Below are 144,179 nucleotides of genomic sequence, written 5' to 3' on the forward strand. Positions count from 1 at the left end.
TGGAAGCCTATCTACTGGTATGAAAAAATAAATAAGGGGGAAAAATCTAGGCAAAAAGAAAGTCATTGAGGCTTTATCTAGTCTTTCTCGGCATCTTAGATTAGAGATCAGGAATTCTCTACTTGTACCCAACTGGCTGAATTGGGAACTGCATGCCTGTTATTTTGGAGGCACAGTATGATCAAAGAGCCTAAGTGGACCCCTATGGGTAAGTCATACAGATCCTAGCATCTGCAAGAGCTTGAGGGAGAAGGTCAGCTGATGGTAGGGCAGGGGGCATGGGCCCTGAATGTATCAAGAGTGTAGACTACACATTTTTCTAATTAGATTCAGCAGCTGCTACCAGAGTGTTTCATGGCAGAATGGCCATCTGGACATAAACAAGGCAGACCCTGGGGCTAAACAAATTTTGCATATAAACACTGTCCTTTGTGAAAAAAGACATGTAGAGTTTCTCTTACACCCAATGTATGAAAATGTACCCTAAACCTTCTAAGGCACTGAGCTGGCATGCAAGGTTCGTGAAAGCCAGGAAGCACGTATTTCCAAACTCTACTCTCAGAGTCATCCCATTGGTGGCCTAAAATCAGTGATCATGGGGATAATTACACTCTAGATCTTGGAAAATTCTAAAAGTTGGAATCTTTTTCCTTGAAGAGAGCAAGGTTGTCAAGCTTCTGCCAGCATATCATCACGTTGTTCTTGAACTTTTCTTCCTCACTATCTCAAAGTACAAATATGAGGAGGCATGTCCTTCTTTATAACTGGCATAAGGATAAATACATTGAGAAAAAGCCACTCAGAATATACTTCTAAAGAAGAAGAAACAAGCTCATTCTAAACAGGATGCAGAATATTACCCTGGAAGATAAAGAAGAGCTATATTTCAGAGAACTTTAAACATTAAGTCAAGGAACTAGCCTTTATCTCTTTTTTCAGGTAGATATTGCTGAATTTATTTTATTTTTTATTTTTATTGTTAAGGCAATGTACAAAGGTGTTGCAGTTATATAAGTCAGGTAATGAGTCCATTTCTTTTTGAAGAGTCTCACCTCTTCCCTCATTTTCTCGAAATATTTTTTTCTCTTCTACCTCCTTCCCCACAAGTTGTATAGTTCATTTTCAACATAGTGCCTAGTGAGCATCACTGATGAATTTGTTCACCCTTTGTCTTATAGAGACAAATGGTATGGTAAAATGGATAAGGTAATGTTATTTTTGTTGGCTGTATCAGACTGGGTAAGGAAGTAAGTGAAAAGGAATGATTTAGGGATCTCCAATAATATATCCCATTCAATGGCCTAACAATGAATTGATAAAGGAGTGAGTGATGGTACAAGATTTATTAATCTGTTTTTCATTACTGTAGTAAAATAGCTAGAATAGGCTACTTTATAATGAAGAAAGAAGTTTCTTTTTTCTCATGATTTTGGAGGTACAAATTCTAGAGAGACCTCTTATAATCATGGCAGAGTCCCAAGGTTGCAGGTGGCATATGGCAAGAAACACCACTTGAATGTCAATGTCTGTGTATCTTATCTCTACCTCTCTTCTCATAAAGCCACCAAACTTCAACAATGGTTCCAATCTAATGACCAAATCATTTTAGAAAATCAATCATTTTCTAAAAGTCTTTCCCCTAAATACTATAGACTATGTTTTTGCCCTCTTGATATCTTTAATTTATGACTTCAGGAATTAAACTCCTGTGTAAATTTGAAGGGTCAAGCACATCAGATATTAAGCATGTCAGGAATTTGGGCTATGGCTGGGAACTACAGTTAAAATAATCAAGGCTTAATAACAAGCTCCATCCACCTATCAGTCACCTACCCCTATTTTCCTACTGCTCCTGGGTCAGAGTTCAGGTGAGATATGTACCTAGTAGATGAACTTCCTTTTGTCCTCTGTTATGGTTGTTATAATGCAGACAACCTGGATTCCACTCCAGACTGATTAAATCAGATCCTAGAGTTGGCCTCAGGAATCTGTAGTTAAACCATCATTATCAAGTGGCTTTCATGAACAATAAATTTGAAATAGCTCTATTAATTTAGTTATTATGTAGTCTGATACTTTAAATAGATTTTCATGTTCAAGTGAGATTTTCCTGGATTAAGAGGGAGCTGTGAAGTGTAACTGCATGGTACATATGGTTAATGTAAGTTTAAAATATGAAGTTTCACTTTATTAACTTTATTGGCCACAGATTGCAAGCTTAATGCTGTCTCCTTCAAGAAGTTCCTCTATTTTTTCCACTTTCTAGTTCATAGACCCTCTTCCTTCGGGTCTTAGGTCTACAAATGACCGCCTTTCTTAATTATCTGAATTATTGCTCTTCCACATTTGCACTGACTGCTTTTGGTTGATCTCATCTCCCATGAGGTAGAAAGTAAGCTTCCCTGGGCCTTTGCAGGATGATTTTGGTACAGCTGGCTTAAGATTCAGAGTGCAGTGAGTTTTGATGAAGGCTCCATTACTTTCTAGTTTTATGACACCATGCTAATAAAATTATCTTCATGTATGAAATGGAGGAGAAAAATAACCTTCATAAAAGGATAAAAATGATATTATAGTGGTAAAGTGTTTTATACAGTATTTGTTTAATTCTAGAGCCTGATTCTCATTTTCTTTAAATCTAGATATACCCAGATTTCCTGTTATAGCAGTCACCCTTATTATCAGGATAGAGTCTAGAAACATTTTCCAGGAGACATAGATGGGGTCTCTATTACATCATCATGCCCTGGATTCCCTTCTCTTTCTGACTGTGTAACCTGAGAGAAGGGTATTTTTTGTGCTCTACTTCTCATTAGCTTACTCTCCTATTTGTCAGATCCCATGTACCCTCCATGGATCTGACCTGATCAAGGTTCCCCTTTGCACCAGAAGGGTTTGCATGTTCTGACATTCTAAAGCTGACATCTGTCACAAGTACAAATACATCTTTCCTCTGTACTTGAAGGATCCTGAGATGGTCTGCTTTAGCTATAACAAAGATCATCAAACTGGAGCCACAACATTTGGGGGGGAAAGTAACTGTTCATCTTGTAAACCAGTAGGAAAGGAGGAAAATCAGTAAGTACCTTGCCCTCTCTAGTCATTTGCACTTTATCTTCCCATTGCCACATTGATCAAATCCAACTACAAAGCAGACATCAAGTGAGACTTATTAATGTTATCCACAGCAACTAGCCATGGGGGGTCTACAGCAAAGACATAAAGAGTAGCAAATGAATCTGCAGGAGAAAAGAAATAATATTTAACCCTGTGTAGGAAGCAAAATCATATAAATCCTTTAAATGTAAGGAATAAGACAGAAAACTTAGTTAGAGCTTAAGAAATTGTTGGTTCATCACTATGTTCAGAAAGAGACTGTAGGTTTTTCTGCTTATCGCATGCTACCAAAGGCTGAAGAACAAGGCATAAATAAAACTGAAGGTCTTAGAAAATTTAAGTAAATGAATAAGTTAGAAGAGAGTCTCATACAGAGTGTTGCCTGTGTCTTAAGTTACAGCTGAAATGTCCACCGCTCAGACCAACACATTTCCTGAGCACATCACTATGCATAGAATTATGACAAAGGGAGTCAGCTCTATTCTCTACTGAAGAATCCATTCCAGAATCCCTCCAAACTAGACTCAATATCAGATTCATTTGGAAAACCTTAACCAATATATTACTGGTTTCTAAGAAGTCTAAAGGATCTTGGAACCATCCTTTTGGTAAAAAAACTGGATCCATATTGCCTAAAGTTGACTAGCTTAGTGTCTTTGACCTGCATGTTGAATTTCTTGAGGTTTCTAAACATATGAAATTAAGACATTTACTATCTTCATTGAACCATGAGAAAATTAATAAGTGAGAGAAAATTCAAGTGAATATTGGTATAATATAAACTCAACTATGGCAGCCAGCAGTAATGGCAGTAACATTAAAATTTTCATTATCAAGATCATCATCACCCATTTAACATAAGATTCCCTTGAGTTTCCTAAACAAACTTGTGCAAATTCTCCTCAGTCTCTAGCACAATCAAATGAAATCCATATACTGTATTGAGACATCAGAAAATTCAGACCTGAGTTATCTCTTCCAAAGAAGTCAGCAACTGTCAAGAGTAAAGGCTATCCAACCTTTATAACCTAGACATCTTGTTAAACTGCACACTGTGGCGATCAGTCTAAGGTACAGCTGAAACCTCTGCATTTTCAACAAATTCCAAGATGGTGCTGATGCTATTGCTTCTGGGTTTTGTTGCCTAGTTGCCCTGTGTTAAATGACAAGCTATCATATAGTAAGTTTGATTCACTTGAGATTAGACAAATTGATTCAAAAACAAAAACAACTAAACTCCATTCTCCTACATAACAGAAACACTGACTCTGAGGACTTGAGTTGCAAGGTAGTTTTTTATGTATGGATTAAACCAAAGGGAATATCCATTCTGAGCAGTTGCATGAAGTAATGAGATTCTAGGAGGTAGGAGGTAGACAGGAGAGATAGGTGGGGGTAAGAAGTATAGATACTCAAAGACAAAAGTTACCTAGTGTAAAACTTTGGTAATAATGTCTTTTCCTAGACCAGCCTTCATTTTTAAAAAGCTGTGTGACTCCTAGCATCCAATACATAGAATTTATGCAGCAGCCTTTCCCATATGCAGTTTGGTCACATATATTTTCTCAGGATCCATCTCATAATCACTTAAAAATCAGTAGAAGCCCTGCTTTCTCTGCATTATCTTGAAAATCACACTAATAAGTAACAGATGGCTTCACAGAAACAGATCATCCCTTCAATGTGCAGGAGATAATGTGTCTCCTCCTGTCCTTCCCTCGCATCATGATAGAGTTTCCCAATGGAAATCATGGGTCTCCATGTGTGCATGTGCAGCAATACTAACCCAGATTGCTGTTGTGGTATTAGATATTTGAGTATAAGTCAGAAAAAAGAAATTGATGGAAGTTTTTTGCTGTTAACCTTACAAAGCAAAATTTTACTTCAAAATTGAGTACCTATGCTGATATATATATATTTCCCCTTTTAGACTAGATGTTAGTGACCTCCCTCAAAATGCCATCAGTAACTACCAGTGGTAACCTATTTAAATGTCTAACCTATTTAACCTACTTAAATGTCTAACACACTATAAGTAAGGTGTTCTCATTGCAATTTCGGCATGCCTTCAGACATGTTCTCTGCCACACAACCTGCTCTCTTCACTTGCTTCAACCCCTGGAGAAGTTGTAAAATATGGTGACAAGGAATTAAATCTCAAGGACCAGACAAGAGAGTCCAAGAGCTCCCTCCTTAGTTTTGACATGTTAGTTTATCTGAGTGAGCCTTCAATTCCAAGCCTATACAGGGAAAATAATAATAATCCCCATCTTAGTGTCTCTCTCTGAGTATGCCAAGTTTGCTAGTGAAATAGTATCTTACTGCCTGAGGACAAAACCGGTCATGGATCAAATAAAAAAAGATATCCCTTGAAATGTCACTATAATGAGATGACAGAAGGGAAAAGAAATTCGCTTGGTGTAGGTTTTCTAGTGATGTTTATAAGGATTTTATTACCTTTTATGCACAGTTCCTGACCATTGCTCCACAATCTAATTTTTGTTAAACATAATTTTTTTCCTTATCTGAACTGTTGTTATCCTTAAGGCCAGTAACTATTCCCTATGGCTTTTATATTCTCTACCTATTATATAGATTATGTTTGGGTTTTTTTGGGGGGTGGTCCGGTCATGGGGCCTGAACTCTGGGCCTGGGCACTGTCCCTCAGCTCTTCAGCTCAAGGATAGCACTCTACCACTTGAGCCACAGCGCCACTTCCAGCTTTTTTTCATTTGCTTATGTGGTGCTGAGGAATCGAACCCAGGGTCTCATGCATGCAAGCCAAGCGCTCTACCACTGAGCCACCTTCCCAGCTCAGATGTTTTAACAAATGCTTTCAAACTCCAGAATCTAATTTTAAAGACAGAGCATGAAAAAAAGAAGCACAATGCTTACTATATGCCTAATCTAATTGCCACCCAAATTACCTCATTTTGATTTATTTTCATAACTATTTAGTGAAAAAGGTATTAATCTTCCTTTTTCCTTCTTTTCTTTCTCCCTCATGACCTCCAACTCTTTACTTAATTCTTTTTTATTTTTGCCCAAGAGGATTGTTTTAAAAAAAGAGAAGAAAATAATAATAGAAGGCATAATACAATAAAACTTAGAGACAAATGGCACTAGTGCATAGTGGGTTGTGCAAGTTTTTAAAGAATTCATAGCCCAGTCTGTTTACTGGAACATACTGCATATGGAATAAAGACTCAAGAATGCTTATCATGCAAAGGGGCCAATTTTTTTTAACTGATATACAAAAATGTACATAATATCAGGGTATCATGTGATATTTCAATACACATGTCTATTGTATAATGCTTGTATCAGGTTAAACATATCTATCCCCTAAAACATCTATCATTTCTTCATGATGAAGCATTCAATATTCTTTCCTCTAGTTTTTTTGAGATACACAGCACATAATTATTATCTATATTGGCCACTGCTATTAATGCATCTAACTGTCAGTATTCTCAGGAGGTAGCTGTGATCCAAAAGCAATTTTCTGAATAATGTTTGAGTCTTTAAAAAGTGAAGATGCAGCTAAGCACTAGTGCCTCACATCTATAATCTTAACTACTCAGAAGGCTAAGGTCTGAGGATCACTGTTCACAGCCAGACTGAGGAGGAAAACCGGTGACAAATTATCTCCAAATATCCACTAAATAGCAGGAAATGGAGCTGTGACTCAAGAAGTAGAACACTGACATTGAGTTAAAAAGCTGAAAGACAATGCCCTGGGTTCAAGTACCAGGACTAGCACACAAATACACACACACACACACACACACACACACACACACACACACACACACACACACGAGAAGATGCAGTTAACAAATGTAAGAAAAAAAAAAAAACAAGCTTTCTGTATAAAAATGAAGGAATCTAACACAATAATTTCAATGGCAGGGTGTGTTTTGTCCCAGAGAAAGTGTTAATTGGGCCTAGAGTTTGACTAACCTGCAACTATACTGGATATGGAAAGACCTGAGGGCTCTACCCTTCTACACATAAGAGCTTTAACATTCATCTTCTAGACAGAATGACACAGTCAATTAACTTACTCTGTTCTGTGGAATGTGATTAAACACATTCAAAAAAGGAGATAATTTAGCCTTTAATCTACTGCATGTTAGGTAATATATGCTATGTGTGTTATCCTAGTTAATTCTTACAACCCACTATTAAAATAAGTCTAGTTAGAGAGAAAAAATGAGTCATAATATTCAATGTACATATGTGAAAATGGAAATTAAGTAACTTGAGTAAGTTGGATAGATGGGGGAGAATAATGGAAGTAGTGATATTGATCAAGATGCATTCTACTCATAAACGGACATGTTGTATAATGACTTAAAAGATAGTAAAAATAAATGTCCAGCTATTTTATTTCACAAATAAGACTAAACTAAGAGATACTCTCATTTTCTTGAAGATTTTCAGGTTATAGGCCAATGTTGAAATTTATTTGTGCCACCAGTTTTTGGTGGTTAATTGGAGAGAATCTTCTGCCCTAGCTGGCTTGGAACAGTGATCCTCGATCTTAGCCTCCTGAGTAGACAGGATTACAGGCATGAGCTATGAGAGAAAATACTGGCTTGAGAAAATATTTTTTTTCTTTTTGCTAGTCCTGGGGCTTGAACTCAAGGCCTGGGTGTCATCTCTGAACTTCTTTTGCTCAGGGCTAGCACTCAATCACTTGAGCCACAGCTCCACTTCTGGATTTTTTTTGTGTGGCTAATTAGAGATAAGAGTCTCCAGGACTTTTCTGCCCATGCTGTCCTTCAAACAACAATTCTCAGATTTTGGCCTCCTCAGTAGTTAGGATTACAGATGTGAGCCACCAGCACCCAACTGGAAAACATTTTTAACTAGAGTTTTTATCAATAGACTACAGTATCTTAGTCTGACAAGTAATAGATTTTCCAAAAAAGAATACTGAAATAACAATACTGTTTGTGGGGCTTTTCTTTAAAAGAAAACCTTAAAATTTTAAAATTGAAGATTTTAAAGTTAAGCAAAAGCCAGTTCCTGTGAATTTGTTCTCTCATCATGAGCTACTTATTTAATTGAAAAAACTGATGTACATACATTTATAAATTTTTGCATGCCAAAGCATCTAGAATATACTCTTCTGAATTAAAGTATTAAAATAGAGACTACAAAGATGTTTCAAAGTATACCTTGACTCATTTTGGATGACTAAAATTCTGATATATTAACCTCCACTGGGTGAGAGGGGACCTCCATGTTGGAACAACCCAGCTGGTCCAGTCAACCTACAGAACCATGAGGGAGAATAAGAAGTTGTTTTAAGTTAGGGATAGAGCAGTATAGCTACAGACAATGCCTGAGTTATGCTCATTTCTTCTGTGAATTGTGAATACTCAAGAAACTGAGCACCTAACATGACTCTGGAGATGTTTTCGAAAGTGTATCCTTTGTGTTTATCACAGTTAAGCTATCACTTTAAAATTTTTCTATGCTAGAGTGCTCATTTCCTCCAAGCCTACAATGTGGTTCTCTGTGGAATAATTCCACTGTGGCTCTAGATACCCCAGAGAACATAATTCAATGTTTCCATTTTCCCCCAAAGCCATTTATGTTACAGGGAAGTCCTGCATATATATATACATATATATATATACATATATATATGTATATGTATATATATATGTATATGTATATATATATACATATATATATTGCATAAAGAGAATACATTGATTCTCCTTAAAGTATTATTCTGTTTGTTCAAGAAGCTAGAATTTCATAGAGAAAAATAAATATATTATCTTATCCTTTTGAGAAGCTCCATAAGCACCTGTGAATTGCATGAGAATATGCTCTTGATTTTGAGGAAATCATCTGTTTGGAGCATACTTTTCCTGAAGATTGAATGTGGATGTTATTTCACCATAGGACATAGTCATTTCTCAGCAAGGAGGCAATATGTGGTAATGATGGCTTATATTTTAAAACTGCTTTTAACTTGTCAAAATGCTTTCCCATATGTTTATAAAATTACAGAGTATTAAATTGAGGAACAATGCTAGATAATGAAAATTCCAATTCGTTCATTTTCCAAATAAAGGTAATAGATGCTAGCAGGTAATTATTTGTGCAGGGGTATTTAGCTAGTTGGAAACTAGACTTTTAAGTCTCTATTGACTTATCATTATATCACTTATGCCTTGGCAGACACTTCTGTAAAAACTATGACAGGACTTTGTTATCCAATTGTACAATGAATGACTGAGAAAACAATATTGACGTATGATGGGACTATATCTTCTTAAACCCACCACAAGTATAGAATATCAGTTGTTTATCCTCTTGAACTTCCAGCTGACTGGGGGCTGCAGTCTGCTGCCTCTGTGTCAGCATTTCAATAGAGTACTCTACTTCATATTGCTAGCACATGAAAATGTCAAAATTCAATACATGGTTGCTATGGAATTCATATTACTTTCCCAACATTGTAAAATGGAAAAATCTTAAATCAAGCTATCATAATTTAGAGACTATCTGTAGATTCTTTCTCTCTTCCTTCTTTCCTCCCTCCCTCCCTTCCTCTCTTTCTTCTTCTTTCTCTCCTTCTTCCCATCTTCCTCCTCCTCCTCCTCCTCCTCCTCCTCCTCCTTTGCCTTCTTTTCTTGGTACTGTGTTGAACTAAGAATCTCATGCTTGCAAGGCAAAGTACTCTACTACAGGAGTTGCCTCTAACCCATTTTGCAGCTTGCTTTATGCCTGTGCCTGTGCCAGTCTGGGCTACATTTTTTTCTGCTTGTATTTCTTTTTTTCCCTAGAGATATCAGGTGCACCATTGTGCTCAGCCATTGTATTTCTCCCACAGCTGAGATAACAGCTATGAATTACAAAGCCCAGCTATCATATGAGATGAGTCTTACAAACTTTAATGCCTAGGCTGGCCTCCAGACACAACCCCCTCCCCCCATATACATCTCTTAAGTAGACAGGATTGCTTGCTTGATCTACTGTGCTTAAGAAAACCACTTAAAAATCTTGTGTTTTTAAGTGACTAAATTTAAGACAAAAAAGGAAATTTATAACCCAAAATCCAATTATTGTTAAAAACTCTTTTTCATCTAGGGAATTTCGGTCCTCCTAAAATTCCAATTTTAGGCATATACCTAAGAGAATTAAAAATACACATGCACAAACAATTTGTACACTGATACTCATTATTTCAAAAGTGGAAATAACTCAAATACAATTAGCTGATAAATCGACAAAACATGATACAGTCCAAATATACAGGACTATTACTTGGCAATTGAAAAGGAATGATGCTAGCCGGGCATCAGTGGTTCACACCTGTAATCCTAGCTACTCAGGAGGCTGAGATCTGAGGCCTGCAGTTCAAAGCTAGCCCAGGCAGAAAAGTCCATGAGACTCTTATCTCCAATTAACCACCATAAAACTGGAAGCAGGGCTGTGGTTCAAGTGGTAGAGAAGTAGCCTTGAACTGAAGAGCTCAGGGTCAACGCCCAGGCCCAGAGTTCAAGCCCCACGACCAACCAAAAATTGAAAAGAAAAGGAGTAATGCATGGATAGATTTATAGTGTGGAATGAAGTGCAAGAAGCCAGACACAAAAGGTCATACATTACATGGGCCCATTTACATTAAATATTAAGAATAGAAAAATATGTAGTCTTAAGAAGGAGTACTTCCCTAGGGCTGTGGAGGTTAGAGAAACGAATGACCACTAAAAAGTGTTTTTTTGCAGTTAGAAAAATGTTCAAAAATCTATTGTAGAAATGATTGCACAACTATGAATATCCCAATGGTGAATATGCTTTTAATGGATTCCTTTTTTAGAACATGAATTATACCTTTAAAAGGCCATCGTTTATGATGGCCTTAGAGACAGCATAGGGTTTAACAATGTCACAGATACTAAATGGGACTAGTCTTTGGAACAGTGAAGTGTGCCAGCCAAATAATTCCATGCAAATGAGATACAAATGACTTAACAGTTGCAATGTATTCTTAATGAGAATTTTTTTTTAATGTGGCGAACTTTCTCCTAAAGGCACAGATGATGATTTTAAGATCTTTATTAATGTGAAGCTAATTGATATTACCACTTGGTGGTGATAGAAAGTGCACTGAAATACATTAATTGGTAAAGAAGCAAAAACATAAATAATAGTATAGTTGACATGAGGCTATTTAAGGATCCCTTGAGGACTGAGGAACTGAGTTCAAGTCCAAGGACTGTCTCTCTCTCTCTCTCTCTTTGGTCAGTCATGGGGCTTGAACTCTGGACCTGGGCACTGTCCCTCAGCTCTTCAGCTCAAGGCTAGCTCTCTACCACTTGAGCCACAGTGCCACTTCCAGCTTTTTCTGTTTATGTGGTGCTGAAGAATCAAACCCAGGGCCTCATGCATATGATGCAAGCACTCTATCACTAAGCCACCTTCCCAGCCCAGACTGTCTTTTTATAATGCTTTCGTTTCTGTACTAAAACTGCCTCCAAGAAATACAACAGTGATTAATCTTTATATATCTGCCAATAATCTGGAGTAAGTGCAATCTATCTTCCACCTAGGAGATATTCAAATGTTTGAACATTCCAGTCTTTTAAGATATTACCTCTTTTTAGTTGTCCATCATCTTTGTGGATTCTTTTCTCTCCCCTTTGACCTATACAGGTTGATCATCATTGTTATACTTACATTTATTAATTCATTTTTGTCTATTAAATTGTGAAGGTTTTTCAAACGAGTTATAGGTATTATTACTTTATAGAAATAGCTGCTTTATTTCTCCACCCCCTATTCTCTTTTCAGGGTGACACAATGGAAGACAGATGTTACCTTTTATGAATAAGTGATTTTTTTCAAATGTCAGAAGGAGAGAAATTATGAAATTATGAATACGGGAGCTTATATAGCAACTGGTACATAGGTGCTACTCTTGTTTCCATAGAGATGAATAAACCTTATCTTCCTAATGTTTTGTAATCTAATTATAGACAGATGGTACTAGGGATTTGTCCCCATTTGAAATACAAAAAACGGCCACAGTGAAGATAAATATCTTGATATCACTGACACTTTCAATCTATCCAATCATCCTGCAAGATCTTGTTTATTCTTTTATTTGGTTTACTTTCCTCAGGCTATAATTAGATTAAAACATGATTTTTTCTCTCAGACACACATTACTGTGTCTAAGGATTAAGTCATTCACTGGTCATCTCCTGTTATAAAATCTGCCACCTGTTTTTTTACCCACTAAAAAATACACTGACACTACTGAGTCAATTCCTTCTTCACCACATATTGCCCCTTCAGCTTCAAATTTCCGATCAAACTTTCTAGTTGACCTCTTCATAAATATGGTTATTGGGCAATGACAACTCAACTTTTCCAACATAAGCCATCCACTAACCTTTTTCTTTTCATGCTCAGTTTTAAATACTTATTTATTAGAACATTACAGTCAGGAGGTGACAATCTTGATAATATCCTTAGTCTCTACCAGTCTACCTTACAAGGCCCTTCCTTCTTTTTAATAAATATTTTACTGAGTCCCTACTGTGTGCTGGGCACTAAGAATCCAGCAGTAAATAAAGCAATTACATTCCCTGTTCACTCGAGCTTATATTCCTGTAGAGATGCACTAGGCAAATTTACAAATGATTATACAAACTAACTTTTATAAGTGCTATGATGAAAGATAAAGAGATCCAGGTTGTTTTATTTAATTTACACTACCAGAATATCATAGTAGAAAAATCTAGCTTTGAGTTCTCATACAAGTGTTGAATTGTAAAAAGCTAGGGATGTAGTTCAGTGTACAACACTGCTCTAGCATGTGCAAGGCCCTGGATTCAATCTCTAGAGCTTAGAAGGAAAATTAAAATGCTGATTTCCAGCTGAGTCAAATAGGATAATCAATAGTCATGCACTAGCACTGAGTAGCTCATTCACAAAAACATAATTCTTACCCAAATACAAACTAACACATAGCTGCTCATGTTTTGTGAGTACTGGGGCCTGACTTCATTATCTCTCCAAAATCAATTCCACAGTATTTTCAAGAGCATAAGTAGCCCATTACTTAAGACACAGTAGTTTGGCACTTGTAAATTTTCATGAAATTTCTCTGAAAAACCAAAAGAACCCATGCCCTGAACATAGAAAGAACACACCTACACAAAGAATTACATAAAGAATACATACAAAGAATACACACACACACACACACACACACACACACAAAGAATTACATACAAAGAATACACACAAAAAAAATACCTTACCTCATTTCAACTAGTTTAACCATGTATTTCCACTCTATAAGGAATCTGAATAGTTATCATTATCTCCACCCCCCACACCTCATCTGATCATATGAATGACAAATTATGGCAACCCAGGAAAACAGTGGCCCAGTAATAAGCATGGTAAAGATGAAGTGCCAGTACAATATGGAAGTTTGAGCAAATGGCACTAAAGCAATAATCAAAAGTGAAAGAAAGAAGGTAAAATATAAGCTGAATTCATAGCTGAGAGGTTTGGGGTTACCGGACAAGGCGCATCAAAGGACAGCAGTATCTTAGCATCTACTCTGGTTAAAACAGTTTACTTTCCAGTATACAGAAAAAAATAATTCTTTTTTCTATCTTATTCACCAACTCTAAATATTAACATTCTTCATCTATATTCTGGATCTCTATATATAATTTTCATGTACAAGTGTACAAAGAGACATTTGATCTGAAAGTGTTCCAGGCCAGATTGTATGTGTACTATTCTTTGGTAGTGGGTCAACAGTTCAAGACAGGAGAGTTAATAGTTAAATATAAATACCAATAGGCAGAGAAAATATGTCCCTAGGAGTTCCGGGTAGATGGCAGAGGAGAAGCTGGAATCTGAACAAGCTCTCGCATAGAAAGCAGTTTTAGAGTTCCAGTGAACAGTCCTAAGCCAGAGAATCACACCAAGTGTGCCATCACAAGACAGAGAGTTAGGCAAGAGAGGGGAAGCCAAGGCAAGGAGACACATTTGAGCTCTTGCCAGCAGCCGCGGCGGCGACCACAGGGCACCATACCTGAGCCACAGAGAGCCTAGGACGAAAGAGCCAGACGCAGCGGGCTAGTGGATTCTACTCAACACCAGCAAGAACTGACAAGGAGTGGACATCTTCATCCTGCAGTTCCCAGACCAGAGACGACCCAGAAACCAAGACTCGGTGTGAGTAGAAGCCCGATGTCCTCACTCCTTCTCAGGGAGCAGAGGGGGGAAGGCCACCCCTCCCCCACCCAGTACCGGAGATCTCCATCTTGGATACCAACAAAGCTCCACAGACCTACTAGCTCCAACTCAGGCCTTGGAATAAAACGAGTCATTTAGCAGGTCACAAGAACTTAACGGCGGCATGACCTGCCAGACTCAGCTCCATCCAGGGAAAAGTCACCCAGCTCGGGCGCCAGCCATAGGAGTGGCTTTCCACACTGGGTAACATAAGCCAGAGGCTGCCCCTCCCTCTAGCAGCCTCCACAATCAATTGAAAATCAGTAAACATAAACCCTAAGAATGGCTCCAGGCTGGACTCTGTGAGGTTTTCACAAAATAGCCCCAGGGAAAAGCTACTGTTTGTTGAAAGGCCTCAACTCTACCCAGAACCTAGCCTCATCACTGCATCCCCCTCTTTTGTGATTCTCAAAGCAGATCACCCTCCCATCAAACTAATCTGGGAGGGGGATCTCAAAATCTTGGATAAAGCAGAGCATTTTTCTGCCTGTTTGAACAAACTGACTTAAGAAACCAATCAAGCCACAGGACCTCAAGCTGACCAGAGACTCCAACAAGAGGCTGGTTACAGACACAACGGCAATACAGGATTTTTCCCACCCGTCCCAAAAAAAATATCAAAAAAAAAAAAAATCAAAGAACTTTTTTTTTCTTCTTCTTCTTTTCCTTTTTTTTTTTTTTTTTTGGTACCTTATATATAAAAAAAATTTTTTTCCTTTTCTAAAACTTTTATTAATCTTTAATTTTTGCCTTTTTTGAAAAAAAATTGTTTTCCAGTAACTTTTTTTTTCCTCGTATAATTTTTATTTTAGGGATACGTGAATGTGTGTTTTTCTTTCTTTTCTTGTCTTCTTTCTCTTTTTTTTCTCTTTTAATTATCTTTTTGTTTTTTGTTTAGCTCTACTGAACTTCTGGTCTTTTTTCTCCCTTTCTTATCCTTTTCACGATTTCCTCTCTTTTGTTCTTCTTTATGTGACTTAACTCTTGTCCTGTACATCCTCAGATAAACCCATAGTTAACTAGTAGACCCTATCCCCCATTGTGTACATACTTAATCCACAAATTTATTACTCAATTCAAAACTTCTGAGACTTAAATTCCTTAATAGCAGTACTACCTCTTTATACCTATATAATATTTTAAGCATTTTTTTAAAGTTTTTAACATCTCCTCTATGTCTCTCCCCTTCTCTCAATATATTCACGTTCCTCTCTAAATAGATTGTTTTTGATCTCCATAATATTATTAATTTTTACTTTTCTATTTTTTTCTGGTCTCTTTTCATTTCCCTTCCCCTTTCTTCTTCTTCTCTCTCTCTCTACTTGCATCCTACCCAACCTATTTCCTGCATTGAGTTTAGGACATAGTTAACTCTCCCTGTGCCTCCCCACACCAATCTATTCCTATTTTTTACCCACATCTCTCCCTAACCCTAATAATTTCTGGTTTTCCAAATTCTTCTCTGCAGTTCGAAGCCCATTAACATATAGTTGTTTGATGTTGAATAGATGTATCTGTTGAACTAGATTATATCTGTAGACTATTGACTGTACAAATTCAGACTTTGGTTGATGGTTGCCTTAAGATAGTGTTCTAGCACAAAACTGGTGCTCTTTTCATCTCAAATGGGCAGAGTAAGCCGGAAAAACACAAGAAAAATGGCAAATCCGGGTATCTCAATTCCCAATCTTGATAATCAGGGGACAGAACAGATAATGAAAAATCCACAGGAGAGTTCTCAAATAGCTCTACAAACACTGCTGGCAAACATGATAAATGAAAAGTTTGAAAACATACAATGGACTCTGTATGAGCGTGATAGGGAGAGAGAGGAGGCAATCCAAAACTTTATACAGGAATATCATAAGCTTGAGGAAGCTACTCAAAAACTGATACAGGATTTGCCTGAGCAGCTCGAGAATACTCAAAGAGAAAGGCAGGAATGGCATGAGCAGACTGAGAACACTCAAAGAGAACTGCAGCAATCCCATGAACCGGAGGAAGCTAATCAAAGAGTAATACAGGAATTGAGAGACCAGGTAGAGAATACACAAATATCACTAAAGGCATTCATGGAATCCATTAACAAAGAGCTGAAGGAAGTCAGGGAGACCACAAAGGGAATGCTGAATGGAACCCAACAGAAGGAATGGGAGTCCAAAGAAACCATAACCAATCAACTAAGTGATTTGAGAATAAACACTGAACACCAAATTAAGGAAGTAAAGAAATTCATACAAGACCTAAAACAGAGCTTCAACAAAGAATGTGAAGCCATCAAAGCTGACCAATTAGAAGGAAAAGAGATAAAAAACAAAGTAGAGAGTCTTGACAGCAGGTTAGACCATGCAGAAGATCGAATCTCAGGGATTGAAGACAGCCTAGATATTATAGAGAAAGAACATACAACCATCCAAGAAAAGTCCAAGAAATATGATAGATCTATCCAACACTTGGAAGACACCATCAGAAGGCCTAATCTAAGGATAATGGGTGTAGAGGAGCACCTAGAAACAGAAGGTAATGGTCTAGGGAATTTGTTTAACAGATCCTAGCAGAGAACTTCCCAAACATGCAAAAAGATAGGCCTATTCAGATACAAGAAGCTTTTACAACCCAAATAGACCAGACCAGAATAGGGCAACCCACTGTAACATTATAATCCACACAGGATCAACTCAGACCAAGGAAAAGATTCTTAAAGCTGTCAAGGAGAAAAGGGTAATCACCTATAAAGGGAAAACAATTAGAATCACCTCAGATTTCTCAGCAGAGACAATCAAAGCAAGAAGAGCCTGGAATGATGTATGCCATGCCCTAAAAACAAACAACTATCAACCAAGAATACTGTACCCAGCTAAACTCTCCTTCATAACTGAAGGCCAAATAAAAACCTTCCATAGCAAAGAAAAATTGAAACAATACATCTCCACCAAACCAGCCCTACAAAAGATTCTTAAAGATGTCCTACACATAGAAAACCAACAGACCACAATAAAGGCCAAGAAACTGCACCCAAACAGAGAATCCAAGAACCATAGGAAGAACCCAGTTTTCACAGCCCCCAAGAAGGTGGATAACATGGCAGGAACTCCCAAATACCTCTCAGTCCTATCTCTTAATGTTAACGGACTGAACTCTCCAATTAAGCGACATAGACTGTCTAGTTAGATTAAAAAACAAGACTCTTCTATCTGCTGCCTTCAGGATTCACTTCTTGCCCGTAAAAACAAACACGTTTTCAATGTTAAAGGCTGGAACAAAATCTACCAAGCTAATGGCCCTCATAAACAGGCGGGAGTTGCAATCCTAATATCAGATAAAATAGACTTCAAATTAAAATTTGTGAGAAGAGATAAAGAAGGTCACTACATACTAATTAAGGGATCTCTCTTTCAGGAGGATATTACAATTCTAAATATCTATTCACCAAACAAGGGAGCACCCAAATTTATCCAAGAAACACTACTTTCCCTCAAATCCTATATAGATCCAAAGACATTAATTGTTGGGGATTTTAACACACCACTCTCCACACTAGATAGATCAAATTGGCAAAAACTCAACAGAGAAACCGCAGATCTAAACAGCTGCATAGATCAACTAGACTTAACAGACATCTACCGAACATTTCACCCAGCAGCAGCAGAATACACATTTTTCTCAGCAGCACATGGAACATTTTCTAAAATAGACCACATTTTAGGCCACAAAGAAAACTTGTCTAAATTCAGAAACATTGAAGTTATACCTTGCATTCTCTCTGACCACAAGGGAATAAAATTAGAACTCAACACCAAAAGCCACCAAAGAAAGTCCAGTATCACATGGAGGCTGAACAACACACTGCTGAATCATGAATGGGTCATGGAAGAGATTAGAAAGGAGATTCAAATGTTCATGCTATTCAACAAAAATGAACACACAAATTACCAGCTCCTCTGGGACACAGCAAAGGCAGTACTCAGAGGCAAGTTTATAGCTCTGAGCTCCTACATCAACAAATTGGAGAGATCTGAAACTAACAATTTAATGACACATCTAAACCTCCTTGAAAAAAGCAGCAAGATAAACCCCAATCCAGTAGATGGAAAGAAATAATTAAAATTAAATCAGAATTAAATGAATTAGAATCCAAAAAAACTATAGAAAGAATCAACAAAACAAAGAGTTGGTTCTTCGAAAAACTTAACAAAATTGACAGATCCTTAGCAAATCTTATCAGAAAAAGAAGAGAACACACCCAAATTAATATACTCAGAGATGAGAATGGAAACATCACCACGGAAACAACCAAGATTCAGAACATTATAAGGGAATACTTCTTAAAACTTTATGCTAATAAGTTTGAGAACTTGACAGAAATGGACTTTTTCCTAGCAAATATTGACATGCCAAAACTAAACCAAGATGAGTTAAACTATCTTAACAGGCCCATATCAAGCATTGAAATAGAAAAAGCAATAAAAGACCTCCCATCTAAGAAAAGTCCAGGACCAGATGGTTTTATAGTGGAATTTTACAAGGCCTTCAAAGCAGAGCTCACACCAATACTTTTCCACCTCTTCAATGAAATTGAAAGAGAAAGCTCACTACGGAGCACATTCTATGAAGCCATCATAACCCTCATCCTAAAACCAGGCAGGGACTCATCAAAGAAAGAGAACTATAGACCCATTTCTTTGATGAACATTGATGCAAAACTTCTGAACAAAATTTTGGCCAACCAACTTCAACAATTCATCCAAAAAATTATACACCAAGATCAAACAGGATTCATTTCAGGGATGCAAAGCTGGTTCAATATATGCAAATCAATTAATATTATTCATCACATCAACAGGAGCAAAAATAAGAACCACATGGCTATCTCAATAGATGCAGAAAAAGCATTCGACAAGATCCATCACCCCTTTATGATGAAGGTTTTGGAAAAATTAGGAATCCATGGAACATTCCTCAATACAATAAAGGCTGTATATGACAAACCTACAGCCAGCATTATACTCAATGGTGAAAAACTAAAGCCATTTCTTCTTAACTCAGGAACAAGACAAGGATGCCCACTCTCTCCACTTCTCTTCAATCTAGTATTAGAATGCCTAGCTACAGCAATAAGACAAGATGCAGACATAAAGGGGATCCAAATAGGGAAAGAAGAAATAAAACTCTCCCTTTTTGCAGATGACATGATCTTGTATTTAAAGAATCCCATAGACTCCACTCCCAAATTACTCAAGCTGATTCAAAACTTTGGTAAAGTAGCAGGTTATAAAATTAACCCCCCAAAATCAATGGCTTTTCTGTATGCCAACAATGAGAAAAGTGTGGCTGAAATTAGGAAAGCAACTCCATTTGTAATAGCCCCACAAAAAATAAAATACCTAGGAATTAACTTAACCAAAGAAGTGAATGACCTCTATGATGAAAACTTTAAAATCTTGAAAAAGGAAATCAACACAGAACTTAAAAAATGTCAAAACCTCCCATGCTCCTGGATTGGAAAGATTAACATGGTGAAAATGGCAATACTTCCCAAGGCTATCTACAAATTCAACGCGATACCTATCAAAATTCCAACCTCATTCTTCAAGGAAATAGAAGAGGCAATCCAAAAATTCATATGGAACAATAAAAGACCCTGAATAGCAAAAATGCTCCTCAACGGAAAGAACACTGCTGGAGGAATATCAATACCAAATTTCAAACTCTACTATAAAGCCATAGTAATCAAAACAGCTTGGTATTGGCATAAGAACAGACCTCAGAACCAATGGAATAGAATTGAAAACCCAGAAATGAACCTACAGACCTATAGCCATCTAATCTTCGATAAGGGAGCTAAAACAATAGAATGGAAGAAAGACAGCCTCTTCAGTAAATGGTGCTGGCAAAATTGGTTAACTACATGTAGAAAACTAAAGCTAGATCCTTATATATCACCCTGCACCAGAATCAACTCCAAATGGATCAAAGACCTTGAAGTCAAAGCAGACACTCTGAAAACATTACAGGATGTAATAGGAGAAACCCTAGGTCTCCTTGGCTCAGGCCGAAATTTTCTGAATAGAGACCCGGAAACACAACAAATCAAAGAAAGGTTGGACAAATGGGATTGCATAAAGTTGCAGAGCTTCTGCATGGCTAAGGACATAGCTAGCAAGATCAATAGATAGCCCACGGATTGGGAGAAGGTCTTTACTAGCCATACAATGGACAAGGATCTCATATCTAAAATATACTTGGAACTCAAAAAATTAAATCCCCCTACAACAAATCCTCAAAGAAACAACTGCCCAATAAATAAGTGGGCTAATGACTTAAAGAGAAGCTTCTCTGAAGAAGAAAGAAGGATGGCCAATAGATATATGAAGAAATGCTCAACATCCCTAGCCATAAAAGAAATGCAAATCAAAACAACATTGAGATACCACCTCACTCCAGTCAGAATGGCAAAAATCAAGAACTCCAACAACAACAGATGCTGGAGGGGATGTGGACAGAAGGGAACCTTACTTCATTGTTGGTGGGAATATAAACTTGTTCAACCACTTTGGAAAGCAGTATAGAGGTTCCTGAAAAGACTTCACATAGAGCTCCCCTATAACCCAGCAATCCCTCTTTTGGGTATTTACCCAAATGTTTATGAATAAGACTACACTAAAGCTACCAGTACAACTATGTTTATTGCAGCAATATTTACCATAGCTAAGATATGGAACCAACCCAGATGCCCCTCAGTAGATGAATGGATCAAGAAAATGTGGTATATATACACAATGGAATTCTATGCCTCCATCAGAAAGAATGACATTGCCCCATTTGTTAGGAAATTGAAAAAATTATGTTAAGTGAAGTAAGCCAGGCCCAAAGAAACACAGGTCCCATGGTTTCCCTTATTTGCAATATCTAGTATATGTATGAGTCAAGCGGAAAAGGTCAGATAATGTGATGTTAGGAAAATGAACCCTTAGATATGTATTTCAATGATTTTTCTCTTTCATGCATGTGTTTCTATTGCATTTATAAGATTATTTCTTTGTAGCTTTGTATGTCCCTCACCCACAGTATAACCCCCACTTTCATTATATTTGATGTCATTATAACTTGTGGAGGAGATGGGGAAAAACAAGTCATTTAAGGATTCAGGTGGACCTGTTGTAACAATGAGAAGTACAAATTGTCATGTCAAAAACGAGCTTTACAATGTTGGTGTGGGGGGCAGGGGAGGAAGGATTGGGTGGGTGGGAGGGGGGAGGCTGGGAAGGGAGGTGAAGGGTAAACAAAGGAGGAGGCTGCAATGCTTGGTAAGAAATGTATGCATTATCCTGCCCATGTAATTGTAACCCCTCTGTACAGTATGTTTACAAATAAAATAAAATATTAAAAAAAAACGAAAATATGTCCCTGAGGAAGAAGACATTGAAAGAAGGAAGCCATGAACCAAAATGTGGGAGGCTTAGGAAATTTTCAGATATGAGTTTTTTTATCCTCTTCTATACACAACCAAGAGTTTATCTGAAATGGAATGAAATTTAACACAGAATTAGAGAGAGAGAAATGAATAGATGAGGGAAGGACAAAGAGATAGACAGAAACAGCAGGCAGAGAGAAAGAGACAGAGAGAGTAGAAAACTTGTACCTAATAACAACCAACAGTTCATTTGAAATGAAATAAAATTAACATAGAGGGATGGGTAGCAAGTGAGGGAGAGAGAGAGATGATAAATAAATAGATACATAGATACATAGATAATAGGCATGAAATAAAAAAGAAAAATAGCTATGATATACTTGCTAAAAATAAAGTTGAATTTTTTTTGGTCAGAGTAGGACCTGAACTCTGGGTCTAGGCGCTGTTCCTCAGCTCTTCAGTTCAAGGCTAATTCTCTACCACTTGAGCCACAGTGCCACTTCCGGCTTTTTCTGCTTATGTGGTGCTGAGGAATCAAACCTAGGGCCTCATGCATGCAAAGCAAGTACTCTACCACTGAGGCACCATACCAGCCCCATAAAGTTGAATTTTTAACAGTATAAAAGAACAACAGATATAACCTTTGCAAGTCTTTATAATCTACAGACTATTTTCTATTTTCCTAGCATTGCCTTTTGAAAATCAATTTAGATTTGAAACTAGAGAAACTATCTCTAGATAAGGTGGTAGAATGGAATATCTTCAGTAGAATTAACAATGTTAAAGACAGGATATTTATGAACAAGTTTCATCAAGATTACGAAAGAAAATTAATGCTTCAACTACAGGGTCTCAGAGTTTGTCATATTGCTTCATCAAAATAAACTATTTCTTACACATAATTGCTCTTTGGTCTTTAAAACATACTGAGGTACTATATGAGCTGAGATATTTTCCCCTAAAATGTAAACATCAACAAGCTTCTACATTTCCCTTAAAACTCTGGTGCATCTTAAATCCTAACATCTTTTGCTGCCTCCTGAATTTGATTCTACCCTGTGTGAACTGTGTATGAGATAAAGGAAGTTCTTGTCAGAAATAACTAATTTTCGTAAATCCTACCAGTCTATTTACTTAATTGACATCAAAAAGAAAAAAAACAAAGGCAAATTATGTTGTTCACTTGAATTTTTTTACTTGCCACATTGGCAAAAGAGGTAATTAAGACCTAACTTCCCTATCAAAGTGATTGTTTTTTCGGAACATTATGCCAGGTTTCTGTAACAGGAATTTCTTTCCTGAAGAAATTGGTATGAAATGAGTCTCACAGAGAAGAACTCATCTACACAAAGTTGTCCTTTAAAGAATAGGAATTATGGGAACAAACAGCGTGAGTCACAGCACTGTGAAAATATTTTAGTTCTCAGGAATCAAAATGATTCTGTGAAGCTGCTACCACTTCCCTTCTAAGAATGTAATTTGTGAGTCTTAAATGTCCCACTAAAAGGGAAAAGGCAGAATCACACAATGGGGGAAAAAAGAGGAAAATCCAAAAGCAAAGAAGAACATATGCAGTAAGGATTAACAAGAAATGAACACCTGAACAAAAACTGAATAATTGCTAGATGCTCAGAATGGGTAAGTCTAAGAGTTAAAAACTTCCTAACAATATAGTCAGATCAGAGGTTCTATCATTATATGCATTTTATCCTCATTAGTTCTGCTAGGTCCTAATAACTATTATCTGAGCAATCCCCTCAAGATCTGGCATGGAAAAGAGAAAAAGAATTTTGTATGTGTGTGTGTGTGTGTGTGTGTGTGTGTGAGTGTGTGTGTGCGTGTGTGTGCCAGTACTGACTGAAATGAGCCAGACTTAAAATGACAATAGTACATGTTTTCAATTATATATGGAAACTAGACCTAAAGCACATGCTCATAAGCATAGATATACATGTATATAATAACTCAGAGGGTTAAACATACATGTATATAATACAAAGAAAGATGAATAATTGTGTAATATATTGAAAATATATATGGGAGCTACACAGAGAAAATCAACAAAACTTAATGATCAATCAGAGGATGAGAGAGAAGAGAAATAGGTTTTATGGGTGACTGGGGACTACTGGGAAAGAGGTGTCTCTAGGAGGAGATTAAAGAAGACTGAATACTGTCAAAATAGACTACTCACAACTAAGGAAACAGAACACAGAAATCTGTTGGGGACATTACTTCTTTGAAGGGTACAGGGAATGTGATGGAGTCTAATTGATTATAATAGAGCATTAACATGTATGGATATATAACAGTGATCCCTCTTCCCCACCACGTAACTGGCATAAGTCAGTAAAAAATTAAAATCCTCAAAGTCAGAGGGGAAAAGTAAAAACACCACTAAAGGAACAAAGCAACAAGGCATATTTGACTTCTCCTTAGGGACCATGGAAGCAAAAATAAGGTCCAGTGAAAGATTTAAAATTTTTGAAAGATTAATAAGTCAACTTGAATCTTGTACTTTGCAAAATTATCCTTCAAAATTACAGAGGAAGATTTTTTTTCTCATCTAAATAGCAAGATTGGAGAAAATTGTTTCCTGCGCCAAATGCCTTGCTAAAAAATATTGGAAGCTATTTTTTTAAGAGAGGAGAAAAATCATGAAGGTCAGTAAGTAGGATCTATATAAAGATATAAAGAGCATTAAAGAAAAAAATAAGTGGAGGCTAAAAGATGGGGAAATGGTGCATGAAAGACATAGAGCACTTTTCCCAGACTTCCATATGTCTGAAACAAAACATCAGTCATGTGGCTGCTCAGAAGGTGGGTGGTGTGGAAAGCCATGGGAATGCAACAGGAAATAGAAAGCAGTTAGAGACGACCTGGAGAAAATCAGAAACATTGAGCTTTAGATTTGTAAAAGAACCACAGACCCTAACATGAGCAAACAGACAAAACAGTAGAGAGGAAGGAGGGGTTCAATCATGGGAGTTTTATGAAGAAGAGCAAAGGGAAAACCTGGGGGAGTTCCAAAGATACACAGTCTGGCAATGTGCAAAAATATAGTTCAAGATGGAAGATCTACAGTCCATGCCAGCAAGGAGATGGTACAGAAGTGGCCCCTGAACTTTTTGTCTTGCTCACAGATAGGGTGAAGAACCATGATACAGTCAAATATCTTGGCAAAGAGAGTACTATCCCAGGTATCTTTTATATCTCCAAGCCCCAACACACACACACACACACACACACATTGGCAAAGTGATCACTCTAAGAGTCTCTGAAGACCCCGGAAACTGATTGTGAGTTTGAGGCGGATTAACGGACTCTGATATAAATACTAATAAGTTCAGGCTGTGCTGCAGAGAGAAGGGGAGGATGCTTACATCTGAGAATTGTGGCTGAACCTGTCGTAAGAGAAGCAAGACCATCTCTGTGTGGTAAGTGGGGACCAGGGCAGAGACTGGAATGGCTAGAGCATAGAGGGTCACTCTGTGTTTATGCCTTGCTCTGCCAGCACAAATTGCTTTGGTGTGATTGCTTTCTATACTCTCAAAACCTCGGAGATGCTTGCTGGAAAAAGCAGCTGACTCTGGGGCATCTCCCACACCTGTGCTCACATTGGCAGACAGCCTCTAGTAAAAGGAGACATCCAAATGGGTGGTTCCAGGGCTCAGCTGGTGGAAGCAGCTTGAGGGTGGTTCCTGCCCTCACTGAGCTGCCAGGTGTGCAGCTGGTAAACACTAGTAGTAATTCAGCCAAGCAACAGACCCAGTGGCACTGAAGACCTGACAGGAAATGCAGAGCAAGCTCAGTATGAAAACAATTCTTTCTGATCTAACCCATTTGGTCTTCAGAGATAAAATGATTCAATATCCCTCTGCCAGCCATACCAGGTGAACTGAGAAATAACAAACAGAGGGGAAAAGTGAAGTATATCTATCCTCTGTCTCCTTAACAAGAAAAAAATATGGACTGATCTGTTGTGTTAGGAGATTTCGGTTTGCCATTTATTGGTTGCTTTGTCTTGCTCTGTACTTGTTTCACTGTTTTCCTTCACCTTACCTTTCCTCTCTTCTCCATTTGGTTTCTTTTATTTCTTTTCCAACCCTGTTTATTATTTAATTATTAACACATTTACTGCTATTATATTTTAAATTCTTAGCTTGTCTGTTAAGAGGCCAAGTCTGTGATAAATATCGTTGTGCTTGTACCCTTAGTATGGTCTTGTTTGTGATCATTTGGGTAAATGCCCAAAACTGAGATTGCTGGGTCATAAGGGAGCTCTATATGGAGTCTTTTGAGGAACCTCCATACTGCTTTCCAAAGTGGGTGAATAAATTTACACTCCCATCAACAATGAAGTAGGGTTCCCTTTTGGCCACATCTTCTCCAGCATCTGCTATTAGATTTGTTGATTATAGCCATTCTAACTGGGGTGACATGGAATCTCACTGCAGTTTTCATTTGCATTACTTTTATGGCCAGAGAAGTTGAACATTTCTTCATGTGTCTATTGGCCATTCTTATATCCTCTTCAGAGAAGGTTCTCTTTATGCCTTTCATCAGGCAGTTGTTTCTTTGAGGATTTGTTGTTGGGGGATTTAATTTTTTGAGTTCCAAGTATATTTTAGATATGAGACGCTTGTCAGTTGTATGGATAGTGAAGATCTCCCAATCTGTGGGATTTCTATTGATCTTTCTATGTCCTTTGTCATGCAGAAGCTCTGCAGCTTCATACAATCCCATTTGTCCAAACTTTCTTTGATTTGTTGTGTTTCTTGGTCTCTATTAAGAAAATTTTAGCCTGTGCCAAGGAGCCCTAGAGTTTCTCTTATTCCTTCCTGAAATGTTTTCAGAGTATCTGCTTTGACTCCGAGGTCTTTGATCCATTTGGAGTTGATTCTGGCGCAGGGTGATATATAAGGATCTAGCTTTAGTTTTCTACAAGTGATTAACCAATTTTTCCAGCACCATTTACTGAAGAGCCTGTCTTTCTTCCATTCTATTTTTTTAGCTCCCTTATCGAAGATTGGGTGGCTATAGGTCTGTGGGTTCATTTCTGGGTTTTCAGTTTTATTCCATTGGTCCTCAGGTCTGTTCATGTGCCAGTACCAAGCTGTTTTGATTACTATTGCCTTGTAGTCAAGTTTGAAATTTGGTATTGATATTCCTCCAGCACTGTTTTCTCTGATAAGGAACATTTTTGCCATTCAGGATCTTTTATTGTTCAATAGCATTATTTACCATAGCTAAGATATGAAACCAAACCAGATGTCCCTCAGTAGATGAATGGATAAAGAAAATGTGATATATATAATATATATTATATATATTATAATATATATTTATATATATAAATATATATAATAGAATTCTATGCCTCCATCAGAAAGAATGACATTGTACCATTTGTTAGGAAATGGAAAGACTTGGAAATAATTATATTAACTGTTTGTAAGCCAGGCCCAAAGAAACATAGGTCCCATGGTTTCCCTTACTTGCAATAACTAGTACATGTGTAGGACAAGCAGAAAGGCCAAAGCTGTGTACATATGACCATATAAGATGATGTTAAGTGAAATGAACCCTAAGATATGGACACAAATATCTTTTCTATTTCTTGGTATTATTTCTAACATATTTATAATGTACCATGTGATTTTTTTGTTGCTTTGTATGTTCTTTTCCCATGGTATAACCCCTATTTTCACTGTATTTGATGTCAGTGCCCTGCATCTTATATATACACTTCTCTAATTCGGGGAGGGGAAGGAAAAAAAGAAAATGCTTAAATAAGAATACAGGTTGAGCCATTGTAACAATGAGATTTACAAGACACTATGTTGAAAATGAACTTTACAACCTTGGTGGGGTAGTTGTGTAGATGGGAGGGAAGGGATAGGATGGGAAAAACAAAGGAGGAGGCAAGAATGCTCAATAGGAAATGTACTCATTACCTTGCTCATGTAACTGTAACCCCTCTGTACAACATTTTTACAATAAAAAATACAAAAAAGAGTCTGAGTCTGACAAAGGATTAATAAGCATACTATATAGAAGCTAAAGAACTAATCTGCCAATAAATAATAAAGCACTTAATAAATGGGCAAATGCACTAGAAACAATTTTTGAAAAGAGTACAAATGGCAAATATCTTGATAAAGAAATGTTCAACATTCTTGACCGTAAAGAAATGTATGTTAAAATACTGAGATTTCATCTTACTCACTTAAGTCAGAATGGTCATTTGCAAAAATATAAGCACAAATTGTTGTGAGGATTAGGGGGAAACAGAACCCTAATACACCTGATGAAAATGTAAATCAATGCATCCAGTATGGATGCATTAGGAAAGATGCCACTGTCAAACATCTTGACAGAGTAGAATCTCGGGTATTTTTCATATCTCCAAGTCTCAACACATCCACCCTGCCCCCCCAACACGCACACAGAGGCAAAGCAAGTGACCACCCCGAGAATCTCTGCAGACCCTGGAAACTGTGAACTGATTGTAAGTTTGAGGCATCTTCACAGACTCAGGCCTACACAATGAAAAGTGCAGGCTACACTGCAAAGAAAAACTTAAAATACAGAATAGTAGAGGACTTTGATACTGCATTCTCAGTAACAGATTGATCATTCAGACAAGAAGCAAATGACAAAATTTCAGAGTTAAACTGCATCATAGACCAAGGCATATAACAGACATCTAAAGAATGTTCCATTCAAGACACATTGATCAAGATGCATTGAATGTTAAATGGCAACTCCTTTGTACAATTATTTAAAGGCAATAAAAATATTTTTAGAAGGCATATTTGATCCAGAAACCCATAGAATTTTCTTCCAACTATATGATATTTTAGGTCAAGAGCTCACTGATAGCAAGTCCAAAATATTACCATTTATTATACCTCGTTAAAACCAAGTTAATAAAATTAGAAATTGACAGCAAAAGAAACTATTTAAAATAAATGAAATTTATTGTAAAAATACCATACAGAGGGGTTACAATTACATGGGCAAGGTAATCAGTACATTTCTTATCAAGCATTGTTTCCTCCTCCTTTGTTTCCCCTTCCCATCCCTTCCCATCTTCCACCATCCCAACATCCTCCCTCCCAGCGGCCAAAGTTGTAAAGTTCATTTTTCGACATAATGACTTGTACATCTCATTGTTGCAATGGGTCCACCTGTAGCCCTATTTAAATGATTTGTTTTTGCCCTTCCCCTCCACAAACTATACCAACATCAAATACAATGAAAGCAGGGGTTATACTGTGGGGGAGGGACATACAAAGCAACAAAGAAATCATCTTATAAATATGTTAGAAACAAACATTTCAATAAAAAGAAAGAAAAAAACATTTCAATACTTATCTTGGGGTTCATTTCACCTAACATCAACTTATCTTAGAAATCAAACAATCTAGTGTTGAATTGTCTTTGGGCCATTATGGAAAACATTGGAAATTTTAAAATGTTCTAAAATCAAATGAAAATAAAATCACATCTTATAAAAATCTGTGAAACACAACAAAAATACTATAGGGATGGTAATGAGTGCTTACAATAAGAAATCAGGATGATGGAAGTGGCGCTGTAGCTCAAGTGGTAGAGCACTTGCCTTGAGCTGAAGAGCTGAGGGACAGCACCCAGGCCCAGAGTTCAAGCCCCACGACCGACAAAAAAAAAAAAAAAGAAATCAGGATGATCCTGATAAATAACCTAATGATGTACTTAGAGGTCTTAGAAAAGCATAAATATCAGAGCTGAAATTACTGTGCTGAAACAAAATGAATTATACAAAAGATCAATGAAATAGAGAATTTGGTCTTTGCAAAAAGTAAACAGCATTGGCAAACCATTCACTTATCTAAACACACAGAAAAAAAAGATCCAAATGAATAAAACTAAAAGTATTTTTCAGTAATTTCAAATACCACTGAATTTAGGGTCTCATTAGGAATTACTCTATAAAATTACATTCCAAAAAAAATGGAAAACAGAGTTGAAATGCATAAAATAAAGACATATAATGCACCAAAATTGAATCATAAGGGTTGAATCAAAATTGAATCATAAAAGTTAGAGATATCTATGAGATTGAAGCAGCAGTGAAAGGTCTCTCAACAAAAATACTAGATAGACTGAATTCTATAAGACTCTTCGGGAGAGATCACTACCAAACTCATTTTATAAAGCTAACATTACACTCATTCCAAAACAAAGACTCATCAAAAACTAAAATAAAAAACCAATCTCTTTGATAGACATAAATGCAAAACTCTTTAATAAAATACTTCATAAACAAACTCGACAGTTAATAAAAAAAAGTCATACACTACATATGATCAAGTTTGTTTCATCCCAAGAACATAAGAATGGTTTAACATATATAAATCACCAAGTATAATACAGAATATTACCAGAACCAAGGCTAAGAATCACATGATGATCTCAGTATATGACAAAAGGGAACATCTAACATCTTTTTATCATAAAAGCTCTGGAGAAACCAGAAATAGAAGGAACATATTTCAACATAATAATGAAGGCTGTTTATGACAAATCTACAGCCAACATCATAGTAAATGGTGAAACGCTAAAAACATTTTCTCTAAGATTGGGAACAAAAATGTCCACACTCTCTACTCTCTCCACTTGAATAAAGTACTACAGCCAGGTACCGGTGACTCATTCCTGTAATCCTAGCTACTCAGGAGGCTGAGATCTGAGGATCACAGTCATGGTTCAAAGTCAGCCTTGGCAGGAAAGGCCATGAAACTCTTATTTGTAGTAAACCACCAGAAAAACGGGAGTAGCACTGTGGCCCAAGTGGTAAAGGGTTCACCTTGAGCTGAAGAACTGAAGGACAGAACTCGAGCCCAGAGTTCAAGTCCCATGACCAACAAAAATAAAATAAAATAAAGTACTGAAATTCCTAGCTAGAACAATTAAACAAGAGAAAGACAGAAAAGGGGATTCATACAGAAAAGGAAGAAGTCAAACTATCCCTATTTGCAAATGATATGCTCCTATATCTAAATGACTCTAGAGACTACCTCCAAGCTCATAGAACTGATAACTTTGAGAAAGTAGCAAAATATAGCAGCCTACAAAAATCAGTAGCTTAAGCACCCAGGCCCAGATTTCAGGCCCCACGACCGGACCCAAAAAAAAAAAAAAAAAAAAGAAATCAGTAGCTTATCTGTATACCAAGAAAGAGCAGAGGGAAATCAGAAAAATATTCTATTTGAAATAGCCTCAAAACTAACTAACTGAATAAATAAATAAAGTACCTAAGAATCAACTAAGATACTAGGAATAAGACACTAGGAAGTGGAAAGACTTTCAAATATTACTGGAGTAACAGAATTAATAATTTTTCTTCAGGCAAGAAATTCATTCAGTCAAGAAAACTCTGGCAAAATATACAGGTTTAAAATTACCATCTGAATATGCTACTGTTCAACAGATTCTACTTTTCCAAAGATGATGATGAACAGTTATCTTTCTGCCAAGATCTGGATTTGGAGAACTCTAAAACTACTTATCACAACCAAGTGTTTAATGGTAGAGAACACTGGCTAATTTTTCTATTTGCACAAATAGGAAGACTTTAGTGGTTGATATCTATTATGTACTTTGCTTAGAAAAGAGACTATCACTTTCTCATTGGCAAAAATGATCTGGAAGTTAATGATGCCAGGTGAGAAGAATCTTCAAAAGGTGAAAGGAAACTGAAAACAGAGGATTCCTTCTATAGAAGGATCTAAAGTATATGGAAATACATACAAGGCCATTTGCATATCTACATCTACACAAAGTAAATTGAATAAAGTTTGCAATACACAGGGGCAGATTTCCATGGTGTAACCCTTTTTTAACAAAATTAACAGACGGTTTAATAAAAGGGACACTAAGTAGCTAAAATAGGTCTGATCTGAAAGGGGATGGGGACTAAGGGAAGTAGGACAAAAACAATAATGCTCAATGCTCAGAAAAATGGAACTAGAAAACCTGACAGGCTGCGTGGAGATGAGACAGATGGGAAATGCTGAGAATGATGGAAAGAGTGACCCTGACCAAAAGACAGTGTATTTATAAACAAACATATTGAACTGAAACTCCTTTGTACAGCTATTTGAAGAAAGAGGAGGAAGGAAGGAAGGAGGGAAGGAGGGAAGGAAGGAAGGAAGGAAGGAAGGAAGGAAGGAAGGAAGGAAGGAAGGAAGGAAGGGAGGGAGGGAGGGAGGGAGGGAGGGAGGGAGGGAGGGAGGGAGGGACTAGAGCTTATATTTTCATAATTAATATTTATCAATTAATATCTACTATTTATTATATATTCCTTTAGTGTGTACTAAAAATCGGTGCTTCCAGAATCAATTCCAGATGGATCAAAGACCTCCAAGTAACAGCAGACACCCTGAAAACATTTCAGAAAGGAATAAGAGAAACTCTAGGACTCCTTGGCACAGGTTGAAATTTTCTTAATAAAGACCTAGAAACACAACAAATCAAAGAAAGTTTGGACAAATGGGATTGTATGAAGCTGCAGAGCTTCTGCATGACAAAGGACATAGGTAGCAAGATCAATAGAAAGCCCAGATTGGGAGATCTTCACTATCCATACAACCGACCAGCATCTCATATCTAAAATATAGTTGGAACTCAAAAAATTAAATCCCCCAACAAAAAATCCTCAAAGAAACAACTGCTCAATGAAAGGCATAAAGAGAACCTTCTCTGAAGAGCATATAAGAGTGGCCAATAGACACATGAAGAAATGTTCAACTTCTCTGGCCATAAAAGAAATGCAAATCAAAAAACCACAGTGAGATTCCACTTCACCCCAGTTAGAATGGCTATAATCAACAAATCTAATAGCAGATGCTGGAGAGGATGTGGCCAAAAGGGAACCCTCCTTCATTGTTGGTGGGAGTGTAAATTTGTTCAACCACTTTGGAAAGCAGTATGAAGGTTCCTCAAAAGACTCCACATAGAGCTCCCCTATGACCCAGCAATCCCACTTTTGGGCATTTAACGAATGATCACAAACAAGACCATACTAAAACAACCGGCACAACTGTGTTTATTGTAGCATTATTTACCATCAATAAGATATGGAACAAACCCAGGTGCCCCTCAGTAGATGAATGGATCAAGAAAATGTGATTATACACACACACACACACACACATATGAATTCTATGCCTCCAGCAGTAAAAATGACATGTCCCAATTTGTTAGGAAATAGAGAGACTTGGAAAAAAAATTATATTAAGTGAAGTAAGCCAGGTCCAAAGAAACATAGGTCCCATGGTCTCCATTATTTGCAATAACTAGTATATGTCTAGGACAAGCAGAAAAGGTCAAAAGCTAGGTACATATGACCATATAAGATGATGTTTATTTACCTTGCTCATGTAACTGTAATCCTCTATATAGTATTTTACAATAAAAAATGTACAAAATAAAAGATGATGTTAAGAGAACTAAACCCCACGATAGGAATACAAGTGGTTTTCTCTTTATTACTATTATTTTAATGTATTTATAACGTACTATGTGATTTTTTTTGTTGCTTTGGTATGTTTTTCCCCCACAGTATAACCCATTTTCAATGTATTTGCTGATGCCCTACGTGTTCTATATACATTTTTCTAATTTGGGGAGGGAACAGAAATAACAAAATGCTGAAATAAGGATACAGGTTGACCCATTATTGAAAATGAACTTTACAACTTAGGCAGGGTTGGGGGAGGTAGGGGGGAGTTGAGGAAGTGGGGAGGGAAAAGGGAAGGGATGGTAGGGGGAAAGCAATGGAGGGGGTAACAATGCTCAATAGGAAATGTACTCATTGCCTTACTCATGTAACTGTAACCCCTCTGTACAGTATTTTACAATAAAAATATAAAAATCTGTGCTTACTAAATTCTATTTAAAATGTTTTAAACAGTGTGGTTTGTTTCTTAATAAGAATATTATCTGATAATGTTTTATACAGTTAGGATTTACACTTAAATCACAGTTAACACTTTTGTCAAGTTGTACATTTTCTGCTTCTAGGTATTCAGAAATTGATTTTAAAATAGAGTTTTATACATAAAAAGAGACTAACATGATAGATGTAAATCATAAGTACAAATAAAAATGTAGATATTAAATTTGAGTGATGGTATTTTGCAGTTTGGAGCAGCTTAGTCTCAGAGAAAATCATGTTTAAATCTCAGAGATACTATTCATTCATTGTGTGACCTTGAAGATGCCAGACATGCTCATAAAATCCAGTTCCCTGATCTATGAAGTAAAAATATATCTCTTTCTTACTGTTAAATGACTCAATAGAAAAATCAAACAAATGTGATTAGCCTACTGCCATTTCTTGATCATTGTTGGCCAATTATGAAACCAAATACATAAAGGATGAGTCAAGAAAGTAAAGCAAAGCCATTCTGGCTAGCTTTTTCTTTATTTTAGAGTAGGGAACTTTCTACACTTAAGATTTGATGGGCAATGAAACCTTCCTGCCTGGAATTATTCCTCCTTCTGGCCCTGTTAAAGCTTAGAAGTCCCTATATTGTGATTTCATTTGAATTAAAGCAATAAAACCTCATTTTAAAACTCATACGTTTGGTTTCTGAGGTTGGTAAAATAGTGGTCCCCAAGGAGGTCCATGCCTTAATTTTCAGAACCTATGAATTTGTTCCCTTACAAGGCAAAAAGATGATGCAGATATAATTTAATTAAGGACCTCAAAATGGGAAGATTAACTTGGATTATACAGGAGGGGACAATGTAATCACATAGCCCTTAAAATCAATGAACTTTCTCAGGCCGGATTAGAAAGACTAGAGACGATGGAGACATTTGGGGCACTGATAGGTTCAGTCTGCCATGGGTAGCCTTGAGGATGGAGGAAGGGGCTGTAAATTCAGTAGAACCCTTAGCTGATATCCAGCAAGGAAACAGGAATTTGGCATATATCACAGGAATCATATTTTGCTAACAATTGGAATTAATAAAAAAATAACTCATCCTTCCAAAGCCTGAGAAAATAATCCAGACCTACCTTAATTTTTTATTTAAGTTTTAATTTTATTGTCAAAGTGATGTACATGGGGGTTACAGTTATATAAGTAAGGTAGTCAGTATATTTCTTGTCAAACTTGTTACCCCCTCCCTCATTTTTCTCCAACTTTCCCTCCCCCACTCCCCCGAGTTGTCTTGTGAGTATCACTGTTGTATTGGTTCTCCCTTTGTCCTTTGTCTTACCATTTTTTTTGTTCCTTTTCCCTTCCCTAACTCAGATAAATGTATATATAATACCTACGATTTTAGCCCAATGAAACCCATGACAAACTTCTGACTTAGGGGACTATAAAATAACACAACTTGCATTGTTTAAGCTGTGTGCAATAAGAAATTTTGCATCACCTCAAGATGAGTAAGGTCTCTAGGTCCATAGAAGGCATTGTCAGACAAGAATACCTTTGCTTGGGGATTTCAGAAACCAGACAGGCTAACAGTATGATTTATAATGGGATTTTGGCAAAGTCATTCCAGCTTTGGCAAATGAAGAGATTGAGGCAAATCACATGGGTAGTATATGATTATATCCTAGTAAAAATTCTGAACATCAAAAAGTGTTCAGGTGAATGTTCCTGATAGATAATACTCTACTCACACTGTTACAAAAAGGGATTGGGAGCAGGTAACACTGCCTGTGACTCTACTGGAAGAGGAGGCCCAGAAATTCTGGGTTTAGGCCCCTCCATCCCAGATTCTGCTCTTTGGGGGCCTCTTCCTTTGACTAAGATTGGCCTATTCCCTTTCCCTATAATAACCTGTGAGTAAAAAATAGTTCTCTGGGTTTTCTGTGGGTCAAACCTAACTAGAAGTGATGGGGACCCAGAATTTGCTATGAGCTCAACCAAAAAGAGAGTGACCTAGAAACTCCTGAACTCATGGCTGGTGTCTAAACTGGGAATAATCTCTGGGATATTCTGACAGACTAAAATTTGCCTATGACAGTTCAACAAGACTAAATTTTATGTTTATTTGCCTTAGCATCAATACGAAAACAAAATTTTTAACTAATAAAAGAAAAAGTCCAAGTCCAAGAGGCATGCTTGGGATGAAGAAGCAGAGAAGCATAAGTCAGAGTGCAGAACTGGAGTGAAGAAATCTTCACTAGGGCAGGACACAATGTAAAGGGAGAAACATTTTGAAGAATAGTTAGGAAACAGAAAGGCTTTAAGGTCAGTTCCCCATGATGCTAAACATTTTGAAGCTTCTGAAGACCACCAGACATTTCCTTCCCAGGCGAGGCTTTTAAGAATCTCTCCTGGGTGAAATTACCAAGAAACAAACCTCCAAGCCACACAGCAAAAGAAACCAATGCAACCTCCTTCTAGGAAATCATTTTTTTAAGTGATAGAAGAAGGACTTGCTTTTTAACAAATGATCTCTTATATTAGCCTCAAGTGAATTTATTATGCAGTCATCAGAAACCCTGGCACACTTACCTCCAGAGCTTGTGACAACCTTGAATAAATCTCAGCATAAGTAACACAAATTGGCTCTTCTAAATTGCTGAGAATTTAGACATTCTAAATGGTTATATGTCCATCTTATTGATCCAGATGAAAAGATTTCAATCATACATAGGAATTTTTCCTCCAAGTCCCCCATTAGCTGGACTGGATATTCACACAGCAGACAAAAAGGAAAAGATAAGAGCTCACACATATTCAGAACAAGCTGCTTCCCAATATATGCAGTTGAGGAGGAAGGGTTCCTATGTTCACTGAGGCGAGATGTAGTGCTAACCATTATAACACTCTAGATATGGACCTGGCCTCTGATACCATCTCTTCTCCACACCATGCTCTGATAAACAGGGATCTGAAGACCATAACCCCAGTCCTTGAGCAAAGGATCCTACTCTACCACTGCCAAGTTTTTATGTATACCCTTTCCTCTAAAACAGCTGACGTCTGTTCACAAGATCAGGTATTGGTAATAAAAATCAGGATAAATACAATGTTGGCTATTACCAGAATCAGCCTAGCCAAATTTAAAAATAACAGCTTAATCTAACAAACAACAGCTTGATTCCAACAATCTCTAAGGAAGGAAAGGGAAATCTCTTAAGATTTCTGAAAGCAAATAAAATAAGGTACTTTCCTGAAAATAGGCCTTTATTTTTTTGATCCACCTCCCCAGTTCTCATTAAAAAAATTAGATCTGAGTGAGAAATTATCTCAACACATCATGTTGGGTTTGAGCCTTCTCATTATGAGCTGTGGCTATTGCCACAGAATGGTGGTGGTGAGAGCTAATACACTTGTTAAATGGACTTCTCACATTCTCCATAAGAGTTGTAGGTGATTGCCAGCACTGATTACATACATGGTTTGATCAGATGCCATTTCATCTAAGCACAGACCCACAGGTCCTTAATTAGGATCACAGACAGCGGAGTAATTGAAGTAGACACCTTTCATTTCATGCTTGTTGAGAGAAGCAAAGAAAGAGACCGAATGAAAGACCTTCTCACCCATAGATGAAAATCTGATCACTTTCGCTCACACCGTCTTCCTCGTTTTCTCACTTCTGTTTCTCACTTCTACAATGACCTTCAAATCCACCCCTCCCTTGGCCACAGTGTAATCATCCTTACTACTAGGAAACCATACATTTTGAATTTGATTTCTCTCAGCTTCAAGTTATATCATCCTATCTTGACATGTACAATTCTTCAGTAGTGATATGTGGCATCTTTCAACGTACATGCAAACTCCTTAGATGGACAAGGTCCCCTAAACTCTGGCATTAGATTTTCAGCCCTGTTTTATACTTCCCTTTACTTTGTGTCTTATACAATTTTAGATCTTACACAAATTTATTTGCACCCTCTGAATATACTGTGTCTTCTGCTATGGCTATTCTATTTCATTGTCTGGGTGTTTGAGAGGCCTTTTGGTGTGATGGAAGCCAAACTACCTAGACTAGAATCTCATCTCTGTCACCTCGTATCTGTGTAACACTGACCAATAACACAATAACATCAGCTCCATATAGTCACAACAAGAATTAAAACAAAGGAAGAGTAAAGCATTTTAGGCCTCTACCACCCATATACCCTCACTATTTGATACAAGCCAGAAAATTCATTTAGCTCTAATTTTCAATTGTTCTTACCACTGAATAACGAAGAACATAATGGTGAATGGCATAGAACTTTGTTTAGATTATAGGAAATCTATTTTCTGGCAAGGACCATTTGGTCATTTATAACATCATCCGGGAGCCATACAAAGTTATCAATAAATGCATAGAGCCCAGGAACAGCTGACAAGAAGAAAACTTGTCAGTCCCATCAAACACTTTGCAGTACCTCATACTGCCTATAAGCAGGATGCGCCTTGCTCCTGGAGAGAGGCAGTGAATGAATAGAAAGGAATAAAAAGGACCTGGCAGATCCTGGAGTTCAAGAATGTGAGGGTTGGGGGCTGGGAAGGTGGCTCAGTGGTAGAACGCTTGCCTTGCATGCCTGAAGCCCTGGGTTCGATTCCTCAGCACCCCATAAGCAAAAAGAAAAAAGCCCGAAGTGGCGCTGTGGCTCAAGTGGTAGAGCGCTAGCCTTGAGCTGAAGAGCTGAGGGACAGCGCCCAGGTCCAGAGTTCAGGCCCCACGACTGGACCAAAAAAAAAAAAAAAAAAATGTGAGAGTTAATATGTAAAAGCCCTGGGTACAAAAGTCCACTAAGTCAGAAAGCAGTAGGTAAGTCCAGAGTCCTAGAAGAGTAGCACGTGGAAAAGAGGTTAGAGAGCCTGTAAAGGTAGCAGACTGAACAGGGTGGAGAATTTTTTTCTCCCAAGACAGACAGCTCATTCTATCTTCTACCTTTGCTTTCCCTTTCAGGAGTGGTAGTTCTGCATAGTCTAGTAGTTAACAGTGCCAGAGAAAACAGAAGGTTTCCATCTGGGCCCAACCCTTTAGAGGTAGTAACATGCATTTGCCTTGTCTTATGCTGACAAAAAGGGACTTGCATTCATTTCTGATATCCCCTGAAATCCCCTTACTGACACATCAGTGACCTTCTCAATCTTCTACATTGTGCCTTACCCTTTTTCTCTTAACCTCCAAAGTTACAGTTCATCACTCTAGGCAGTGTCTGAGCTGTGAGGAATGCCACGCAGAATAGCAATGTTTGCACTCTCCCTTCGGTGCCTAACTCATTTTCTCCTCATAAAACATTCAAAGCACTTAAAATTATGACTTTATGCCTGAGTCATAACGTTGTTAAAGCTTATAAAAATCATTTCAGTGTTAATTCCCCTGACTCAACTTTCTTAAATATTCCTCCTAAGAAGTTGTACATAATTTACCCAAGAAAAGGTCTTTTTCTTGAAACCAATTGTAGTAATCAGAAAATAAAGTAATGAAATTTTTAAAAAGAAGCTAGATGAAAACAAGATTTGGAGTTGAAAGGTGTGTGCGTGCCTCACTTAACTCTCTCCTATAAAATGAGACCAGGCAAATCTTCTATTCCTAATGGGCTCCAGGTCCCCCATCCCCACAAATACAATTATCTATTTTATTTTTTCTCATTTCTACACTGACCATCCAACACAGAAAAAATAAAGTCCATACTAAAATCAGCTCGAATGTAGCATATCAAAGCTAAAACATCTTTTGCTATCTTCAGCATTCATTTCTGCCTCAAAATGTATCATTTGAGGTGTTAGACAGGCACAGACAGGTGTGGCATAGTCAAGAACCAGGTCCAAAGCTATTGGCCATACAATCTGATAAGGAAGAAATGAAGCAGGAGTCTGAGCTGCTACTGCAGGAAGCCCACAGGAACACAGAACACAGGAAATCTACCAGCAAGGTAGGAGAACTGGGGGGGCTGCAGGAGGCAAGCTGGGAGGGTATGGATTGTCTACTCTATGAAAATACCATCTATAAACCTCTCATCAAAATTCTAAGAAAGGACCATGACTCAAAAAGGATTAAGTCATCGTCCCAGCCATCAGAGTAAGAATCATACAGAAAGGATGTCCTGAAAGATCATTTTAATATTTAAAGAGAACCCTAATGAAACTCTGAGATGAGTAGATGTCATCTCTTGATCAGAGGTGAACATGATTGAAGAGGAAACCAATAAGCCACTAGGCAACTAGTGGCATCATTTTTGGTGATCTTTGGTGGTCTAACAAAGGCCTCACATATTTGGTTTTAGGTTGGCAGAGGTGCCTATATTAATTGATGACCCTTGTTTATCTGCTTAGTTGGGTGACTCAATTCTCAATACAGCCATGCTTGACATTTTAATCTATGGGATGGTAGCCTGTCAGTCACCAGTATGGATATAAGAAGCTTTATAATGCAATAGTGCAATGGTAATAGCATATGGTGGACAAGAATTTTATACCCCAGAATTACAGATTCCAGTTCCAAAAATATACCAAGTTATTTTGAGGATGTTATACAAGATCTAAAACTATCCAAAACTGAGTTCCCAGCATTGCATATAGTGTTGATTACCAGCTCTGAATCTGGCCCTGAGAAGCAGAGGGATAGGTCGCTCTACAGCTGTGCCTCAGGTTGGCCTTAAGGGGTACATTCTTAGCAACTAAAGAAACGTATCCTATCTAAAACTCCAACTTACTTCTGTTTGCAGACCTTAGTAAACAGAGTTTAAGTAGAGACGAGTGATCAAAGATACAGTCAAGGCATGTATGAAGAATCACAGAATAAAGGGGACTCTGCAGAAGGACCTACAAATGTGCAATAGAGTAACTAGTGTTGGGTTGGAACATGGAAATGAGTAGAGAGTTGCTTGTAATTACTGCCAGCACATTTGACATTGAAAGTGTGACTCTGGGAAGCACCAACAACAATGAAGACCAAAAAATTCAAGCTCCACAATAACAAACGTGGTTGGTTAATTGGTTACTTAATGCATGATTTGGTTCCTTTGTTTCAGATTCTTTTTATTCTATCTTGGAGAGAAAGTGATGGTGTTTTAGATTTTGAAGATGACTGTTTTTTAATTTCTTTTGAGGGGGGGGGTCCGGTCGTGGGGCCTGAACTCTGGGTCTGGGAGCTGTCCCTCAGCTCTTCAGCTCAAGGCTAGCGCTCTACCACTCGAGCCACAGCACCACTTCCGGCTTTTTTCTTTTTGCTTATGTAGTGCTGAGGAATCGAACCCAGCGCCTCAGGCATGCAAGGCAAGCGCTCTACCAGTGAGCCACCTTCCCAGCCCCTAAGATGACTGTTTTTTATTTGGAGGGTTTTAACACAGCAGTTCATCTTCTAGGCAATTGAGAATGGGAAATGTTTATTGGGTTCATTTTAGAATACTTTTGTAGTATATTATTGCATTACTTGAATCATGTGTCTACAACAAAATGCAATCAATTTTAATTTTAATATACTGATAATTAAAATATTTTATAGCAACAAAACCCAAATTGGCTTTTAAGATATGCATATATAAGCCAGGCACTGGTGGCTCACACCTGTAATCCTCGCTACTCAGAAGGCTGAAGTCTGAGGATCGCGGTTCAAAGCCAGCCCGGGCAGAAAAGTCTGTGAGACTCTTATCTCCAATAAAAACCACTCAAAAACTGGAAGCGGCACTGTGGCTCAAGTGGAAGAGCATTCACCTCGAGCTGAAGAGCTCAGGGACAGCGCCCAAGCTCAGAGTTCAAGCTCCATGTCTGACCAAAGTAAAAAAAAATAATAAAATGAAATAAAATATATAAAAGTTGATACTCTTCTATTATATTTTTAATGGTTATTAGAACAGAAACTCTTAATGTAACACTATTTTGTTACATAGCTATCTTTTCAGGTACAAAGGCCATGTAAAACTTTAAATTCAAACAATAGGAAATGGGCATAGTGGTATACACCTGTAATTCCAGCTACTCAGGAGGCTATGACCAAAGAATCACAGGTTGGAGACCAGCTTGAGCAATTTAGATCCCATCTCAAAATAAAAGAGTGACAGAGCTTTTGATATATCTCTGGGGTAGAATGCATTTCATATATGTACAAGGCCTTTGTTCAATGCCTAGTACCAGAAAGCAGAAGGAAAGGATAGGGAATGAAGAAGAGATGGAGAAGGAGACTGTGGGAGAGTAACGGGGGAAGAAGAGAGGAAGAAGGGGACTTTAAAACATTATAAGGAGAAAAATATTTGGAAAAATAAATTCGATTTTTCTATAAAATAATTTGAAATGATCTTATCTGTCTCATCAATATCTGTCTCTATACTTGTAGGGATTTCCAATTCTCTATTAGATAAGTTTTAATTTTCCCTCTTTATGTGGTTAACATATTGAGTAAAATGTCTGAGAATATAGTCTTATCCAGCTGTCTGAAATTCTGCTTTAAGAAACAGAATTTTGAAATTGCTAGCACTCCCAACTCCTAGGCCTATCTTACCCTTTTAGATTCCCCCATTTTCTTAGTCTCTCTCCTATTCTCCCTCTGCCTTTATCCACACAAGACATGGACTGCACTCAAGTTATGACCCTACCTGTTCTTGCTAACAGGTGTTGCCCAACTACATGTCTGGGGAAAGAATAAAAGTGACTCAGTCTTAGGAAGTTACAATCTGGGTGAAACAAGGGCACACAATGCTAAAGAGTAATGCTGAGCACTATGCAATACATAAAAATATGAACCAAGATATAAACCAGTCCTCATTTTGTTTGAGAGAGAATGCTAATGCACCTGCAATATTACTTTTAGTACATGATCTCACATTTAAAATTAACTATATGATCTGTGTGCTCTGAACTACAAATGCTTTTAGAAGTCAAAATAAAAACGGCCCAATACTGACTATACTAAGCAAGGAAGAAGATATCTGAAGTTGAACAGCATGAAAGATTTTTTTAATTTGGCTACATAGAAGGAACACGGAAGATCATCACAAAGTAGCGAAGTTATATACACATAACAAATGAACATAGTATCTTTCTGTGAAGCCAAAACTGTCTAGAGTAACTAAAACAAGATATTAATGTCTAAGCATTTTGAATACACCAAAGAAGTGTTGAAGGATTCAGGGATAGAAAAATAAGGGACTATTGTATCCAATGTTACTTGATTGTTCCCATTTTTGTTGTTAAAGCAGTGAAAATGGGCTTTTCCTTAACATTATTCTGGACAACATATGTCCATTTAACCAATGGATGGGGCTGTGTTTCCTCAGATTGCAAGATCATAACAAACCAGAGCTGAAAATGACTTGACTCTTATCCACATCATGAATTACAAGCAAGTCCATGAGCAGAATGTGGCCCACAGATATTTTGTGGGCCCAAATTCCGGGGTGGGGTTGTTTTGGTTTGGTTGTGGGGCTTAAACTCAAGGCCTGGAGCTATCTCTGAGCTCTTTTGCTCAAGGCTAGCACTCTACCACTTTGAGCCATAGCTCCACTTCTGGTTTGTGAGTAGTTAATTGGAAATAAGTGTCTCATGAGGACTTCTCTGCCCAGGCTGGCTTTGAACCATGATTTTCAGATCTTGACCTCCTGAGTAGCTAGGATTACAGGTGTGAGCCTCCAGCGCCTGGCCCAAATAGTGTTTTAAAACATACTTTTAAGAAACATTTACAGACTAAGTGCAGGTATTCTCACCTGTAATTCCAGCAACTTGGGAGGCAGAAATCTGAAAAGCCATGAAAACTGACACAGAGCAGAGATGATCAACAGAGGACAATACCCTATTCCATGCAGGACTAGACAAGGTTGCAGTTAGGAGCAAAGTGATCAGTCAGGGCAGCAAGAGACAGGCCTTATAATGTCAGGAAAGTGGTGTGACTCCTGGTTCCACAGGATAGTGATTGATTACTTGAATAAGTATGCAGCAGTCAGGAAATAGGCCTATTCTCCTGAAAATGAGGATGACTTGGCTAGGAAATCTGATTCCCAGGAGTAGAGTGAGGAGGGAAATTTGAGTGAAGCCATATAAAATACTTCCAATTTACCTATATGTCAAGGAACATCTAATACTGGGTCTTCATTGTAGGCCTTATTCCTCATGATAGAACTAGGCCATTGACAAGAATTTTTTTTTAATTACATCAGAAGTGGGGGACATGGGGAAGGGAAGGGATAGTAGGAAAACTACAAAAGAGGGGGTAACAATGTTCGACAAGAAATGTATTCATTACCTTACTCATGTGCTCAAGTGACTGTAACCCCTCTGTACAGCATCTTTACAATAAAATAAAATTTAAAAACATTATATCAGACTAAGAATAGCGTCAAGAAAAGTCAAGACTGGTAGGCATAACACAGCTATTTTAGAAAGAAAATAATGGCAAAAAAAAACCCTTGGGAAGGAAAGTCTCCATTTAATTTATCACATCAACAGATGCTTTCTCACCTGTGTCAGAAATTTCAGGACCTGCTATGAATTAGCATGTTCAAATTATCTAAAGACTATAAGATGGTCAACATTGCTACAAAGAAGCTGATTCAAAAATAAGATTTTTTTCACATAGATCCTTAGGTACACAGACTGAAGCAGATTGTATTAGAAAAAGGTTCTATGGGGGAAAGTGAATGGCAAAGGAAGTTGAGTGAGAAACATCCTCAATGAAGACCACAAATAAATTTCACAGGAAGTTATGAATTGGGATGGCCCCAAATTACATTAGCAAATCATTGCAGATGGATTTCTCCTAGGAAAGACATAACAGCTTGAGTGAGACAACTCCCTGGAGGTGAGGGCAGTTCCCAAGAGAGGGACTCAAAGTTCTCAGCTACCGATATTCTCGTTAACTGGGAGATTGGACTCTGAAGCCCTGAAGGCTTGGATATGAATGTTACACTATAGATCCCACTCTAAAAGATGAAATAACTTGCCTGTGGCTACACAGTTATTGCTTTTTGGTGCCAGTACTCCAACCCAGGTCTGATTCCAAATCTACATTCACCATGATATTGTACATGTAACTTCACTATAGAACAGACGTGGGACAGGAATGATCCCTTAGAGGGCAACTGTTAAGTGAATCTGCTGTACGTGGTCAAAGCACAGGCCCCATGGAAGCATAGTTGGTACAGCACACACACAGAATCATCATACCACAGCTCCAGACACTATTCTAGTTTCTTTTAATGTTACTATTGTTTACTCTCTTATATCAGATGTCTCTATTCAGTGAACTCTTTGCTAGAAAGCTGCCTTTGGCCCTCTGTTTCCTAAAACAGTTATCTGAAGTATCAGCATCATCTCATTCAAAAAAACATGACATGACATATGCATGTGTGTCATAGCAAATATCTTTTCAATGTAAAAATACTTGACACTTTTGTGGAATTTCTAACGTTACCACCTGCAAGTCTTAATGAGTCAAAAGTGTCCCTTAGAATGCAGAATGATGACAGAAAATTCTATGAGAAAATAACCATAGATACTGATGAGTGTCGCACAAAATGAAGAAAGAAAACTCAATTTGTACCCAAGTGATCTTGGGAAATAAACAGGGCCCATAGTTCATAAACTGTAGGAATAACCTGCAATTCTTGTGGATACAAAAAATGGATAGAAAATGTTCTGATCATTTAATGAATATGAAACTGTGTGTAGATATCTGAGGGTGAGAGACGCCAATACTGACTCGAATAGTCCATGTTCTCTGAACCTCCTATCTGTGAAATAGTGCAGAGGGAAAAAAAAAAAAACCTCAACTCTATTTGAAGAATATACCTAGGTTTAGCAAGCAGGCTTTCCTAAAGGCTTTTAATTCAACTCTGTTGCTTATGGTTCTGCCTCTGTGCCAGCCTGGGAGAGGCAAGAAGAAGCTCCTGGCCAACTCTAGATCTCCCTCAACTGAAAGTGAGGGGGGGAAAGTTTGTGTTGTTCCTCCCCAGATCAGAGGCCAACTTGAAAAGCCTGAGAACAATCTTACTAGCTATAGTTTCTGAAACTTAAACTTGCAGGAGCCGAAGAATCTCCTGTGGCTAATTATCTTAGCACTTTCTTCTTACAGATAGCTTCACTTTGTGAGCTTTACTCACAGTCTACTTTTGTGGATTGCGTAACAAAGGTGGGGGAAAATGTCCGTTGGCTTTGCCAGATCAGGAAAACAGATCAAGGGGTTACATGTACAACAGTCTTGTTTTCAAGACTGGTAGGCCCAATCTGTCCTCAGATACTCTGTTTATATTCAAAAGCTGTGGCAATGCCTCTCTTGTGCATAACAACTTTTACAATATTTCCACAATCACTTTTTGTTTATTACTCTGTAATTTACAATAGTAGCAACTTAATTTCTACTAGTCTCTTGATTCTGCTTACTGAGTTCAACTATCATTCTACATGTGCTGAGGAAATTCATTTTTCTAAAACACAGAACTGAAAGACAAATCCTGATTCTCATGAACTGTATGAAGAAAATGCTACCTTGGAAGGTCACTTGTCAGCTAATCCACCGAAAACAGGCTTTGCACAGCTCAATATAACACATGAAACTGTCTAAGGCTAATAGCTACCAAGACATTAAATCACAGTCTTGGTTAAATGGGCTGGATGGTGATAATATATTGGATAAGACTTCCTTAAACCTGTCCGGGGAACAACCAAGTTTCAATGAGAGCTGAGAAGTCACAGCTTTAATCTGTCTAAAATCATTAAACTGATTATCTGCTCAGTTCAAATTAATTGAAATCATGATTCCACTCAGAGTTATAAACCTATCTTTTACATGCCTTGTTGAGAATCATAGAACAGGAGGGAGAAATTGGACCTTCTTTCTCAGAAAGATAAGAAAAAGACTTTGCCACTAAGAAAATAAAAGTCAGGACTTGGACTTTGTAAGGGGAAACAATTATATTATGACCTTTACAATCAACGCTGATACAGCCAAACAGTATGAGCTTTGTGCATATCCCTCTGAACTGTGGCCTCAAAATGCAGACTATGGTTTGGATAAAATATCAGTGGCTTCCTTATTCATTCAAAATTACAATCACAAACTTTCCTGTGATGAAATCATAGGCTTCATCATGGTTACACATGATGTAGGATGTAAATGGGCTCCAGTAAGAGGCAAATTTATGTCTACAATACCTGCGTTCAGCAGCCTGGGCTTTACAAGCTCCTGTGCCAGTAATGAATGAAGTATGCCTACATTAGGCCCAACTTAATAGCAGTTTTATCCAGAATATGTAGAGGCTTTTTTCTTTTTTTCTTTTTATCAGTCATGGAGCTTGAAATCAGGACATGGGAGCTCTCCCTGAGGTTTTTTTTTTTGCTCTAGGCTAGTGTTCTACCTCTTGAGCTACAGGGCCATTTCCAGTTTTCTGGTAATGAATGGGAGATGAGAGTCTTACGTGTCTCCTGATGAAGCTGGCTTTGCACCATGATCCTCAGATCTCAGCCTCCTGAGTAGCTAGGATGACAGGCATGAGCCAATGTCAACCGGCTTGTAGCGGCTTTCATTAATACTCTAAGGGATAGGCACATCCAGGTTGGCCAGCCTCAGCATCATGTAGCTATGGATATCAAAAAAGAGCAGCAGATAGAAAAAGCTCTTATCCTTGAACCACAAAAGAGAAACCCAGGTTCTTTGGAAAACAAAGCCTTTATCCTGCTCACAATGAAATGGTTAAAGGAAATCTTGGTACCCATATCTACCCTCAAACCTTCTATCATATCACCATGATTCTGTGATAACAATTCTTTCATCTAAACTGTTAAGATATAATAATTGTACATATTTAAGAGATACAGGGTGTTATAGCAATACATGCATAAAATAGATATGGATTAAATCAGATGATAAACATTTCTATCTCCTTATCATACCTTTTTTTGGAGCTTCCAAGCTCTCTCTTTGAGTTCTTCACAAAATATATAATATCCAGGTACCTATGCTCACACCTGTAATCCTAGCTACTCAGGAGGCTGAGATCTGAGGATCGCAGTTCAAGCCATTTTGCAAAGTAGAAATGTACAAGTTGCTATTATCACCAATTAACTAGCAAAAAGCTGGTGGTAGAAATGTGATTCAAGTGGTACAGCACCAGCCTTGAGTAAAAAGTCAAGTGAGAGGGTGAGGCCCTGAGTTCAAGCTGCATTACTAGAACCAGAATACATGCATGCACACACACGCACACACACATATGTGCATGCACACACACACACAGTATATATATATATATATAGATATATATAGATATAGATATAGATATAGATATATATAGATATAGATATAGATATATACACACACACACACACACACACACATACACACACAGTATATATATATATATATATATACACACACACACACACACACACACACACACAGTATATATATATGTTACCTTTAACTATATTCCTCATCCTCCTTGCTGCAGGACACTGAACTTACTGCTTTTGTGTCTAGGTACCAGTTATCCAACCTCCTTGCATCACTCTCTTCTGGGCTCCACGATGAAGTCACCTAGTGGGTCCGCTAGCAGCTACACAATGCAGTCTGATAGGCTCCTTGGAAAATGTGAACAGCTCCAAACCCACAGCTTGACAGAAGACTGGCAGTGGAAATACTGGCTTAGTGGAAGAGGCTCTACCAGCCATCAGGGACTCAGAGTTGGTTTAGTTAGTCACAGAGCTCCTGGTGAGAGGGCTGGTCACTGGCCCCATAGAAGCACAGTCTTGGTTAAGAGACTGAATGCTTTCTTGTCAACTAAGCTCTCACACCACAGAGCCCTACTATGAGAGGAGCCAGAAGTAAAAGCAGCCAGCTTCACAGCCCCACAGGATCCTGCAAGTGGGCAGCAGGGAATTCCAGAGTCCAGTGCTCTTCCCTGTCCTATCTAGTCCTACCTCTCTGCCTCACTGTCGGCTTATAATCACCATACTTCCCATATTTGTCTCCAGAATCTACTACAATAGAAAGGTTTTGTTCTTTATTTTTCAGGTCCTATGCAAAGCCCTGTGTCAGAAGTCTGTGACACTTTCCTTTTATCATTCTGTGCCTCTCTTGGTGTTATTTACTAATTTCCCTTTCCTATTCCCTCCTGTGCTCAAGAACTAGAATAACCTATTTTGAGGGAAAATGATGCACCTAATTATTCTTTCCAATAATTATAATCATACCTCCTTAGCCCTTACTTAAATGTTAAAGTTTATGTCTGTACATTTGCAGACTTTTTTCCTATTGTGGGTTGATTTCTATCCCTCATTGTTCTTTACAAAGTATAAATTTTAAAAAAGGAAATTGAAGTGTTTAGCTCCTTTTTTATTTCTGATTCAATCTATTTTATATTTTCAAAGGCAATTGTTTTCTATCTTCTTTAAAAAGTGTACATCTACAGAAAGAGGTGACATGCAGCAATGTCCCATTTTAATAAATTGTCTGGATTAACAATTCAAAAATATTTTTCATATCTTATCTGCCCCAAATAATATACTAAATCATTTCTACTAGTCTTTGAGAGGCATAAAAATGAGAAATAATTCCAATTTACTTACATTCAGTTGTTGAGTATATTGCTCATCTCAACTGAGAAAACAAAGGAACCACAGATGAATATCTCCATCTAGAGCATGTTTAGGAAAAAATGTAATTGCACCAAAGAAATCATTCTACATTTCAATGATGGCTCCGCAATGCACCAGCTCATCAATATGTCAGACAAAAACTATACAACCTAACTAACCTCTGCTTCTAATGAACATTGTGTGACCAGGCTTATCTCACCCATGAAGCTGGGTTGTTTCTGTTAATATATCCACTGAGATCACTGGACACAAAGTAATTCAGTGCTTTATAGTTTAAATGAACCAAATAAAGCTCTAACTTCTCTCAGTTCCTGAAAACACCCCTTTATAAGCAGCAGATAAATAATCTGGAGTCTTTGTGGTGATATCCATCATAAAAATCAAGGGTGCATTCAAAAAAAAAGTTACATGTTAAGTCAATCTTGGCAGGACAAGGAAATACGGATAGCTTGATACATAAGTTCTATCATAAAAGTATATCTTTGTTTTGACATTGTCTCTGTGTACAGTTTTGTCATTTGCATATCCAAAATGGCACACTCCTTTCTTTCTCTTCTTGCATGTTGCTCTATCATTTTCTAATTCTCTATCTACTTTTTTCTACTTCTGTCAGCATGTTTCCTCTGGTTACATCGTGTTAAGCACAAAGTCATTTTAAAAACTTCCGTGATTCTGAGTTCTTTCACTCATTGGTCAGTCCTTGTTGATAATGTTTAATGCTTCCTCTTCTCAGAAAATTTCTTTTCCTTTGGTTGTCATGGCACTAATCTGTGGCAAGTCAGCGGAAGACTCACTCATACATCTTAAACAAGTAACAGCTCATACTTGACAGACTGCTCTTGCCTGAAAATTGTCTCCAACCTCTGGAACCCACTTATACTCCACATGTGATAGATCAGAAGTACCAGTGTATTTACAAACCCTGGCAATAGCCTTTAACCAGTGACCAATAGCAACTACTAACCAAATATATCAGCACCTTCACTCCATAGAAAGACAACCCTGCAACACTCAGCTGCACTGGTTCTGATTTCCTATTAAGGAAAGTTTTTTTCTCCAATTTTTATTTTTTGTACATTTTTTATTGTAAAAATACTGTACAGAGGGGTCACAGTTTTAAGGAAAGTTTTAGCTACTTACAACAGTAATCTACCTGATAATAGACACTTATTATGTGTCTTCTCTTGCTTTGTTCACTTCTTCATTTTCTTTCGGCTATTTTCTAGGATCATTCACCAAATAAATTTCATACGTTCAAACTCAGTCTTGGATCTGCTTCTTCAGATATTCAAATAAAGACAACTTCTAATTCTGTAATTATGGAAGTGCTCTCCATGTGATAGGAGGCACTGGGGCTTGGACTCAGAGTCTGGACTACAGCTGGCACTCCATGACTTAAGCCACATTTCCAATCATGATTTATGCTGGTTAGTTGAAGATTATGTTTTGCAGACTTCTGTGCCTGGGTTGGCTTTGAACTACAATCCTCCAAATTTTAGCCTCCTGAGTAGCTCAGATGATAGCCACTGGAACCGGCTTCTTTTCTGCATTTTCCTGTTCAATATTGTTCCCTCCTATTGAATCTTCTTCTTCTTCACCTTAGGAGAACCTATTCACATTTCTGTTTTTATCTACCATCTGTAGATTAATGCCTATCAAATCAATTTTTCTAACTTTAGTGTAACTTGCAAAAAATATGAGTTTCACTAAGATGTTTCTATCCTACAGAAAATGATACTCTGAGAACTAGCATGTTCTATTTATTTCTTCTTGTTGAAACTCTAAAATATTTGATTTACAATTACCTAGTTTCTGATCCAACATGTGAAAAGATTGAGGTCATCATTATCATCTCCACAGCAATAATAAAAGCTTACAAAACTGAAAATCTACAAATTGTCTCAATCTTCAGAGAATTGAATATCATCACCCTGAAAACTGGAGAGATGGGTGAATAGATGCAATCACAAGACAACTACAGCCAAGATCACTGCTACAAGAACACTTGAAGTGTAATTGTCTAATTATCGAAAATTAAATATCAACTAGTTTGGGAATCAAAAATCCTATTTTGGAGTTTTAAGTCTAAGAACTCTAATAGGTGTTACTGTGAGGAAAAAAGGAAACTTTCCTTACATTTCTGACTTAGAAATGGAGACTATAACACTTTTGGGGGACAGAGCTCTGATCTCCTTAACCTGTTCTTAAGGAAAATTATTTTACAATAATCTAATAAACTCAGGTTTGCCAGAGCCCAATTGAATTGGAAGAAGAATTACCCAGCTCTAGTCTCTTCTTGGATTCCTGTCTTTCCTAAGCAGGTGTGTGGTGTGCAGAAATTCACAGTCAAAGACACAAAAAAAGGAAGCCTGAAGCTGGATTATAGTGCTGAAGAGTGTTTGCCTCTCCTCAGACCTTTCTTCAATGTTAGTAAGGCTTCTATACAATAACAATTGATTATGGCTAAAAGGAAACAAGAATCTATTTACGAAAGGATTTTCTAGAGTGACTCAAAGTAATGGAGGAGACAAAAACACAAAAGGAAACGTTAGCCTCTGAAACCACCTTTTACACCAAAAGCATAAAATAAAGACGTATGCCTAGACAAGAAAACATAAAATTTAACATTCAAGGTTCTTTCGTTTCAATTTCTTCTAACCAGCACATCATGTGTGACTTTCATCAAACACATTGCTAAAAACATACAAAACCAATGTTTGAGGAAACAAAGCAAGCCTGAGAAGCAAAATCACTTGGTAGAAATGTTAGAATGACTATATCAGAAAGTCTAAGGAAATGATTTGAATATTTTTGACACACCTATAATGTATATGCTAAGAGAAGAGAGAAAACGGAACCATTTAAAATGTTCATTAACTGGGAGAAAACAAGGGAGAAATTTGGCGTTGTTCAAAAAGACTGACTTATGTAACTGTAACCCTTCAGTACATCATCTTTACAACAAAAATACATAAAAATAAAATGCTCGTGAAACCAAACAAGGCATAAAGACAATGACAAAAAAAAAGAAGAAACAAAGGGCAAGGACAATGAGTAGAAAATTGCTAGAAATTTAATATATAACAATCCAGCTATAACAATAGTCAACGTAGACTCTTGATATCTAAGTAGAAATGATTGCATGGTTTATTAAATTAAAATCACAAGACTTAATTACATGCTTTCTGTACAAACCCAGGTTAAGAAATAAAGGAATGGGAGGAGGTGAATGAAAGCAAGGGCAGAAAGGGCAATGGGAAGGTGAAATGATTGGTGTTCTCTCTCTCTCTCTCTCTAAATATATATATACATAATATGTATATATAATATGTATATATGTGTATCTGTATATATATAAATACACATATATATGTATATATGTGTGTATATTCATATGGAAAGGTCACAATGCATCTATTAATTTACACAATTACTATGAACTGATATTTATAGCCTAAGAACAGAAAATGGAAAATCAGGGAGTGGTGAAAACATTCAATTGGGAATAGTGAACTTTTTGTTGTTGTTGTCAGTCATGGGGCTTGAATTCAATGCTGTCCCTCAGCTCTTCAGCTCAAGGCTACCACTTGAGTCACAGTGCCACTTCCAGTTTTCTGAGTGGTTTATTAGAGATAAGAGTCTCACAGACTTTTCCTGCCCGGGCTGGCTTTGAACTATGATCCTCAGATCTCAGCCTTCTGAGTAGCTAGGATTACAACTATGAGCCACCAGTATCAGGCAGGGAGAGGGGGGAATAGTGAACTTTAGCAATGTGCCTTCAATCTTCATCCATGTCTTACCAAACTAATTCCTTTTATAATAGATCTCAATATAAACTCAAATAGGTACCTTGGAACTCAAAATGTTTCTTCTGAGATGACCAGCCAGTACCTGTGTTTTAAGTTCATACTATGGACACCACACATAAATACTCATTATTCAACTCTATGGCATGAGTTTGGTTTGTATTCAACTTTAAACTTTTATTTCAAATGTTAAAGAAAGAATACTTTGCTGGCACCAGTGCTCATATCTAGCTATTCAGGAGACTGAGAGCTGAGGATCACAATTCAAAACCAGCCTGGGAAAAAAAGTCTGTAAGACTATTATCTCCAATAAACTATTCAGAAAAAGCCAGAGTGTTGCTGTGGCTCAAGTGGTAGACCACTAGCCTTGAGTACAAAAAGGCTCAAGGATAGTGCCTAGACCTTGAGTTCAGGCCTCAGGACCAGCAAAAACAAAATTAAACAAAAGCACTTCAAATTTTAGTAAAATTTTCTAAGATATGATTTTATATTAAACTTTTCTAAAGGAAAAGCACATGGTCAAACCATTTAAATTATTTTTCCATATCATTAACCATTTATTCTCTCATTTATTGCAGATTTTCCTTTCCCATTTTATCACCTTGATGTAATTATCCAAAAAAAACCCTGCATTACCATTTAAGTGAACTTATAGTTCTAGGTTTCTGATTCTGTTCCACTACTGAATTTCTTCATCATTCTGTCAGTTCAGTGGCACAGACTTGATAGCTTTATAATAAATCTTGTAATACCATACAAAAAGACAGATAAGTAAATAATGGAGGACAATAAACCATGCTAACATTCACCAAATGTTAGCTATACTAATATCTAACAAAAGCAACTTTTCAGCAAAGAAATGATAAAGGGTGAAGACATACATTATATAATGATACAGAAGTCAATCCACCACAAAGATGTAACAATCTTTCATATCAATGTGCCTAACAATAAAGCATCAGAATATGCAAGGTAAAATCTGACATTATAACCAGAAAGATAAATACACAAAGCAATGATTTGAGACTGAAAAGAAGGCATGGAGAGATAAACATGTATTCATAACCGAAGAGTACTGGTGGCCAGCAGAAACTGGAGGAGGCCAAGAGCAGCTGTTCCTCTAGAGCCCCCAGAAAGAATGCAACTCTGCCAACACCTTGATTTTGTATTTCTGGCTTTCAGAACTGTGAGCAAATAAAATTCTGCTGTTTTAGGCTACCAAGTTTGTGATCATTTGTTATATGAAACTAAAACAATATTCAACAACAACTTTCTGGGGCAGGATTTCCAAAAGAAACTGAATGGAGTTAGCCAAATACTAGCTAATAACATCCAGATGCCAGAAATCATTTTGACTGAATCGTCACCTTAATTGACAAACACTGGCCTTGTAAGTCTACTCTTAAAATCCTAAGCACTTCTTTTCTCACCATGAATTACGGATTTGGCTTTGTTTTGTTTATTTTTTGTTAAAGGTTTTCTTTTAAATAAATGTCTGTGCTTCTTCTTAAAATTTATATTGTTATACTGAATTGAGTCTTGGAAATCTCATCTGTTTCCTTGAGTTTAGTTAAACTGCACATCCTGTTTACAGTTTGCCTGAGTACAAATAAAAGAAGAGTGAATTTATGGTAGAGCTACATCAAATGTGAGAGGCATTGTCAGCCAACTCAGATAAATTGACTTGCATGGTACTTTGTTTGCAGCTCTGCATTAATATATTTTTTATCTGGTTCCTGTACTCCATATTTTCCTATTTGGACATCTTCTTTGTGACAAGACAAAATCAGAAAACGCTGGGGGTTTTTTCCATGATCAAAATTTCTGTACCCAGCAATTTTAGGTCCTCTTATTATGTTCTTATTTCAAGGTCCAGCTCAAAGCCTTAAATATTTTGACATTCACACAAGTTCCTTGCTTGCCAGTGTATGTTAATGGTATCTCTTTACAGAAATCAGTTCATTCTGTCCCAAGTATATTTAATGCTTATTTTGCATAAGTTACGTGCTGGACCAATGATTTCTAACCTAAACTTAATGTGAGGGTGTAGATGGAGTAAGAAGTAAACCAAAAAGCCAGTTTGCAGTTCATCCACAGTCTTTCTCTCTTAAATTCTTATTCAATAGACACTGGGTGGAAACAAACTCCCAGAATATCCCTTCCTATCCTAGCTCCTTACCTTTTCTACCAGTAGACGCCAAGCACATAATGTTTTAGGCCAGTAACCCTACTTTTTTATTTTAAAATAGTTCCTACATTTTTAGGTCATAAATCTCTTTAGAAGCTCTAGATCCATATTTTTAGATAAACGTACACATAAAAGTTCACTTTTAAATGGATTCAGAACATCCTGAAAATCATTCTTGGATCCTCTGAGGAACCAAGGAACTAAACTTAGAAGTCCTAGGTAAGAATAGAATATAGAATATCATTGCGTGGCAGGTACTCAACAGACTGTTTATTTGATAGGTAACCAATGACTATCTTATGATGGTGTGTAGGCGTATGCAACCTGGCATCATATTTCAAGTTGACATCAGGAAGGATACTTGCATTTTCTTAAAAGTAGCATCTTGGCGCAGTAGGAGTATTTTAAAGACTACATGTTAGGAAAATGGAGGAGAACAGAAAAGAATAGACCAGACTCGATTCTGCACAGGCTAGGACTGTTTATTGCCAGCAAGCGACAAAGGCATTCCTGAGCTTGTACAAGGGACTGGATTTTGAGGTGGGCTTCTAGGCTATGGTCTTCTGGGGTCCAAGGGCAGTGTCCTTGACCAGACCCAGGAGGGAATGCTCTGCCTGGGGTGAGGGTCTTTCAGCTAAGACAAGGTCAGAATGACCTGCCTGTAGAGAGGCACGTGAGTGCACCTGATTCTTTGCTTGAACTGGGGGAATAAGGTAGTAGTCAATCCTTCAATATGACAAAGAAAAAGTCACGTACACTCACACACACACTCACACACACACACACACATCACATCACATGTCATATCAGGATAATCTCATCTCTTGTGTGGAAAAAAAATCCAAACCGGCCAGTGTTATCATCCATCCAGAAAACACAAATCCCCAACTATTCTGGAGGCACTGCCCCCATGGTCCCAATGGAAACTTTGTTAAACGACAGTAGTCCTTGTAAAATTACTTCATTTACTTAAATGAAGTTTTTTCCCTAGTAATATGGGATTCTCCTGGATGGTTGAGCAAGGCCTCATAGAGCTATAAAGAGTTATTTTTCAACACCATAAAGGCTTACTTTCTTTGGAAGCACCATGGTTCTAAGTCATTCCTTCTAAGCCAAAAGAGACCCTGAAGGAAAAGAAGCGATGAAAGCATAGATATGAATTTCACTAAGATTCCAAGGAGTATTTAACCTATAGGCTGAAAATATGATTTTTTTCCCTTCATCATATGACAAATTCTGCCACAGCTCAATAACCTAACAATGGTGCTTGGACCAGTACTCACCTGCCTCAATATTCCTTCCTAAGTGCCGAGTGGAGTAAGCAAAGGGAAATGAAAGGAACCTAGAGTCAATGATTACCAAAATCCCACCCTCTCCAAATACTCCTTTAGAAGAGATGGGAATGGGGGGGCTGGGAATGTGGCGTAGTTGCAGAGTGTTTGCCTAGCATGCATGAAGCCCTGGGTTTGATTTCTCAGTATCACATAAACAGAAAAAGCCAGAAGTGGTGCTATGGCTCAAATGATGCCAACCTTGAGCACAATGAAGCTCAGGGACAGTGCCAAGGGTCTGAGTTCAAGCTGACTGGCAAAAAAGAGAGAGAGAGAGATGGGACTGTATTCTCAGGTCCAAATACTTATATAGCCCTTTCTATTCTACAAGGGTTAGTCTTAATCATTTTACCATTACAAGAGATGGGCCTAGAGCTCATTACTTTCTTGCAAATGTTAATCTTTTAAGGAAAACCATTGGGTGCTCTACACATCATTGGGTTCTCTACACATCATTGGGTTGTTACATTTTGTTTTTTGTTTGTTGTTTGTGCTAGGGCTAAAATTCAGGGCCTTCTGCTTTAGTCTAGAAGGCCATTTCTCTATTAATTGAGCCATGTCTTCACATCAGCATTTTGCTTGTTAAATGGTGATCATCAGAGTCCCCAGGATTTGACTGCTCAAACTGGCTTCAAACCCTGATCCTCACATCAAAGCCTCTCAAGCAGCTAGGATTATAGGTGTGAGACTCTAGTGCCCTTCCAATACCTGAATACTGCTTTTCCTCCCTACCCTTCTGTAGCACTTATCTAACCTTGTGTCTCTCCTAGTACTTCACTGGCCTAATTCCTTGGTTGATGGATGGATTAAACCATTACTAACAATATATTACTTACATATCTTAAGCCACATATGGGGAAGACATGCTTTCTAAAGCAGTTAAAATTCTGTCACTCAAATAATAGATATTTGACACCTAGATTTTAAAGTTATCTACTGGGAGGTGGGAGAGGGAAGGGATAGTGGGAGAACAACAAAGGAGGGGGTAACAATGTTTAACAAGAAATGTACTCATTGCTTTACTCATGTAACTGTAACCCCTATGTACAGTATCTTTATAATAAAATAAAATTTAAAAATATTTGATAACCCATGTATCTCAAGGTAGAAGGGAAAAGAGAAAAAAGCAAACAACAGCAAACCTTAGCCTGCGATCCTACACAGAATATCTGAGCTAGAATGCAAAGCCTTTAGATGACATCTCACTTCTCAACACATGTAAGCCTTTGGCAAAGATGAAAAAGAAAGAAAGAAAAATCAAGGCAAAAGTGCATACATAAAAATAAGATGCATCCCTTACTCTTCCCTAGAGGATTTTCTCCCAGAGAAAAGGTATATATGAACTTACATGCTTGTAACACCTCCTGGTTCTCCTGAAGGAGTTATTTATTCCTAGTATACAAATATAGCTTCTACATAATTCTCATATTTCTGTTTTATCCATCATCAGAGATTAGATTTGCTCTGGAGTTTCTAACCTTCTTTTGGTATAATCTAATCTTATAAGTAAGTCAAGGTTCATCTGTAGCAGAGTATCCAACATTGTACAAGTCACTAGAATGGATGTTAGATATTGTGCTGCAAATTCTGTCAATCATTGTACAAATCATTGAAATTTCCTATGTATGTGCTCATTGAATGAAATTAGGCTATAATTTCAGAGAACAAAGGGGATAAATTGATGCAGGAAGAATCACTGTCAATCAGTTTATTCTTCCCTGCAACCACACTACTGAGAACCTCATACATGTGATAGCTAATTTTAAGCCTTGAGAGCTATGTCTGTCAAATACCTCCACTTTCTTGAACAATTCTCATAGAGCAATTTGAATGTCCAAATAAAGATTTTTATTTCTTGAAATGCAATGGTTCATGAAAAGGATACAAGGTAGAAGCTAGGGTATCTTCTGAGTCATCATTTGTGTACCATGCACTCTACTAGATATTTTCTCTAACTCAACAATAATCTACCTCTTGTAATTATCTACTGGTCCAGTATTTCACTTGGAAAGTATAGGAGGTTGGCAGAAATGAGGTACAGCTTCCCTGTATCTGGCCACAAGGAACAAATTGCCACAACAAATGGCCTTTGGGATATTTTCTTTGATTATATTCTTTTACTCCATTATTGATCTGATTGAGATCAGTTCCCATACTCCTTGGCAAAAATACAATACACAGCTTTAGCAATGGCTCTAAATTATTCCTGTGATTTTCTGTCATGGGTACCTAAATAAGGCAATGAGACATATTTTCTAAGCTACTTGGACATCTCCTTGTACAAAGAATAAACGTTACTACCCATTTGCAAACCACTTCAGTGCCATAATAGCTGCCCTAAAAATTAGAGTTGCTAACCTCATGTAATTGCTGACCATGTTGTAACATCACCAAGGTAAGCATCTGTTAAGTGGAAGAAAATATCTACACTGTTCCCTGGAATCCGGCAGGGTTGTATAGCTTCTTACTTCTCCTCTGCCTCAATTTAAAATTTAAATGCCCAGAAGTCAGAGAAAGCAGACTCTTGTCACCAGATGCCACTTGCCACATTCCAAGAGCCCATCTGCTCCATTAAATACCTCTATCAGCTACTTCACACAAATGCTCTGGGAAGAGCTTTTAAATTGATCTGGGTTATCTCCAATTTGTTAAGTCAGTTTTCACAGGCAGCCATGCTTGTGAACATGTCAGTATTTGATATGTCATTTCCCCCACCTTTTAGGACCAATGTGTGAACCTTTTTTTCTCTACTGTCATTAGGCTGAGAACTGTCTAACCAATTCCAGTTCTCATTAGAATGTGAAGGCATCTTACAGCTATAGCAAAATGGGGAAAAGGAAGCGTGCAGACATCTGCACATTTCACACCAGCCAGGCAGAATCTTTTTTTCAATAACAATCTGTGTTTCCCAAGGAAAGACAGATATTACTAACAGCAGAAGAGGTGCCAAAAGAGAATAAACTTTATTATAGTTACCTAGTTTTGTAAAGTGGTTTGCAGAATTCCCTATTCCCTGTATCCTTGTAAGGTCTCTTCCCATCTCCCTGTATCCCTGTGAGGACTCTTCCCATCTCCCTGCACTCTTCATTCCTTGCTCATTCTCACATCTCATTTTCCACTTCTACCAATAGCTAAAATCAAGACGTCTGCAAGCCATTCTTTTCAGGCTCCATGGACTTCAATTGGCACTGAAATTGTCTTAGTTGAACTCCCTGTGAACAAAAGGCTTTTCTGAAGACCTACCATTTTCTAGCATGTCTTTGTGTTTCAACCACATTCAAAAACCAGGAAGAAAACTAAATAATAAGTTCTATGTCCATATCTATTTTATTGATCTTTAACCAAGTTTGTAAAGCTAAAGAGAAGGTCTTCTTCAAGGATCTCTAAGTTCGTCTTTGTCCATAGTTCAGAACCTATGGTTTATATAATTAGATCATTTGGAACAGCCTTAGAGCTTCCCTTATCTTTGGCAGGTTACCTTCAAATCTTATTTATTGACAGAAGAACCTCTATGGAAGGAAAGAAAAAGTGTGAATGTCATCATTATACATAAGATCTCTAATTAGGATGATAGTAAACCTTCCTTTGGACTTTCAGATCACTTCCACTTGGTTTATAAATACAGCCCCACCATTTTTACTTTCATTTTTTATTATGGCCTTGGACTTTAACAAGATATGATTATATTTATTTTGTTTTTTTGGACTATATTATTTTTTTAAAAAAAGCGGAAAAGGTCAGATAATGTGATGTTAGGAAAATGAACCCTTAGATATGTATTTTAATGCTTTTTTATTTCATGCATTTGTTTCTAACGCATTTATAAGATTATCTCTTTGTTGCTTTGTATGTCCCTTCCCCACAGTATAACCCCTGCTTTCACTATATTTGATGTCAGTATAACTTGTGGAGGAGATGGGGAAAAACAAGTCGTTTAAGGATACAGGTGGACCTGTTGCAACAATGAGAAGTACAAGTTGTCATGTCGAAAACGAGCTTTACAACATTGTGGAGGGGGGAATTGGGTGGTGGGGAGTAGGGGGGAGATAGGGAAGGGATGTGAAGAGTAAGCAAAGGAGGAGGCTGCAATATTTGATAAGAAATGTACGCATTAAGCCTGGCGCTGGTGGCTCACGCCTGTAATCCTAGCTACTCAAGAGGCTGAGATCTGAGGATCGCGGTTCAAAGCCAGCCCAGGCAGGAGAGACCACGAGACTCCTATCTCCTATAAACCACCAGAAAACCGGAAGTGGCGCTGTAGCTCAAGTGGTAGAGCGCTCGCCTTGACCTGAAATGCTGAGGAACAGCGCCCAGGCCCAGAGTTCAAGCCCCACGACCGACAAAACAAAAAAAATGTACGCATTATCCTGCCCATGTAATTGTAACCCCTCTGTACTGTATGTTCACAAAAAAAATTAAATTAAATTAAAAAAAAAGAAAACAATGACAGCTTTTTCCCTTGTGTGTATGTAAATAAAATCTAGCTATTACCTGAGGACTTTTATTCCCAATCTTCAACTGTTTCTTATTGCTCTATACAGCAGAAACGAGGTTTTGTAGTGGTGTCCTCCCACTTCTACTTGGACATTTTTAAAGCATAGCCTAGAAGATCATAGAATTCTATAATAACTGTTTGTGAAGTTTGGCATGGTGGCTCATGCCTGTAATCTTAGCTACCTGAGTGGTAACCAGGAGGATCGTGGTTAGAGATCAGCTCAGGCCAAAAAGTTGGCAAGACTCCATGTCAACAGACATGATGATACATGTCCCCACTAAACAGGAGGGCTAAGGAAAAGTATTATGATTTAGGCCTGGAGAATAATGTGTATGACACTATCTGAAAAAAAAATAACCTAAAGCAAAAAGAGCTCTGGCTATGGCTTAAGTAGATGTTCATCTGCCAAGCTAGTATGAGGTCCTGAATTCCAGCTCCATTGTAACACATGAAAAAGAAAATTTAAAAATACATTTCAAACATTTTGGCAGCTTGGAAATGGATACAGACCATGTGAAGTATTCCCCAAAGTGGAGAGAGCCATATAGCACCATGAGCTGAAGCAATAAAACTTGTCTTGAGAAATAGACAGGAGCGCACACCTGTGTTGTGTACCCATGTTGATAGAAGGCTAATTGCATCAGCCCAAAGGAGTGCTCTCCTTGACAGTGTCCAGGTCTTGGTCTCATTGAGTATCTCAATGTTATTGATTCAGTTATCTTCCCTATACAGTCTCTGCCTAGTAATTGCTTCCGTATGGAACACATAATACAACCTACTAGACTCATAAACTTGAAGCCCTAGTCCCTACATGATCTGTACAGATATTCCACAGTGAATGTCTACCCTAACCCAGTTGGTTAAAATTTCCTCTGATAAATGTGCTCAGCTAACATCCTGGACTTTAATAAATTCACCTCAGCCCACTGGTCTACCTCCCCCTGGCTGGTTGGCTGCTTGTTTATTTAACAGCAGCAGCCTTCAACCTTCTTGGTAGTCTTCATTGTGTCCCTCTTTTTTTGTGGACCTGTCAATAGCAAACTGGTTCTGTTATCTCAAGCATTATTCTGTGTTTCATCTGAGACAAACTTCTTTACAAAATTCTATTACAGAGTGGTTATATTTGTAAAAAATAAACTAGATATAGGTCAGACAAGAGCCACATGGTATGTATTCTTGTAAACAAGTTTCCCATAAAAGGAACACCCGACGTGAGTTAGACATTAAGTCATTAAGCAATTGGCAAGGAAAAAATGGGTCCTAGATATTACCATTTGGATATAAATGTCTCCCACACTTGTGCTGAAGCTTGGTTCCCATTGCAGCAGTATTCAGAGGTGATTGCATCATGAGTGCTTTGCAGAAATTAATCTTCATTATCATTTTGTCTGGATTAAAAGATGCCATAGGGCAGAAACTTTCAAAGTAAAGATCCAGAAACATGGCAAGTCAAAGAAAGGCTGGAGAAATGGGACTGAATCAAACGGAAGAGTTTCTGCATTGCTAAGGATATAGCTAACAAGATAAACAGAAGGCCCACAAAATGGGAGATATTTACTAGACAGGCATCAAGCCAGGGCCTCATATCTAAAATAAACCTAGAACTCAAAAAAATTAAACACCTCAAAAACAAACCCTCAGTGAAACAACCACCCCATTAATAAGTGGGGTGAAAACTTAAGAGAGATTTCTCTGAAGAAACTTAAGAGAGATTTCTCTGAAGAGGAAATAAGAATGGCCAATAGAAAAAAAAAGAATGGCCAATAAACATGAAGAAATGTTCAACATCTCTTTCCATAAAAGAAATGCAAATCAAAACAGCATTGAGATTCCACCTCACCCCAGTTAGAAAGGCTAGAATCAAGAAATCTAATAACAACAGATGCTGGAGGGGATGTGGCCAAAAAGGAGCCCTACTACATTGTTGGTGGGAATGTAAACAGGTTCAATGACTCTGTAAAGCAGTATGGAAGTTCCTCAAAGGACTACACATAGAGCTCCCCCATGATCCAGCAATCTCACTCTTGGCCATTTACCCAAATGATCACAAACAAGAGCACACTAACAAGGAAAGAAAGGGATAACAATGATCAGCAAGTAATGTACTCATTGTCTTACTCATGTAACTGTAAACCCTCTGTACAGCATCTTTACAATAAAATTATATATATATATATAAAGAAAAAATACAATGCAAAAATAAAGTAAAATAAAGCTACCAGCACAGCTATGTTCATTGCAGCCATATTTACCATAGCTAAGATATGGAACCAATCCAGATGACCCTCAGCAGATGAATAGATAAAGAAAATTATATATATATATATATACACACACACACACACATATATATATATATATATATATGCAATGGAATTCCATGCTTCCATCAGAAAGGATGGCATTGACATGTTCACAAGAAAATGGAAAGATTTGGAAAAAATTATATTAAGCAAAGTAAGCCAGACCCAAAGAAACATAGGCTGCAAGGTTTTCTTCATTTGTAATAAATAGACTATGTCTAGGATATTCTTAGGAGAGGATCACAGTGACTCAATAGCTATGTGCATATGACCATATAAAATGATGTTCATGAAAATGTACCACAAGAAATGGAACAGGCTTTTTATTATACTGTTTTCAGTTATTTCTTTTTTATTTCTTTTTTTTCCTTTGGTTTAGTCCCTGAGGTCACTGTTTGGTTTTTTTATCTGTACCCTCTGCTTGTATATAAGTTTATCTGATTTGCAGAAGGGAAAGGGAATCAAAGAAACAGTGGGACAAATGGCGAACCAATTCAACAATGATATGCACTAGACACTATGTTGGAAATGAACTTTACCACTTGGGGGGACGGGGGTTGGGAAGGGAAAAGGCAGGGGAAAATGAGGAAGGAGTAGCAATATTCAAAAAAATGTATTCATTCCCTGATTTATGACTTACATTCAGTCTTCTTCCTATTGTCTTCACACTTTGCTTCCTATCACTGTCATGCTGCTCTGCCTCATACATGGGCCCAGACACAATATGACCAAGGACAATGGACTGAATTGTATGAAATCCTAAATGGCTTTGTCCTTTAAGTTGTTTCTACCAGCTGTTTTTGTCACAGTGAGAAAAATGACTAATAGTCTAACTTCCTCGATGGATTGTACTATAAATTGACTCATAATTGAATGGACTATTGGGATGCAGCAGAAACTATAGAAGGCAGTTCCTAGTTAGAGGAACCTAGTCCTTGAAGTATGCATCTTGTTGCTATACCATTCTCTTCCCTTCCTTTCCCCCCTCCCCACCTCCTCCTACTCTTCCTCCTCCTCCTCCTCTTCCTCCCTCTTCTTCTTCCTCCTCTTCTTCCTCCCTCTTCTTCTTCCTCTTCTTCTTCTGCTTCCTCCCCTCCCTCACTGCCTGCCATGGGATAAGTTCTACTACATGCTCCCAAAATGATATACTGATATATCACAGTCCAGAAACAGTGAAAAATAGAGAAACAATGTGACTAAAAACTCATTTCTCTGAAATTGTGAGCAAAAATAAATCTTTCTCCTTTTAAGTCATTTTTCCTCAGTCATTAATCTCACTAGTGACACCAAGAAAGCCACACTGTAAGCATCCATGACCACCTTCTTGAAAGCCTATTTAGGACAGGAATATAGTTTATTATCACTCTCCTGAGAGACCGAGAGACCTGAAAAAATTATAACTTTTTGTATGGCATCCTTGTTCATTTCTTTTTTTTTTTTTTTTTTGGTCGGTTATGGGGCTTGAACTCTGGGCTTGGACGCTGTCCCTGTGCTCTTCAGCTCAAGGCCAGTGCTCTACCGCTTGACCCACAGCACCACTTCTGGTTTTCTAGTGGTTTATTGGAGATAAGAGTCTCACGGACTTTCCTGCCTGGGTTGACTTTGAACCACTATCCTCAGATCTCAGCCTCCTGAGGAGCTAGGATTACAGGTGTGAGCCACCAGCACCTGGCTCTCTTGTTCATTTCTATGTATGCTTATAGTCCTTACTTGTATGACCTCATTATACCTCATGAATACTCTTGTAAAAAGAGTTTTGATAGATATATAGCTTTTATATTTCTTAATATGTGCATCTTCTCCAAATAAAATATAAACTTCTAAAGGATAAAGATAGTTTTATAATTATAGCTTCAATTCCTTATAGGTATCCTAGAAAGATTAATTAAATAAATAAATGAGTAAATGATTTATAGTAAATGATTTATAAGAAAAAAGAAAATTGAAAAAGACTTCAGCAAAAGTAGAAAACAGAAGGAGAACTAGAGTCTGCTAGGAGAAAGTAATGATTTCAAACACAGTGCTTTTCAGTAGCAAACATTCCTCCTTACATACATACATACATACATACGTGTATATACATATGCTTTTGCCTTCGCTTCAGAATCACCTTATAAGTCCAACTTCTAGAAAAATCTTTTAAAAGAATATCAGAACTGTTTTATGACAAGACAGTCTACCTCAGCCCCTCTCAGAATAAATGGAGAGGAATACTGATTCTGCTGCAAAAAAAGAAATATATGTCTATCTGGAGTTCTTTGTAAGTGCATACAATGATAGCCCTCTAAACTTTAACAGCAGAATTCTATATGTCATCCACATAAAAATGATGGAAATACACATGTCTTCTTATGGGAAGAAACTTTTCAAGATGGAATTATGAAGGCCCCAGACTATTCAAGAAACAGAAAAGGGTATGAGTATATTTTGATATTATTTGTAAACAATTCATCTTATTTCAAAATCAGCTTATGCAAATGCATCTTACCCTATTCATACTAGCCAATCTCTAGCAGTTTGTGAACCTGAACAGAACCTCAACTAACCTGAGCAGAGGGGCAGGGCATGCTGTATTAGGAATAAATACCTGTAGCCTGCCTGCTCCATGTGATTGCTTATAAGATTTTTGTTGATGAGGCACTTTTGGCACAGAAGTGAATTTTGCCTTGCTGAGAAAAAAAATTACTAATTTCTTTATATAAAAAGAATAATTTTTATAAAAATTTTAACACATCAGAATAAATTAGCAATAAAGATTTTCTCACTGTTTATCAATGAAGATAAACAGTGAGAAAATGTTTTTATCTTATTTTTTTGGTGTAAAAAATCTTGAACTATATTTTCACACATTGAATCAGAAGATTCAGATTCAGATGATATTTTAGGCCAGCAATTATAGACATCATCTTTAAAATAGTATGAAAAAGGAGAAAATGTAGCTTCACACCGTGAAAGCTCCCTTGTCAAAGAACTGAAAAAATAGTCCCCGTAAATTGCAAACAAGAGCAACATGATTGTCCCTGGGACAGCCAGGTTCACAGTTAAGAAGACCTGCTCCATTCAGATTCTGTTCTCAACAGTGAATGTCCCACTGGGGTGACCTGATTTCTTCCCATTCACTCACTGGGGAGGTAGATATGACTTTCTAGATAAGAAACAAAGACTTTCTAAGTAAGTAACACTTTGGTGATATGCAATTATATACTATTATATTCACTAAAATGTGATAGATTCAGGGGAACTCAAACAGTGTAATTTCTTTTTTTAAATGTTTTTTATTGTTTATTGTTTTTATTCTTAGAAAGCAAAATCACAGTTCAACAAAATAAACACCAGAAAATGGGTACATAAAAGGGGTAGGATGAAGTTAAGGAAAAAGAGGGGTAGATGAATGAAGAGAAGAATGGAGATATTATGCAGTCAAAATTCAATGGATAGCCTATAAAATTAAGAAAAGTGAGAGACGAGGTGAGTTAGAAGGGATGGATAAAAATGTTGAGAGGTGACATCAATCAAAATGCACTATACTCATAAACTGCCTTGTTGAACAGCAACTCATTTCTACAACTACTTAAAGAGAATAAAAATATTTCCTAAAATGAAAGGGAAAAATACATATGTTTTATTTATTAAAATAATTCACAAATTATATAGTTTGAAAAATGAATTGGTGATAATTAGTAAGTTGAGTCTCAAAATAATGCACTTTATGAGAAGAAGAAGAAGAAGAAGAAGAAGAAGAAGAAGAAGAAGAGGAGGAGGAGGAGGAGGAGGAGGAGGAGGAGGAGGAGGAGGAGGAGGAGGAGGAGGAGGAGGAGGAGGAGGAGGAGGAGGAGGAGGAGGAGGAGGAGGAGGAGGAGGAGAAAGAGAAGGAGAAGAAGGAGAATGAGAAGAAGAAGGAGGAGAAGGAGAGGAAGCAGCAGCAGCAGCACATTCCATAATCTGGAATCTTTATGTCTATATAATAATGCTGGCTTGTTACAAACTTATCTCAATACAATGAAATGTTTCTATCCCAATAACAATAAGAATAGTGGATAAATCCTTTATCATAATTAAAGGGAAGCCAGTTACAAATCTATAGCCATACTTCACATTTAAAAAGTGTTCACTGGCGGGAACTGATGGTTCACACCTGTAATCCTAGCTACTCAGGAGGCTGAGATCTTGGGATTGCAGTTCCAAGCCAGCCCTTATCTCCAATTAATGACCAGAAAACTAGACATGGAGCTGTGGCTCAAAGTGTTAGAGCACTAACCTTGAGCAGAAAAGTTCATGGACAGTGCCCAGGACCTGAGGTTAAGCCCCACGACCAACAAAAATTAAAGTATGCAGGCAATGTCTAAAACATCACATGCATCTTTAGCAGTTCATATAGATTTTTATCAGATCAGTTATGAAATGAAAGCTGTAGAATATTAAATATTATAGTGAACATTAAAATAAACAAGTGAATTTCTGAGAAATGGTTATATTAATCACAGGATTAATTAGAAAAAATTACAATAATGTAGACATGAGATGGGGGAAATCATTAAAAATTACAATTAGTAAATAAAATTAAGCCAAATAAAGCACAGATACTAGTATTCAAATGTTTTTTATTGGTGGTATTTACTATTGATGCTATTTTTGCTTTGTGCCAGTTCTGGGGCTTGAACTTAGGGCCTGAGCACTGTCCCTGGATACCACTGGCACCCAGCTCAAATCTATTTTTAAAAATAAAATAGGGCTGGGAAGTTGGCTCAGTGGTAGAGCACTTGCCTTGCATGCCTGAGGCCCTGGGTTCGATTCCTCAGCACCACATAAGCAAAAAGAAAAAAGCTGGAAGTGGCGCTGTGGCTCAAGTGGTAGAGCGCTAGCCTTGAGCTAAAGAGCTGAGGGACAGCTCCCAGACCCAGAGTTCAGACCCTACGACCGGACCCAAAAATAAATAAATAAATAGATAAAAATAAAACAAATCTAAAATGAAACACTGGCAATTCTGTCTTATTGGCCACCCAAGCTAAGTAGAAATGGATTACATTTACTTTGAGTCAAAGCAAATGCTAAGGAAATGTGATATGAGACATAGAAACTCTTTTACCAATGAAAATTTGCCTATGATTAATTAAAATTAGTTTGTCTTATAATGTTTCTCAACTAAAACAAGCCCTCATATAGAAGTACCTTGCCAAAATTGACTATCAAATGAAATCTACCACCTTTCTACCCTTTACAAATAGAGATTTCAGAATTCAGGTTTGAAAAAGGGGAAGATGAGAAGGAACAAAAGAAAAAGGACAAGACAAAGGAGAAAGAGGGGATGAAAAAGAAAAATAAGGGAAAGTGGAAGTGAAGGAAAAATGAGCAAAAGAAGAACAATGAAGGCAGGAGCTCATGCCTGTAATCTTAACTACTCAAAAGGCTGAGGTCTGAGGTCCAATCCAAAGCCAGCCTGGGCAGGAAAGATTGAGAGACTCTGATCTCCAATTAACCACCAAAAATTTGAGAAGTGGAACTGTGGCAAGGAAGGAAGGAAGGAAGGAAGGAAGGAAGGAAGGAAGGAAGGAAGGAAGGAAGGAAGGAAGGCAGGAAGGAAGGCAGGAAGGCAGGCAGGCAGGCAGGCAGGCAGGAAGGAAGGAAGGAAGGCAGGAAGGAGAAAGCTTTGTTTCAGAATATTTTCAACATATAACTTTCATACTAACCCAAATTCAATATTAATGTTGTATTGTTTTTCTGGGGTTTTTTTGTTGTTGTTGTTTTTGGCCAGTTCTGGGGCTTGAACTCAGGTCCTGGGCACTGTCCCAGAGCTTCTATTGCTCAAGGCTAGCCCTCTACCACTTGAGCCACAGCGCCGTTTCCAGCTTTTTCTGTTTATATGGTACTAAGGAATCAAACCTGCAGCTTCATGCATACTGTTGTGCCCAGGTCACAGGACCCCCACCAAGAAGACCACCGAGAGTCAGACTTTACAGCTGTTTTAAGGTTTTATTTAGATGGGCTGCAGCTCAGGCCCCGTCCTACATTCTGACACAGTGGAGCCTAGGAGGAGAGCCCTGAGCTAAAGATTGCAGGGCTTATAAAGGCCCACAACCAACCAGGTGTTTGGATTACCACCATGTGTTGTTCTGCTAGATAGAATTTGCTGATCTTAGGTTTAGTTTAAACAAGCAATAAGTGGTCACTGCCTCAAGTACTTTAACCCTTCACATACTAGGCAAGCACTCTACCACTGAGCCACATTTCCAGCCCTACATTTGTAATCTGAAAAAAAAAAAAACCTGCATTTTTTAATTTGTTCTCTGCTACCTACTCCAAGGACAGGTGACAATAGAATCAATCTCTGTGTCTCAGGGATCAAGTGCAAATTCAACCAACTTGGACATTGAATAACTCTATATCAAAAACCTCTCTGTACCAACTCAGGCATGTAAAAAGATCATAAGGCAGTTTCTTCTTCCAGGGTTTGCCTCATCCCATAATTCTGGGAGCACATTTCCCTTAGGAGTTGAGGTACATGGTACCAACAGTGCTATGCAGTATACAAGGCCTTTATCCTGTTCCTAGACTCAAGATTGTGATCCAGTATGATAATACTGGAGTAAAACTCAGATAAAAGCTCCCCGGAATCTGGGACATGTGGGTGATTCTCGAGGGATAATTCCTAGATTGGAGATTTTAGGATCTAGATTGGGAAGATCTCTGTTGGAGGTTAGTACAGGCATGAAGTAAGTGAAATCTGAAAAATAATGTGAAACTGGCTGTTTACAGGTTCAGCCTCATCTCCTCACCTACACCTGCCCCCCATCAGATATTCTCCTGTAGAACTTGTATATATATTTTTTCTTCCCATTCAATATGATAGAAGAGGGGTAGAACTGATTGCATCTTACTAACATTTGAATACTTTGTTCAATATCATGTTGAAATAAAGTTCAGAAATGCTGAGAGAGAAGAAAATAAAACAAGACTCTGGTGTGGAACTTCTTCATCCTTTACCTTCCCATTATGGTCTTTGCTTTCCTCAAACTTTTAGAACTACGGCCTCTCTCAGGGTAAGTTTACCTCCTGTGGAATCAATCACCTTTTGGGGGAAATATAACATTGTTCAGAAGATTTTGTACTGCTCTATGATTGGAGAAGATAGTCTCTATGTGTTCATCAAATGAAGAATTGTCTCTGTAAAAGTCAGTGATACTTTGTAAGGTAATATAATTATATTGCTTTACAATTTCTCTAGCATTTTAGTATTGCTACTTACGATGTTTTCTGTTTATGTACTTGTATTTGCAGCGTTTGATCTTGGACTCAGCTTTAATAGTACACAACATAAATTCTCCTTGTTAACCCAATTTAATTGTCTTTATATGTGTTGACCCATACCAACATGAATGCTGTTGGCCAGTTTGTCTCTCAGCATATGCTCTGTTATTCTGTAGAAAGCAATGCCCACAAAGTCTCAGTGGCTTATATAACAAAGCTCATTTCTTTCTTATGTTACCTGCCTTGTGTAAACTGTCTGTGGATCTAGTCTATGGCATCTTCATTCTGAGACTCAGGCTAAGAAGCATGTCAGGACCATTCTGGTCTTTTCCAAAAGGAAAAGAACATGGTGAATTCTCACCATGATCCTCAATGCTTATGCTCAAATATGTCACACATCACAACCACTCCTACTTCTTTTCACTAAGCAGGTCATATAATAAAGTCAGTTGAACAAAGGATACTCACCCGAAGGAAGGGGCTACAGTTATTTTTAACATAAAATGATCCATTCACTATACTGTTTCTGTTTTCCAGTCCATATATTATAAGCAAGTATAAAAATCAATTTATCAAATCATCCTAGTGGACACATTTATCAAGCACAGTAAAGATGTAATTATTATAATTTTATTTTTAATCCCTTAGGCTAATAGGCACACTTAATCTTCATATTCATCCCCTAAGAATTTTCTATTAATCAAAATACTGAACCATTTTTTCCAGATGTTGGAGTGTGAAAAATCTCATCTCTCCCTATCATATGCTATAGTAGATTTAGAGAATAATGCATTCTGTTTTAAGTAATGGTAAACAATTCCATTCTGAGTTCATTTCCTGATTTCCGATTGCTGCTGGTGTTGATTCAAGATATGAAGAAACTGAAAATGCTATTTGTCTGTGTAAAAGTAATTTTAATCATGAACCCTAAATTGAATGGTAAACAATTTATGCCTGTTTACTATGTACCACAATAAGGATTATGTGTTCCATAAAAAGTCAGATAAACTGTGCTGTGTTTTATTTGATCACAATAGTAAACCCTGTTTATGCATTTACTTACTGCTATGGAATCGTGAATCATATGCTCAAAGCCTAGGATAAAAATTACAACGACAATGTACATGGTTAATAAAATTACTCCACATAATCTTGAATAAATCATGAACCCACTGCTGATCATAAACCACCACTATTTTGTTCAATTAAGTAAAAGTTACAACATTTTCTCTGCAAACATAAACTGTTTCTTGCATAGTAAGTGATTTAAATTACAAAGTCAATATGGAAACATACAGAAGAGAAATGAATCTCAAGTCGGTGATCTTTGTACAGGTCCTTACTTTGTGTAATAGGTGAATGTCCTCTTTGATTTAACTAAAAATATAAAATCTGTAGTGCATGAACTAGAGATTATTTCCTCAAACCAAACTGAAGCAAGGTATAAATCACTTATAAATATATATATATATAGATGTATATAGACTATATATATATATACATATATATATATAAATATATATATGTATATATATATATATATATATATATATATATATATAGGTAGGTAGGTAGATTGATTGATAGATAATTTGTCTATGTCTTTTTCTGGCTAAGTTAAAGCAGCTATAAAAGTAACCAAAGAGCAATTTTCCTCTCATCTCTTTAGTCTGTGATGTATTTTCCAGCAAAGAAGAGGAAGCAGTGCTAGACCTAGTTTATCAAGGACTGAATGTGACCACAACACACACTGAACGTTACTCAACATAGTGCTCTTTATCTCAAACATGTCTTGGGATGCCCCTAGAAAAGTCTGAAGGCCATAGACAACAGACAGTCATATTGTCTCTAGGAATCGGAACTTTTAGAACTGAAAATGAATAAATATTGTGAATGATCACTATGTTACCCAATTCTAAGATAGAATCTCCATTCATTTTATGTGACTGACACATCTGAGTGATACTAAGAATATAATGTAAATTGTGGCCAATGGAGTGTGAAATTAATGATTTCAAGTCTAACCTCATTTAATACATTTGGCAAGTCAAATGAAAGGAGAGAAGAATATCTGTCTCTCTCTCTCTGTCTCTCTCTGTCTCTCTCTGTCTCTCTGTCTCTCTCTGTGTCTGTGTCTGTGTCTCTGTGTCTGTCTCTCTCTGTCTCTGTCTGTGTCTCTCTCTGTCTGTGTCTCTCTCTGTCTCTCTGTCTGTGTCTCTCTCTCTGTCTCTCTCTGTCTCTCTGTGTCTCTCTCTGTGTCTCTCTCTGTCTCTCTGTCTCTCTGTCTCTCTGTGTCTCTCTCTGTGTCTCTCTCTGTGTCTCTCTCTGTCTCTCTCTGTCTGTGTCTCTCTCTGTCTCTCTGTCTGTGTCTCTCTCTCTGTCTCTCTCTGTCTCTCTGTGTCTCTCTCTGTGTCTCTCTCTGTCTCTCTGTCTCTCTGTCTCTCTGTGTCTCTCTCTGTGTCTCTCTCTGTGTCTCTCTCTGTCTCTCTGTCTCTCTCTCTCTGTCTCTCTCTGTCTCTCTGTCTCTGTCTCTCTGTCTCTCTCTGTCTCTCTCTGTCTCTCTCTCTCTGTCTCTCTCTCTGTCTCTGTCTCTCTCTCTCTCTCCAGCTTTCAGAACACCTGGTCTGTCTGCATCCCAACCTATGCTCTTGTGTCATAGGCTGTAATATGATAGCAATTGTCATGCAATTTGGTACCTATCACTAACTGTTGTATGACTGTCACTTTCCATTTTTATATTATAAGCTGGGTGTGATGATTAATAGGATCCTGACATGCTTTCCTAGTGTATCTATCCTGTGTAAATCCTGTGATTGTGTATATGGGAATCTTACTGTTTTTTCAGGGTAGTTGATGCCCCATGTTCTATCTGTAAGATGGCTAATTCTGTGTTACATTTCACCATGAAGTGAATAATGTTAGGACAATTTTACTTCCTCTTTTTTCTTTTCATTCTTTTCTTTTTGTTCTTCTTTCTTTTCCCTTCTTTCTTTCTCTCTCCCTCTTTCTTTCTCTTTCTTTTTCTTTTTTCTCTTTCTTTCTCTCTCTCTTTCTTTTTTCTCTTTCTTTCTTCCTTTCTTTCTTTCTTTCTTTCTTTCTTTCTTTCTTTCTTCCTTCCTTCCTTCCTTCCTTCCTTCCTTCCTTCCTTTCTTCCTTCCTTCCTTCCTTTCTTTCTTTCTTTCTTTCTGTATATTTCTGTCTTTCTTTCTTTCCTTCCTCAGTCTGGGGCTGAAACTCATTGCCTGGGTGCTGTCCCTGAGGTCTTTGCTCAAGCCTAGTGTTCTACCACTTAGAGCCAAAGCTCCACTTCCGATTTCTGGTGGTTAATTGAAGATAAGATTCTAAGGCACTTTCCTGTCCGGGCTGGCTTTACACTTCAATCTTCTGATCTTGGCCTCCTGAGTAGCTAGGATTACAGATGTGAGCCACCAGGGCCTGGCCTGGTTTTCTTTTATAGGACATAGAATACAAGTTCCCATTTAATGCACTCTTCCTCTTCTTTATTACTCCACAGTACCCGGTACATACTCAGAGTTTTTTGTTTTCTTTTTTTTGGATGTGAAGAACACATGTCTACTTGTCTTGTCCAGGTCTTGTAAAGTGAGCTGAGGGAGGAAGTGCAATGTTGTAGTTATCACCATAGGCTATGATGCTTGGGAGACATAGGTCTTCATTCTACTTTACTATTTGCTATTTATGTTGCTGCACCATGACTTTATTTCTCATCTCTAAAATAACTATTATGTCTACTTCATGGGGAAGTAGATTAAGTGTGACAAGGCAATAAAATTGTAAGTCTACTAGTTAGAAGATAACTTCAAAAATTGTGTTTTTTAAAAATATATTTTTATTTTAAAAGTGATATACATAGGGGTTTCACAAGTCAGGTAATGAGTATATTTCATTTTGAATGCCACCCTTTTTTCATTCTCTTCCAGTTTTTCTCTCCTGTCCCCATTATTGTGTGTATATGTTTTAATAATTTGGTTCTCCAATGAAATTTCTTTTCCTAGCACCAGAAAGATTGATTTGGAAAGCATTTCTAGTTTCTTTCTGTTTCAGTTCTCATAATGACCATCTTTGCTTCTCAACTCCTCTTTATATTTTGGCAGGGAAGAGAAATCCAATCATGACAATCACAGATAAATACTACCATATTTAATGACAGTTACTCTATGCATCTTCACTATCTGGTAATGTACTCATTAAGCCAGAAGAAGCCATAAACCAAAGAAGGATCATTTGTTTTTTTCCTTCAGCAAAACAAATGAATAAGACTTACAGACCTATTTTTAGCATCAAACAGGGTACTAGTCGTTCTTGATATAAGAAAGGGTATCAAGGACAAGGTGTCTCAAAGAATTTCAGAACTGAATTTGGATTCTACTAAAACAGGGACAGATAGGCAGTGTCTAACTAGTTGAGTTATAGATATTTTGCTTGACTCTGCCATTTATAAAAGGAAGCATATTTAGCATACTTTTTCATGATATGTTTTATGCTGTCATGATAGGCATAGATGTGTTCTAATAAAATATGTATAGCCACTAAAATTTGCATTTTGTCATTTTATTATAAAATTTGAAAACCATTCTTATTTCCTTGTAATACAAAGTCAGGGACAGGTAGCAGTTTTCTGACTCTGGTCTATTGCTGCATCTGAGTAAGATAAGCTATGAAAAGTGGCAGGAAGAAAGCCACTAGATAATACTGGGCTCCCTGGGTGCCAAACTAGAATGCCCTAACCTCACTCAGAAAATGGACTGTACTTTACTGCATGACATTGGCTAATCCTCAAGTGCCTCTGAGAGGGCCAGGATTTGTAGAGGGACACAAAGGAGAGGAGAGACCATTGACTGACAGATTCTGGATTCAGTAGGTCTTAACCTCCTTTTTTCCCCATTATATTTCCAATATTTTCTTTAAGAGCTACCTGTTTTCCCTTTCTGCTAGCTCTGACCCATACCCTTTTATAAAATGTTCTTTCTAGCTTCATGGGTCCTCTTGAATAAATGCACTGAGCTCCTGCTAAAGCCCAATTTTCTCTACAAGGAGTTTTCGTGTAAGGTGGTTACAACTTTAGATTTACTCAACAAAGAGCAAAACTGAGCTCCTGCAAAGACTATGTCACCCAGGATGAATGTTATAGAGCAGATTTCCTGGTAAGCACATGAGCTGACTATTTTTAAATGTTCTCTAATTAATACCACTCTGGAAATCTGTGATTCCCCTCTTCTTATTTTGCATAAAAGACATGAAAATGAGCATCAATGTTTGACAAGTCTTGACATTAATGCAATGTCAAGACTGGTTAAATAGAATCTCCACCATGTGTTAAATAGATATATTTGCTGAAAAGTTTCTGAATATGCGTTTTAAAAATTCTTTTGAACCAGATGCCAGTGGCTCATGTCTGCAACCCAATCTACTCCAGAGGCTGAGACCTGAGCATCATGGGTCAAAGCCAGCCCAGGCAAAAAAGTCCCTGAGACTCTTATCTCCAATTTACCATTAAAACATCCTAAATGGAGCTGTGGTTCAAGTGATAGAGCATGAGCCTGAGAAAATAATCTCAGGAACCTGAGTTCAAATTGCAAGAAGAGCACACACACAAAACGGACATTTGATAATATTTTTCTGTCTCATGTTGCAAGCATTTACTATTTTTAGAATGCATAATAAAAATGTATTAGATCCATTTCAGGTATATATGATTATATTGAAGTTTATACATGCCTGTATACTTAAGTATATATTTTTGAAACCTCTTGGAAGTATATTCTAAGTTTGTCATAGTGGTCATTTACATACCTTTATGTACTTTATGTACATTTCCTACAGTAGAGGGTAGGGTATAGGGAGGTATAACATTTATATGTGTGGCTTTTCATTTCAAGGGCTTATCTTTGAGTGAGAGCAGTATGTTGGTACAGGAGAAAAATAACTGGATTTTAGAGACAAGAAAACAAGATGACTATAGGACTGGATCACATTCTAATTAACTCCAGGGATAGAAAAGACATTCAAAGTCTTTGAATCAGTTTCTTCATTTGTTACAACGGAAATATTAGCTGAAACCTTCATTATGTGATTACTTTAAGAATCCAGTGAAATAAAGTATTTTACAAAGAGTAAAGTGCTATGCAAATGTAAGTCTTGCCTCATTAGCACCATTTTCTGCGTGAGACACCTTCAATGATACTAAGGATCCAGGACTTGGAAATCACAGAAAACATCAACTAAAATAGTGATTTTTTTTTTTTTTGTAAAGAGAGGTGACATATACTTACTGAATTTTTCTATAATAGTTTGGGAGATCCACAGAAAGTGCCCAGTATTACAGCTCAAAAAGTTTGATGTTCAACAAATGGATTTTCATTAGTTTTTGAAATAAGAGATTCTTCACAAGGTCTGAAAATATATACCCACTAGTCATATAATTCTATTAATGCAATAGAGCATTGGGTCACTTTACCCCCAGGTCAGAAAGCAGAACACTAGTGTCTCTGCCAGAGTCCTGGAGGGAAGAAAATTCCTTCCCAGCTTCTATAGAAGGCTAGACCACAGGCCCATTTTAGTAGAGCAATCAAGCAGTTAGTTGAACTAATTGTTTCCTTGAAATGACTTTCTTATACTGCATATACTAAGAGTTTAAATCTAGAGAACTGATGGTCCATTGCTAGCCAGACCAGATACCATCCATAGCTGCAGGCAGTATAGTTTCAACCAAACAAAACCAATTAGAAAGTGGCTGTAGGGGATCTTTTATGTAGTGTACACCTCTGGTTCTGGTATCATTTATCTTCATAGGGTCAAAGGACAATGATTTTGAATACAAGATTTGGTAAGGACTGTATGAGCCTCCCTAGGAAGGAGAAAGATTTCCTCTTTTTTAAATTGAATGAAAACTTCCCCCTGTAGCTCCTTTCTCCTTCCTAGGGAGACAGGGCACAGGACACGATCACAGAAACACACGTGGCATGGAGTCCCGGCAGCTAGGCTAGGCCAGGCCTAAATAGGTCAGCACAGGGGGCAGATCAAGAGAAAATGAAAATGAGATTTAAAAAAAAGCAAGCAAAAGTACCAAATGATAAGAGAAATAATGAGTCTGGGTTTATTGGTAAATTTTGATAAAGAAAAACATATAAGCAACATCATTTCAAAGGTACCATTTGGCCAGACTGGATTGAAAATGACAATCAACATAAAGCAACCCATGGTGAAAGATACCTTTGGGAAGTTGAAGTCATTCATACAGCAGTATTTAAGAGAAGATACCCGGATGAAACTACTTCAGAATGAAGATTGAGAGGATCATAGTGAAGTAGGGAGGCCAGGTGTGGTCGGCGCCATATTGGCCACATGGTGGTAGGGTCTGGCATCTTGTCTCCATGCTGGGGGAAGGAAACACTTCCCCCCCCCCCCCCCCACCCCAATCGCCTGCCTCTCAGGCAATGAATGGGTGTGCCCAGATCCCTGGAGGCAGGGGCAGGGACTTGGCAGATAGTTTGGATAGGTTACTGAATCTGTCAGTCTAGTGCCTGAGACTGGGAATTTCCTGAGGATCTGCCCCCTGTGCCAAGCTTTTTAGGCCCAGACTAGCCTAGCTGTAGGACTCCATGCCACATGTGTCTCCATGATCGTGTCCTGTGTCCTGTCTCCTGGTTCATCTCCAGTCATCATGGAGTCCCAATTCAGCTCTGCATTGGAGCTAAATTGGCTTGTTTGTATTGTTCTTATTTCTTTCCTCTTTAGCATGTTTCCTAGCTGTGTTATGTGTATTTGCGTGCTACAGGCCTTTGTAACAACAGGCGGCCTGCAGCCTGTTACCTGTATAATAAAGACTCCAATATTCTATATTCTAAAGTGTGGCTTCTGGGATGATTTACCTTACAACAATAGTTCAAGGCAACTTTGGAAAAATGTTTATACAGTTCAGTCTCAAGTTACTATAAGCTAGTGGTCATGGTGCACACCTGTCATTTGAGTTATTCAGCCAGCCTGATTGGAAGATAGCCAGATCAGCCAAAATAGTATCATGAAACTGTATTTGAGAAAGAAATTAAGCAAAAAGGGCCTGGGGCATGTTTACAGTACATTACCATTACTGTTACATGGGTATACTAACAAGCATGAGGCTCTGAATTCAAAATTTAATATCATACTTCAATAATTTTTTCATGATTGCTTCAAACTTCAAGTTCATTTAGTCTATCTGTTTGTCTGTCTCTGTCTCCATCTCTGTCTCTGTCTCTGTCTCTCTCACTTCTGTGATATCTTCTATTTCTAATCACTTCTTGGTCTGAACACCAAGTTGTGTATTCCAAGGAAAATAACTCATTTTTCAGTCATGAATGGTTTTGGTATACATCCTTTCCACTACTGATTTTGCAATCAAATGAGTATTTTCCTATTTCTTTCTCAGGCTTTGCATCTGCAAATTGAGATATCATTTGGGATTATGTTCCACTTTTGATAACAGTAATTATGTTTAAATGAGATGGAAGTTTCTTTTTATTACATGGATGAGTGAGATAGGAGATCCAGGGTTGCTATGTGGCTCTGTGAAGATGACAGAGATTGGGATCAGTGTCACTCTGTCACTCATGGCTGTGACACATTATCAGGCTGCAACAGTTTTGTATTCTGGATACCGAGCTACTTTTTTTTTTTTATTGTTTTGTCTTGTTTTTGTTTTTCTTTTGGAAGCTGTAGCATATTATCAATTAGGTTTCACTTTCTGGAATTTAATCCTATAATCATACCTCAATTTCAAAAGGAGCTGGGTGATCTTTGATATTATCCCCTGTACATGGATAAAAATTGGGAGTTTTGCTGTTAGCGACAAGTTCTTCAAATTTATTATCATACTTAGGTCTTTTTAAGTCTTTGTCTTTGTAATCCACTCCTGTTTTTCCCAAGTCATGTTTTCCTCTCTCACATAGATTCCAGTATTATTTTGTCTTACATTTGTCTTGATTCCCTACATGTTTATGTTATTTGTCAGACTGGTGATAAATTAGTGTCTCTACAGTGCATCTAAATACTGAATTGTGCGAATAGAGTGAAATTTGATTCAGAAACTGAAATAGAGTAGCTTTTCCATACTTCACATACAACTTAAGAAGAAACCAAACATTAATGTTACAGAGCTACAAATCACAGGTTCAAACCATATAGGGAAGGGGGATCAGCAGTTGGCCTGCCTAAAGTGTATGTTGTATAAGTAAATTCCTTAAACTACCATCACATTCCTCCTACTGGTCCTTTACCTGGGTACCCTTTGCCTCTTGTTCTAAAATACCGATACAAAAATCTAAGTAATACCATCTTGACAACTTGATAGAAGTAAATAGACTATGGGGACTTTCTGAGAACTTTGGAGGTAATAGAGGACATTCTTTGGATTACAGATGTATCATGAGTTGTGGGGTTCCAGGAAGCTTGTGCTTCCTCTAGATAATTGGGGTTTTGATTGCCCCTTACTTTTCCCCTGGATAGTCTACTCTGCATATGCATCACACTTTTGTTAGATTTAAGTATCCTTATACAGTTTGCTCTGCCTTTGTATCACACTTTTTGTTAAGGCTGTTAAGGCTTGGACTCCACCCCAGCATGTGGTTTTGATCTTTAAAAGCTATGTGCTAGCTCTTTTCTGAGTTGTAGGTCTATGAGACACGAGTCCACCTGCAGCTGCTGGATTTCTAATAAAGACTCAGGATTTGACCTCTCAAAATGTGGCTTCTCTGTACCTCACTGATGGAGTTACATTACAGCAGTTCCTGCTAAGGAAGCCTGGGAAACACACATCTTCCCTACACCAAAACCAACTTCCTTCTTTTCTTTGAAAATACTGAGAAAATAAAGGATGGAGCTCACCTGAAGCAATTGGATTCTTGGTGCATCAGATCTTGACACGTATAGAATTTTAGGTGCGATGACATGGTAGACATGTCAGTATAACAAATCTCAAGACTTAATCTTACTATGGGAAAGTCAAGCCTTCAGAGCTGTTAAGGCAGAGAGAAAGAGAGAGACAGACAAATAGAGATAGAGAGACCGAGAGATGGAGAGAGACAGAGAGAAAGAGAGTGAGAAAGTGGCCAGTGGTCAGCAGATCTTTCCCTCTTGGCACATCTCTGTATCTCTAGCAGTGCAGAGAGCTTGTCCTTTCTATGGCCAGCTTAAATCAGTTCATGTTGCAGTAAAAATAATTACTACTGGCACAAAGCTTTTTATTCTTCAAAATGCTTGCCCAGTAATTTCCTCCAAAAGAGGAAATTTGAGTGAAGAAAAATGAAGAAACTTAATCTAGGTTACAGAAATGGCTGTGACCTGCTTGCTACTTGAGCCTAACTCCTAATAAAGAAGCAAAACATCTCTTGGTTCTGCTGAAAAAGCCTGCTCCTTTCTTCCTTAGAGCTTTTTACTGACCATGATTTTTGGGGGTCTTAACACCTGCTCCTAAGCCAGACATCATTTCAAATTTCCTAGGAACAAATCTTGCTCTGTTGTTCCAGTAGAGTTTGTTATACTTCCACTAGTAAAGTTCATGTGAATTCTTAAAAACAGAAAGGTCTTGTGGTATTCAATAAACATTTTTGCTAGATTCTGGAATATTTTCTTAAGAATCCTATGGGATAAGAATCATCATCTCCACATTGCTTGTAAACTAACTGAGATTCTTTAATGATTAACTTGCCAAATGTTGCAATGAGTGTTAAAGTCAGAATTCAAACATGTTACCTTCTGTTACATCCTTCTCTCAATGTATCATCCAATCATTATGGCACTCAAGCAAAAATCTTGGTCAAGCAGAATAACCATCAATTCACTAAACAGGAAACTGAAGCACAGAAGGCCAAAACCACTTAACCCAAGACACAATACTAGAAAATAAGTGAGACAAGATTCAGATTTGGGCTTTCTGACCATGTTCTGAAGCCCTCGATGGTGTTTTATCAAATGTTCCCCAGGTCCCTTTACATCTAACGTACTCATTTCAAAAAGTAATCTTTCTTTGGGAAATGATCTTTGAGATGATCACTAAGGATACAGAGATGTGTTCTCCTGAAACCCCATTCTCCACTCTGTGCATCTAAATTACATGCATATTGTTCATGCTTGGGGTGGTGACAATGGGAAAGATTTCTGCCAAGATAGGAAGAACAACAGTCTACGTCAGAGTTCCTCAATTTTTGAGGTTTCTCTGGAGATTTAATGTACATTCAAGGCCTACAAAAATGATTCTGACTGCTCATTGAATAATTCCAGTGCATTTATAATATTTCTTTTTCATTTTGCTGTAAGTGGAAATGCATTGTTGAAACAGACCATTTTTGTTTTCTTTGGGGATCATACATATATGGGAAAAAGCAGACAAGTTGAGATCACAGTTGTCCTTAGGGTCTCTCACTGAAAGGATTACATGATGCACAGGACTTGCTGGCAAATGAGACACAGAGGAGCCACTGGTATACCAAATCCCACTTTGGGAAGTCGGCATCAGTGGAAGATTATAAACAAGCCATTATTTTGTCAGCTGGAACAAAGCCCTAATTAAAAATTAAAATATAGTCTGTACTGATAAATATACGGATGCCTAATTACTTATGAGATTTATATTTTGCTCTGTTAATTCCCTCATAATGGTTATTTCTTACTCCCTACAAACCAGAACACAATGAGCTTGATAGTGACAAGCTTCAGTAAACATTTGGCTGACCCTTTTATTTGAGAGATAGGTACTGATTATTAAGGTTTTCAAAAATCCAAGTGTAAAACTTCACTTAGAAAGGAGTATGTCCATTTTATTTTATGGCATTCAATGTAATTTTTTAAAATGTATACCAAGAGATTCCTAATTATGGCTAATTTGAAATATCTTTTCCAACTGGTCCTTTTAATTTGCCATCATCCTACTGTCCTCAAAATTTACATAACACACCGAAGCATAATATAAGGTAGCAAAAGAAAACCACTAAAAGAAACAAAACAGAATTTATAAAAAAAAAAAAAATAGCTTCCAGAAGCTTCCAGGGATTTTTGGAGAGTGATACAGAGGAGAGGAAGCCATAAGCAAAGAAGGCCACAAAAATAAAAGGAAGAAGGACTGTCAGCCAAATCAATGGAGTAGGCTGTTCCAAGGACCAAAGGGTAAGCTATTCCAGAGTTCTGGAAAAGTTGATTCTGGTGAATGAGTTTTCAAGTGTGCCTGTGGAAAGATAGACCTTCCAAAGAAATAGTCACAGCAGTCAAATAAATGCTAAATCAAGAAAATGTCACCGGATGCTGGTGGCTCATGCCTGTAATCCTAGATACTCAGGAGGTTGAGATCTGAGGATCACAGTTCAATGCCAGCCCCGGCAGGAAAGTCCATGAGAATCATCTCCAATAAACCACTCAGAAAACCAGAAGCAGCACTGTGGTTCAAGTGGTAGAGTGCTAGCCTTGAGCTGAAGAGCTGAGGGATAGTGCCCAGGCTCAGAGGTCAAGCCCCATGACCAACAACAACAACAAAAAATGTCATCTTCACAACAGTAGAAAAGCTTTATTGCACTATATTTACCTTTTTCTGATTCCATCCCTGAAACAGCTCAGCAGCTAACTTGAAGATGTTACCCTACATGCCTGGGTAAGACCCTAGATCTTGGTTCTAGAGAAGTAGAGCTAACTGTTTTTGAAATGAATTGTGTTTATGTTATGTTAACTTGTTTGAGGAAGACTCATACTAAACTTTTTCTCTTTTTCCTCTAATTTAGAGTTTGGAGCAGAAAAACTACTATAAGCTACATGAACAACCCCCAGCTAGCTGAATAAAAGACTAGTTAAGGAAGGTCGAAGAGCCTGAAAGGTTAATCTGGAGGACAGAGTTCCTTTAGAAAATTAGATAGTTAAACATACCTGCATTTACCAGGGAACTTAGTCACACACACATATCCAATGCAAAAAGCATGCTCAGAATATCAGGAAAGACTGAAAGTTCCAGGGCAAGAAAAAAGCATAGCCTAAAAGAGTTATAATCAGCAAAGCAACAAAAGGGCACTATTGCAAATTTGCAGAGAAAAACTGTCTCTGTCTCTTTCATGTTCAAGTCAAACTATTGCCTGAACACAAGCTAAACAAATCAAGATTTCAAAAGCTAAAGGAACAGAGACTTAAGAGACCAGTGGATGGTGGCAGAGGTAAAGGTTCTAGATTTTTGACATCTTGAACAAATAATTAAATTAAGAAACCCATACAAAAGTAAACTGCTGCAAAATGAGAGATTAACAGAGAGAAGAATTACTAAGGGAAATGATGGGCTCAAGCAAGGTAGCAAATGTATCAACAAAATTTTTTCAGCTTTCTAAGGTTCAAGGAGTGTGAAAGGATTTCACACGAATGGTGGGTTTGTCTTAATGAAATGAAGAGCCATATACAACCTTGCAAATATAAGGTCACCATCCCATATTTTTAAGTATATTCATGAAATATAGGCATAAAGCCTTAAATAGAAGTTTGTTCCAAAAAAAGCTCAGACAAGGACACCTAAGTTTCTACAGTATGTGTGCCTCAGTTTGGTTACAACTGGCTTGGAGTTTTTCTACCGCTGGATAGAAGTTCTTTTTTTCTTCTTTTTTCATTTTTTATTTTATTGTAAAGATGCTGTACAGAGTGGTTACAGTTCCATGAGTAAGGCAATTTCTTGTCAAACATTGTTACCTCCTCCTTTGTTTTGTTTTTTTCCTACTATGCCTTCCCTCCCCCACCTCCCCACTCACCACAAAATGATCACTAATTACTCACAAGGAGAAAAGGACATGGGAATCTCTGAGAGGAGGTAAGACTCATGGTTATTTTTGAGAGTGTGACTAGGAGAGGGGTTTGGTTTTAGCAGTCTTTCCCTGTAGCTAACCTGCCTCAAGAAGATACATGAAAAAATAGTACAAACTTTACAAAAATGATTTAAGAAAGCTACTAAAACAAACAACTATAGCCTATAGAAAATAACCAAAACAAACCCAGAGATGGGAAAAATCTCTGGTTTTCAGCTACTACAATATAGTATTAAAATACTCCATTTTCACCAAAAGTTGGCAAAGTTCAAAGAATTAAAATAAGGCCCATTTCCAGAAGATGTTAAGAAAAATCACTCCTGTGGAATCACGAATATTGAATTAACTAGATAAAAACTATAAATAAATGTTCCTAAATTCATAAAAGGAATCATAAAATGCTAAAGGAAAGATTATAAGATAGGAACAGAAAATAGCAGTAGAATAGTAGAAATTATAGCAAAGAGTTAGCAAGACGTGGTGGCTCAAGCCCATAATCCTAGACACTTGAGATCTGGAGATCCTATCTGGAGGTCAACCCAATATGAAAAGTTCATGAGACTCCAACTTAGCCAATGGCTGTAAGGGACAACTGGGAGAGAGCTCAGTGGCACATGATCCAAAGTGATTATAAGGAGAAAAAAATACGAGGATGTTAGCCCAGACTGTCCCATGCATAAATCAAGAAATCTATACTGAAAGTAACAAACATAAAATGAAGCTAGAGATGTGGCAGAGTGACTGTCTAGCAAGTACTAGGCCTTAAATTCAATCTTTAGTACCACAAAAAGTAAAAAGTAAAATTTCTTTTTTAATCTTAAACCAGCACATAAGTATCTGAAATGAAAAGCTCCCAAGAATGTTTCACTTGCAAATTTTAGCATACAGAAGAAAGAATCTATTAAACCTGGGGGAAATTAATTGAAGTTTGAGGAACAGAATGAAACCTGAGTTAGTAAAAATAAGCAATCTACAGATCTATAAGACATAAGCATAACTGCATATCCAGAAAAGGAGGCCTAAAAACAAGACAAGATAAAAGGTCAGAAAGCATACTGGAAGAAATAATGCCAATCCCAAATTTGGTCAATAACAAATCAATATCCTCAAGAAAGTCAATGAGCTCCTTGAAAGGTAAGTGCAGAAAGAGCCACATCAAGACACTCCATCATAGTTTTGAAAGTCAAGAAAAAAGACAACAAGCTATAAGCAATTACCAGGTCCAAGATAATTCTTTTATTTATTTATTTATTTATTTTTACTTTTTTCTTGTGGTGATACTGGAGCTTGGACCCAGGACCTTTCTCTCTAACTTGTTTTGTTCTCTCACAACTGGCACTCTACCACTTGATCCATGTCTTTAGTCCAGGTGAACAGAGTATCTTCGATAAAACTAACATTGTATTTTTTTTAAAGGAAACCATAGAAGCCAGAAGACAGTAGAGAGATAGTGTTAGAGTAGAGAAAGTACAATACCATTAACCAAGAATTCCATATGCGGGGCTGGGAAGGTGGCTCAGTGGTAGAGTGCTTGATTTGCATGCCTGAGGCCCTGGGTTTGATTCCTCAGCACCACATAAGCAAAAAGAAAAAAGCCAGAAGTGGCACTGTGGCTCAAGTGGTAGAGCGCTAGCCTTGAGCTGAAGAGCTGAGGGAGAGCGCACAGGCCCAGAGTTCAGGCCCCACGACAGGACCCCCCCCCCCCAAAAAAAAGAATTCCATATGCCCCTAGGGGCAGGAGCAGTGGTGCTGAGAAGGAATAATAGATGAATCATTATTTGAGGCCAGCCTGGCAAGAGTTAATGAGACCCTGATCAAAAGAGCAAACAGGCATGGTAACTGTAATACCAGCTACTCAGGAAGCAAAGTAGGATTACCATCTAAAGCTGTCCTAAGCAATAACACAAGAATATATATATATATGTATATATATACATATGTATATATACATATATGTACATATATACATATGTACATATATGTATATGTATATATACATACACACACACATATATAGCATTTGTGTGTATGTGTTGATCATTTATATATATACAATCTTTATATATTATCTTATATATATCTTATCTTATATAAAATCTTTGCCTTCAATATCCATGCTACAAAAAAGAAAATAAATATTTACAAACCAAGTTAATAAAAAGAAGGACATAACAGAGATGAATGAAATACAATAAGCTCATGTTATTTGTGGGTTTATTACACACAATTTAAACCAAGCACAATTTTTTTATTCAAAAATTAAAATACTACACTGGCATTATGCAGATCAAATAATGTGAAGAAGCCCTTGATCAGTCTTCCATTGCTGTTTGGTTGTCTTTAAATTCTGTGCTTCCTGAGCATCCAAAGTTTTTCTACAACAGTCATTTCCTTAAAACCATAAACCCATGGATACCAACAGGCCCCTATAGAAAATGCAAAAGATAATAGATTAATGAAACTAAAAGCTGAACCTTTGAAAATATAAACAAAAATAAAAATAAATAAAATTACCGAGACTAAGCAAAAAGAGAGAAGATTCAATCATTCAATTAGGAAATAAAAATGAAACCATTACGATTGATTATTCAGTAATAAAAGATTATTAAAGAATAATATGAGCAAATTGGCAAGAATGTAAATAAAATAGAAAATTCTAAAAAAATGCACAAATTACCAAATCTGACTTAAAAGAAATACAAATCTAAACAGATATTGAATCAGCAATAAAAATATTTCAAGACATGATAGTTTCCTAGGTGAATATTACCTTACTAAGAGAATTACTACCAATCTTGTTTGACCTATTACAAAAGATTGAAGTATTAATCTGATATCAGAATAAGACAAAGATACACCAAGGAAATAAAGCCACAGAGCAATACTCTTCATGAGTGCAAATGCAAAAGGTCTCAGGAAATTTTGATCTGACAGCATGTTTGAAGTAATCTATAACAGGAATGTCATTTATCCCAAGAATATATATGGGCTTTTATGTAAGAAAATGAATAAATGGTTACATTTATTCACATTAATACAAGGAAGAGTGAAGCTACATGATCCATTCAACTGACACAAAGAAAGCATGAAACAAACTGCAATACTAATAAAAACTCTTACATTTGTACATTAAAAATTATAAAACACTAAGTATGGAAATTTTAAAAGACACACATAACAAAAAATTCCATATTCAAAGATTTGACAAATTTATATCATTAATATTTTATACCACTCTATGAGGTTAACACATTCAATGCAATTTCATAAAAATATGAGTAACATTCTGCACAGAGCAAGAAAAATTCATATGGAAATATGAAGAGACAAAATAAACTTCAACAACAAGAAAAACTGAAGCGTCAAACTATCTGATCTCAAAATCTAGTACAAAGTTATCATAAGCAAAATGGCCCAGAAATGTTTTTTTTAAAAAAGCAGATTAATAGGTCAGTGGAATGAAATAAAGAGTCCACATATTTGTGGTCAATTGATTTTTAATATGAATGTCAAGTGGAGAAAGGAAAGTCTCTTCAATAAATAGTGCTAAGAAAATAGGGTATTCACATGGAAAAAATGGAATTAAATCCTGTATCATATCATACACAAAAATCAATACAAAGCAGTTTAAAGACTTAAACATAAGACCTGAAACTACAAATGACTAGAAGAAAACATGGGAAACTTCCACGATTTAAGTCTAAACAATGATTTTTCTGCTCTGAACCCAAAATCACAGCAAAAGCAACAAGAGTGAAAAGGGACAAACGGCTTATACTACATCGAACAAAGGAGGAAGCAACAATGCTTGATAAGAAATGTACTCATTACCTTGCCCATGTAATTGTAACCCCTCTGTACAGTATTTTCACAATAATACATATATATATATATATATATATAAAAATCCACACAGCAAAAGAACAAGAAAATGAATACAATAAGATTATTGAAGACAATCTATGAAATTAAGATCCCTAATCATCAACGCAACTCAAAACCACTGATATGTCACCTTACACAAGTCAGAAAGGCTCTTATTAAAAAGACAAAAAATAACAAGTGCTTCATAGGATAAAGAACAAAAAAGACCCTGTACACTTAGGGTACAACCATATGGAAAACAGTTTAGCTGTGCTTAAAAAATTACAAGCCCAGTACCCGGTGGTTCATGCCTGTAATCCTAGCTACTCAGAGACTGAGAACTAAGGATCATAGTTCAAAACCAGCCCAGGAAGAAAAGTCTGTGAAACTATTAACTCTAATAAACAACTCTAAAATGCTAGAAGTGGTATTGTGACTCAAATGATAGAGCTCTAGCCTTTGAGAACAAACAGATTCAGGGACAGCACCTAGGCCCTGAGTTCAAGCCCCAGGACTATCAAAAATGATTATAATAATAAATAAATAATACAGCTACCATATCATTCAGGAATCAAAGTTCTGAAAACATAGTCAAAGAATATGAAAACAGTATGTTAAAAAGATCTCTGCAATTCCATGTTCATAGTAGCATTATTTGCAATAGCCAAGACAGCAATGCAAGATATCAACCTAAATGTCTTCCAATGAAACATGGAAAAAGAATATGTGTCCACAAATGAATGTAATTCAACCATTTAAAAAAAAAAGAGGAGAGCTTCCTGTGTGTAATGATATGAATAAACCCAGATGATTATGCTAATTGAAATAAACAAGACACGGAAAGAAAAGCATCACATGATTTTACCCATATAGAGTCTAAAATGTGAAACCATAGAATGAGTCAAGTAGAGATAACCAGGAACTGGGTGATGAGAGATCACAAAGTCATTGGTCACAGAATACAACATTTACATTGTAATAAATTTAAAAGCTCTCTTGTTTTCTTACGTGACTATCATGAATAACAATAAGGAATATACTTGCTAAAGTGAATAGGTAAGTTTGTGAGCTTATATGGGTTAATGAGCTAAATCTATTCACTCCAAAGTGATTACATATGGCAAATATGTTGTATATGATAAATTTGTATAATTTTATTTGTTGGTTAGATGAAAGAGGGATAGATGGTAGAGACAGACAGACAGATTAGGTAGATAGATAAATAGAAGATACAAAAGGTAACATTGAGCAGACAGTAAGAAAGAAGAGGTGAAAGAACATGAAACATGGCAGTAGAGACATCATTTGCTTCCTTGCACCTTGACTGCATTGCTGTCAGATTTGTCTCTCTAAAATACACCTGGACACCATCGCCTTTCCACCATCTCTACTTTAGAAAATTGCATTATCCCACTTCTTTTCCCACCACTCTAGTCCAGCTTGGCTAAAGCTCTCCTCCGAATCTGGGAGCTGGCCCCCAAGCACCAGTCAGTGTTCAAGCATTCTTCTCCACTCCCTGAACACATTACTTCTTGTGGTTATAATTCATGATGTTAACACTTTGGGATGAATCTTCTTCCTTAGAATAAATACCATGTTTATGGCATTGTTGTCAGGAACACTTAAGCTTGAAGCAATTCATATTGTATAGACCACATGTATCTATCATATTTATTTTGGTTCTAAGATTCTCAGTTTCCTCATCTGTGAACTATAAAAATACTATCTCACTAATTTTTTTCTGAGAATAAAATTAAAAACCTATGCAGCATTCCCTACTCCTAACAGATATGCAATATATACTTGAACAATTATCTTTCCAGTGATCTCTGAGAAGTATATTCTAAATATGTTGTAAAACCAATATTTCTTCAAATGTATATGGTACCAATATTTCACAACATCTCTACTGACAGACTCATTTGCTCTGCAGATGCAAGGAAACATTGTGAACTGAGCCAGCCAAAATCAAGGCTCAAAGGGACATCAGCAATGAATTTACTATGTTGCTTTACAGAAGTTACAGAGATGAAACAAACTCCACATATGGCCTGATCAGTGAAGCAATAGTCAAGGGACTTTCAATCTTTCTTATCTCTATCCTCTGTATGCACTTCACCATGTGGCTGTGATGCTCAAAGCCCCGAAATGGCGACTAAATGCAAGTAATGGATCTGTTTCAAATGAAAAAGATTGAGGAATAAACATTAGAAGAAAAACTCTTTCCTTACTTCCCAGCAGGCATTTCTGCCCTTCCCTCCACTTTCCCCCTGGTAGCCATAAGAGTGAGCGCACATGAAATGGGCCCTCCCAATGATGAGTGAGCTGGGTAAAGCTGTACAGGGACTGACTGAGGAGCCAACCTGACTACTTTAATTCTTATTGTTCTTTATATCTGAATAAGTAATAGCACAAGCCCTTAGCACATATTTTCATTTTTTATTAATAAGTTTTTTATTGTGAAAATACTGTACAGAGGGGTTACAATGATATGAGCAAGGTAATGAGTACATTTCTTATCAAGCATTGTTGCCTCCTCCTTTGTTTCCCCTTCCCATCCCTTCCCATCCCTTCCCATCTTCCCCCCACCCCACACCCTCCCCCTCCCCCTGCCTCCCCACCCTCTCCCCCCCCCACTCCCTGCCAAAGTTGTAAAGTTGTTTTTTTTCAACATAACGTCTTGTACATCTCATTGTTGCAATGGATCCACCTGTATCCCTATTTAAACGATTTGTTTTTTCCCTTCCCCTCCCCAAATTATACCAACATTAAATACAGTGAAAACAGGGGTTATACTGTGGGGGAGGGACATACAAAGCAACAAAGAAATCATCTTATAAATATGTTAGACACAATAGCAAGAAAGAAAAACCATTTGAGTTCTTATCTTGGGGTTCATTTCGCCTAACATCAATTTATCTGACCATTTCTGCTTGTCTCAGACATATACTAGTTATTGCAAATAAGGGAAACGATGGGACCTATGTTTCTTTCGGCCTGGCTTACTTTACTTAATATAATTTTTTCCAAGTCTTTCCATTTCCTAACAAATGGGGCAATGTCATTCTTTCTGATGGAGGCATAGAATTCCATTGTGTATGTATACCACATTTTCTTGATCCATTCATCTACTGAGGGGGATAGCTTAGCACATATTTTCAAAAAAGACAATTTTGAAAAATGGCCAGTTTTCTTTTAAAATGTTATGGCCTATGACGGACAAAGTTGACAGTTGTGGAGCCTGAACTTGGCCTGGGCGCTGTCCCAGGCTAGCGCCCTACCACTTGAGCCACAGCGCCACTTCTGGCTTTTTTTGCTTATGTAGTGCTGAGGAATCGAACCCAGGGCCCCATGCATGTAAAGCAAGCACTCTACCACTGAGCCACCTTCCCAGCCCAAGTTGAAACTTTTATAGTTAATGACAGTCCATGCCCTTGTTCCTCCTCAAACTGTCAGATCCAACACTTCATCAGAAATCTTCAATGAACTGTTCTATTTGTCCCTGTAGCCCCACACCTTTATAGAATGTAATTTGGTCTTCACTTCTACTCACTTTTTGAGTAGACCTAGTTAAGTCTACATCAAGGTGGGGCATGAAGTTCTATGACAGTACAGACATTTTGCAACAGCATTAGCTTTCAGTTTGGCCACACAGAAACACTTGCACGGTCTGACAAGTGTGCAGACACTCCGATCTCTAAGATTCTGAGAATCTCACTGAGAACTAGGGAAGTAATAAACTAAACAGTTAACAACACTGGGTGGGTACTCTTTTAGTTTGTTGAAGAAATATGACTAGATTGTGGGAGTATAGATTGCATACATTTAAAATTACAATCATTCCAAAACATTTGAATTGCCTAAAAGAATTTTGTATAGATGGGACCCCATACATAGTAGATACTCATTTATGTTGACCACAACAAGAAGTAGAGGAAAATTTTGAAAACTTTCCCCAGGTAAGGAATATGTATATTAAATGACTCCTCCTGGGAGTCATAGTGGAGAAAAGAGTTCTATGACAACTGTACACAAAATTCATTATGCTGACAGAGTCTAGTAAGCATGAACCTTCCCAGTCTTAAGATGGTATAGATGGTGTTTAATGTTTAATAGCAGTTCCTGCTTGAGGTTTACATCATCGAGTTGCAATATCACACGCTCCTGTCTGCACGACCTTCCTGCAGCTGGTACGCTGTCCTTAAAAGCCCTCACTCTACTTACTCTGGGTAAGCAGAGATGCTGTGTCATAATCTGCAATCAATCAACATAAATAAAACAATTCAGCACAGATGTGACCTGAATATACATTTAGATTCTGCTAATTGTGCAGAGCAGTGCCACAGAGGTTTCAAGGTCAGAGAAAACAACAGTGAATGTGCTCTGTGGAAAAACACAGAGGGGACTGTGCTGCTGCTTCTTATTGTAATTGCTCATTTGGAAAGTTTCAGAGAGCTTGCCACTCTGAATTTCCTGGCCCACACCAACTGCTTTACCTTCAACATATAAAGAAAAAAAGCCTGGCTACTCACAAAACTACAGCAATGTAGATTTGGGCTCCTCTAAACACTCCTAGAAATTAAGGAAAGAGTTAAGTGGATCTTGAAATCTGGTGATGATGTGGACTTTTAAATTTAATTTAGCCCATAATCCTCATATCTGTAATGTGGACCAACATACAGCATTAGATTCTGACTCACAATAGGAAGGAGACAAAGATCTAAGCCACGGCTTCTTTTACAAAGACCAACAGTGAGTGATATTTACAAACCTTGGAAATAACAAAAACTACTTTGAGAAAGGGAAAGAAAGGGGCAGTTTGAATGATTGGGTATGTGGGAGGTTGAGTCTCCAGCATAGACAAGGGCCAGCCAGTGGAGACAGGAGAGGGAAACCAGGAAACATATTTTGAGGCCATCTCTTAACTTGGAGGTATCTGTGCTTCCTTCTCATGTCTCAGACCATGGGAACAAGTATACAGTGGCACACAATAGACAGACAATAGCGAGAAGTAGATTAGGATTGCAGAGCCCAGTCATTCCGTCTCCTACCACCACCCTTCAAGTCACAATGGTGGTTTATAATCTGGGGGAAGTTGTTTGTCCACCATGAGGATAAAGTGGAGCAGCTAAGGATAAAATTCCCACCTGATAAATTGTTTCATGTGGAAGAAGAGTAGTCAACTATGGATTTCTATAGCTTTTCACATCAGAGTTCTCCTTTTTCTTCTTTGGAACTCACTGGAATTTTTGCACTGTAAAAAGTCCAGTGCTGATATTACACTGTTGGTAAGAATGTAAACTAGCACAACCATCTGGAAAGCAGTGGTTTGGAGAATCCTCAAAAAAAAAACTAAAAAGCTAAGAAACTAAATATAGAGCTACCCTATGATCCAGCAGTACCACTCTTGAGCATCTACCCAGAACATTACAAGTCAGAATATGGTTAAGACTCATGCACATCCATGTTCATTGCTACACTATTAACAATATCCCAGTTATGGAAACAGCACAGATACTTTACAAGAGATGAGTGGATCAATAAAGTGTGGTACATATACACAATGGAATTCTACTCATTCATTAGAAACAATAATATACTATTTGCAAGGACATGGATGAACTTAAAACAAATACTGTTAAATGAAGTAAGCTAGGCTCAGAGAGAAAGGAGGCACTGAGGCATGTTTTCTTTCATATATGAAAAGAAGGAGAGGGGCAGGGAGAGAGAGAAGGAAGAATTAAATAGAAAACTCAAAAAGCCCTGGAGAATAAAGGACATTACATTGAAATGGGACCACAGTAGGGACCCAATCTTTCTAGTAGCAATATTAGAAGTGACAGCATGATAAAGTGATATTTTAGAGAACTAAGGAAAAATGAATTTGAACCTAGAATTTTATATCTATCCAAATTTGTATATTTAAACAGCATTGCACTGTTGTTTAAATACAAATACTGTTGTTTAAATATAAATGTACATTTATATTTTATGTTATATGCATGTACACACTTCAAATTTTATTTTATTTTGTTTCATTATTATTATTGTGAAAATAACACACAGAGGGGATACAATTACATGGGCAAGATAGTGAGTACATTTCTTATCAAGCATTGTTGCCTCCTCCTTTGTTTCCCCATACCATCCCTTCCCCCTCTCCATCCTCCCATCCCCACAACCTCCTACCACCACCATCACCACCACCACCCCACCCCCCACCCCGCCAAAGTTGTAAAGTTTGTTTTTCGACATAACAACTTGCACATCTCATTGTTGTAATGGGTCCACCTGTAACCCTATTTAAACAATTTGTTTTTTCCCTTCCCCTCCACAAATTAAAATTTTCACACACATTTGAAATTCAAATAAGGGAAACCATGGGACCTATGTTTCTTTGGGCGTAGCTTACTTACTTAATATAACTTTTTCCAAGCCTTTCCATTTCCTAACAAATGGGGTAATGTCATTCTTTCTGATGGAGGCATAAAATTCCATTGTGTATATATACCACATAAAACTGTAAGCAACTGATTGTGTTAAGATATCCTGATATCTAAAACTGTTTAATAATGAAAATAATACATTTCAGAACATTATAAACTGTGACAAAAAATGGTGTTTTGAGAAATCTATAGCATTTTGTATATACATTAGAAAAGAATAAAATCTAGGCTAGGTGCCTTGGCTCATAAACCTAGCTATTCACTCAGGAGGTAGAAATTGAAAAGATTGTGATTTTGGGTACGCCTATATGTGCATGAATATTGAATTTTAATTTCCCTACTAACTGAAAATGGTAATATCTTTTCATTATTAGTTATTTGAATATCTTCTTTCCTGAAATATTTTTTCAGGTCTCTAGACAAGTTCTTAATTACGCTTTTTTTCTTTTATTTCTTTATATATACTAAATAACATTCCTTTATTATATTGATGATTTACAAATCTAAAAAAAAAATCTTTAAAAATCTAAAGTACATGATTTTTCTACTAATGAATCCCAATTTTCCAATGTTTTCTTCTATACTTGTAGTTTTGGTTGCCATATCTATGAATCCTTTGCCTAATCCAATGTCACAACATTTGATCTTATGTCTTTATTTGGAATGTTCATACTGTTAGATCTTACATGTAGATCTTGTATTCCTTTTGAATTAATATTTATTTATATTGTGAGGTAAAGATCTAAGTTTGAACATGTGTGTATGTGTGTATACTTGAATTACAATTATTCCAAAACCATTTTACAAGGAGATTTACATACATTTAAGTTTGTTATTGTTTTTATATTCTCCATAGAGAGGCTTCCTCAGATAGAAAGAACCAGAAACGAGAGAGGTAGGATATTATCTAAGAGACATAAATATAAAGCCTACTTTTAATGCTGATGGTAAGTTCTTGAGTATATATGGTATAATTAAAAATAAGTATATGAGAGTCTTATTTACCAAGGAAGTAAATCTGTGATGAACTATAGATTTTAACAAATCCAATTTTTGTGACTTGAAGTTTGATTTTTAAAAATTGTATTAATGACACATTGTTGATAGAGTTGTTTCAAAGATCTACAATAAATATACATCTAAAGTGGCTGGTGCATGGTAGTTGCTTATGGCATTAGAACATGGAAATATTACTGGAAGTACATAAGGCTAAAACTGATATGTTTAGATAAATATCTACACCACAATTTTCTGAATTCATATTAGTTGCAGAAAAAAAAGTGGGCATATGAAGATCTGTCATCAATCAACCAGTCTCTTTACCTCTGAGAGTCCCTTAAGTACTGCCACATCTTAATGATTCAGCTTAATCCAAAATACTGACAAGGGAAAAAAGTGTGGCTTCCATCTCTGCCTTTACAGACTTCATAAACAATGGTTAGAAATATCAATAATATTCCAACTAAAATTATTTGGGAAAATTTGTCTTTAGAGTTTAAAGGCTTGTCTACCTAGAAGAGCTACACTACCATAGTGGCCTCTGTCAGACACAGTCCTTCCATTTCTGAGGCTGTCACTGTGTAGCTCCACAAAGGAGTCAAAAAATATCAAGGTGATCAAGAAATCTCTCTGTCTTCCTATAGTAAAATGATACTTATCTGTGCATATGTGTGTGTGTGTGTGTGTGTGTGTGTGTTTCACAGTGTGAGACATATAACAGGAAAATCATATGTACCTATTAGGATCTTAAATCTTTCATTTTGACTCTACTGACTCAGGGGAAGACTGTGATAAAACAGGCATTTTTCTGTGATCAAAAAAAATAATAACAGTAATAATACAGCCCAACACTGGTGATAAAACAAAGAACAAATTAGTTCCCAATGTGAGTAAAAATTAAAATTACCTGCCCATTAATAGTAATGATAAACACTGAGAAATCCTTAAGCACTTGGATTCTTTATTACTTAATAAAAGTGAGAGCATAAGCTAACTGTAAGAGAAATTGGCTAGTCCAGGGAAGATAGTAACTTAGAAGAATAACACAAACAGATAGAGGGAATAAAGACATAAAGGCTAGCATCACTGATCTTGCAAATCATTTGACTTTCCTGTAAAGAAGCAACAGTTGTGGGGCGTGGCAGAGACAACATCTCTCAACCTCATCTGCCAGCAGAGGTGGTTTATCACTATCTCCAATCACCTGGTATTTGCTGTGACTTCTATGCCATATAGCTCCCTGTTAAGAATTTCCCATATCAATAAATACAGACCTTCAGGTATCCAAGCCAGAAACCCCACAAGCTTTTTCTTCATATCTTCCTAAGCATTTAGACTTGCTCCATAACCTTTTGAACTGTTTGCCATCCTCATGAACTATTTCAGACATCTCAAGCCTCCACCTTTCTGGCCTAAATTGGAGCTTTGTCTCCTCAATTCCTGACATGTGGCTTACTCCAATAGAAGTCAGTGAACTTGTTGAAATGGACATCTAGCTTTCATAGACTGCCCAGGGAGTTAACATATTCACTTTATTGAATGTCATTCAAGCCCCTACATGGTTTAACAACTACTTAATGCCAGAACATCATTTCTTCCTCTATGTCCCTTTGTATTTTTCTTGTCAGTCTTTCTAAGCTAAACACTGTCCCATAGCAATAAAACATATTTTTTTAACTTGTGGGTTTATAGGCACATTCTACTTACCACAAATGAGGGAAACCATCAGCCTAGCTAACCTACTATATTTGTTTGGGTCTGGCTTACTTCAGGTCTCTTCATTTCCTTACAAATGGTATAATATCATGCTTTCTCATGGAAAATAGAAGTCCACATTTTCTTAATCCATCCATCCACTGAGGGGCATATGGGCCAATTCCATACCTTGTCAATGGTAAACAATGCTGCAATGAACATGGTTGTGTTGGAAGCTTTAATGTACCCTTTGGATAAATGCCCAGGAATGGAATTGATGGATCATAGGGGAGTTTTGTGTTTAGTCTTCTGAGGATCTTCCATACTTCTTTCCAAAATGGGTGAACAAGTTTACATTTCCACAAGAGTGTAGTAGCTTTCCCCTTTTATTCCCATCCCTACCAGATCAGTTATTGTTAGATTCCTTGATAATGGAGTGAGGTGGAATCGCAATGTTATTTTGATTTGCCTTTCTTTATGGCTTAAGATGTTGAACATTTCTTCATATTTTTATTGGCAATTCTTACTTCTTTTTGTTTGTTTTTTTATTTAATACATTTTTAGTGTAAAAATATTGTACAGAGGGGTTACAGTTGCATGAGCAAGGTAAAGAGTACATTTCCTATCAAGCATTTTACCTCCTCCTTTGTTTTACCCCTACCATCCCTTCTCTCCCACCTCCACAATTACACTCCCCCTGTCCCCCCAAGAGTAAATTGTAAAGTTCATTTTTCAACATAGTCTTGTACATCTCACTGTTACAATGTATCCCTATTTAAGCATTTTGCTTTTTCCTCCTCCTCCACAAATTAGAGAAGATGCAGGGCACTGACATCAAATACAGTGAAAACAGGGGTTATACCATGGGAAAGAAACATACAAAGCAACAAAAAAAATCACATGGTACATTATAAATATGTTAGAAACAGTACCAAGAAAGAGAAAAACACTTGTGTCCCTATCTTGGGGTTCATTTCACTTAACATCTTATCTGGTCATATTTACATAGCTTTTGACCCATTCTGCTTGTCCTCCACATATACTACTTATTGCAAATTGGGAAACCATGGGACCTATGTCTCTTTGGGTCTGGCTTACTTCACTTAATAGGATTTTTTTTCAAGTCTTTCCATTTTCTAACAAATGGGCAGTGTCATTGTATCTGATGGAGGCAAAGAATTCCATTTGTGTGTGTGTGTGTGTGTGTGTGTGTGTGTGTGTGTGTGTGCATATATATTTTTTTTTCTTTGATCCATTCATCTACTGAGGGGCATCTGGGTTGGTTCTGTATCTTAGCTATTGTAAATAATGTTGCAATAAACATGGTTGTGCTGGTAGATTTAGTATGGTCTTGATTTTGATAATTTGAGTAAATGTCCAAAAGCGGGATTGCTGGGTCATAGGAGAGCTCCATGTGAAATCTTTTGAGGAACCTCCATACTGCTTTCCAAAGCAGTTGAACAAGTTTACATGCCCACCAACAAGGCAGTAGTGTTCCCTTATGGACACATCCTTGATTATAGCCATTCTAACTGGGGTGAGGTGGAATCTCAATGTTGTTTTGATTTGCATTTCTTTTATGGATAGGGAGGTTGAGCATTTCTTCATATGTCTATTGACATTTTTATTTCCTCTTCAGAGAAGTTTCTCTTTAAGTCTGTAGCCCACTTATTTATTGGGCAGTTGTTTCTTTGAGGATTTGTTGTTGGGGGATTTAATTTTTTGAGTTCCAAGTATATTTTCGACATGAGATCCTTGTCCATTGTATGGCTAGTGAAGATCTTCTCCCAGTCCATGGGATTTCTATTGATATTGCTAGCCATGTCCTTTGCCATGCAGAAGCTCTGTAGTTTCATGCAGTCCCATTTGTCCAACTTTTCTTTGATTTGTTGTGTTTCTGGGTCTCTATTAGGAAAATTTCAACTTCTGTCAAGGAGACCTAGGGTTTCTCCTATTCCATCCTGTAATGTTTTTAGAGTGTCTGCTTTGACTCCAAGGTCTTTGAACAATTTGGAGGTGATTCTGGTGCAGGGTGATATATAAGGATCCAGCTTTATTTTTCTACAGGTGAATAATCAATTTTGTCAGCACCATTTACTGAAGAGGCTATCTTTCTTCCATTCTATTTTTTAGCTCTTTTATGAAGATTAGGTGGCTATAGGGCTGTGGGTTCATTTCTGGGTTTTCAATTCTATTCCATTGGTCCTCAGATCTGTTCTTGTGCCAGTACCAAGCTGTTTTGATTACTTTGGCTTTGTAGTAGAGTTTGAAATTTGGTATTGATATTCCTCCAGCACTGTTCTTTCTGTTAAGGATCATTTATGCTATTTGGGGTTTTTTATTGTTCCATATGAATTTTTGGATTGCCTCTTCTATTTCATTGAAGAATGAATATTGATAGATAGAGCATTGAATTTGTAGATAGCCTTAGGAAGTATTGCCATTTTCATGATGTTGATCCTTCTGATCCAGGAGCATGGGAGGTTTTTCCACTTCCTAATTTCTGCTTTGATTTCCATTTTCAGGTTTTTAAAGTTTTCATCGTAGAGGTCCTTCACTTCCATTCTTACTTCTTCTGAGAAGTCTCTCTTTTAGTCTTTAGACCATATATTAATTGGATTTTTGTTTCTTTTAACATTTGTTTTTGGGGAGTTTAATTTATTGAGCTCTAAGTACATATGAGGGCCTTGTCTGATGCATAGCTAGTAAAAACCTCCTCCTATTTTGTGGGCCTTCTATTTATCTTGCTAGCTATGTCCTTTACCATGCAGATACTCTTCAGTGTGATGCAATGCCATTTATCTTGTCTTTCTTTGATTTGTTGTGACTCTGGATCTTTAGTTGGGAAGTTTTTGTTTTGTTTCATCATGTTTTGTTTTTTGCCAGTCCTGGAGCTTGAACTCGGGGCCTCGGCACTGTCCCTGAGCTTCTTTTGCTCAAGGCTAGCACTCTACCACTTGAGCCACAGTGCCACATCCAGCTTTTTCTGTTTTTTATGTGGTACTGAGGATTCAAACCCGGGATTAATGCATGCTAGGTGGGCACTCTACCACTAAGATACATTTCCATCTCCTACTTAGGAAGTTTTGACCTATGTTTAGGAGCCCTAATGTTTCCCCAACCTTTGCTGTAATATTTTCACGGTGTCTAACCTTAAAATATACTTGGACATGATAAATTATACAGGACTCTGAACATTCACACAGTGAGACCAAAGGAGGATATTCTTTTTATTTTTTTATTTTTAATATATATTTTATTGTAAAGATTCTATACAGAGGGGTTACAGTTATATGAGTAAGGTAATGAGTACATTTCCTATGGAGCATTGTCACCCCCTACTTTGTTTTCCCCCCACCATCCCTTCCCTCCCCACCTCTCCAACTCCTTGCTCCCCCACAAGTTGTAAAGTTTGTTCTCAACATAGTGCCTTGTACATCTCATTGTTACAATGGGTCACCCTGTATCCTTGTTTCAGCATTTTGTTATTTTCCTTCCCCTCCTCAAGTTACAAAAATGTATATACAAGATGCAGAGCACCAGAATCAAATACAGTGAAAACAGAGGTTATACCATGGGGGAAAAACCTACAAAAGAAACAAAAAAAAAACCCACATAGTACATTAAAAATAACAGTGACAAAGATAAAACTGCTTGTGTCCCTATCTTGGGATTCATTTCTCTTAGCATCATCTTATATGGTCATATGTACATAGCTTTTTACCAAAGGAGGATATTCTTAGGAGAGTATCACAAATGCTCAATCACACATACAACTGTGTGCATATGATCATATAAAATGATGTTTATCAAAAATGATGTTTATCCAGAAATTGGAAATAAGAGATGTTTTTATAATTTTGCTTTCCTTTTTTTGTTTTCTCTTTTGCCATCATTTTTTATTTCTGTATCTTTTGTCTTGTAATTAAGTATATCTTTTGGGGGGAAGATAAGGGGAGCACAGAAATGGTTGGGACAAATGGTGAACAAATGCAGCAGTGATACTAGACACTCTGTTGAAAATGAACTATACAACTCATGGGGGAAGGTGGTTGGGAGGGAAAACCTGAGATAAAATAAGGGAAGAATGTTCAAAAAGAAAAATGTACTCTTTACCTGACTTATGTAAACTGTGACCCCTCTATACATCACCTTTACAATAACAATAAAAATAGATTAAAAAAAGAAATAAAACATATGTCACACTTTTTAAATATATTGAAAAGAAAAGAGCATATATTTTAATAGAATTATATTTTAATTTAGTATATACAGGTGCTATTATTCAATGTTACTGCCCACCTGTTATGTGTATGAGAGCCTGCATGTGGTTAGTAGGTACCATATCAAACAATGCAAGTCTAAACCACTTCCCTTTTCCCTAGCCTTTGTGATTTCAGATATTTGGGAATTTTTCCTCTGACTTATACTTATCTCCTTCATCTCCCACTCTACGGTGGTCACTATTCTTCCCAATTGCATCTTTCCTGACCCAATTCTATCTGTCTTGCTGAAAGACTTTGTGTTTTCTTCAGAAAAGGGTATATAGGTAGTTATTTTGTATTTGTATGTATATGTGTGCATTAAAATGCCAGAACTGGCACAATATTTGATCAATAAATGGCCAATGCAATAGCTATCATGGACAGCATCAAGCACAACATCGGCCTTTTTCAGATCTCTAACTCTCCCTTATATGACCCAAATGACTTCTTGGATATGAAACCCATTCTCAGAATAGGGTAGAGTCTGGGTATAAGCTTGTCAACACAGAATATTATTCTAGGGATTCTTGTTGAATGAATGATTGGGTTATTTAGGATATCATTTCACTTAGTGAGCTGCCCATAGTAACTTCTGCCAAAACAAAACTAAGATTAAAATTAAATTCAAGATTGTATATTTGATCATTTCATGAGGAAGTCTATAGTATCTGTCCCTGGGATTATTCACTCTCATGTGCTCAGATTTTAATATATGCTTCACACAAAATATTTTTAATTAACAATTATCACAAGCTTTATCAAAGGAACTATTAGCTAGGTAATGGTTGGAATTTCATAGAATCTTCTGTAAGCTTGATTTTATATATACGTATTTTGTAAAATTATCATTGATCTTTCTCTTTGTTTTCCAACTTATCTGTACTCATTATTATTGCATCATATAAAAAGTCTTCTTAAACATTCAGAAGAAAGCAAAACATGCTATCAATATTGAAATAACAAAACAAATATTAGAGAAAGCAAGAAATACATTCAGAAGCATTAGCTATAACAATGGTCATAATGAAAGAATTCATTCAAGAAACAATTCAAATGAATGCATACAATTACAAGAAAAATCAACATAGAGATTCTTTTATCTTTATAACAAAAACAGAATGTTTTAGGCTATTTTAAGATCTTGGAAAATTAGTTTCTATCACCTGAAAGCAGGACACATGATTTAACACTGAGATCCTTAATGGGTTAGTGTAAAATAACACAGTGCCTTTTAACCCAAAGCAGGAAGTTAGGAAAACTCTAGTCTCTGCTTTGATATTTATAAGGTAAGAAGGAAATAATAGGCAAGGGGTGCAAGAAATCTGGGAGGGATAAAGGACTCTGGTGGCTAAGACCTCTTGTACTTTGATTTAACATTGTATTCAACCACTCAATATCATACTCCCTGAGGAGTATTTATCTATAAGTTTTGTGGGAAGAGTGCAAATTGCACATAGGAATTAATTAATTTAATGCTTCAGTGTCTTACCTAATCAGATTATAAATCACTCTCTTAGATCATACCTCTTGTAATCATGGCATCTCTAAGAGGAAAATTTGTAGATTAACTTATTGATTAATTGTAGGAAAGGTGAGAGACACAAAGTTGTGACTGACTGCCAGGGTTTGGCATGACAAACTAGGTGGCTAATCGTGCCATTTACTGCAGCAGTGCACACATTCCAGTATGCACAGGAGTCACCTAAAGAGCAGTTAACTATTTCAAGTCTAGTCTCTAAAATTCTGACTTGGTAGATTTTTGGACAAAGTTCAGAAATTTCATTATCTCCTAGTGTGGGGTGCAAAGAGGACTCCCTTTAGAGATGTCCAAAGGTAGGCATCACCCTCGGAAAGAAATGGACTTAGGAAGAAAGATCCTAAGTTTTAGCTACAGAGAACCATCTGATTCTGATTCAACTAATATGAATACGAATAAGCTTCTTCCCCTCTCTCTTTAAGCTAGCCCTGGAAAAGAATTAATATTGAAAAGTATTCCTCAGCCAAGACACTGAAAGACAGCCTCCCTCACCCAACCTGCACAAAAAAATAATTCCATTGGGCTCCAGACCCTCTAAAAAGTCCAGGAATTTTATAGACTCAGATAAGCAAGTCCATCTCATATAGTCTAAGGTTAGGGAAGCAGGTAACAGGTCCAATAAACCTCAGAAAGTAAGGCAAACAGGCTGAGCATTGGCAATCCTCATTTGTGATACTGGCACTTTAAGATTTGTCCAACGTACAATATTTTCTATTCATTGAACTTCGGTCAGGATTTCATGAGTACAATATGCCTAAGCCCATTTTCTATAGCCTCAGTAAAATTCCATGGACTGGGTAACATAAACAATAGAAAGTTATTTGGCTCATGCTAGAAATTAGCTTACATAAGGCAGTGAGAGAGGAATGGGCATATGTCATCATAAGCCTCTTCTTTTGGTAAGGGACTCATAGCCTAATCATTCCCTGTGGGTTTCACCTCTTAATACTGCTACTATAGCAATTAAATTTCATTATGTAGTTCAAATCATAGTACAAAAGAGTGACAAGTGGTATTCTGATAGAGAGAAGATGAACACATAGAGGTAAAAACACATAATGACTGCTGGGCCTAATGAAGAATGCTAGCAAATATAGCAAGAAATTTATAAGAAACATGCTGTTAAAAAAGGTATGTGGAGTATGACAGTAAATCCAGCAACTTAGGAGGCAGAAAAAAGGAGCAGGAGTTCAAAGCCAAGTCCATATGGTTAAGGAGATCCTGACTCAAACAAACACACAAAGAGGGGCTGGGAAAGTGGCTCAGTGATAGAGCGCTTGTCTTGCATGGTTGAGGGCCTGGGTTCAATTCCTCAGCACCACATAAGCAGAAAAAAAAAGTCAGAAGTGGTGCTGTGGCTCAAGTGGTAGAGTGCTAGCCTTGAGCTGAAGAGCTGAGGGACATTGCCCAGGTCCAGAGTTCAGGCCCCACAACCGGACCCACCCCCCCCAAAAAAAAAACCACACACACACACACACACACACACACACACACACACACACACACACACACAAAGGGCTGGAGATATGGTCTGGGTAGTAGAGCACTTGCCTAGTTTGGAAGCCTTGGGTTTAATCCGTACTACTGAAAATTGAGAGGGAAAAAGGGAATTAAAAGTAGTATGCTATAGAATAGGTAGCAGAGAGAGTAGTGAACTCTGTTAAATTCAGCTAGTCTCTCACACTGTAGAAACCAGCCATATTATTCATGCCATTATCATTACTTTTAAGAATTCTGAGATAAAGATTGATAATCTTATTTAAATATTTGAAGATGGCATTTGTAAAAGAACTATAAAATGCCATTTTTAAATGCCCCTATAGATGCAAAATAGTCCTTAATTTCCAGGTGAGTATAACTTTGGCAATTTCCTCAATTTAAGGGAGTGTTAAAAATACTGAGACATACAGGAGGTGACGACCTGCTTTTCTCTGTAAAGCATGAGAAAAATTGCAAGAATTATTATGAGATACTCTAAATAGCCACCAAGGAGAACAATTTTGAATCAAATTCAAAGAATATATCAATAATGTCTTCACAGTCAGTAATATCTTACCAATTTCTCTTTTAATGGCTCCAGGACAACTCCATTCCTTTTGGCACTGTGAAGCTTCATTAATACACTTTTATTCAATTCTAAGACCAGAAAAAAAGGAGGTTGAGTGCCATCCAAAAAAGAAAATCTTTAGAATATTACAGCTCAATTGCAATCTAGTGCATACTTTGTCCATGTTAAACGTATCTTCATGCCAAAATTCTTTTTTCCAAAAAACCATACATTTCCTTTGTTCTGTCCCAAATTAGGTATGCTAAGTGATAAATGATTCTCCTTTTAAAAGTGACTAGGTGTGAGGACATTTATTTTTATTTTTTTATTTTTTTGCATTTGATTAATCTTTTTGTATGTTTTTATTGTAAAAATGCTATACAGATGGGTTACAGTTACATGAGCAAGATAATGAGTACATTTCCTATCAAACATTGTTGCCTCCTCCTTTGTTTTTCTCCTACCATCCCCACTGCCACAACTTCTCCCTTGCCCCCACCCAAAGTTGTAAAGTTCGTTTTCAACATAGTGTCGTGTACATCTCCTTGTTACAATGGGTCAACTTGTATCCCTATTTACGCATTTTATTTTTTCCCATCCCCTTCCCAAATTAGAGAAGTGTATATACAAGATGCAGGGCACGGACATCAAATACAGTGAAAAGAGGGGTTATACCATGGGGGAGGAGCATACAAAGAAACAAAAAAAATCACATGGTACATTATAAATATGTTAGGAACAATAGCAAAAAAGAAAAAAAATTGTGTCCCTATCTTGGAGTTCATTGTGCTTAACATCATCTTATATGGTCATATGTACATAGCTTTTGACCTTTTCTGCTTGTCCTAGACATGTACTAGTTATTGCAAATAAGGGAAACCATGGGACCTATGTTTTTTAGGGCCTGGCTTACTTCACTTAATATAATGTTTTCCAAGTCTTTCCATTTCCTAACAAATGGGGCGATGTCATTCTTTCTAATAGAATAGAATTCCATTGTGTGTGTGGGGGGGGGGGGAGTGTAGCACATTTTCTTGATCCATTCATCTACTGAGGTCCATCTGGGTTGGTTCCATATTTAGCTATGGTAAATAATGCTGCCATAAACATAATTGTGCTGGTAGCCTTAGTATGGCCTTGTTTATGATCATTTGGGTAAATGCCCAAAAGTGGGATTTCTGGGTCATAGGGGATGTGGAGTCTTTTGAGGAACCTCCATACTGCTTTCCAAAGTGGTTGAACAAATTTACACTTCCACCAACAATGTAGTAGGGTTCCCTTCTGGCCACATCCCCTCCAGCATCTGTTAAGTGTATTTCAATTGATATACTGAAGTAATAATAAAAATAGGTCAGAGGAAAGGCTCATCTCTGTAATCCCTACTACAAGAGGCAGAGATCAGGAGTAGTGTTGCTTGAGGCCAGCAGGGAAAAAAATCTCAGGAAAACCCAATCTCAACAAGTAAAAGTTATGGGACATGGATATAACCCCAGCTACATAGGAGCATAGATAGGAGATTGCTGTCTGAAGTCCCAGGCAGAATCACAAGACCATAGCTCAACAAATAAATATGCAAACAAACTGAAAGAGACTTAGCAGTATAGCTCAAGTGGTGAGGCTTTGAATTTAAACCCAATAATAGCACATAAAGAAAAATATAAATGAATAAGTAATAGAAATAAATGGTTAGAATTGTCTCTTACACTTGAAAGACCAGACAACTAGTGTTTCAGTGCACTTAAATGGAGTGAAAATACTCTGGTTCATTATAAAGCAGGTTGCTGTGTAATTACTTACTGTGTTTGGCATTCATACACTCATCATTTAGTACATGATACTTTTTATGAAGATGAATAAACTTTCTGAGCTTGGGTTCATTTTGTAAAATCCAGTTTCTCTACAATAAAGAAGTGACTGATGGTAGAAGCTATAAAGCTAAAACAGCTGACTGTAGAGACAGATACCTGTGGTGTGATGTGCATTCTGCAGGATTTTCAAGGCAGAGACAACAGGACATCAAACTGCATGTACTATACAGAATAGCTGAGTTTAAATTGGGAAATAAGGAGGCGTCAAATGAAACAGGAAACAAATGGATTCAATGCAAGAAGTCTTCTGTAGATGAAAATTGGAAAGACAAGGGTTGTCTAGGGTGGTGGATCAGCATAGTTGATGCATACATTGGATTCCAACTCCACCCCTACTATTTATGTAGCTTATTAATAACTTTGTGTATTACTGATCCTCGGACCACTTTCTTGAGTAGATTTTTTTAAAAAACTAGGCACGGAGTCAGGCCCTCTTGTAATTACATTACATATCAATTTGCATGTCCAGCTGAGAGGTTGTCATTGAGATGAGATTCCAGTACTATTTTTGGCTGAAGCATCTGCCCAGGGAATGTAGGAGACAAGATCTGAACTCAGGCCTGACTGAAAACAGGGAGGATATCTCTGCAATCCCATGTTTTGTCATGGATCACTCCTAGTTACAGAGAGTAAACTCTGTAATCTCTAACAATGCCACAGAATACCACACACACAGCAGATCAAATCTGTAAGCCTAGCTACCTGAGAGGTGGCGGCTACGGGATCACTGACCAGCAAGGGCAAAAATGAAATTCTGGAAACTCCCTCTTAATCCTGGCTAGGTATGGTGGCATACACCTGTTATCCCTGCTAGTTGGGAACCACAATGGCTGGGTGCAGTAACATGTACTGGTTATTCTCAGCAACACGGGGAAGCACAAAATAGGAGGATCAGAACACAGACCAGACTGGGCACAATACAAATCCTACCTTGAAAATAACCATTGCAAATGATGTGTGGAGGCATGACTCAATGCCGGTCTAGCAAGTGCAAAAACATGAGTTCAGTCTCCAGTACTAAAATGAAAAATCGCCAGGTATAGAGGTGTTTACCATAACCATTCACGAGGATGAGACAGAACTGTGAGTGTGAGGCTAGCCTGGACTACAAACTAGACCTCAAGATAAAGAAGGAGGGGAAGGAGGAGAATAAAGGGAAGGAGACAGGAGGTAAGGGGAGAAGAGGGGAAGAGAAGAAAGAAAAGGTAAGGTAAGGAAAGAAAAGATGGAGAAGAGAAGCTACAAAAAGGTTACCTGTTCAGTAAAGATTAGTCATACTCTTTGTCCCTCTGTTACTTTGCTATTGTGTTCCTAGGATCAACTTCTTCAAAATAGTCAGAATACTATCATTAATAATCTTTTAAAAGTTGTAGGTACTTTTACTAAGTGCATGATGTGGGTCAGAGTATCAGTTATCCATCACAACAATAGCATTGACATGGTACTATATATGTAATTAAGTAAGCATTTCTTCTTGTCATTGAAACTCAATGTAAATGGGTATCTCTGCCTCAAAGTGTGGGTCTTCAATCTCTCTTGGAGATTGTATTTGTCATCTGTATTTGTTTTCATATTGAGTCCAAAAACTGAAGAAACAGTAATAGTTCAATCAAAACTGTGCTAGGAGAAAGCTGTGCTAGGAGCAATGGCAGAAGCACATAGGGCAAACCTAACTGCAAACCCATTTCCAACTTTAATCTTGTGTTATGCCTTCAATCAAAGCAGTGTGTGCCTAAGGTCAAAGCAAAAATGAACACTCAGATACAAAGGGATAAAATGCAAATTCTTGCAACAAATAAAAAAGAGGTAAGGATTGGGTCAAATAACCTACCACAGAACAACTCTGCAAAGTTATAAAGCCTCAGATTAATTTAAATAGCCCTTCAAAATTGGAATACACACAAAAAGAAAACTAAGGCAGAGAAAAGCTAATACAGCACACATGCACATACATTCAATGTGACAATTATTGGCAATTATTAAATCACAAGCACGAGACACGAACATCTAATTCTGAAATTATTTACTTCTCTAATCACGACAAAAGGTAGTAAATGTAAATGTTTCTGCTGTACCTCCAATTTTATAAAACATTTTCACATTTATTTTCTCACTTATTGGTGTACATAGTTCAACATTCTTAGGATCTATTCTTCATATTCTTTCTGCATTATTAAGGCACTGCTAGTTACCTATCTCATTTAGTAATTAGGTCACTCCAAATTTAACTGTATATAGGCAGACTTTATACCTAGTCACCACCTTGACTCTTAAGTTTAGCACTAAGCTAAAAACTGAAGACATAAAACTTAAATTTAGAAAAACCAACGTATTGTCTTATGTAAATGTAAATTATGGTTGTTTTATCATTCAAAGTTACTCAAGCTGTTTTTATGGCAGAAAGAGAGATGATAGATGGATAGATAGATAGATAGATAGACACATGCATGCATACATACATAGTTAATAGGTTGATAATAGATAGTATATGGAGACTGGAGGTGGTAGAGCACCAGACAATGAGCAAAAATATCAATGTTCAAATCACAGTGAAATACCAAGTTCAAATCACAGCCTCAAACAAAAAAAAGAGTGTAGATAGATAAATGTAGATTACTAATATGATTACTTTGTATAAAGTATATATATACATATATAAACAACTGGTGTAGCTAACCTTCTAGTCATCTAAATTATGTTTTTTTAATTTTACTTTTAATTTACTTTTTAATTTTTTTAATTTTATTTTTTAGTAGTATATGAATCCTGGGGCTTGAACTCGGGGTGCTTTCCCTGAGCCTCTTTATCCTCAAGGCTAGTACTCTACCACTTGAGCCACAACGCCACTTCTGGCTTTTTCTGAGTAGTTTATTGACAATAAAGAGTCTCACAGACTTTTTGCCAAGGCTAGCTTCAAACCAAAATCCTCAGATCACAGCCTCCTGAGAAGCTAGGATTACAGGCATGAGCCACTGGCACCCAGCTTTAATGACTCTTGATCAGTGTCACCCCTTTTGCCATTTCAGTGAGTTACAGAGATTACCCCACCCTCACCCCAGACTCTATGATGCTCAGAGCTTCTAAACTCCTTTTACATCTTTTATACAATAAAAAATATTAAGAATAGAGATAAAATAAATCAGATAATAAAAATTATTAGAGAGCTAGGAAGGTGGCTCAGTGGTAGAGCGCATGCCATGCATGCCAGAGGCCCTGGGTTTGATTCCTCAGCACCACATAAGCAAAAAGAAAAAAAGCTGGAAGTGGTGCTGTGGCTCAAGTGGTAGAGCGCTAGCTTTGAGCTGAAGAGCTGAGGGACAGCGCCCAGGCCCAGAGTTCAGGCCCCATGACCGGATCCCCCCCCAAAAAATTATTAGGGTAAGAAAAATTGAGACATGAAAAAGAAGCTATCATACTTTCTAAATATAGTATATTTTCTTTAAAGAATTGTACTTCTAGCTTCAAAGAATGCAGTTCTACCACAAAATAATTAACACCAAAACACTTCTTGGTTAGGTTGTTTAATTTCTGTAGTATAGAAATTCACAGTGTTTAACAAAATAAAAATTTAAAGATAATGAATGATATCCTGGAGGTGGTGGAAGAAAAGGTAGAGAAACATCAGAACGTTGTTTCTCTTTTCTGTCTTAGCAGGCAGCTTACACTATATAAAAATGAAATTATAATAAGGAAAAGTACAATGGTTCTGAACTTGTAATATCTTAAATTTTCTGTCTTCAATGTAGAGGAAACTTTTAGAGATGAGTATTTTTGTAATGTGGACATTTTTGCTGCATTTTAGTCTCCTTTCCTTTGGAAAGCATTCAATCAAACTAACTTTCTAATTATACCTTATATAATAAGTTATATATAATTTTTATAAAATTATTTTCATGCATCTGATTAGGGGCATAGAGAGCTGTCAGAATACTTTTTTTTTTTTTTTTGGTCAGTTTTGGGGCTTGAACTCTGGGCCTGGGCGCTGTCCCTGAGCTCTTCTGCTCAAGGCTAGCACTCTACCACTTGAGCCACAGCACCACTTCCCGCTTTTTTCTTTTTGCTTACGTGGTGCTGAGGAATCGAACCCAGGGCCTCAGGCATGCAAGGCAAGTGCTCTACCACTGAGCCACCTTCCCAGCCCCAAGAAATTATTTTTTTAATTGAGGTTACAGGTATTAAAAGTATCTCCTTCCAATTTCCCAACAAAATATTCCTTCAAAATCTTATACTTGATTTAACTCAAAAAATAGTGATTGATTTATCCAGCACACAATGCTAAAGACTAAGGGTCTCTAGCAATAAACTCTAGCAATAAAAGAAGCAAGAATCTGTTATTATTAGAGTGCTTGATTATAGCCATTCTAACTGGGGTGAGGTGGTATCTCAATGTTGTTTTGATTTGCATTTCTTTTTTTACTTATTTTTATTGTGAGAATACCATACAGAGTAGTTACAATTACATGGGCAAGATATGGGGTACATTTCTTATTAAGCATTGTTGCCTCCTACAGCTAGAGAGGTTGAGCATTTCTTCATGTATTTATTGGCCATCCTTCTTTCCTCTTCAGAGAAGTTTCTCTTTAAGTCTTTGCCTACTTATTTATTGGGCAGTTGTTTCTTTGAGGATTTGTTGTTGGGGGATTTAATTTTTTGAGTTCCAAGTATATTTTAGATATGAGACCCTTGTCCGTTGTATGGCTAGTGAAGATCTTCTCCCAATCCGTGGGCTTTCTTATTGCTAACTTTGTCCTTTGCCATGCAGAAGCTCTGCAATTTCATGCAATCCCATTTGTCCAACCTTTCTTTGATTTGTTGTGTTTCTGGGTCTCTACTAAGAAAATTTTGGCCTGTGCCAAGGAAACCTAGTGTTTCTCCTATTCCATCCTGTAATGTTTTCAGAGTGTCTGCTTTGACTCCGAGGTCTTTGATCCATTTGGAGTTGATTCTGGTGCAGGGTGATATCTAAGGATCTAGCTTTAGTTTTCTACAAGTAGTTAACCAATTTTGCCAGCACCATTTACTGAAGAGGCTGAAAAGGTCAGATAAGTTGATGTTAGGTGAAACGAACCCCAAGATAAGTATTCAAATGTTTTTGTCTTCATACAATTGTTTCTAACACATTTATAAGATGATTTCTTTATTGCTTTGTATGTCTCTCCCCCTCAGTATAACCCCTGTTCTCACTATATTTGATTTTGGTATAATTTATGGAGAGGAAGGGTAAAAACAAATCATTTAAATAGGGATACAGGTGGACCCATTGCACCAATGAGATGTACAAGTCGTTATGTCGAAAAACAAACTTTACAACTTTGGTGTGTGGGGGGCCATAAGAGAAGGCGGGGGAGGGGGCGAGGGGAGATGGGAAGGGATGGGAAGGGGAAACAAAGGAGGAGGCAACAATGCTTGATAAGAAATGTTCTCATTATCTTGCCCATGTAATTGTAATCCCTCTGTACCGTATTTTCACAATAAAAAAAAAAGAAACAAAAATATCATGAGAAATACTTGGAATACAATATGCCCCAAGCTAAGAGAGAGTTGTAACACAAGAAGAGCAGCTCCCCAAACAGGAGGGGCTCTGAAAAACAGGTAATACCTAACCTGAGATTTGATAAATGACTAGTTCTAAAGAGAAAGAAAAATAAGGAATCATTCCAATTATACAGAATACCATGAGATGAATTACAAAGAATGAAAGCAGTCTACAGAATAGAAACTTGATAGGGTCTACAGAAAAGAAAAGAAAAAACTACTACTAGAATATAAATATAGATAGGTTGTGCTTCTAGAAACAAACTCAAATGTGAGTGTGAAAAAGAAAATCTTACTAAGAAAACACTGTAGCGATAGAAGACTAGTATAGATAAAGTTGCAAATAAAACCAACAAATGTCTTGTGAGTAAGTTTAGGGAGTGCCACCTGTTGGCTTCTCCAGCTACATATGTGAACCCAGAGAACACCTAAACTTCACCTGTCTACTCTGTCATGCCTCTTCCTATGTCAGCTCATTAAGCTCATTTTTGGAGCAGGATATCTTAGGCATCTGAGTTCCACCATTCGTGGTGTGTACAGTGGCCAGGTGCAAAGCTGAAGCCATGCAGTCAAGCTGTCATTTGGCATCCCTTCTGTGGGCCTTCTGCTTTCTTTTCTACCTTTCCTTCTTTAATGTATGCTACAGAGACCTGTGACTAAAATAAACAAATAAATAAGTGATCATATCTCATTCAACTCTTTCTAGGCTTCTTGAAGGAATGGAAAATAGAGCCATACTTATCACTCATATTTGCTAGTTTTAATCTTGAATGAAAAATCTATACCGCTATCTGCTTGAGGTTTAGTTCTGACAGTCATTTAGCACTACTGTGGCCAAACCCTCATTGCCACTTGGACCTCTCCTAGGTCACTGTGCTATTCACTTCTGCAAAAATCAAGGCAGCCATGACACTTTCTGACTAATTCTATGGCTATATTAGACCCTGTGTGATTCAAGCTTCTTCTGCTTTCCCATTATAGATAGGCCTTGTACCAATTTAAGCAAAGGATGGAAAGGTAATGGGCTAATTTTTTATTATTAATAAGTTTTTCTTGTGAAAATACCACACAGAGGTGTTACATTACATGAGCAAGGTAATGAGTACATTTCTTATCAAGCATTGTTGCCTCCTCCTTTGTTTCTCCTTCCCATCCCTTCCCATCTACCCTCCTCCCCTGGCCAAAGTTGTAATGTTCGTTTTTTGACATAACGTCTTGTACATCTCATTGTTGCAATGGTATGGGCCAATTTTTTTAAAGCATCTTATCAAAGAAATTCATAAAGTTCAGCCTTGGTTTGTATATATAGATATATATATATATGTATATCTTACTTGTACATATATATATCTTAATTTAAACTGGTCCCTTAAAATTGAACACACACTAAGAGACTGAAGTTAGAAAACTGTAATTTTTTAATTTTTTTCTTTCCTTTTAATAATCCAGTTATTTGTATCTTGTATCTGGCTTCTCCTCCTGAGATTGATGTTGACAAACAGCTTCAGGCTTTCTTAAAACTTTTGTTTTATAATTCTGCAGAGGTAGAGATGATAGGTAGGTAGGTAGGTAGATAGATAGATAGATAGATAGATAGATAGATAGATAGATAGATAGATAGATAGATAGATGATATATACATACATATTTGTAGCAGATGATTTTGGATATTAAGGAAGGAATTGTGTCTTTAGAGCACCCTGTTGGGAAGAGAAAGTGAGATCCTAAGAATTCAATCTTCAGTAATTAACTAAGGCCACACATGCAATAAGTAACCTATTTTATGAGAATGGTCTTGACAGAGGGTGCTACAAAAGAAGTGGAGTGTTCCATACACAGAAGAGGCTAACACATTGGTAACAGGACAGCCTTGACCATCTAGGGATTGCTATGTGTCTTTACCATGTCGTCCCCTTCTCCCCAATCCTTAAGACAGGTTTTTATACACACCTACGTGTTCCACAAGCATTTTTGTAATTTTTTATTGTTAAGTTTTGTGAAAATTAAGGAAAGTAGATGAGTTCTATACCCAGAACAATGTGAAACAGAGGAATAATTCCAGGATGACAGTGAGACAACCCTAAGCCAGGTTAATTTGGTGCAGTAATTAAAGATGGCCACCGGAATCTCATCCTCCTCCCTTTTCTATTCTATGCCTCTGTGATTTTTTTTTTAATTCACAAACTCACAAAACATACCTGAAAGCCTGTATTTATAATCACAGCTTTATTAGGTCAAGCATTCCTGAAGAGAAAGGAAAAGATAACAATTTATAAACTCAATCATCTGTAATCAACCACCATTAAGTTCTATCTGAATTTTTTGTATCTGTACTATGAATCAAAAATTAAGCCTGGGAATTCTTTTAAAGAAAAAATACTAAATAGGAAGATAATGGTAAGCTGAATCTGAATCTATGCTTAAAGTCTCAGGTAAAGCCCCATATGGAATCTAGACACCAGGAGCCCTTAGGTAGAAATTAGCAAAGCAAATGATGTTTGGACAATGAAAAAAGAAACAAGATGATGTTAAGCAAAGTGTTCCCCAAGACAGGGACACAGTGTTTTTTTTCTTTCTTGCTATTGTTTTTAATGTACTTATAATGCACTATGTGATTCTTTTGTTTCTTCTGTATGTTCTTCCCCCACAGTATAACCCCTGTTTTCACTGGTGTTCTTGTATATACATTTTTGTAATTTGTAAAGGGAAAGGGATATAGTGGAATGTTTAAATGGGGATGCAGGTTGACCCATTATGATGATGAGATGTACAGGACACTATGTTGAAAACAAACTTTACAATGTTGGGGTTGGTGGAGGTGTTGGGGAGGTGGTGAGGGAAGGGATGGTAGGGGAAAAACAAAAGAAGAGGTAACAAGGCTTGATAGGAAATGTACTCATTACCCTACTCATGTAACTGTAACCCCTCTGTACAGTATTTTTACAATAAATATATGTATATAAATAAAAGAAAAGAAAAAAGGGACTCATCTCTATGAAGATCTAGAAGCGAAATCTGGGACTGCCTTGGGAGCAAACAGACAGACACCAGTCCTACCTGTAGAATTTTGCCTTCTGGACGTCTTATGCAATCCAGATCTGGTTTTCCTAATGTAAAAGGGGGAAATATGAATAAATAAAGTAGATTCGATTTCCTTCAAAACAATAAATTAGTAGTGTTTGATTCAAACTCCTGCTTAATATGCATGCTCTGTGTTTGTATGTTTCTGACAGTAGAAAGATAAAAGGTTCAGCAAGGAGCTCAAACACTCTTTACTCAGTGGGCTCCTCCCTAATAGAGCAGGAAAGCCAAGCTGACAGTATTTTCTGTTCTTTAGTTCCTGCCCAGCACACCATGTCTTGCCTCTCTCAGCCCCTATGACACTCTATTATTGAAACTCGGAGACAAGACTTGCCCCAGCCAACCAGAATTTAAACAAGGCCCTCTAGATGTGTGTGTCTAGGGTACAGGTTAGGAAGGAAACAATATTTTAACATAACCAAACTAGCCTCTGGACAAGAATGTCTTAGGACAATTACCAGATTTGAGGTTTGGATTTTCATTACTTTAAAATGCAATCTCCTCTCCCTGAAATCCCCACAAACATTATAGATCAGAATATCCAGAAGTGGGATCCAGGTATCTGGATCTATAGAAGTTTCTCCACTGAATCTGAGGTTTTTAATTTGAGAATTGTTCCCTAGAGCCTCCTCAGTCATTTGTGTTTAACACAATCTCCCTAGGATAGACTTATGTTGAAGTGTCAAATAGCACACAGAGCAGAGCAATGGTGCCTCACATCTGTAAATCCCAGCTACTCAGGAGCCCTGGAAGATAATATTTGTAGGCAGTCCCAGAAGAGCAGTCTAAAACTCCATCTCCAATTAACCATCAAAATGTTGTGCTGGAAGCATGATTCAAGTGGTTGATCGCTGACCCTGATTAAAACAATCAAAGAAATGTAATCTCACAGTTTAGTACAAGAAATCATTGACAGAGAATAACCAGAGTTATTCTTCATATCCTTAAAATAATCTCTTTAGATCATCACTCTTGAATGAGACCAACATTCAACAAAAATAGCCCCTGCTGCTTTGCTTGAGTTGCTTTTCAAAATGTTCTCAAGTCTCTGATTCTGACCTGTCTTATCTATTACATGGTAATAAAACTTTAGCCAATCAGGTTTATTTTTTTAATTAAGACAAGAAAAAATGCAAATGTTAGTACACATTAGCAGACACAGCAAACAGGAAAAAGTAGTCTTGCCAGGCAGAAGTTAAGTTGGACATGTCAGAGAAAGAAATACATCTAAATGTACTGTCATGAGAATGTCTCACTGGCTTCCACATGAGATCTCCCAGAAAATTAAAAAAACAAAAACAAAAAAACCCACCTTATTTTGGATGACTTAAAGGCATGGAAGTACTCACCTGATTTCCCCTTCTGTGCAAACATTGTTCTAATCCATTATAATTTCCCATCCTAAGAATTCCACAGTTCTTTTCTAAATTCATCTGTTGATTTTCACTTCCTTTCCCTCCCTAGTGCGTTTCTTCCAGTGAGTCTTTGCAGCCCATGCATCAGTGACACAGTGACTGAATCTCCTCACCATGTTTGCTCATCCCTGCAAAGAAACAGATTTGTATCAGAGCCTGTTCGCTTCTTCAAGGAGAGAAAACCTTTCCCTTCTCTGTAACCCCAGGTCAGTGCTGTGCTAAGGCTTAAAGTAGGTGTGTGGTAATTTGAAAAAGTGAGTGAACTGAGGTGGCTGATTATTTTATTAAAAGTTTCTTTTTGTTCTGAAAATGACAAGTTCCAGGAACAAAGGCAAAAGCTTTCAATCAAATAACTGATTACACCAAAAGCAACTGAGGCATAGAGGACAGAATTGACTGACATGACAGAAAATAACCAATACCTAGCTGTCATCTGAAGTTCATGTATCAACTAAACTGTGTCTCTATCCTTCAGGATATAGTTAAGCCAAATAATCCCCTCTAGCATCCTCAAGTTACTTAAATAGGTTATCGGAGCTGAAGGATCACAAAAACTTGATTAACTTCTTGAATTGAACTTTCCATTGCCCCACTTGGGTTGCTGATGTATTGCTTGGATTTCTTTTTTTCTAAACCTGAAGCCCTTCAGGTGAAATAGAATTGAAATCATGCTGTTATGACTATCAATCCCCTGTCCTCAGAGAAGTCACTTAAAAATGAGCTCTGGACAGCAGCCTACAAAAAAGGCACAAGGGAAATGACAAACAATATGAATCAAAGGCAGAACAGATGGCAGGAGCAGCTGCACCATGACAGCCACACTCAAAATATAGTGCCCCTCTTCCTCACATAGGCTGTGTCAGCTCAAGCAACCCTAGTAATAAGAAGCATACCACAATCCACTCATCCCATCCAGGCTGGAGCCAAGTAGCTTTTCTTACAGAGCTTTCTCCTTGAAAGAGCTTATGCTAACTGCTTTACCTGTACCGGACATTTATAGACACAATCTCCATCTTCTCTTCTTACTCCCTTCTACAATATGTTGGAGTTAAGACAGGATACCACTAACTAGATGTTTGCCAACATCTGGACACCTGGTTTTATATAGATCTAAATAAATGCTTACCTCAGTAAGAATGTTTTGAATTATATTCATTATATCTGTCCTTGTTGAATTGTTTTCCTCAGTATAAAAATTTAGTTCAGTGACAAACTTTGGTAATAATTTGATTAATTCTTCGGTTGGGCATTTTCTAATGCACATTATAAATATTTTAACACTAAATGTGCTCATAAATCTTTCATTATGTCTTTGATTTCCTCACAATAAAACTCAGAACAGTAAACAGTGCATTTTAAGTAGTAGCCTTCTCCTTAGAGCAGCAAAAACTGGTCAAAGAAAAAAAAATAACTATGCACAATAGCCTAGTTGGTCCCCAGGATCTTCCTTAGAGACAGAGCAGAGATGACTCACAGTCAGTCAGTGTCAGGCAGGGATTTTAAATTTGAGTTAAGGATTCACCACATCTACCTCTAACCTCAGATGCTACTCTGGGAGGCTCCTAAGCCCAATTCCACCTCAGAGATCATTAAATTAGAAAAGCCCTATAGAACTCACTTGGGCTCTTCACAAACTCAGAGATTTCCCCCATCCCAGGTCTTTTCCATCTTTTTCTTTCCCCCTCTATTTAGTTCTTCAGCCAAAACAAGTCTAATGGGTTGAGCAGAAATCTCATAGGCAAAATGAAAGGATTAGAGTCAGTGAAGACTGTGTGACTTCAGAGAAGACCTTTTATTTCTCTGTATATTCTTTTTCAATAATGTATAAACCCCTAACTCTGGCAATCTATGGCATTTATTGGAAGTGTGTGTGCTTGTATGTGTGTGTGTGTGTGTGTGTGTGTGTAAACTTTTTACTCACTCTAATATTTTTTTCTTTTGTCGGTCATGGGGCCTGAACTCTGGGCCTGGGTGCCTTCCCTCAGCTCTTCAGCTCAAAGCTGGTACTCTACCACTGAGCCACAGTGACTGAGCCACAGTGTCACTTCCGGCTTTTTCTGCTTATGTGGTGCTGAGGAATCAAACCCAGGGCCTCATGCATGCAAAGCAAGCACTCTACCACTGAGCCACCTTCCCAGCCCCTCTAAGTTAGTATTAAAGTTAACTTTTAATACTTTTAATAAAGTTCAGAAAGCCATAAAATTGCTTGCTTAACATATATTTTCCTTAGACAATTTAATAATCCGACTAGAATAAAGTTTATAGCATATTTTCATTTGTAATCTTACTTTATTCTATAAACCATTAGCAAATACCATCTCATCAATTCCAAAAATAATTCTTCTCATTCCATCTTTCACATATACACAGAGCTATGATCTACTTGTTTCATTTCTTTAATTACACATGCAGATGTTGGAAATAACAACCCTGGCAATAAAATATGGTAAACTCTACCCACTGGCAAGTAATAATATTTTTTTCAAATGATGATAAATAAAGAGGAAGCTTAATGTATACAGATAGTGTATCAAAATAACAGAATGTCTTTCTAATACCCATTTCTTATTTGTATGTGATGATTTAACAAATACAAAATGCTGTCTCCAGGCTCCAAGATGTTCATAAAAAATATTTGCTTACAAACTCCATGGTGACAGTTCATCAAGGGGCTGGGATAGGTGTTTGGCTAAATCTGCATTTTCATATTTCAGAAGATCTAGTATATCTAGATGGAAGTTTTAGTCAGAGAATGATAGTGCTGCTGTTTTTATTTTTTGTTGTTGTTCATTTTCCTTTGATCTCAAGGATTTCTATGAAATCTTAGGAAGACCAAGATCCACTTGATTGCGTGAAAGTAGTGTTTGAGTCATCACATTTTTTTCTTACTATTTTCTTTTTTTTAAATTCTGACTTAAGGTATTTTATTCTATATCTAAACTTTCATTCAAGCCCTATTGTTGATTAAAAGGGATAATGAACTTCAATCAAAAAGGAATTCAAGATAGAAAATGTATTCAGTACCTTACTCATGTCACTGTAACCCCTCTGTACACTATTTTTACAATAAAAATATATTTTAACTAAAAGGACTTTAATTGTACCCATTGAGCTCTTCATATATGTTCATTCTCTTTGAGCTAACACAGATCAAGGCATTAAGTTAGTTTTATTTTGGTTAGTTAACTTAGTTTTATCTTCTGTTTGGTCTGAAATATTGAAATGAAGACAAACGATTGAAATAAAGTCTACAGAAGAGCTTGTGCCTTGTGTAAGGGAAAAGAGAAATTTTTGCAAAACAGAAGTTCTCAAAATCCCAGAAATATTTTCAGCAGCAGGCATACCTCCATTGCATCAGAAGGCAAAGTTGGCAAAGAGGAGCATTTTATGTGACAACTGTATACATAAATGTTTCAAAAAGTTTTATACAACCACAAGGTACTGCATTTGTATCATTACTGGATATTGTGAGATGTGTTTTCTTTTCTTCTAAATGCCTCTTAATAAGCCATTACAGGTCTATTTTTGGTCTCACTTGTCCTTTCTAATATACCATCTGCTAAAAAGACAGAGCAGGAAGCTTAAGTTTACCGGTGATGTCTGAGTGCTAGCGTAGTTTCAGACAAGACAAGTGACCTTGAAGCACTTTGTTAGTTTTGCACTTTATACGACAGTTAGAAAAGTGGCTGTGCAGATCGGTATTGGAGAGCAACTGCTGGTTGAAACATTGTTTTTTGTGGAAAGGCAGTTGGAGAACAACTGATCACTTAAATATTTTTGTGAAAAGTAGGATTAAAAGGAGAGAAGAATAAAAATAACACCAGGAAAAATATGGGCCAAATGATTCAATCATTAAGTTACTATGATCCAAATACTTCAAGTATTATACTGAGTTTTGCGTTCAAATGAGAGAGGGGCAGTATCATTAATATCCATTGGGTGACTGGTTCCAATACACCTGAGAGATTACCAAAACTTATGGATGCTCAAGACCTTTATTTTAAATAGCACAATATTTGCATATATCCTATATACATCTTTCTATATACTTTAAGTTATATCTAGATTACTTATAAGTAAGTATTATAACACAAATGCTATACAAAGATGATATACTGTATTGATAAGGAAATGATGACAAGGAAAATATAGCCTACACAATTAGTACTAATACATTATTTTTCTCAAATACTTTAGATCCAGGATTAATTGAATCTATATCATACACACAACTGTACATCTAACTAATTAGTTATGATGGATACAATTATTGGATGGATGCAATTATTGGAGCATATATAGAAGGAGCATAGATAGATAGAAGGCTTGTATTTGAGGAGAATGATGAAAACAGTCTGTTTGCTAAGAGGTAGTTTTAGGTGAGTTAGGAATCTTAGAAAGGGTCTATGAAGGAGCTGACATGTATGACAGATGTTAAGCAGAATTTTAACAGATGAAAATGTTGCAAAAGGCAATAGTAAGTTATCCACAAAGAAGGAAGCAGAGTTGCTATTGATATCTCAGGATAAAAGCCAGGGCTGCAGCTAAACTTCTGAAGGTACACAGGACTGCCCCCTACAATAAGAATTACATAGAACAAAATGTCAGTAATGCTAAGGTAGAAAAAATTCTTTCAAAGATTATGTGTTCTAACTGAAGGGCATAATTAGTGTGTTTTGACTGATGAATATCAAATTAAATTCTATTGTGGTCAACTAACTCAACAGGAGAAATGATAGATTAAGGAAGACAATTAGAAAAAAATATAAGTATAGCAGTAGTTCACATCATAGACAATGCTATTTTAAACTATGAATGCAAAATAGATCTACAATATTTATCTATGAGTGTCTTAATACATGGACTTAGGGTATGTCTTACAGTTTATAAAGAGGGTTTGTCAATGGACTAAAGAGAAAAGAAAGGAGTAGAATGTTTTCAGATTATATAACTTAGTGGAGGGAGTAAATAGAAAGAGTTTAGAGATATAGAAGGGGAGCAAAAATAATCATTCATTTTGAGCTCATCAAGTTTGAAATTCCTTTTAGGTAGGTAAGATAAAGACTTCAACTAATCATATATATGTCTGGAGTTCAAGAGTGTGGTTTTTGTAATAGTGATACAAATTGGAAGGTTACAGATAAAGGCAAAATATTTAAAGGCTCAGAAGTTAATAAAAATCATTCAAGAAATTATGAAACCTAAGAAAAAATTCAAATCTGAGCCTTACAAAATTGACAACATTATACAGAGAAGGATAGATAAATTACAGTTAGAGATCTCGAAAGAAGACAGGCGACACTGGCTTCAGAAAGGCTAAGAGAAGATTCCATTCCAAGAAAGGAGAAAGTGGCCAGCTGTTCCAAATGCTACTGGGACCTATGCAATAATAAGACTGACAGAAATCCATTGAATTTGGCAAGGTAAAGGTGGCATGAAATGAGAGGAACTGCCAGATCACAGTGAGTTGAAGAGTGAACAGAAGGTGTCAATGTGTGGAGATTAGCTAAGCCCTATGATCCTAGAAAACAGCAAAGGTTATGAAATCCCCATACCCTGTGTTCCTGGAAAATGGTTCCATGCAAAGAACTACCCACTCTTTTCCTAAGGCCTGAGATTCATGGATGTCCCCTTGTTTATTCAGAACAAAGTGAGACATAATTCAATTATTTGCCTCATGTCATTTCCCCTTGCTCTTTCCCATGTTTCCAAATGTTTTTCATCCCTCATAACAGAAATAAAAATGCTATTGTAATTAAGTGCTACCTATTGATATAATTCTTAGAATCAAGTCTCTGTTTACAGAGACCTTTATGCAAAGTAGTATTTGCATGGAGATGCTCCATCCTTGGAGTTGATAAGCAGAGGTGAAGAACTGGTTGTAGAGTAGATGAAGGCCAAGTGCTTTTGGTTTCTGTCTCATTACTGTAGTTTAACAACAGTGAGAAAGAATGACAACATCTTGCAGAAAAACAACTAGGAACTTCGCCAGTCATGGCAGCCAAAAGTAGCAGGAAGAAAGACAGCATGCCAGGTTCAATATAAATATCTGACCAGAGAGAGGTCTGTGTACAGAGGGTGAGCCCACAGAGAGGCTGTTTCACCAGGACAGTAGGAAGCAGCAGAAAGATCAAAAACCTGCTTGGATGGTCATCTTCATCAGGATTCTACTTAGGAAAGAGTCTCAGTTAGTGACTAGCAAGAACATTAAGGAAAATATGTATGCATTGTTTATGAGCAAATTCCAGGCCCATATAGCCTTGAAATCAATCAAAAGTGACCACACACACACACACACACACACACACACACACATTGGGACTTCATAAGGTCTTCCAGCTTTTCTGCTCTTATCTTCTATAAGATGCCCCATCAATCTTTTGAGCACTTTCATGGTCCCCTATTCAAAGCTTACTTTGGATTCTATTTGTTACTCCCAAAAGAGTCCTAAATCATGCAAAAATTAAAGCAGTCAACAGCACTTGTGCTCTGAACAACATCATGTCGGCATTCATAAAGTACAATATGACAGAAATATGAGATGAAATTGACAGAAACATAATTGTAGTGGGAATGTTAATACTCATTGCTCCACAGTTGACTGATGAAGAAGAACAAATAAATAAAGATATATGTTCAGACTACCAAAAATAAGAATCTTAAATATAGGAAAACATTTTATACTCTATGCTCTGTGAAAGCTGGTCTTTCAGGCAATATATTTTTAAGAGATTATTACATAATGAAAGTGTCTAAAGCAATAGATTTTCTTGAGGTCATAAATGAAGATTCTGTACTCATGGAGCTTTCAGCCTGATAGAAAGAGATAGTCTTTGAACTTGTAACAAATACACATTCGACTGAAAAGTGCACCAATATGGGGTGCAAGGAAAAGTGCATATGCTGTAAGAGGCTGAGATTTCTATGAGACTGTGTGGACTTGGAAAAGTTTTCAGAGATAGAGGTTCATGGCAGGAAAAGGTGCTAGTCAGGTAAAACAACAGAGAACATTCCCTGTCTTAGACACCCCATGTCGTGGGTCTAAGATGGGAAAGTACTTCATCAGTGGCTACATCATAGTGGTCAAACAGGAAGAGGGTCTGTGGGCAAGTGAGGAAGGATGACAGTGGTTCACCTCTGCAGGATGCACAGGTCTGAATTCTATCCTGAGAGCAAAAACAAATGGAAAGCATTCAACTCATTGAGAAAGGAATGTAAACTGGTAATTTCTTTAAATTGCATGACTGATAGAGAATGGATTGAAAAGCAACATGAGTCAAAGTAGGAGTGAAAGGGCAATTCTGGTAAAGAGAGTGCCTGGAGGAAGATGGTGGCTACTTGCAGGGAGATGGAGGGCAATGGAGATGGAAATAGACACAGTTGTTTTCCTTTTTGTGGTTGTTGTTGTTAAATTTGACAGTTTGGCTATAAATTGAATTGGAGTACTGTTGGGAAGGGAACAATAGTAAATGCCTCTGAGAGAAACAAATGTTTTATTAAAAATTTTGTGAAGCATTTACAAAAATGTTTTATATATTGTCACTAGGGAAAGTTCAATAAACCATCGCAATCAGAAATGTGTAAACTGTTATCTCTGACTACAATTCAATAAAATGAAAACAAAAATAAATGACCACATAGATATTACAAGAAAAGTTCATAACAAAACAATGACTTTTACTGTCATAACTAACAATTCCCAAGTCAATGAAGCAGTCAACACTGAAATTATAGATTATTAGATATGAAGAACTATATTTTTCTATTTCAATAGGGTTTAATGTAAATTCCAAGTTCCTAGGAAATATCATAAATATGAATGGTTTCATTATTAAACAAAAAGCAAGGAAAATATATTAAATTACACCCTGAGCTCAAATTAGAAAAAAAGAACAAGAATAAAGTCATAAAGAAAAAGAGAAAAATTAGAGTACAAAAAGAAAAAACATATAAAGCCTAAGGAAAAAAGTAGACTAAATAGCTGAAATAAATAGATGAATAATAGACAAATCCAATATAAAAAAGGGAAAAGGCAAATATTCAAAATTATAATAAGATACTAAGGAGAAAATGCAAATATCCAAAATTATAGCAAGGCACTAAGTCTCACATTCTGGAGGGACCCTCTATCTGATGGCAGATAGTCCATAGGAAGTAACCAAAGAATCATACAGAATTCTGTTTCATTTCTTGTCAAGTGGTTCACATGAGGAATTTCCAGCATTGATTTTATGCAAAGAGGCCTCAACATATCATGCATCCAGGAGTTTAAGAGAAAGACAAATTATTATTCATTTCCTCACTGCCTATCTTGTGGGATGAAGGTGAGGAGTAGAAAGATAAGTGGATGTGCTTCCACTTCTATGTGTACTCTCCCAACATTCTTGGGTTGAATCCCTAACCATAGTCATATAATACAAGGAAGTAGAGGTAACTAGGTCATCACTGTGCATCCATGAGAAGACATTAGTACATTTACAAGAGAAAAAAATCCAGCTTACTTTTTTTCCACCCTGTGAGGAGAAAATTAGAAGTCAACGATCTGTAACCCTACATTGAGAGCCCACACTAGACACCCCAAAGTCTCAGCAACCTAACCTTGGACTTCCAGGTTTTCAAAACTATATAAATAAATTCCTGTAGTTTATAAACTACCTCATCTATGGCACTTTGTTATAGCAGCCAACCAAGATTGGCATATCTCCATTCCCATCTGCATCAGAGCTAATGGATATTGATCCTTATTACCTTCTTTCTATGTGTGGGGCACAATAAGAGCTCTGCAGGTATAAGCTCACTAAACCTTCAATAGAATACTTGAGGCAGAGCCCATTTTCCCCACCTCACAAAACAGGAAAGCAACATCTCATGTCAGAAAATAGAAATCTGAAATTATCACTGAAAGTAGAAAATAGACATTATCACTAGTGATAATGTCAGTTTATCCTCTAATTAATATAGTTTTCATAAAATATCAATCAAAATCCTATCAGAATCTTAAAACTGGTTTAAGTAACTTTACATATATTTCCGGTAAAAAAAATGTCATAAGTGAATGGAGCCAAGAATATTCTTTACAATAAAAACTAAGAAACTTTCTAAACTCTAACAAACATTGCACAAGTTGGAAGCTATTGAAAAGTTAACCCTGAAAGATAAATCTCTGGAACAAAAGAGATCTTAGGGTATGTTAAAGAGATTATTTCAAATCCGTGCAGAAGTGATGAATTATTTAAGAAACAGTGTTGGGATAATTGGCTTCATGATTTGGGAGATAAAGGGGCATGGATGAGTGACCAAATGAATAAATAGATTAGCATATTCTGCTGCCTTTCTTTGTACTGATTAGCTACCCTTGAAGGAGCATTTTCTGAAACAATAACTGGCAGAATAAAATTATCCCACATGTAATTATTGTATTCTTGTGTGTGTGTGTGTGTGTGTGTGTGTGTGTGTGGTTTTTTTTTTCCTTTCTTAGATAAAGGAAGAAAAGCATAGATATCTCAGTTTGACAGATATTTTAGTTCACCCTCTATTCTTTTCCTCATGAATACTTGAGTACGTGAAGTACTTTTGTATATCCATTGCCTTTTCAGTGCCATTAGATAAAGAATCATCAGAAACATTCCAGGAAGGATAGTTCAGGGAGGGATGCCTCAGCTAAGAAGTCTTCTTACAGAAGAGGATTTAAAAACTGAGCAGGGGCGGGGGAGGAGGGAGAGTGGGAGAAGAATGAGGCAGGGGGTAATGAGATCAACAAGTAATGATGTACTCACTAGCATACTTATGTAACTGTAACCCCTCTGTACATCACCTTGACAATAAAAGTAAATTTAAAAAAGAAGACTTTACTATGTAGAGGCAGAAAGAAAGGGAGCATTTGGGATGAATTCTTTTTCTTTTTTTTATTGTGAAAATGCCCTACAGAGGGGTTACAATTACATGGGCAAGGTAATGAGTACATTTCTTATCAAGCATTGTTGCCTCCTCCTTTGCTTCCCCTTCCCATCCCTTCCCATCTCCCCACCCCCAGCCAAAGTTGTGAAGTTCGTTTTTCGACATAACGACTTGTACATCTCATTGGTGCAATGGGTCCACCTGTATCCCTATTTAAACGATTTGTTTTTTCCCTTCCCCTCCACAAATTATACCAACATCAAATACAGTGAAAACAGGGGTTATACCCCGGGGGATGAATTCTGAAGGAAAAAAGGAAATGAGAGCAGAGAAAAATGAGTCACACACTGCAGAGGGAACACGAATTGATGGGGCAATGGAAAATGAGGAGGTACTAGGTAAGGAAACAAAGAGTTAGAGTTCCAAGTTAGAGGAGCCTCTGAAGGTTTTAGAAGCAGGTTGGTGACACAGAGAGATACTGGTAATAGATGGGGTTATCCCTGGAATAAGGATAGAGAGGAAGAGGAAAAATAAATTCAGAGTGCTTGATATGAAGGCTAATAGCATAATCCAGAAGTGAAGTGACAGTGACAAAGCAAAAATCTGACAATGCTGACAAGATGTGGCAGGCCATCACCAAGAAAGGCTGAACTTACATCACAGATAAACTTAAACCAAAAATGGAATTAAGTACAGTGTCCAGTCAGTGTTTATCTCTGTCTAGATTTTCCCCATAGGAAAGGGGGAAAATCCCATGAGTAACAAAAGCTATTCCATACTTGTAAATATATTTTCTATTATCACTTTTGCTGTACAAGAGTTGTCATTCAATGAAGCAGTTTATGAATACAATGTGTCCTGACCAACGTCACCCCTTTCAGCATTCACACCCATCCCTCCCAACCCATCCCTCCCCTCTCTTTCCTTAATTTTTTGTGGGACAGGCATTGACTTCTTGACTGATTCTCCCTCCTCACTTCCTCTCTTCCCTCCCCTCCCCTGAACACTATCCCAACCCTTTCAAATATTTATTTCCTAGTGTTTATTCTGATTTAGCCTTTCTAAGGAATTACAGAGTTCTTCCCCTGAATCTACCATATTTCAGTTAATAATACATTTGTATACACATACATACCACCTGAAGTATTCACTTATATATTTATCAACTAATTTTAGCTCCTACATATGAGAGAAAACATGTAACCTAGGTACGTCTCTCTGGATCTGACTAAGTTTTTTGGTGCCAATGCAGGGGCATGAATTCAGGGTCTGAGTGCTGTCTCTCAAGTTATTTTGCTCAAGGCTAGTTTTGTACCACTTGAGCCACAGCTTCACTTCCAGCTTTTTGCTGATTAGTTGGAGATAAGAATCTCATGGGCTTTTCAGCTCAAGTGGGCTTCAAACTGCAATCCTCACATCTCAGCATCCGGAGTAGCTAGGATTAAAGGTGTGAGTTACCAGTTTGCTCCAGGATGGTTCTCATTTGATTCATAGTCTTGATATAGGGTTTTAATATAACTTCTCTTGTGTGTGTGTGTGTGTGTGTGTGTGTGTGTGTGTGTGTGTGTGTGTGTGTGTGTGTGTGTGTGTGTCTTTTCTTCGTAGAAGAAGGTAACTTAGAAAAACAGAAGTAAATTAGAACTGCGTTCTTGTTCCTATCACTGAATATTTGCTTTGAACAAGTAATTTTTTTAGAGGTAGGTTATTTGCTTGTGTTATTAGGCACTGTCTCCTGATATTCACAAATACATCAAAATTAGACATATGTCTTAGAAAGGCCTGATATAAACAAGAAGTTATTTATTATAGCTCATGATTTTTAGAAGTTTTGGTACTTCTTGATATGATAGAGCAAAGCAGCTCACCTATGGTGGCCAGGAAAGAGAGTGAACAAGAAGGAGAGAGAGGGGGCAGGGAAGGAGGAAGAGGGAGAATGCTGTGAGATTTTCTCATTTTCATTACTACCAATGAGAAGCCACTGCCCACATTCAGGGTGGGTCTCCTCCCTTTAGCCAATCCTGTCTGGGAATGCCCTGAGAGGTAGACCCAGAGGTGTCTTTTCATTGGTGTCTTAGGCACTTCCCAATCTAATCAAACTGACACAACAAACCATCACAAGTCCACCCATCAAACCAACACCCAAACACATACCCTTAAACCATAACATTCCATCCCTAACCCCCAAAGGGCTCCTATCGATCTGTACTGCAATATTCATTTAGTCAACCTCTGAAAAGTCCCCAAACCACAACAGTTACAATACTGAGCCAAAGTTCAATTCCAAAGTATCCTTTGAGACTCCAAATTCTTAGCTAAGAGCCCTTGTAAAAACAAAAACAAGGTACATCCTCCTGAGACAGGGCTCACAATTTCATTCCAAATAAGAATAGGGGGATTTGAAGGAAGGATCAGACTAAGTCAAAACTGTAACCCAGCAGGGCAAATATTAAGTCATGTAGCTACATGATAATGTCATGTGAGCTCCCATAGCCTTGCTATTTTCAGCCAATCTCGCCTACCTCTTAGACTGTGAACTCTCGATTTCTGTCATCTCTAACTTCTGGGGCTTCTATTGCATCACGGGCTTTGCCCTCATGGCTTCAGGCATTGCCCTCTCAGGGGCACCCCACAGATACCCTCTTTCCAGGTATTGCTGTGCCTAGCTAAGCCTTCCTTTGAGACCTGAGCAGAAGCATTTGTGGCACCATAACTATTGAATTCTGCATGCCTGCAGACCCAGCACTGTAGACAATGCTAAAGCCTACTGCTAACTGGAGCAGTAGCCAAACCTTCTTGGACCATACCTCTAAGTAACTGAGTGGTTAAACATAGGGACATACTTCGTTAGGGGACGCTCTGGGAGCAAAGCAATTCAGATCTTCCTTCTTAAAAGAAAATCTTCCAAATCAGTTGAAACCATTACATCCTTGAGCCTGTTATCAAGGATGTTAGCATTCCCTTCATCTCAGGTCCTCAGCTCCTCCCACTTCACTTCCCAGAGCAGCTTGTATCTGCCCCCAGCTGCATCTGCCGAATGTCCTCCACCCAAACTTGAACTCCACCCTGCCTCTCCCAGGGATCCCGCCAGTTTCTGCAGGATAGGTGTGCATTCCCACTCTCCTCTCAGACCTAACTGCACATGCAGAATACCTCCCACCTCTAGCCCCAGTGCTACAAGGATTCCCCTGGATAGGCACTGGCGCCATATTTGCTCCCTCTCCCATGGGGAAGATGGCCCCTCTTATATACCTCCTTATAACCTCCTTCTCCGGTATGTCCTTGTGGTCTTCTGGGATGGCTGGGATGGCTGCTTGCAGGGGATATTCAGTCAACTCCTGATGTGTCTTCAAAGGATCTTTTCTACTGTCTCAATGCCAGTTACTTGGATCTTTTTTTAATTTTTATTTTATTGTAAAGATGCTGTACAGAGGTGCTACAGTTACATGAGTAAGGTGATGAGTACACTTGGATCCTTTTAAAGACCCTAATTCCTTCAGAAACCACACTTTGTTGTCCCCAACTTTATACATGCTTCTTCTCTGGGCTAGTAATTGGGTTTTCAAAAGTTTCTGCTCTTCTCTTTGCACAATTCTCACTGAAAACCTGGTTTAACTGCACCTAGCAATAACTATGACATATCCTGGGTGCTGAACTCCCAAAAGTGTCCTCATTCTCATCTGAAACCTCATGAGTACAATCCTTAATGTCTATGTTTCCACTGCATCCTATTTAAACTCTTTCCAGAATTGTCCATTCAGCTGAGCTTTCTATGATTTTTGTAGGTGCCCTCTCCAAGCTTTTCCAAATTCCTCCCACATGCCACCTGCAAAGGTTTCTGAACTACATGGTCAGGTTGTCACAGTAGAAACTACACTTCTCTGACATCTGGGTTAGACTTTTCCTTCTGTGACAAAATACCTGATACAAACAAATGAGGGGAGGAATGACTTATTTTGCTAACCATTTCAGAAGTTTCCATCCATTATGGAAGAGAAAGGAAAGTATGATAGAGCAAAGCAGCCTATATAATGGTGGCCAGAAAGCACAGGAGAGAGAGAGGAGAGAGAGAGAGAGAGAGAGAGAGAGAGAGAGAGAGAGAGAGAGAGAGAGATGATGCCTGTGCAAATGGCTTTCTCATTTTCCCCTTGGATTTCACCTAATCTCACAACCTATAAATAGATCCTCGGTGCTTATTAATCCAATTAATTTGACAATCAAACTTAATTATCACAAATATATAAGCACATATGTGCTTGTGTGTACATTACATATATATAAAATGTAAAAATTATACAGATTTATCAGCTGAGTATCAAAAATATATAAAAGAATAAATAAGTGTATTAACAGTTGTAAATATGATACTTTTGAAGATTGGGTTAATATTCTTCCTTCTGCAAATTTATATATTAACAACAGCCCTTTACCACATAAGCAATTGCTTTAATCATCTTAATGTTAAAGAATTAAGGTCATATTCTTTTATCAAGCAAACTCCCTTTCTCCAAGTGGTACCACCATGAACAACATTCACCAAGACAGTTTGATTAAATAGTTGGCTGTAATTAGTTTTCCCAGGGGAAAAATGAATAAAAGACTCTCATCAGGTATGAGGGCTCCACAGCTTCTCCAGCTGATTGAAATTCCATTATTTATTTTGTACATCTGGATAGTAAATGGAAGCATCTATAGCATCAGTTTCTCCAGGCTGTCTTCAAACAGGTTTAATAAGAGTATTAGGAGTTTAAATAAGTTTCCAACTGTTAAAAGTAGTTTTCTCATTTTTCATGTTGACATTCTCAAAATCAATTTGTCTTCTTGACCTTCTGGCTTGATGCTACCTCTGGAATGGAAATCTGGATCTAACAGGAAGATGAAGTAAATGTACCCCCTTTCCCTCTGTGGAAAAAGCCTATGGTCTCAGTCCACAGTTCCATTTAGTCCTTACTGAGTATCGACTACATACACAGTCCTGGGATGTGCTCCAGAGAGAATTCAAAGAAATACATGTTACCATTTTGCTGGAGAAACAGAGCTGGCTATGAAATATTAGGCTTTATTATAAGAAACAAAGGAAAAGATCAAAACGTGTGATAGGATACTGTTTGAGAGATAAGAATGTAGCAGCAATTTCAAGAAGGAAAAGAGATACCAAGGTCTTAGGAAAGTGACTCTCAATGCTAGCCATCCATTTGAATCAAACAGGAAACTTTCAAAACTCTCAACATTCATGCTGTAACCCAAACCAATTAAATCAGAATCTCTTACCAGGAGACATGGCTACAAACCTATTTTTCTAAATATCCCAACTAAGTTCCAATGTGTAGGTCAGTCTCAGAATCATTAAAATTAAAGAGCATTTTCTTATTTCTTCCTCAAGCTTTGCATATGCCAATTAAGATAATATCATTGGGGATTATATTTAGTTTTTTTGTAACAGTGACTATGTAGCTTAAATGAGAGAAAAGTTTATTTTGATCACATGGAAAAATGTTGTGAGATAGGAGATACAGGTCTGTCCTGTGTCTCCATGAAGATGTCAGAGATTGAGAGTGTGTTACTGATGGCTATGACATGTTGTCGGACTACAAGAATTTTGTATTGTAGCCACCTGGTTCTCTTTAGAGTGTTCTTTAGGAAGCTATAACACATTTCCATTCATGTTTCATTGCTTACCACTTAATCATATAATCACAGCTCAGTTTCAAAGGAAACTGGGTAACCTTCGTTATTGTCTTAAAAAGTGGTAGTTTTAGCAGGGGCCCTCTGACTCATGCCTGTAATCCTAGCTACTCAGGAGGATGAGATCTGAGGATCAAGGTTCAAAGCCAACCTGGGTAAGAAAATCTGTGAGATTCTATTCACTAATAAACTACTCAGAAAAGGCTGGAAGTGGTGCTGTGGCTCAAGTGGTAGAGGCAAAGAAGCTCAGGGACAGTGCCCAGACCCTGAGTTCAAGCCTTGGTATCAGCACAAAAAAAGGAAAGTTTTAGTGTTAGCAACAGCAAAACTCTCACATTTAATAACATGTCTGAGTCATAGTATCCAGTTACCTGATGTTAACTTTTTGTCTTTGTAGGCCACTCCTGTTTTTCTAACTTTGCTTTACATTTATCTTGACCCTACAGGTCCACATTATTTGCCAGATTGATGATACATTAGTTTGGGTCTATACAAGGCAACTAAATATGGACTTATGAGTACAGATGGAAACTTGATTCAGAGTAGCCATTTCAGACTTTATACACACACCAGAAAAAGTAACCAAACATTGATGTTCTAGTGCTAAAGTCCAAACAGCAATGTAAGGAAGGAGACTCACTGCAGGACTGTCCAACGCCTGTGTTTTGTAAGTGCAACTGCCTTGCCTACCATCACATTCCTTATTCAGGCCATCCCAACACCCCTTCCCATAGCTGCCCTTCACCTCCTTTCCTACTAAGGAAACATGGGAAGTTCTTTCCCTGTACCCAAACCTGCTATTTTCTTTACTTGGAGAATACTGAGAAACTAAATAATGAAGCCACTTAAAGTAGTTAGATTCTTGACACAACTGCCCTTGAATACGAGTGCAAAGTCACATATGTAGAGTGCCAGAAAAGATGGCATAGAGGACCTGTTAGTATAACCAATCTCAGGACTTACTCCTTCTTCCTTCTTTCCTTCCTTCCTTCCTCCCTCCCTCCCTCCCTCCTTTCCTTCCTTCCTTCCTTCCTTCCTTTCTTTAAATTATCTTTAAAGTAGTTTCACAAAGGGGTTTCAGTTCAACATGTCAATTTATGAGAATCATGCTATTGATCAATGTTAGCCTTCCATCATTCTCCCACAACCCCATCCATCCTCTCAATATCTGGTTCCATTTTCATGTACACTGAATATAATGGCCATATTCACTACCCTTCCTTTCTCCATTTGTCTGCACCCTCTACCCGTAAGTCCTACCAGCCTCTGACAAAAGACAATATGGATCACTATCAAAGGCAGAAGTTTGCTGTGACTGGGAATTTCCTGAGGATCTGCACCCTGTGCCCACCTATTTAGGCTCGGCCGCTGGACTCCATGCCATGTGTGTCTCTGTGATTATGTGCTGTGTCCTGTCTTCTGGCTCATCTCTAGTCATCATAGTGTCCCAATTCATCTCTCCATTGGAGCTAAATTGGTTTGTTGGTATTGTTTTTGTTATTTCTTTCCTCTTTAGCATGTTTTACTGTGATATGTGTATTTGTCTGCTGTAGGCCTTTGTAACAACTGGTGGCCTGCAGCCTGTTAACTGTATAATAAAGACGCCAATATTCTATATTTTTAAAAAAAGCAGAAGTTTGAATAAAATTTTTCCTATTTTCTTTTTTAAAAAATCGTCTATTAAAATATGGTTTATAACTTAACTACAAAAACTCTCAAATTCGGGGCTGGGAAGGTGGCTCAGTGGTAGAGTGCTTGCCTTGCATGCCTGAGGCCCTGGGTTCAATTCCTCAGCACCACGTAAGCAAAAAGAAAAAAGCCGGAAGTGGCGCTGTGGCACAAGTGGTAGAGTGCTAGCCTTGAGCTGAAGAGCTGAGGGTCAGCATTCAGGCCCCATGACCGGACCCCCCAAAAAAAAACTCTCAAATTAAAAGCACACTGAAAAATAATATATACTGCAGATGTTAATTATATAGCAAATGTAACTAAGCCCAATTATTTAAATAATGCCAAGCTCTACACACCCCCTAAGAGGTGTTTAAGCAAGGTGCAATAGAGTAAAGGAGAGAGAGGTGTCACTATGTTATGAGAAGAGAAAGTAGGTATTAGCGAAGAGATGACATTTACATTGTCACAAAATGAGTTTGTCAAGCAAAGATTGGAAATGGTGGTCAAAGGAAAAAAACACAGCAGGTAGAAAGGTTCAGCATCCTAAAATTTGAAAGGGTTCAGTATGTGTAAGGAATGAAGAGAAGTTCAACGTGCAAGAACTTGGAAACTATTTGCACTTCAGTGCAAGTCAGTTATTTTGCTTCTAAAGGTAATAGGTGGGGGAGAGGACTGGTGGGTTTTGGATAAGTTGCAGAACCTGGTTTGTGTTCTAGAAAAGTAATGAGTTGAGGGATTACAGCTAAGTAAGAGCCATGAAAGACTGGAGAGAAATTACCAGAGTGTTAGATTGTCTGTGACTTTTGTAGAATGCATTTAGTTCTTCAGTGGAGGCTAGAAAGACAGGAGTACTCTAATTAATGAGTTTCCTTCTCAGTACATTTCTGTTTGCAAGACCTAGGTGCTATTATAACAGAACATGACTGAAATTCAGAACTGACTGTTGAGCAACTTCTTCACCCATGGGATGAGCCCTTTTCAAGTCCTTTTGATTCTTCCCTATTACACTCCCTATCTGTGAACCCACTATTACAGTTTGTATCATCTGGACTCCCTCTCCCAATGTAGAGTTAACTTTTGTCTCTAAGAGACCCAGCTAGGAGATCAGGGAGTGGGAAGAGACAGATTGATTATTTATTCACTTGACCAAGCCTCACACTGATTATGGTTTGGCAACAGCTGAGTGCCTCTACCTTCACCTGCTGAGTGCTGCCTCATGTGGCTACAGCTCTCACTAGATTCTAAAAATTTTTTCTTTACCCTTGCTCTGCATCTGCATCCAGGATTTGCTTTAATCAAGTATAAGTTATACAGACACTGAATTGATTTTCGTGAAGGAAGAAATCTATACTCAGCAATCCCTAGAGGCAGGAGGCATTCCAGGCTTTGAGGACCATAGGGATTTCATCCACCTTGATCAGAAGGCAGAAGAGGAGGAGAGGTGAACATGGCCCAGGCCTATATTGGGATTTGTGCAGGAAGGAAGGAATGAGGCAAGGTGCACTGAGTAATCTTGGAAAGCCTGGAAGAGGATATGAATAACTTTGATAGGCTCTAAAGTATAAGGATGCATTCAGTGCCTAATACCTGGCTCTAGGGTGATTTAGAACAGAGGAAACACTGGCTTGGTGTGTGAGAATTTGATATAGGAAATGGCTGGTGATGTGGGCTTGGGATTGGTTGATTTGTATAGGAAAGGTACATCCCCAGAGAAGGTTTATGCTACCTCAATGACTTGGTAAGTCTGATTAGGGGTGATCTGACCAGGAGCATGGACCTAAATGTCACAGTACCAAGAATACAGAAAATAAAAAGTATGGGCAGCATATTCCTGCTCCTTCAGTTCTATGAGTGGCACCAATTGCCCATTAGTCCCTACTCCCCTTTACCCTTGTGCACACCTCTATAAACAGCCCCTTCATTAAACTCCCAATTAGCCTTTAGAGTGGACCATCTGTTTCCCAGCAGGGCCCAAAAACTGCAGCTGCTAATCTCTATTTTACTCTGGGACATATCAACCCTACTGTGTAACTACTTCTTCCATGACAAAAAAAAAATCTCCTCTTTATAAAACAATTGATTTTTGACATGATACAACCTTTGCTTTCAGAATCTTAGCTGTATTGTTGATTGAAATTAGTTATAGGAAAGGCAATCAGACATGAATCCCTCTGACTTCTCAATGCCCAAAGGGTCAATTATATAATAAAGCCTAATGTTCTATAGATATGGATTGATATTTCTTTCCTTCCACATATACATGGAAAATCTTCTTATTGGCAATTCATTCATGGACTCCAGGCAGAAAAAGAGAATAATCAGCAGTGATTCTCTCTTTGCTGAGACACTGGGAACCTCCAGGTAGCATGGAGCCTGCAAGAACTTCCACAGCCTTGACTTTCCACTGCCCTCCCTAACTTCAGCCTCACCGGGCTGCTTTGATTTCTCAAATGGACTAATCTCTTTTGGTTTCAGAAGGCATGTGTCCCCTTCCTTCCAATGCTCTTTACCCCAGTCCTCAGTCTGCTCACTCATAACTTCTGCTTATTTATTCTTCTGTTCTCAGCTAAAACAGAATAGAAGGTGAATGGAAGGTGAATAGATGAAGGAGCATTAATAATAACTCTCTTCAAAGATTGTCTCCTTTTATTTTTTGTATGTGTGCCCGCTAACTACAAAACTATATGAAATTCAGGTTAAAATGCTTTTGTATGTGAATTTCTCTGTTTTATACTGAAAATGTTTAAGGTATAGTAATTTAAAAACATACCAAGAACTGAGATAATATCTGGCTTTCCCTTCTCTCTCAACAAATTGTGATGAAGGTCAAATGTCATGATAAATCTAATTCTGTACATGTAACAGGTTGCAATCATTTCCATTATTTAGATAGTGCACTCTGTTCTGTATCTCCAATCCTAGCTTCTCTCTCCTGGAGCCCCAAGAGATGAATTTCTAAACCAAGTATTTTCAGAATGTCAAGGGGCAAACATCCTTGCATGTTAAGTTACTGAGCAGCTACTTTGGGCTAGGCTTTGTGGGAAATACAGACACTATTAAGTTCAGAAGTATCACTGCTTGTGGCCTACAATCTAGGACAGACAAAAATAAGCATTCCATAAAAACCTTCTAGACTCTAGACAGAGGGTAGGTAAGACTCTGTATTAAATACTCCACCTGGGCAGATATGAACAGACTTTTTAATAATAAAACTATTCGAAGAGTTGTGGGCAGAGTTACAAAAGACAGAAAAGGACAGTGTCCCTAAAAATCAAACAGGAGGGACTCATGTAAAAATGCCAGTCTGAGAAGAGCTAGCAAGGATGACTTTTCCCTCATAGATTGGATCTAGCCAGGGAAATCCCTTCTCCCTGTAAGAAAGAAAAGAGGGATTGCTGTGGAGTGCTCATTTCTCAGAAAAGCTCCAGAGCATCTGTATTCTGAGGCTTAGGAAGAAATGCTGTGATTTAAATGTTGAACTATATGCTAATAGCTCAGCAACCATAATAAAAAAGGAAGTTATTACTGAGCAGTGACTGTGGAAAAGCTGACACAACACAGTACCTGGACAAGGATATCATTGTCACAGCAGGAAGAAAAGAGCTCACCAAACTTTGGGAGAGAATCAGTAGGTCTCTTCGGTCTCTTTCTGCATTGTGACTATTAAACGGCCTTTTTTGATGCCATAGGGAATTAGATATTAGAGTACAATTTTAATGATGCTTAAATGGAAAGTGTAAGGTAGTATATTGGCCAGAGTACTTTATATAGTCATTAGGATACATGACAAATACAGTTCCCCATATCTGGTGTCTCCATGGTGAACATGTCAAACAATAAGAATTTCCAAACTGTGTTCTCCAGAATCTAGGTCTGTCCCTGTGGGACAGAAGGGAGTAAAGAGAAGTTGTTCATGTGCAGTCAGGGAGTCAAGGAATGGGCTTCCAAGGAGTTTTTTGGTAAACAAATGATTTTAAAGTGATAGGTTTAGAAAGGCTTGTCCCCAAAGATGGTTTTAATACCACTTCTGCCTCTGTCCACTGTGTGACCACAAATCATTCATTTTGCTTCTGTGTTCTGCTTATGCTTCTTTTAGTAAATGTACAAGATTCAAGCACTTTGTTAAGGAATTACCTGAATGCAGAGTATCACTGCTTACTTTAGGGTCATCAATATGAACTTGGTTATCATCGCTATGTCATCAGCAAATAGAGTTCATTTCACCTCTTCTATTCTAATCGATATGTCTTTCATTTCTTTCTCTTGCCTAATTGCTCGGCTAAAATCTCTGGTATCATGTTTAATAGAAGGGATAAAGAGATGTCATCCTTACTATTCATTTTGTAGGAAGTATATCCTTTCTCTAAGTAAAAACAATATAAACAATGTTGTGGGGGGATTAGTAGTTCCTATGATTTAGGGTGTTTTTTTTAGTATTTTATTATGAAAATATATTAGATTTCACCAAGTGTTTTCTTTTGTTGTGCCAGTACTGGGATTTGAACTCAAGGCCTGGACACTGATTCTTAGCCCACTCTACTGCTGACCAAAAAATTTTGTATATTTACTGAAATACCTATGTGGACTTTGTCTTTAAGGACCTCATCACTGACCCATTATCTGATCAAATAACATTGATTAATCAATCACATACATAGAGATTTTAAGTAGCCCAAACTACACAATCCCTGTCTTCAGATTCTGGGGGAAGAGGTTTATAATATTACATAGATATAAAAACAAAAGATCTCAAAAGTATATACCAAGGATTGTGAGAGATGACCATGTAGGTATTTGATCGCAAGGCATACTCAGCAGCAATAGCAGCAAGTACAGTAACCCTGTGGCTGCAAACATACAAGGGTCCTGTAAATGATGCCCAGGAAAATAGTCATCCTGGGCAGTATGGGCAGTGAAGGAGAAATAGGAGATGCAAAATGTTCAGATTACATATATCCCTATGGACCATGTTGGAAGCTATCCAAAGATGTTAAGGAAGACAATATGGGGTTTTATACTAGTTAGGCTGGTTCTCTACAACTTGAACCACACTGCTAGCTTTTGCTGGTGGTTCTGAAGATGGAAACTAGCAAATTTTTCTCCCTGCACTGGCAGATCTCAGCCTCTCAGCAAGAATTATATGGGTAAACCACCCGTGCCCAACTGCTCCTGAAAGATTTAAATCCACAAGTTAATACAATTTAACTTAAGACTTCACTACAGGCGTACTGAGAATAGACCAATGAGGGGGAAAGGATCAGAGTCAAGGCTTATTTCAAAGCGATTGCAATGGTTCACATGAGGAAAGTTTCCTTGGATCAAAGGAAGAAAGATGTTATTGGATTCTGACTACATTTGGAAGAAAGCACTTAATTCCTTCAAATAAAACTGAGAACTGTTTTATAACTGCCCTTGTACCATCTCCAAAATGTAAGAGTTTTACTTGTATCCTATTAATGCACTTAATTAAAACTAAGCCTCTGAATTTATTGATTCACTTGGAAGATATCAATTGCCCAATGGTTTCCCTTATATGAACATTTGTCCTCAAGATTTTATGCACTACGATAAAGGTTTTCTGTTTTCTTTATATAAGTCATATAAATTTCTTCTTTAGATCATTTTTAGGAGAAGTGCATATGGGGGTGTATATTTTTTTTCTAAGTGGTTACAGCTGATAATCTGAGGAAAACTATTGAATTTTCTGTGTTTATTTGTGACTAGCCATTTTATTCAGTTCTATTATCGGTTCTAATGTTTTTCTGGTCTTCAGTTTATCCTTCATATATTGAAACATTTATTTCTACTTCTAGTAGTTGGTCATCTTAGCTCACTACCTAGGCAGCTGAGTTTTTATGGTGAAAGGGTTCATTGGAAATAGATCCTAACAGAGGAAGTGGAAGGAGATCACAGTGTTGCATGCCAATGGGACTGAGGACACTGGAACTCTGGATGCGGATGTGGGAGTAGGGCAGGAAGAGATACAACAGAAGAAAGTGGTGATGGAGAATAATTAAATACACTCTACTTAAAGCAAGCTTCAATTCACTTTGCTTAACTATCAAGGAACTTGAAAGTTAAGTCTGACATTATATCTATACAGACAATGAAGTTAAAGAGAATAGGATTTTTTGGTGCTACAGGTTAGTAGCTAAAGCTGATCTACATGACTCTTCAAGTCTCTTTCCACTTTTGCTGCACTAAACAAAAAGCCACCTCACAGCAGAGGAGTCAAGTCAAAAATAAAGAAAGGAGAAATTTAGTCTAGTCTATCTGTTTTAGTTTAGGAAGGATGTGGAACACTATGTTCTTCACATCTCTTCAGTGTGTGTGTGTGTGTGTGTGTGTGTGAGAGAGAGAGAGAGAGAGAGAGAGAGAGAGAGAGAATAGATTACACCATCAAATCCTTTTTCTTCTGTGAATTAATTATTGAACCTCAGAGAAATCCACTTGTTACTTAATAGCTTGAGTTTTTTTTTGCATAATTAAAGTACAAGACCCTGTTAGATTGGAGGCTAAATCTAGCCCACAGATATGTTTTGAATTTTATGTGTTTGAAAATAATCTTAATTGCTTGGCAGCATTTAGAAATCATGAGAGTTCACAAACTCTTGACTTGTGGCTTTGGTTTGTAATGAAGACATGAAAGCACTTGAACACTAGATCAGCTTGCCTCATGGCTGTCTGGGTGAAGTAGTAGGGCCCACTCCCTGCCATCAGCTTCACCTAGGTACTCACTTACGTTGCCAGCCTTTGCCGTGAAGGCTTGTCTAACACAGTCTTAGCATCTTGCCAGCTGAGAGGCTCTGGGAGTCTCTGATGCTCTGCTTCTCAGTGTGATCTTGGCAAGCACATCTCAAGTAAAGTTAATGCCTATGTTGGTCCACCTGAATGTCTCCTCCTCTAAGCTATCTCTAGCTCACTGATTTCTCCATTTCCCATTGTCACTACACACCTCGTCTTCCCAAAGCCTGGGCTACTGGGTCTTGGCAGTTCAATTTCAGAGACTCTGCCTGTCATGTGGATGTTCTTTATTTCTCCCCCAAGCTAAATTACTTGGTTTCTGTCCAGCATGGCTTAGGAAAGAACAAGTGACAGGCCCAGTTTTCCTGGCTCTTTTCCAGAACAAATCCTTCTACTCTCTATACCTTCATTCCACAAACTCCAGGGAAATAAATGAACCAGCAACAATGTCTGGCCAGTGTATATCTAAAGAAAAGGGGTCAATGCTGACACTGGCCGCTACACCTGCTAGAGGTTCCTGCAGTAGTGCAGTGCAGAGAAGCAGAGATCACACTCCAGTGCAAACACAGGTCACTATCAACTGACTAGGCCCATGGAATTAGCCCTACCCAGAGTGTGGTTGAAGAATCTGGAGAGCAAGAGGTCACACCGAAGATAAGATTAGACTATTCTGAGGATGTTGTTAATCTTTACAGTTAAGGAAAGCAACAGATTAGTAGGAAATACTGACAAAAGCAAAAGGGGAAAAAGCACTTTGAAGCAGTCATTGTGAATAAGGTCATTGAGTAGAGTCTACAATGATGCAAAAGATTATGAAAAGCAGAGCTTAGTTTTATAAACTAAGGTACAAGAAAGCACCACAAGAATAGTACTGCTGGCACAAGCCTGTAATTTTACCCTAAGGTGGCTCAGAGCAGGAAGATCACAAGTTAAAGGCAAGTCTAGGCTACAGAGTGAGACCTTATCTCAAAGGAAAAAAGGAAATATTCTTTTAAAGAAGTAGATACTAATTGTAAGGTCTGCCCTGGGAATGTGGAACAGACTCCTCCCTCCTCTTGGCCCCTCCACCCAGTACCTTCATCACCTAGGTAACTGACAGAGCTGGAGGCAGTCATCTACCCCCTCCCTGAGGTCTCATCCCCGTCCTGAGTGGCCACATCTTCTTCCCACCCCTGGTCTTGATAAGTCCTGGCCTGGGTGTGGTTCAACCCTTTTTCCTAGCTAAGGGCTTCCAACTTGACCAGAAGCAGACTGCAGTTTGAAAATAAACCTTTCCCCTGCCTGAATACCATGTTGTTCTCTCTTTCCTTGGCTGCCGATTTAATTTACCTAACACTAATCTTCCTCTCACACCATTCTTCCGGCTAAGGATTTTGTTTTTGCTATTCTAGGTCATTTATTATTTCATATGAATGTTTGGATTGCTTTCTCCACATCTTTGAAGAAAGTTTTTGGGATTTTGATGGGTATTGCATTGAATTTGTAAATGGTTCTGGGCAGTATTTCCATTTTTACAAAGTTAATTCTTCCCATCCAGGAACATGAAAGCTTTTTCTATTTCCTAAAGCTGCTTCAGCTTTTTCTTTTTCAGATTTTTTAAAGTTTTCACAATAGAGGTCCTTTACATCTTTGGCTAAGTTAATTCCTAGATGTTTTCTTTTCAGGTTATTACCACTGGAGTTGCTTTCCTGATTTCAGTATTGAGCTTCTCATTGTTGGCGTACAGAAATGATTTTTGTGGGATGATTTTACACCCTGTTCCCTTGCCAAAGTTTCAGATCAACTCAAGTATCTTGGGTGAAGAATCTATATGGTTCTTTAAATACAGGGTCATGTCATCTGCAAAGAAGGGTATCTTTAATTCTTTTTTCCATGTTTGGATCCCTTTTATGTTTTTCTCTTGCCTTATTGATTAAGTGAAGTGAGCCAGACCCAAAGAAACATAGGTTGCATGGTTTCCCTCATTTGTTCTAACTAGAATGTTTCTATAAATCTACAAGCAAACACATTGAATAGTAAAAGACAGAAAAATACACTTGGATATGATAAATTATACAGGATTCTAGACATTCACACAGTGAGACCAAAGGAGGATATTCTTAAGAGGATCACAAAGGCTCAATAGCTATGTGTATATGATCCTATAAAATGATGTTTAAAGTTGGGCACCAGTGGCTCACACTTGTAATCCTAGTTACTAGGAGGCTGAGATCTGAGGATTACAGTTCAAAGCCAGTCTAGGCAGGAAATTCTGTGAAACACTTATCTCCAATAAAAACCACCAGAAAACCGAACACTAGCCTTGAGCTGAAGAGCTAGACAGTGCTCAGGCCCAGAGTTCAAGCCCCCATGACCAACCAAAAAAAAAAAATGATGTTTATCACAATGAACTCCAAGAAATGGAAATAAGAGGGTTTTTTGTTAGTTTACTTTTCGTAGTTTTTTTCCGCCTTTGTTACTATTTTTGGCTTTTGTACCTTTCATCTTATATGTGAGTTTATCTTTTAGGGGAGAGGTAAGGAGAAGCACAAAAATGGTGGGACATAGGGTGAACTACTAATGCAGCAGTGATACTCACTAGACACATTGGAAATGAGCTATATATCTTGTGGGTGAGGGGGACTGAGAGGGAAAAAAACTGGGAGAAAACTAAGGAAGAGGTGACACTGTTCAAAAAGAAATGTACTCATTACCTGACTTATATAACTGTAACCCCTCTGTAATAACCTTTACAATAACAATTTTTTTAAAAGAAAGCAGATACAATTAGAGGTAACCTGGGTTGAGGATTGGGCTAATAACTAGAAGCTCCATGTTTGAAAATCCTCTACAGGAAAATGGCAAAGCCTAATGATCGAATTCTCCCTAAGCCCTAAA

Source organism: Dipodomys spectabilis, unplaced genomic scaffold (assembly GCF_019054845.1).
Source record: "Dipodomys spectabilis isolate Male_0828 unplaced genomic scaffold, ASM1905484v1 ptg000137l, whole genome shotgun sequence".
Lineage (NCBI taxonomy): Eukaryota > Metazoa > Chordata > Mammalia > Rodentia > Heteromyidae > Dipodomys > Dipodomys spectabilis.